Raw genomic sequence first — 144,179 nt, 5'->3', positions numbered from 1 at the left:
ATCAATCTAACTAGGGATGACTAAATCTCCACTGAAATCTCCAAAACGTTCTTTTTTAAAATTAAGCCCCTTACATTCATTGAGATAAAACTGTGTTTATCGCCACATTATTAATTAACATTGTGCTTTTTGCCTTCTTGTCTTTTTTTAAATCAACGGCAAAAGTCATAGAAAACTCCCGCATGCTTTTGCAATCTAAAAGAGAGAAATTATGTGAAACAGAATAAAGTATAAAACATGCCGCTGGGTCATGAACTTCATTATACGAAGAAGAAAAAAAAGAACCCCAGCAACAGACAGTTGCCATAGAAACACTCAAGCATCGAATGCTTGTTTACAAGAGACATCTCTCTATTGTTTCTTAAATCCCTTCCTAAGGATGGCAAATCAAAAAGCAATTGAGCATCAAAAAGGAAGAACAGAGATGTTTGAATAGGAAGTTGAACTCAGTACTTCAAAGGTTAAAGGTTTCTAATAATATTGATCCACCCTGTGGGTTTCTTTTTTATCTCTGTTTAGGTTAAATCCCTGCTGTATCAAATTCATACTTAATTTTCACACTGGCAAAAATTAAGACAAGAAGTAAGGCACCAAAAAAAAAACCTGCCCTGTGTAACAACAAACCTCATTAGTTATTACAGCCGAGGTGAAAACATGCAAGTAGTTGAGCTGCATGTTTGATTTCTGTTTAAAATTCCATAAACAGGTTATTTCTTTATGCTATGTCCTATTTTGTCAGTTGAACAAGACACTGAATACAGGAATTCAAGAGTATCACTACAAAACATAAGGATGGTTTATTCCCAATCCATGAAGACAGTCCTTTGTCAAAACGAATACTGAGTTACAAGGAGCATATCATCCTTGCTGGTAGCATGAATTTGTTTACCAGACTTCTAATTCCTTGGTAAACATAATGGAGATTCTTCTTAATTAATGGCAGACTTCTTGGGGGCGGGGATATGTAAAACGATATGTTTTCCCCATCTGGCTGATTGGCATTTTCAGCAATGAAAGCTCCACCATAGCTGCACAGACTACAGTGCTCAGCAGTAATGCAACTGTGTTCTTTCTGGTCTCCACATTTATAAATAGCCACTGATGCGGATGGCAGAGACACTTAACACAATCTGCTCTCCACTCTACATGTCATGTTTGTGGCATGATTGTACCATTCGTAGAAAACTATAAAAATCCATTCAAAATAAAAATTTGATAGAGAAGGAACATGCTGTGCATGCTTCAATAGAGCAAGAAAGATACCTCATATTTTACTTCCTTTGTTGCAGCAGATTTTATTACTTGGTAAAGATTCCTTTTTCCTTAAGGATTTTTTCCAAGATTCACTTACGTTGATCTTGTCATTACATCCAGTCTCAAAATAGTCATAAAATTTGCCTTTACATTCAAGAGCATGGGTGCCTCTTAGAGGTTCACAGTTTAGGGCGATGCTCTCTCTCTCAGGTTCATTACCTCCTTTCTCGTCATTAAATTTTGCCTTTTCCTGATTACTGTGAGACCTGCCATTAGTGATGAATATTTCATTAGCAGGTATCTGGTCATCACTTCTGTAAGAAGGTGCACTGCCAACTTCATAATCCACCTGCTGGGAACAGCTTGGCAAAGAAATGGGAGGGGAGGAGGAGGAGGAGGAGGAGGAGGAGGAAGAAGAAGAAGAGGAGGAATTACTTTCTGGACTAGCATTAACAGAGTAGGGTAGATTTAAGTAGTGACCACCACATTCTTGATAGAAGCAGCACATGTGGAGCTTCTCATACTCTTCCTTTGCCATCCGAAGACGTTTTCTGTATGGACAGTCCTGAGGCACAAACCACTCTTGTGGGGAGGTGCCACTGAAGGAGCAGGTGGAGAAGCACCAGTTGTTCTGCATGATGATCTCTCCGTGGATTCTCTTCATGAGATTGTTGATGAGGACGGATCTCCTCAGGTAGACTTCAGGATCATCAATGAATTTCAGCTTTTCCAAAGACATGTAAAGAATATGAGCCCGCTCCTCAAACACGGAGATTGTCTGCAAATGCAAAAAACACAAGATATAGAACTGAAGGCAACCACTTTTGTTCCAAACAAGGAGAAAGGAAATGAAGCAAACTATTCCCTTTGTGTCACTACTTTTCTGTTCTGAGGCATCTAAAGCTGGCTTTTTTTTTTCATTTTGCACATCCATATAGCTGGGGACCTGCTTTTTCTTGGCTACAGCATTCCCCTGTGTTTAGGGGGCAAGCAGCTGAGTTTAGGAGGTAAGTAGCTGAGCATTACACCACAGAGGCAATTGCAGGGCATAAATCCAAGGCAGGAGAGTGAAATCCAGATGCACACATCTGGCTCTTTAATTACATTTGGGATTAGAACATAAAGTTGTTGTGCAGTTTTGCTCCAGTGATGGCTTTTGTTGCAAATGGACCCAACTTCATCATCCCCTCTGGGGCTTCTACAAAGCTCTGAAGCCAAGCAAGGGTCCTTCCTGAAGCACCAAGGTTTGCAAGAGGCAGCCAGCAGCTGTCACCTCACACAGCAAATGTTGGAGCATTTCATCTGCTGCCAGTGGAAGAGGCCCTCCAGCAAGGAGGTCTCCATTTGCCAGGCTCTTACACTGCTCTTGTGCACAGAAGTGCATACAGGGAGGGAGGCAGGGAGAAACCCATCTCAAAGCATCCCAGCATCTGGAGAGCAGCTGTTGGCCTGTGTACTACGCCCTGTGCTCTACAGGACCGGTGGGAATGCAGATAGGCAGGGATAAGGTCAGGAAACGAAGAGAGGATAGGGATTTGCAAAAATCCTGGCTCTACGCCCACAGATTTGTTCTCCCTTCCATGGTCCTTCCAGGACTCCCTTTTTCAGCACTGGCAGCATGAGCAGGTTACTGCCCCTGGGAGGCCCCGGATTCTGCACTGTAATCACTACCCTGGGAATCAAAATAAGAGAGGGGGCAATGCATGCTACTACTGTAAGCACTATTAACTAATTTTCATTTTTAGTAAGAATTTCGTTTGCGTAGGAGGAGAGCAGCACAGCACAAAGAGAGACTGCTCTAAATCCCCCCATCTGTGGCTTGATCATTCTTCCCTTTCCCACATGGTTACAGCATTTTTGCAGAGTGGAAGTCGTAGCTATGAGGACTGAAAGAGCTTAAAGCACAGCTGCTTTTCACATCCATTCAGCTCTCCTCAGCCCTCTAGCTCTTTCCACAGCCTGGTCATGTCTGTGAAGCTTAGAAGCAGCACAGTGCCTCATAAAAACAAAAAATTGGCCATAATTTCATATGAGTTCACAGCTGAAGCTCTTTGTTAGAGAGAGTAATTTTCTATAATAAATGACTCATTTTAAATTATATTAAGCCTATAGGTTCATTTGCGTCCTTTGTACCTGCTGCAGCAACAGTCAGTGAAGCCATAAAAGCCTGGAGCAAACCAGTAAGCCTTGAACTGGGATTCTCCCAGGGATATGTACTGGAAGGACACCAGTAGGAACAAGTTGGCAAAGGCTTTCTTCTACATGTTTTCCAGCAGCCCTCTGGAGAGAGGCTCCAGGCCCTACCATCATACCCTCTATGGGACAAGTAATCTCAGAACATAACTCTTTACTGGTGGCAGAGGTATAAACATGGAAGAAATTCAAGGAAACCTGGTGGGCATCGTCCCTCTGCCAGAGCTCAGTGCTGCAAAGTAGAAAACATATTTGGGCTCAACGTAAGAAATTGGTGACCCTGAGTTTCTGACATGTTACACCTCTGCAAACAACTGCACAAAACAGTGGTTGGGTCTAGCTTACCAGTGCCTCTACAACTGCTTTTTATGGCTGTTAGAAAAGACTAAATAACTATTCTTTCTCCCCCTCTTTGTAAGGAAATTAATCACTGATACAAAAATCCAACAACCTTGTAAAGAAAAAAACAAAAAACAAAAAACAAAAAACAAAAAAAAAAAAACAAAAAAAACCCAAAAAACCAAAAAAAAAAACCAAAAAAAACCCTGGCTGAAAATTGGGAGAGGGATGTGACACGTGTGAGACACTCACTAATCAGAGCACATTTTTCAATACCCTTGGTGCTGTTTATTCACTGCTCTGGCAGCAGACTGCACATCTTCTGAAATTAACAGTGGGACAACTTTTCACCTTCCTGGTCCAGGTACTTATTTCCAGACAACTCTATTTGTAATTGAAAATTCCTTCAGCTACTCTGAGGTCCTTGGGAACTAAGCTCGGCATTAATACTTGCTTTTTCTCCACAGAAATCCCTCCCCCACTGCCAAGAGAATATGGGTAGCACTGGATCTCCATGGGCCAGGTAGGATTCAACAAGGTAAGGATGGTGTCTCAAGGCATGAGCTAGCCTTGTGCATGTCACCCCAGGCATTCAGTTCCATACAGAACTGAGCCCTTAATGAAGAGAAATATAAAATCTCCCCAAAAAAAGTCAGATTTCAATTTATGTATTCACTGGCCTGGGAAACGTTTGCTCTAATCTCTCCCCTGACAACCTGCATTAAAAAAAAAAATATTCTTTCATTTACTAATCTGTTCTTTGGGAGTTATTAGCTTTTTAATAAACATGATTAAATACTGAAGGAACTTGTATTCGCTTTCCAAGTCATTCTGGCTTTTCAGAGGATCTGTAACCAATGCGGGCTACATGGAACCTCTTACTATTTTCCCCCAGTAAAAAAGTTTTATATGAGTGGGAAGTCTTTTACTTATGTTCTTCCTTTCTGTTGTTCAAATGCTGTTATGGAGCTGTTTCTGTAAGCATGACATGAACTAGCTAAGAACAAAATAATCTGAAAAAAATAAGTTATTCTCAGCATTTCCATTTGCAGTTGTTATAAACACAGAAACGCCTTTGCTTCTTTTGCAATTGATGACAATACAACAATACATGTGAAGAAGTGACAACTGTTTGTTTCTCAGCAAACAGCTGGATCATTTTCCTAATTTCAGCAGAGTATTTCAGCCTTCTGGAAATGGGTCAATCGAGTGTTACTAAGCATCTGAAACTGAGAGTAAAAATAATGACTATTAGAAAACATACTTTATGTGTACAGCTGCTGAGCGGTGGATGAAAATCCTCTTCTTCCACATATTTCCTTTTAAAGTATGTGATCTTGGATGTTGTTACAGGATTTGAAATTCCCCTGTAATGTGATCCTGTGGGTAATAAATCAGATATGACAAATGACATGCGGTTTGCCGGAGGTTCTCCAAACAAAATACTTTTCATTTCCCTTCGCGCTACAGGAGAACGCCGCCGCCGCATATTTTCGCATCTATTCGCGGCGATCAGAAATAAGCCCTCTCCTGAGTAGCGCACGCCCCGGGGGCCGGTGTGAGCGGCGGCGCGGGGAGCCGGGGCGGCCGCAGGGCGCTCGGCTGCCGGACAACTTTGCCCCTCCGCCGCTCCGCTGCCGCCGAGCGCCCGCCGGGCCCCGCGCACCTGCGGCCCCGCTCGCCCGCGGGAGACCCCCGCCCTCCGCCCGCCTCGCTCCGCGGACAGCCCCCGGTCCCCCCGCGGCGGAGCGGAGCGGTGCGGTGCCTACCTGCGGCGGGGGGCCCGGGGGCCGGCGGGGTTGGGGCCGGGGCCGGGGCCGGCGGGGCGGCGGGGCCGGGGCGGCCGCAGCAGGGCGGCTCCCAGAGGGCGCGGTAGGCGGCGAGGTCGGCGGCTCCCTCGGCGGCGATGGGGCGGCCCAGCCGCTGCATGGGCAGCACCAGGGTCATCGCGGGCGCCGGCACCTGGAAGCGAAGCAGCGCGGTGAGCGCCCGCCGCCCTCACCTGCCCCCCGCCCCGCTGCGTTCCGCCCCCCGCGGCCCCCCGCAGCCAGACCTCTGCGCACACGTATATTAAAAACATACGCATATCGCTCTCACACAGACGCACGTTTGGGGTTTTCCTCCCCCTTCTTACGGCAGGAGAAGGAGCGGAGCCCTCTCCCACAAAGGGCGCGGGGTCCCCGGCACCGGGAGTTGGTGTCCGCTCCCCCCAGGCCGCCCCCGGCCCCGCTCCCGCTCCCCCCGCCGCCCCTTCCCGGCCCCGGCGGCGCTCACACACCGGCACGGATCCGCTCACTGGCTTCCCATTTCCTCCCGGCGGCGGTGGCACGGCGCGCTCGGCACCGGCGGGGTGCGAGTCTGCCTGTCTGGGTGCGTGTGTCTGCCGTGCGTGTGTGCGTGTGTGTGAGAGAGAGAGCGCGCCCAGCAGTCCGGGATCGCGTTCCTTTCTTCTTTCTTCCCTCCCCAACGACACAGACAGCGGAGACTTAGGTAGTTGTTTCCACTAGCCCCGATCGGACTGAACTGGATCTGCCTCCAGTCAAAACACTGCGAGACTAAGACAGAAAATTGGCTCCGGTTTCACGCCGTGAGTTGCGGTCCCACCGGAGCCAAGCACAACATCGGCGGAGCGGGCGGAATATTAAGCAGGAGCGGGGACTCCGGGGCCAGCGCCGGGCTGCGAGCTGCCTCCTGCCGCGCCAGCGGGCGGGAGGGGAGGGGAGCAGGGGGGGAAGGCGGCAAACTTTCTGCGAGGGGCGAGGGATGAGTTCATAGTCACCTACTTCTTGGCAGAGGAGCGCGGAACAATGCGCCCAGACACGGCCCGGCCCCTCCCTCTCCTTCCTCCTCCTCTCTCTAAGAAAGCGGGATGTAGTTTCCCCTCGGCGCAGCCCTCCCGGAGGAAGACGACGGCCCGAGCAGGCGGCGGGAAGGAGGGGCTGCAGGTGGGCAGGTGGAATTTCAGCAATTGTTTGTGTTAGCAGCTGAGCGCTCTCGAACAAGAGGAAAAAATAAACCGCAGCAGAAGAGGGAGGAAAAATAAATCGTTCACATCTGCCAGTTGTTTTCTTAAATCCTAGCACAAGGCTGCTACTTTATTAAGAAACGGCTTGTGTGCGTGGGTCTGCTTTGCCTCTTCACCGGGGCAAAACCAGGAGCTGAAGGCACAGGCAGCTGAGGTCCCCAAGCAGTTTGCCTCAGTAAAGGCCACCAGCCTCACTGCAGTCAGACTGACAGGTGCCCAAACCCCTTCCTCAGAGCTAATTTACTGCTAATGCACTGCATATAGCCCTCGGTCATTTTTCTTGCCATTTTGCTTTTCTTGGACCAAGAAACAGCACAGGGAATAACAAACCGCTGGACTGGCCCATTGAAAGTTATCTGTGACATGCACAATATATATTATTTATTCCCCACACCTTTTCTTACCAGCTGAGTACCAACACATGGAAGGAGTGGTCAAAACAAGTGAGTCATTCTGCTGATCTAACAGCAGGGCCAAGAAGTGACCCAGGAACCAGCTAAAAAGTCATATATTTTGCGTCTGAAAAGATTACACCATTATTAGAAAGCAGCAATGGACTCTTCTCATTAATCCAGATGGAGGAATCATTCACAGGGGCACATCAATCTTCTCACACTGGCAAGATGTCAACACTCAGTGTTTGTCCTGAGAGAATAAAGGTTGGAGGAAACTCACTACTGCTTCTGGAAGTCAGGATTCCTTTGCTCATAATGAATTCAGCATCTCTTTGTGAATTTATTTTTTTTTAATGAGAATCGGAGATTTCAAGTCTGCATCTTTTTTTTACCATATTTCATCACAAATAGGTCTTTCTAAGCTCAAGCAGAAACATGCAGGAAGGAAGGAAGGAAGTGCTGGGATGCCTTCTGCACAGTGCTGCTAATTTATCTTGAAAAACTGAGTTCTCTGGACAGCCACGAAAGTAAATGAACCACTTCTGCTATTTACAACATGCAAAATTAATAGAGGCAGGCCAGTTCACTTCCATAAACAGCTACTGTCCGTGCACATTCTCCATGTTTCCAAACTGCATAAAAACAAGGTGTAAATAATATAGCTTCCCTGGGAGAAAAAAACCCCAATCACCAGAAAACCAAAGCCCCAAAACAAACAAAGCTTGTAGGTCTCAGCATGTGTTACAAAGAAATAGAGGTGGCTCTCAGCTAGAAAGTAAGTCCTATTTTGTGGCAGAGGAATTGCTTCAGCATACAGAAGCTGAGAACTGGGCTTTTAAAAGGGCTGGTGACTCTGGGCGTGCTATTTGTTCCCCTTGGATGTTCAGCAGCACTGATTTCCAGCTGCTGCAAATGAGTGGGAAGAGAGCTGCAAGCACCCAGCACATGGGAAATGTCGGCCCCCTTGAAGGTAGAGTTGGACACAGCAGAACTGTAAACCAGTGTTTACTGAGGAAGTGCTACTGGACCCGGCACCACAAACAGGACATCTGGCACTGCTCCTGAAGAGACAGCCTACTGGTTTTTCCCCATTAAGGGTGGCAAAATCCATTCCTGAGTATCTTGCCAGAAGTCACGCAGCAAATCAGTGTCAGCGCCAGAAATAGAACCAGATCTCATCGTCCTCCAGCCGTAAGCCCAACCCATTATATTACATTATCTTATGCAATGGAGGGATTTCATCCAAAATCCCGTTGGTTTCAATGAGACTTTGCAGAACAGCACACACATTGTTACATTTCCATTAGCGCCTCTGGAAATAAAGGATGAAAGATGTACATTTGAGCATACAATGCATTTACTATACAAAATTACAGCAAAAGGTTGACACTTAGGGCTGGATTCAATTTTGAAAAATCCATTTGGGAGCCTTGTGTGGGCTTCAGTGGCATGGAAGCCAGGCACAGTTTTTTATTGAACCCAGCCCTCCATCCTTAGGCTACCACAATTTTTCCATTTTGTCAGCCAAATGCATTCAGTGTGAGGACACCCCGAGGCATCTACAGCAGCCTGAAGGTTAAAATGTCAAACTTTTTCTGTGTTCAGTTTCACACAGTAAGACTACTATACATTGCCACGATACTCCATTTGCTGGGGTTTTCACTCCCTATTCCTCCAGAGCCATTATGATGTTAATGAGAGAACTGTAATGATGCCATTCACATTACAAAAAGCCTGATGCGATGTCAGAGAAAGGGGGCTTTTTATACAGTTCCAGAATGCCTCTAAAAAGCCAAACTTAAATATAAAATGTCCGTGACTATAAAGCTGCAAGTCTCACTGAGACCAATAAAAACAAGGGAATAGACTTAAGATGGCTATCTCTTGTTTAGCCCTGGGTTTGTACCCAAGTACTGCGGCAGGTTGAGTCTTTATCACAGTGCAGAGGGTTTCCATTGTATAACAACATGGCTTGAGGAAAGAATAGCATTTCTTAGCTGTGCTATACCATTGTTAACATCTGGATTGCAGTGCTTAGAAAACAAAATTGCCATCGTTTTGGTAGCTGTTACCTTTCTGGCGTTTCAGAAAATTTACAATGCAGAAGCAATGAGGAATCCCACTGCACACAGGCTGTGCAGACCCACTGTCTAAGGAAGCAATTACAGCTGGCGAGAGGAAAGGGTAAGGCACAAACACATACCCAGACTGATGTACCTCCCTTCAAAAAAAGCTACCCAACTGTGTCACCTGTAAACTAGTCCAGGCTAACCTCATGGCAAACTGTCTGCTCTTTATGGTTGATGCAAGAAAGTTCGGTGTCACCAGCTTAACTGAGGGAGGCAGGGCATCCTGTGGATGGCCAAGAGCAGTCATGGAAAAGGGCATAAAGGCTCCCCTGGGAGCAGCAGATAAAGGCATGAGGACACCAGCATCACTGGCAAAGAGAGCAGAGCTATGCTGTAGAGACAATAGTGGAGTGATGACAGCTATGGCAGAACTGTGACAACCTCACATGGGAAAACAAAAGACTAAATGGAAGCAAATAAGGAGGAGAGGCAGGAGGTGGCTTGGCTCTGACCACAGCAGCAGACAGGGAAGAGGATGTTGGGAGCTTGTGTTTAAATAGATCAAACTGGGTGATATGTCACAAGCTCAAGGAGGAGGAAGTTACCAACAAAGATGGGAGATAACGAGGGCCTTGACTAAAATGTTTATTGTTTGGATAGATATGTATAGAGCTGTAGTAATTCTGTGAATGAAGCATGTTATGAATGGAAATGCAGGGGACACCTAATCACAGCACACTGGGGCAGCGCAGTCACAGGAAATGAAAGCAAAGGATCAAAGACAATCCCTGCACTCAGGGCTTTGGAGGCAAGCTGAGCAGCAAGGCTGCAAGAAGTGGAAAAACCTCTAACATTGGCCATGATGGATTTAAATTGAAAACTGGACTTCCAAGAGGCAGCCCATGGTTGGGAGCAGACAGGGAGACTTCTTTCTCTTATTGGTATAAGATAGCTGAGGAGAGCTGCCTCATGCCAATGCAGAGCTGTCCCTGGTCTGTGGTGAGGGAGAGTCATCAAGCCAGATCATGAGAGGGGCAGCAGAGGGAAGAGGGGAATGAGGACATGAGGACATTGAGGAATGAGTGAGATGGTCTGGGCCCGAGGCAATGAGGACTTTCTGTTTCTACAGCTGCACCTCTACCAGAAATGTCTATAACACCATCTAAGAGAAGCAGGATCCAAGGGCGAAATGAAAGGGTTAAGGCTGGCTGAAATAACTAGACTGGTAGAACAACAGATCTGTGTGCCAACAGGGTCAATTCAGCTTTTCATCCTTCAGAAGTATAGATAAACTATAGACCTGCCAAGTCTAGTGTTTTTCTCTGTATTTCTTGGCCCTGACTTCAGGGAATTTCAAGGAATACACTGGGTTTTTTTCTGCTGCTTTCTCTTTTTTTTCCCCCCTCCTCTTCTTTTTCTAGAGCTGGACTTACTGTTTGGTGGAAAAGGAATTCACTTTTTATTATTGATTAATTTTAACTGATTTCAGTGTCAAGATACAGCCCTTTCATAGAAGTTTTCCAAAGGTGTATTCCCTTCTACCCTAATTTAGATCATACAGCTTCAGATGCTTAAGGGTCTCTTTCTGCAGACAGCACTCAAAGCAAGTATTTCTCCAATTTTTCTAATTCCTACATGCTAATTTTTTCTTTACATGCTTTTTAGTTGAATTGTTCCCAGAAAGACTTTATGGAGTTGCTCTGGACCAGAATGCCAGAGTCCCTTGGGTTTCAGTGAAAAGAAGAAAAAAAAATATATAAAAAAATTTAAAAAATGTAAAGGAAAATGTCCTTTTGGATTCTTAACATTTGTACTTTCTTCTGCTTTTGGTTTCTATGAGGCAGAACAAGAGAAAGTTTCTGTTCTGACAGAAAAGATGTTTCCTCTCTTATTTCTTTGTAGATATATGTCACCTATCAGAACTCTTGGTAGCCAATGTACAACGAACTCTTAAATGCTGGTTCTAACAGTTAAAGTTTTCCCCAGAATTGAATCATGAAAATGCAAGCAAAATTGTAATTTATTTTGCCACAGGGCTCTGGCAGATATGAGAAAAGGTGCCATCACATTCAGTGCAGCCATCTCCCTAAGGCTGCTTTGCCTGCCTGGTCTGGGAGAACAATAAAGCCCCATGGTATTTATTTCAGCAAGCATAAATACTTTTTCCAGTGTTCTTAGCCAATATGTCTCATGTGCTCTCCGCCTCCACCCCGCTGGTGGCTGCGTGGCCTTGCTCGACATAAAAAAACTCTGTCCGGGATCCACTTAGCACAGCGGGGCTTTAGTGTTCGAAACGCTTCGGTATCCTGAGGGCAAAAGGTGCTCTTCTTGCGGCAAGCTGAAACCCACAGCATCTCTGATTAGTTAACCTTTGTGAGGGGTTTTAACCCTGAATAGGTGCTCCCAGTACGATTAGTGGGACTGAAGTCGGAGAGAAAAAGGAGTCCCGGTAGTCGGGCGGGGCTGAGAAAAAGCAAAGCCCTGCTGTTACATGAGGAGACTTCCCAAATCACCAGGCAGTTCTCATCACTTGCTCTGGAACAGAGGTACCAATTAAAAGCACTTCCCCACTTAACTTTCACTCCGGTGCACAGCACATACATGTCACTGGCACCGTAAATGAGACGGTTTATGGAGTTAATTATATTGCATTCTTCACTTGTTGTCTGCCGAAGAGAGTAAACAAAACAAACACAAAAGTGTTTTGGAACAAAGAGCGAGTTGTCTCCCACTTTGCTCTGTGCTACTTTCCACGAAGAATGAGAGCTATTGTTATTCTTTTACAAGTTTCCTTCTAAGGGAAATAAACACCAAAGGTAGGATTCCAAGGAAATGACTCACAAATATTGGCAACAGGCTCTGAAAATTGGATCCAGTCTTCGCAAAAGCCTTTAGCAGAATACTAAACCCTCTTATTGCAAAATAAACTTTTCCCAGATGAGCTCCACATCAGCTCTGCGAGTGTGTGAGTGTGTGTGTGTGAGTGTGTGTGTTAGCACTCGGAGGCAGGAACAGAACCCATTTCTCACGTCTCCCCTTTTTCCCTCTGGGGCACCGCTGCTGATGCCATTTTTAGCTGGAAGCTGGAAATCTTTAATAACCGACTGAGTCATCCTCGGGAGAGGGCGGGGAAGGGATGTGCCTCACCTTGCCGAGCTGCAGGCTGCCCGCCAGCCGTCCCCACCCAGAGACCCCCGGCAGAGAGGGCCGGGCAGACGATCTCCTACAAGCCGATCTACAAGAACTGGCAGGAACATTTACCCTACAGCTGTGAAAATGAAGGGCAGAGCAGAGAAGGGATTTTTTTTATTTTTTTCCCGGTCCCCTGACATTGAATCGAATTCAGCAGGGCAAGATCAGCCTCTGATAATTTGTTTTCAGTCACTGAGTTAGCCTTTCAGATGCGCAGAAGGTAACCATGCACCGTGACTCATATTTTATTTCTTAATCAGGAATCCCAGGAACCAGCAATGCAGACACTGAAAAATCAGACAGCTGAGCAAAATCAGTGCGGCAGGATTACCATCTGCAAACAGAACAATCTACTTTGCATATTTATTTCTCAGCTGTTTAAAATTTTGAATCATAAATGCATATTCTGTATCACTTGTAATGCATACAGTCTAAATCGCTCACGCTCGCTCATGTTGGTTTGGGGGATTTGTTTGTTTGTTTTGTTTTTGACGATTTAAATCTGGTTAGACAAGAGCAACAGAAATTGCAAACCTTACACAGAATTCCTTTGTTGCTTGGTTCTACTTAGACAAGCCCATTAAATGAAAGAAGCTGGTCCCCTCATTCATTTCCTTTGCAAATTCCTATTTAACCACTCCAAATCGAGATGAAACAAACTGTGATGCTGGTCCAGAGTCAGATTTTTTTTCTTTTTTTTTTTTTTGTTCTTTTTCAGAAAGTCCCTTTACAGCTTGCCTGAAAGCAACTGGCAGCCAAGTACCTACTTAAGACTCTAAAGGTTGCATTAGTGGAAGTTTTGCGTCTGGTTCAAGGCATTGCCAGGTAGTTTCTAAAGCCTGTAATTCACTAAGTGTCCAACAGAAACAGCTTCCAACAGGACCTCTAAGTAAGGAACGATGTTTATGTAGACTGTCTGAGACATTTGAATTGTGCTGAACTCCAGCCATCGCTCAGCCAGTTATAACCAGCTGTCAGGGCTGGGAAGGAAACCAGGATAAACCACTGTGGTGTTGCCTTCCCGAATCTGCTGTCAGGGTGGCACAGCAGGCTGGGAGGTAGGAGCTGCTCGGACCCCACCTCACTGCAGTGTTAGTGGGTGAATTTTAATATTCATCATTGCCAGGCTGCTCATTTTAGTGACAGAAAGGAGAGATCAGCTGGGAAGTGGCGGCTGCTGCAGGGAAGGCAACGCAGAGGGATAAAGCCAAGCACATGACAGAAAACATTTAGAGATCCACAAGTCAAAAATCACTGTAATCACTTTGGCTACCCCCCTTTCTCAGCCTTTTGTTGTGCTCAGCTTTTTCCACTTTCTGGAATCCTCCTGAAGAAGCCAGAGCAGCCACAGCCACAAAAGGCCGGCCAGGATCCAATCCTGCTCGGGCAGCACTGCTTCTACCACTCTGTGCTCTGCTTTTCTCTGGACAAAGAAAAATAGATCATCTGCCCAGGTTGAGGCATCTGCAGGGAGCACCCTCCAGGAATGACTCTCACATGTTTTGTAAAGATTAGGCACAATAAGTTTAGTTACAGGATAAAAATCTCGTGGCTACAGCAGTGTGGCTGCTGTGAGGAGCTGGAAAGGAGAGAGAATAGAGGGAGCCCACCTTGCTATGGGACACGGGGGGTGATTTAAAAGCATATTTTAAAATGTTTTCATGCCATAGTAAATACTTGCAATGCCCGTAAAACACCTTAGAGAAAGAGAATTGTCTAAGTAATGAAAATATTATAAAATTATGATACCAGTGCTGTTGAGTATGAATTTTTTATTCACAATGTAGCTCATGAGGCAAGCAGGCAGCACACATGACCTGTAATCAGCAGGAGATGCTTTTGGCAGGGATGGATTAGTCATTCATCCCTGTGTTCCAGTGACATCTCCTCAGAGAAGGGTTTTCTGGGGTAGCCTCACAAGCTACAGTGCTAAGAGAACATATAAAATTTTGATGCAAAACTTCATATTTGACTGAAATTTTTTTATTTAGAATTTCAGCATTCGGGTCAATTCTTACTTACATGACTTTGCCTATTCATTTCTCAGTCTCCTTGCCACTGTCCCTTTGTTCAGACTTCAACTTTTATGACCTATAAGATCAAGCAAAAAAGGATTAATTTAATCAAAATATAACACTTTTTTTAATGTTTCAATTTACACTACAGACCCAAAAATACTAAGATTTTTTTTAAAAATCAAGCATTTTAAATTCAGTTTTGATTTTAAGTCCAATCGATTGATTTAATTGCTAAGGGAAAAGTAATCTCTAAATATTTATATCATATGAAATAATTATGCAGCCACTGTCCTTGGACGGATAATATTCTGCTAAGATCTGCATTCAATTATTTAGCTGGTGCTACAGAAAGTGATTATTCCTTTTACTTGAGCAGTAGCTTAAAAAAGCTTGAAGTTGTTCTGAGAATTAATTTTCAATTAGAGAACTGTTTTGAAGCATGTGTCCTCATGGAGGCTGGGAATCGTAACTCTCTGCTCCACACCAGTGGCTCTTCCTACAGCACCCGCAGTTGGTTTTTGTTAACACTTCATTTTTTAGGAGTACTTTTACTGCCATGAGCAGGGTCTGTTTATAAGGACAGTGCAGTCCAATGTGGATGACGCTCCCAGGGACCAGGAAGGACCAGGTGTCCTGGCAGAGTCTCCAGTGCAGGCTCTGGACAGGAAGTGCAGATCCAGGTGTGTGTGGAGAAGGGGAGCACATGGGTGTACTCCAGCTGGAGGAACCCAGCTCTCCACAGGACAGTCTCCTTGCTCTACACGGGTGAAAGGGTTGCAGGAAACCAAGTGCTGGGTCCTGAACTGATGATGGGAATTGACTTTGCTCTGTCCCAGACCCGGGTAGTCTCCAATGTCCAGAAAGGAAGACACTGTTATGTGTGGGCGGAACAGCATTTTCAGAGCAGGATCTGGTGCGATGGCAATTACCCAAAGCTGTTCCTGCTTGCCTGCTCCAAAACCTCCTCACAGCTCCTGCACAGCTGTGTCAACCCTCTTGTTTATCCACATGGTGTGTCCTGGACTATATCTAAGCTCCAGGGACTGGGAGAGGCCTAAGCTAAATCTTGTGAAGTTTTCTCACTATGAGTAATGGCTAGGGACAGGCAATTGCTTTTGGTTTAAACAAACCTGTGCAGCAATACTCATGGTTTCAATGAAATGCATTACTCCCCCAATTTAACAAAAAAAAAAAAAAAAAAAAAAAAAAAGAAGATATGGAGAAGTAGTTGTTATTCCTTTATATTTTCAAGGTTTGTACAGTATATTGATACTCACTCCAGTGTCCATATCCACATTCACCTACATCTGCAGCAGCAACAGCAAAGACACTGTATATCCAGTCCTTCTCAAACATGCAGTCTGGAGCAGAACAGTGACTCTTTTTTTTTACTAAAAGGAGAGAGATTTTTAACTTCAATATAAGTTCATCCATCAAACCACCATGAAAAACTGAATAATGATCAGCTTCAGTTCAGTTATTCAGTTGAATCATTTTTGTCATTACAATGAAATTGCAGTATGAACTCTAAAATAAAATTTAGATCTCATGTTAAATCTCTCAAGTATTTTTTGGCTCCAGCTTAGATGCTCTCCATGATAATGAATCAAAGATTGATTTCCTTCCCATGTCTACTTCTTCTTGACACATTCCTGCTCACCATCTCTCTCAGTTACACATGCTCTCTGCTTTTCACAAAAGGAGGAAAATTGCTTCCTCTCTCTGCTTCCAAGGGCCAGGCAGTGCCAGCCCAGCTCCCATTGAGCAGTTCCTCAAGCTCACCTCGCTCCATGAATAGTTTCACTGAGCACAGTGGGACCGCTCAGCCCGAATAAAGCTGGCACAACCTGGCCTCCAGAAGAAAGATCCAATCAGTCCAAAGACAAAAACAAGCTTGCAGCAATGGTGCAGGGCACAGCTCCGAGAGGCACCAACTTAGGGACAGCCAGAAGAATGTGCCAAGTTTCTGTTACATCCCGGGAGAAGTTTGCACAAGGTTACCAGAGGATTACGCAAAACTGCAAAGGAGATTCTCCAGCAATTCTCTGCTCAGGTAACTTATTATTATGAGCCTGGGAAATACATGCTAGTTGTCTTTAATAGGAATGCATTGCAACCTCTGAAGGATTTATCATCTTAAAAGAGAAATCCCAACAGCTAAAAATATGGATGCTGAGAAATGTACCATTCAATTACAAAGCAAATTATATGGGTCTCCTGTGTGTGGTTCTGCTCTCACTAAGCATCAGCAGCTTCCTACTACTTTACAGCCATGAGAGTAATTCCTTTACTTAGAGAAGCACACAGTAAATCAGAAATAAAAGGTCCTCAAGAAAAATATCTCAACAGCAATTCCAGATCTGAGGGGCATAAAAGGAGTTAAAAGCCAGCAGAGCATAGCCAACAGTTGAGAAATAAGTCAGTAGAAGTTATTCTGGGAGCCAGTGGGTCACAGTAAGTTAAACTGTGTACTATGTTGGTTTTATGAAATTCTTCCAAAAGCAAAATTATTCCAAGAGAGAAGGATAAATATCCTGGAATAATCCAAACCAAAAATAAAATATAAAAGGAAGAATAGTATTTCATTGGATTCCAATTCCATGTCATCTTGAAGGAATTAACCGCTTGCCCAGGTTTTGCTGTCTATTTGTTTTGAAGGACTAAGACTGGAGAGGAAAGCATTAGGGCAATTCAGGGAATCTCAGTCAGGGCACTAAAACTGAGTTATTTACTTAGTTTTCATACTGTGTATGTTTTTAAATAAAGTTGATTTTACCTTCCAAAATCTAATCCCAGTAATACAGAACAGAGAGTGTGTTTCAAACTGTGCTTGTACAAAGGAAGTACTCTCTTTAATAGAAGCCCAAAGTTAAATATATAAATTTTAGTGCAGATTTTGGAATTGAGGTTCACTCTCAGGCCCACTATACTCTGAGCAGGGCACTGGTTGGCCTAAGTATGATTCATCCAGTACCACCTGAGCCATTACACACACAGAGGTGTAAATATTAGAGCTTGGAATAATTCCAGAGTTCCTGGAGATACTTGATACGTCAGGTCCTTCTCTGTCAGTGCGCTGGGAACTACACACCCACTATGAGCTTTAAATGAAAAGTAAGTGCATACTTAAAGAAGGCACAAATAAACCATTATCTCCATTAGTTTGGCAAGAATTTAGCTTTAACAGGTAGCATTACAAGATCACTGCTGCTCTGGGGGGCTGTCTTGATGCAACACAGCATAATGCATCTGACACTTCAAGTCCCACATTGAAAAATTTAATCACCCATATAAAGTTTGACTCACATATTTTTTAATCTCTGAAATAAATACCTTCATAAGCCTTTTAAAGATTGTTGCTTTTAAAAGGACTTCTCTGATTCAGCTGATAAAGTATCCCACACTAAATGTGGCTTAAGATAGCAAAATGCAACCCCTCTGAGCACACAGTAACTTATATTTGGGCTTCAGCTGGCTGAGACAATTCTTTTCATCCAGAGACCTTCAAAAGCAAACAATTCTAGTATCTATAAGGCATTAATTTTTCCTCATGTTTAGGCTGCCAAGGACTATTCCTGTCATGACCCTTTTTCCAATCATTAGCTATACTTAGAAATAAATATGTGTAAGAAATCCACAAGAACTTATGGATATGGGTATACCTATCTATAGAAAACAGCAAGTCTGGAGACCTTCTTCTTGTCCAGTCTAACTGAAGGGCTTAATAAATTTGTTTGAAATTATTCTGCAAACCAGCAGATTTTTTGAGACCAAAAAACAGGGAAGAAATTCCCAACTTGGTTGAATCTAATGTGAGTCAATTCATGTTAGTTAAGGATTTCTTTACTTCCTTAGTGGTTCTTTCCCAGTACTGATGTGAGGGTTATTACTAAAATACATGGGCCAGCTACTCCTCCTACAGGTCACCACACTGAGATCTTCATTGGTAAGAAAATTGTTCTGGTGTTTCTTAAGATGGCAAATTTTTTTTCAATGTCCCAGCCTGATTACAGGCACCAATTTTTATTTTTTTTTTCTGCAGGCAAATCAGCATTTTCTGCTGCCCCTTGCAGAAGAGAAGGAACCATGATCTCAATTGTTTTTATTCATTAAAGATCCTCTTACACATTTCCTAACAGTAGGTTCTTTAACCCCAAGGCTTTGGCCAAATTCCAACTCAATTACTGTCTACCTGAAAATTCTCCCATTAAATTAGGATTGATGGATTTGTCTCCTCCCTTAAACTGGTGAGCAGCTGTGGCTTGAACTGCAAAGAGCTTTCTAGGCTTCATCTTCAAGCTGTCTGATTTCAGGGTTAGGTTAGGAACATCAATACACTCATCTGACCCAGGATTATATACCAAAATTAGTACTTGTTAATACTTGTTCAAAACAACATTATTAATTGATTAATGTGAAAAGCACAACTCCACACTGTATTGAGAAAACACACCAGAAAAGATCATGTGCAATAAACTTGCTGAGAAGCCCACTGGCAAAAGGAGCTAGTGGATACACGTGAAGGCTGAAGATCTGACTGCAGACCACCATGACGTGTTAACATTGTTTCAGATCCACCCCTGGCTTAAAAAGCAACATTCCCAATTTTGGTACAAGGCAGAAATGTTTGTCATCCAGTGGTTACATGGACTATAAATTCATTTAATCACTATGTTCTTTGGAGGCAGCATTTCCCGGGGATGCCTAATTTGGTTTGTCCAGAGTGACAATGAACAGTTAAAGTGCATTCTGTATTTCAGGCTCTTGATGTAGTCGATCTTATGCCATGTGTCTGCCTACTGAGAAAGCTTTCAGTGAAATACTCTGCATAATTAGAGAGGGTGGGATATGCACTCAGATAACAATTCCTTGAAATATTTCTGGCAATGAAAGATTTGCCAAAGGGTGGATCACCCCATTCCATGGAAAAGCCAAGAAAGACGCAGAGCAGCAGGCCTGTGAGATGTGCAGTGGTTTGGGTACTAGCATCCTTGGATCTTTACAGGTTGTTTGGAAACACCTGCTTCTGATTTACCCTCAGTAACTGCTCTGAGCTTCCTAGTGGTGCTGATGCTCCCACATGGTCACACACAATCACCCTTCCTCCCAAAAGGCTCCCTGGGGTCCAAGCACCAGCAGCAGCAATCCTTCTACTGCTCTTGTGTCAGAAGGCAAGGGCAACCTATGACCTTGAAGGGGGTCCTGCTGTGGGACAATTATTCTGGGGTTGGAAGATGAGGAAAAAAAAGAGGGAACATTGTTGGAGGTTTAGGAAAACCCCCAAAATAACATAAACTATATTAAAAGGACAGAATTTTAAAATATGATATTGCTATAAATTTTCTAATTTCTTTTTTTAAAGGATGTATTATTATACTAGAAACAAGTAGCTATTTCTGTCCCATCAAAATGACCCTCTGGTGTTCCAAAAGTATCTAGATCCGTTTCTGCCTGCACCTATGGATTTAACTTTCAACAACTTTTACAAGATTTTTTTTAAAAATAAGATGAGAAGTGTTTAGTTATATTCCAACAGGCAACAGTCATCAGTGTGAAATGCCTCCATGCTCAGAACAGCTTCCTCAGGTAATGATTTTCGTGTTGCATTTAGCTGAGATAAGCACAGATTGCCAGGGAAGGACAGCTAAACTCCAGCTGTGCACGTCCACCCCCCTCCCTGCACTGGCACTCATTTAGGCTCCAATTCAGTCACACTGGGGCACTGATCTCACTGAAAACTAAAAAAGTCTTTTTAGGTTTTATCCTGATCCTTCAGTGACTCTTGCTGATAGTAAGTGTAACTGGAAGACTGCAGAACTAAGGTATTCAGCAAACATATTTGGGATGTTTAAGCATAAGCAGAAAAGCATTCTTCATTCTATTATGCCATAGGCTGCAATTTCTGTATAGTGATGCTTTACAAAGTATTTCATACTATCTTTCAAAAATGTGCATTGGTTTCACTGATTAATTTAATAGTATGACAGGTCATTTACTGCCTGAATATATCAATGACGTGGAAGAAAACAGGAATTTGAGCAATGAGAATAAGAATGGCAGTGCTGTGGGTGACAGCACTTTGTATTTGCTGGCAAGCCCCATGTGAAGAAGTTCAGTTAAAAACCCAGATGAGGAGACACAGAACGACTCCATCAGAAATGTCTGCTTGGCTGCACGGTGACAGATGGTGAAGGCTGAATGGTTAATGTCATTTCTCAGCCTACTGGCCTGGCTTGTGCTCCCAAGTGTTTTATACGGTCTCAGGAAACTGCAGCAAGCATGTGTGATGATTTGCCACTGAGCCTTACTAAGATCTAGCTACATATTCATGACCTTTAGCCTAGCTGACTGATTTGGAGCTTTATCAAACAGCTGATTATGTGGCATTGCCTTTTTCCTGCCTTTTTTTTTTTTTTTTTTAATATAAATATGAATGAATTCTGCATTCTGTATCTCCCTGATTTCTGAAGAATGCCAGACATTTTCTGGTGAAGGCATTAATTAGCAAAGGCTTGTGACTGACGTTTTAGTCAATTGGTACTTTAGGTCTCTGCAGATGAAAATGCTGTGGTGTCATGGGAAATGTGTACTTGAGACTAAGAGCAAATGGAGTACAACTCTGGTCTCCTTTGGCATGTTTAAGCCTGTTCCTTTTCTGAACTGTTGAACCACTGCAACAAGAATTGATATCATAGGATATAACTTTAGATTTGATTCCTATTATCTTTTATACCCATATTCATTACATTTGTAAAGCTCAGATGGCCTGGTATTCTGAATTTCTGTTTGCAGTTAACATTTAATTGCAAACAGTGGGCCACAGTGATTGGACTCTCTTCATCACAGCTCTTGAAACCAGGACTTTCTCAGATGGGAATGGAAGAAGTTTTCTTACTTCACGCTAGCAAAATTAAAAGCAGAACATAATTTTTGCATAATGCAATGAAATAATATGAAAGACTATGAGGGGAAATTTTATTCTGCCTCTAAAATATACATATTAGTTCAACATGATCTTACACAATTTGACAAGAGGATTTTCATTATTAATAAGATGAAATGTAAGGCTTCTAATTAAGTGGAAAACAAACCAGTGTAAACTACACCCAGAACACACAAACCTATTAGGTTTTAAATTTAATAATAAATCATTTATCTAAAGCCCGGCTGATTTGTTGCATGATGTTACTTGATAAGGGTTTATTTCATTTTTGCAATTTTTCTTCCTTCTATTCTTAGTATTCTTATGCCAAAACAACAGTAAGTTTGGGGTTTGAATCCCTGTGCTGAAATGCAGCTATTCAATATGATTATCAGGTGACAAACAAGAGTCTCATTCATTTGGTAGGGCTAATTCAAAAGTAAAATGAAATGTCTAATAGGAATAGAGCATTAAATTAGAACTGCACTGTTGGACTGTAAAAACAAAAAATACTAGAGAAAAAAAATTACAAATTTCATCCAGAAAAATGGTAAATAGCCCTTGCCCTCGGGAACCTTCAGAACCAAGTAAGCAGTGACTTCCAAATGATTTTAAATACTATCTAATGTGGAATTTGCCACATGAAGACAATTACTCAGAGAAAACCTTTGAAAGTTAAAGTAGTATCTGCCTAAATGTGACGTAACTTGGCTCTACCTGTCTGAAGCAATTACTGTTTCATAACAAACTAATTACCAGCTTTGAGCATTATACATAATTCTGCTCAGTTACTTGTATGAAACATAGGTGACTGCAAGGTACCACACATGCAGCTGAAGCTGTGTAGTAACTCTTTTTTCTGTGATCTTTGAGTAGAAAATAGCTGTTCATAATTGGTGACCAACAGTCAACAGATTCTATTTCACTTATTCTGCCACGTTTTCATAGCTCCACAAATCCTCATTTTAAAGTGAACATTTTTCCTATTATCACCTGTTAATAGATCTTATATAATCTAGGGAAAGACACTCGTGGCTTCTGTTTTTTCTGACAGACAAGGATACCAAAGGATCTTGTGACATATTCTAGAGAATATGGTCACAAGTGCTCTGTTCAAAGTTTCTCAAGCACCAAATATGTAACCATCTGTATATGGAATGCTATGTTATTTTTAGCTGTACAGCCTTTGGAAAATACTAGCCTTAACAGCAGCAACTACCGTTTTGTCTTATTTGCAGGAGTTCTAGGATTTGCACAGATGGTGATGGTCCAGAGAGTCAGGATCATCCAGTAAAAGTCACTGGGCTATGCTTCTTTCATCTGCAGAAATGGGAAGAAACAATAGAAGCTTTTTATACTAAGTGTTCCCACATTTAGGTTAGGAAAAAATACTTTAATTGTTCTAACAATTCTTTTTCATGCATGCTACTAGGTATTAAAACACACATATATTCCAACATCTCCTAAAGCTGAGCTGCCATGAAAGCCCAGAAAGCTTTTTTTTCTAATAGGTATGACAAAAACCATCAGAGGATAGTACAGAAGATCTAAGTTGGGTCACAGTAAAGTTATCATTGTTACTTATGGCAAGTGTTCTTTCATGTTTAAATCAAACCTCATTTCATCCTACTTATTCTTCAGAAAGCAGAAGTTAAGTATGTTAGACGAGACCTTTTCTGAGAAATGCATGTGGGACAAAGAAGCAAAGAACCACAGATGACCCCAGAAGGAAACTGTATAAAATCAAACAGAATGATCACCTGAGTGTGTCTTTATTTGCCAGTATACACATCATATTTGTTAGAACATTGTCACACTGGTTAATTTAAAGTTCTCTAAGCAGAAGGTTCATGACATCAACAGAGACCCTGGGGAACAGAAAGGGAATCGGGGAAACTTAGGAAATTTGTAAACAGAGCCAAAATGCATGTAAGGGCTAGGATTACCTTGCCAAAATTAATTTATTTTTTTTCTTTAATGCAGACAGCAGTTCCAGTGGTTGACCAAGCGTTGCTATCTTCTGAACAACGAAGTCTGGTTTTGTTTACAAGGTAATGAAATCCAAAGGAAAGTGATAACAACAGGTTTAAAAGTGATTTTTCCTGTTTTTTTTCCAAATAGTTTCCAGCAATTAAATTTACATGCAAAAAGCTGATTTCACATACAGAAAATACTGTGAAATATCCAAAGTCCTCAAACTGACAAAAATACATTTCACAGAGATAGAGTAAACAAAATACAAATCCACAGCTGCAAAGTTTCAGATATGCAAAATGACTATTTTAATGTTGTAACAGATCCAAGGTTTGAAAATATGTTTCAATCAAACCAACATGGGATTGAAGTTACCTGTGCTGTACAGGTAAATATAACTAAAACCAGCTGGTGGCATTCTGGCTCTCCCCAGAATAGGGATGGGATGTGTATGCTGAAAGTCCAGGGGTTTTTTTACAGAAAGAGAACTGACAACATTAAACTGATCTTGCACACTGGAAACCCTCAAGATTAATATACAGTAGCACAAAAATGATAAAAGTAGTTTTTTGCTAGGTAATAGGAAAGAAAACAAAACAAGTATCTGACAACACACAACTGGAGATACTGTAGATACAATGTGACACTTAATTATAACTCCCTCTGGGGATTCAGAATCTGACACACCATGTGCAGATCTGCACATTCATCGCCAGAGCTCCTGCTTTCACCTGATGTGGACTGAAATGCCATGAAACGTATGTCTTCATCTGGATTATAATGACAGTTTCAAACAAAGTTCTCAGGCTCTAATAAGCTGCATAAGCAGCTGCAAACAGTCATTTGCTCTAATTATGTTTCTGTCAAAATGAAAAAAAAAAAAAGGAAATTTTTTTTAGGAGAATTTTAATTAGTGCTTATTCAATTTAAAACATGAACAAAAAAGAAAAGCAGCTCAAGGAATACTGAAAATCTGTGTGAATTCAGTCACAGGTATTAGTTAAGGGCATCAAGGTTCTGTACAGAAATGAAAGTATAAAAACAAAAACAAATTCAAGAAAGGAAATGAGCACAGATACTTCACCTCTAAAACATTTAGCAAAAATGCCTTTTTTTTTTTTAGTGCATATAATTAGGAGCATGGTTGATAACACAACTGCAATGTACTAATTTTCTACAATCTTTTACTGATATATAAAAATAATTCTATGACTTCTGAGACAAACAGGACTTGCAAATATAACCTATTCCCGTTAAAACTGTGCTTGGTGTCTTAGAGGTTTAAGGCTATACATGCATTGAAATTTAAGGAATTTCAGGTTGAAACAGTAGTTGAAAACTGTGTTATATTACAGAAGTTGTACAATGAAGGGACACTGGTAGGAAACGTACATATGATGCAGCATCAGTCTGTTCCTGTGATACCAGCATACACCATATAATTATTGTACAACATCAGGACTTCAGACACAGGAAAGCCAAATCTGTTCTCAAAGTAGCACACTTCAGATATAGGTATAACATGGTAAACCAAGCTAATCCAACAGCACTTACTGACTGATATTTTTGTTTGTGATAGGATTTTGATTAAAATGCACCAAGAAACACAACCCAAACACTTCACTACTGATACAACAATGCACATCCAGTCAGAAAAGAGGTATTTGGAATTCTCAGCTGGGAGTTACATTTACAGAAGCCTATTTTATATTTGTTAACAGAGATCCATCATATCATTTTTGTCTTTAAGTAATTGCAAGTCCAAACATTTTTTGTTCAAATAATTAGAAACAGGCTTGGTTCTTTGGTTAACACCATGTGACTCACATCAGACAAGGAATCAATTAAGAATAAACAGCCATATGAGGAAGTTTTTTGGATGGGGGGTGGGGTGGGGGTGAGGAAGGTAAGGGGGAAAACTTCAAATTCAAAGAAATGCATTGTGTTAAACTGAACTGCCCTTTGAAACCTCCCGGACTAGGAATAATCAGTTTAAGACATCTCTTCGGTTGCAGTGACATTGTTTACACATCATAACTTCAGTTTCTCTACATATTAAGTTTTATACAAAAGAAGGAAGGCACCGAGTGCTTCGGTGACATACAGGCAGTATAAAAGTATGCAAGAAAATGCTACATACTGTATATTTCATATCTTTTAGAAATGTGGTGAATGTGTGCTATCTCTATGCAATATAATTCTTCACAAATCCAACTCCTTATATCCCAATGAAAAAATGAATTAAAATGTGTAACATTTTAATAATCTTGCTGGTAACAGCACAATTCAGTATTTGTATTCACTAAGATCAGTTATTAGCTTATAGTCACCAGAAAAACAAGTTCTAAATCACTGAAGATCAAGGGAACTATAATCTAAAACTATACTTTGGGACAGAGCCAGCAGCCTTTACTCATGACAGATGTCCCACTAAGAATGGAGAGGAGGCTCAGTTTTACCACTGTTATTCATGTTAATAGTGCCTTTCTCTGAGACATCCCCAAGAATAGATGGAAGTGTTTACAGGGAAAGGTTCTACACAGCATGAAAGACATCTGGTTAAACCAGGACCTAAGTAAAAGGCAGAAGGTTCAGGCCCTTAGTCATTATATTAGCACTTTTGATTGCGTTAACAGTGATATAGCTTGCTCATAGAGCATTTAATTTTACATTGTTAAATCATCTTATATAAAAATAGGTAAGAAAGCTCTGTAAGAAAGTATATATACTATATAAGGAGAAATCTCTCCTTAAAAAAAGCAAATAAAGGGAAAAATTGAATAAAAGGTTTCACTAATTACACTTTGTCATGAAAATCACATTAAAAACATTTATCGTAAACGAAACAGTACTGAGCACTAATGAACCTTGTGGTTTACTGGAAAGGACAGCAAACTAGCTGTATAGTAAAAAAAGATCATTGCTCTATCTCCTTTTTTATAAATATTCCCTACTACATTCAACTGCTTAGAAATTTTCTTTAAATGTCATAATAAGCCATTTGCAAAACTGACAATCAAAACTGGTTCAACGCCCTGCTCCTTGCTTGTACTGTGGCCTAGAGATTACATCTCAAAGCTATGATAATGCTTCTAGTTAATTCTGCAAATTCATTCAAATTCACGCTCTGGAAATGAAGCAAAAGTTAAAAAGCAATCCACTTTAGACCCTCAGCATGCAGTCAGTGTCCACGGGGTTTGCAAAACACAGGAAAAAAAAATCATACTGATACAATGGGCAAGACTCTTGTCCTCAGATACAAGAGAGAAACGGATGACATTAATTAGATCCCTGAATGTCCATGAGGTATTCCTTCAGTGGTATGGTATTACTGCTTCTGCTCTCCTGAGTAGGGCCTTTATGCCAGCTCAACCAGTAGATGCTTCCAAGGAAATACTTCTTCTTGCTATAAGACAGCTTTGCCTTTTCTCTGGGCAGAGCCATCTCCTGATCTTCATTCCTACAGGAGCAGTACCACCCACTTTCCTGACTCCTGGCACATTCCTCTGCATAAGGACCATGTTTCTACATCGATCCAGCATAAACCTGAACAGCAAAACCTGATCCAGCATGTACCAGGCCCATCCGTTGCTTCAGTCACGCCACGTAAGAACTAAGCTCACCAGCACTAATAATTGTGCCATATTCAGGTAGACATAATATAAGCAGATAAGGGTGCATAAGATTTCTGCATAGTCTGCAGAAAGGAAGAAACCCTGCTTGAATTTAAGGAGGGGCAGTGATAAGTTCTTAAGGCTAAACTAATCCATGCCACTGTAGGCCAGTTGGCACTTGCCCTACTCACCCAAGGCAAATAAAAAACCATTTACCCTCTGTAAAATACCCTGGTTTAGAAGCCACACAATGTCCACAGAGACCAGCACTGCTCTGAATGTATGAACTTCACAACTCACATGTCACAGTCTGTCTGAGCAGGGCCCTCCGAGGGCCACAAGGTCCCAAGAGAGGAATATGAGTCACTGTTGCTGCTACTGTAAGAAGCCATCTCTTATTTTAATGCTCTTGCTCTCAGATAACATCTCTTCAATAGGTGTTGGTGATTCACTGACAAGGAAATGCTCCTGTGATTTTTCCCTCTAGAACTAACATCAGAACAAAGTAGTCTGAAGTCCAGCTGTGATGTACTACAAAATCTAGCAGTTGAGTTAGAGACCAAAAAACCAGAACGTTCTTGATGGCTCCTTCTAACAATAAACATTGCTGCATGTTCCAGTTAAAATGGTCAAGATGTTTAGGGACTGCTTTAACATTTTTAATAATAAGTTTTAAAAATATTTCAAAAGCTGAGGAAAAGGAGAAACAATAAAAAGAGATAATGATTAAATAATGAATTTGTGACAGTATCTGGATGTTTGGTTTTTTGCCTCCATTCATAATTGAAATAATATTTTACTGTTTTGCAGGTGCCAGGCTGTACCACCCCTCTAACCTACCAATACCATTGCTCTTCACACCTTCAGGGTGAGATCTGCTCTCCTCTTGACACCTGTGGGCTCCTCTCACTAACATGAATAGCAGGCAGGCATGCACATCAGTGGGAAAACTATAAGGATGTTTAACTGTTATTGAGAATTCAGTTTCAGAAGGAAGTCAGTCTGCCTTACAAACAAGTGACAAGTCAGGATTTTAAAGACTGCTATAAACAGGACAGCTTTTTTCCCTCCAGAAAAGTGTCATAAGTAGAGGACTCAATACAAATCTGAGTTCAATTGAAAGGGCATTCTGTTGTTAGTTTCAGGCTGGAACAGCTCAGGCCAAAAGGCCTCCCCTCAAACCTCATTCCCTGATCTTACCCCAGACTTTTTATTAGAACTGGGATGTGTAAGAGTGATCTGTACTCAATTCCTACATGAAAATGTTTCCCTCAAAGAAGTTTTCTTCTGGTTTGCTGTATTAGAACTGATGGTTTGCATTTCAGACATCTTTGGGAGTTGGAGAGGTCACAGAGATTTTGCACCAGTACCTTAAGGTACAGAGTGTCCCAGACCTCTAAGGTGCAGTGACTGCCAAAGGCAGCTTTTCAGGGCCATGGGGAGTTTGCAGGAGTGAGACAATGGGGGAAAAAAGACAATAAACCAAGAACACCAACACAGATTTTAAACAACAAAAGAATTGCTCCAAAAGTGAAAATGGGAAGGTACTGATGCTGACACTGCATCTGCCATCAAATGCCCTTGCAAAAATTTACAGGTAAAAATATTTCCTACAGTAAATACCACAAAATCTTGTTTTCAGCTCAAGTATTTTCTAAATTGATAACAATATTTAGCTCCCACAAGAGCACATATGTTCATTCCAAGGGCTCCCAAAATTTCCAAATCTAATTATCAAGGAGTTTAGTGGACTTTCATTTCATTTAGAAACTCTGTCATATTTGTCCCATAGGAGAACTTACACACTGCCTTGCTTCTGCCTTTGCAGTCAGACCTCCCAGTGTAGCTACAACACGGTAGTCTCACATCCCGAGCATGAGGCAGCAGCACCGGGACCAAGCTTTGCATCTTTCCAGTGCTCCCCTCATTCCCTGTGGCCCCTGGCTGAATGGGAGCAGCAGGATGGCTCTGCTGCCTTCCTGCCTCCACGAATGTGGGAGACAGCGATGTCCTGCAGGCGCTGTACAACCTCTCCTCCTTCGGTGCAGTGATTTCATGCTTGGCTGTCCTGCCCTTCACAACCTTGCCCTGAACAGAAAGGAACTGGCCAGCTTTTTCACATTTATAATACTTTAGGATGACCTATTAGAAATGTTCTAAGCACTAAATCAAACAGATCATATACAGAAAGGATGCAATACTTCCAAGAATAGAATCTGTAGGAACATCACTGTTCTACAATTATTTAAGGCTACACTGACAGGAAACAGATTCATTTCAAGATCTGCAATTTCTACATGGTTTGCTGGCACACAGAAAAGTAATTAATTTGATACATTTTTTCAAGTACTTACTGTACTTTTGAACAAAGGCAAACAACAAAAAGCTATGAAAAAACACAGCCAACTCTGGGGAAAACACAAGTGCCTCTAATTTGTTACTGATACTTTGTTCTTCACAATTCTGTTCTGTGCTTAAGACCTAACTGAATGCACAAAACCACACTGTGTATGCAAGCCCTTAGGTAGGGTTTAAAAAACCCACAATAGCTGAAGGCAGATTTCAAATACAAAAGTGTAGGTTTGCATAAGCAATGAAAAACAAAATTACAAACAAATCAAATAATAAGAATAGGTTCTAGGAAGAAAAAAACAACATGACAGCTATTGGTACTCACAAATTAACTCACAAAAATCCCAAGGTGAATCCAATTATTGGTGTGACTGGTTTTGCATGGCAAATCTATATTCTATTGCGTCAAAATTAAACATTCATTTCCATTCTTCATACATTCAGTTCCTAGCCTTTGTACAGTATAAATACAAATAAATCAACCCTTCTTCTGCACAGTAGCACGGACTGGTCCTGGATACTTTAGGAAAAGTCTTAGAGAGAGATTCCTCTTCCCAAATGAGCCCAACACAGAGTACCATTCATCTTTGTTGTGTCTAAATTAAGATTTCAGTGCCATAGAAATCTAAATGCTGAAATGCAAAGCTGAAGCAGTGCAACCTACAAACAGAAACCCAAATCATGACACAGTTTAGTTTGGTTCTGTAAGAGGTTATTTGCTGCACCTTCCAAACTGACTTCTTCATTTGTTCAGTGATGATGTTAAGTATATTCTCCACTGGAATTACCTGACCCAGTTCTTGCTGTTCAATATTGTACATTATTTTAAATAGCAAAACATGTACAAAGAGACAACCATCAAAAGACAATTTTCAGTTTTAGGAAAGAGCATCTAAATATCCACAAACAGATTAGATAAAACCACTTCCACACCCAATGAAAAACTGCTTTACAACAGCTTCAAAGTCATTGCTTCTATTATAGGGAAAGCTGAAAAGATTGTGAGAATCTGAGCATTTCCCTTATGCATATAAAATTTATGCTGATTTTGTATTAAATTCTACACTCAACATTACATTTCTCAAACTGGACTAACAAAAACGACTGAGACAACCTGCATTGTATTACTGTGATGAAGACCATTCCTGTTTGAAGAAAGTTTTTGCATTATTTGTATTTAGTAAATAAAGTTTTTGTAAATAAAGCAGCAGCACAATATCAGGAGGAAAAAAACAAACCAGAGGCCTGTAATAATGTTTAAATCTTTAAATCAACAAAAACTGAAAGCATAGCTCTGCAAATAAGTCCCTCAAAATACACCAAATAAACCAAGACATGGAATTATAAATTCCTTTAAAAAGGACTTAATGAAATTGTTAAATAGTGTAAGAATTTAAGTACCATGTGAAATATCTTTATTACAGCATATGCACCATCACTAGTCTCACTGTACTTGACTGTCTGTATACCCCAAAACCAGAATTGTTCAAAGGTTTTATAAAGGAATTCAAGAGGAACACATCTGTCCCAATGAGAACACTTCAGACTAACACAAATGGTCTGAACAAAATCCAACACTTTACTCTTCTACCCACCAAGTGCTACAACAGTTAGTGAGGTCTCATATTAGGAAGACATCACCACCATTTATAAGAAAAAAGAAATTGCTTGCTTTCTTTACAACAACAATTAAAAATAAAGCTTGTAATTACAGGCAAAAAATGAATATTAGAATTGGGAAGCTTTTTAAAAATATGTTTACTCAGTAATGCACAATTTCAGTAATATGAATTAGATTCAGCAGTAATTAAATTAGTGTGAGTCCAGCTAAAGGCTTTAGGACAAATAGGAATCTCAGAAGCACTGATATTTCCCCAATTTTGGTGGATACCATGAGTGTTTATCTGGTGATACTGCAGCTTCTCCACTGCATCATTAGAAAGCTGTGTTTCCCAACCTGAACATAAGCAAAGCAGACTTCTATTTTGTGTGTGAACATTCATTCAATTGCTGGCAAATCACTAGAAAAATAACTTACTGATGTGCTCTTCTTCAAGAAGAAAGGTAGAAACTCCTTGTCCACTCTCTACTTCCAACAAATAGCATATGGTAATTCCTAAAACAGCTCACAAAAGACCTGAATGGATACCTGTTTCAAGCAAAGCCATAGTGTTTTGCATTCATTCAGAGTGCAAAACTGCTGCCACTTCCTTCACAGTCTTTCAAACTAATTTCCCACTGCTAACATTTTAAAGAAACCTGTATCAATTTGCTTAATGAAAATATATTTTAGTAAAGTCGTGCTCTATGAGCTTCCTACATTGGAATACATGAATACAGGAAGTGCTTTCAACAGAAAGTTACACAGTTTTACAGTACAACCTGTCTAAGTAGTTTTGGAAGGGACCAAACTAATGATCTGGTCTCTTTGGATTAGGCAGAAGTACAGGCAAGAGGGAAAAACCCAATTTTTGCCTTATATAGAGCTCGTTCCTGTCACAGATTGAAGAAACATTAGTTTGATGTCAAAGTTCACCTGATGCCCAAATGCTAGTATTTTTCAAACCAACTACATATCAAAAAATGAAAACTTACTTTACTAAGCTCCCAGAAAGAAACTCAGTGCAAAACAACAGTATATTTCTATTTGCTATATTATTAAGTGTTCTTTCACCAGTGGTTTTTCTTTTTTTTGCTTTTGTTTTACAGACCATTAACTTTCTCAAAGTGCAATCTATTGACCTTTAATCTGAATGCAGGCAGGTCAGAAGCTACAGTACTAAAGCAATACAAAAGGTACACAAGGAGGAGCTTACATCAAATTGGAGAACCTCACACAAAATGTTTCTGAATTGAAAACCACAAAACAAACCCAAACAAACACAGCATCAGGTGGACAGGGAAGGGACCGCTATCCTATCTGTGTAGAGCAAGGCTTCACTGACACCAAGGAAGTTCATGAATTGGTGAATTGAAGATTCTATATTAAATCCCACCATTTTGCAGGTTGTTCATCCTTTATGATGGAATGTTGACCGCAGTTTCCATTTTTTACTCTCACAACAAATCTGCTGATTGCGACCGGGGCTGATCATCTTCCCGGGAGAACAAATTCCCTCAGAACCACAGCTGCACTTTCTACCATCCATTACGATTCCAGTAAAGTATGCCATCTACAGACTTGCTGTCCTTTAGATTCCTTCATTTCAGTCCAGTGATTGAGTTCGTCTTCTCCTGAGCTGTTGAGACCTAAGGAAATCCAGCCTATCATCTCTTTCCGCTTCATGCTGCGTTTATTATACACGGACAGTATGAGTGTCACGTCCGAGAGCTGGAACAGGGCCACCTGGAAAACGAAGGTTTCCTTGTACACGGGGTTCGGCTGCCCTCGGCGGATTGAAGTTTTGCATTTGGACATCTCCTGCCCCATCGAGTTCAGCAGTGTTAACTTAACATATGTATCTACAAAAGAAGTCACATTGTGGAATGTCAGATATCTTGGAAAGAAAGATTTGGAGAATGAGGTATTTACAAAGAACAAGGATATGGTGTGTACCAGGACAGCCGAATACAGCTTAGCTTAGACACATGGAGAGATGACAAGTAAACAAAATATTACAAACACACTAACAAAGTAACTAGCTCCAGTACTATGTACATGGGTTAAGTTAAGGGGGTATACCTCATAATCCTCTTCCCATTGACCCCCTTGCTTAGCCTAAAAAAACTTAAATTGCATTAACACTTAGCAAGCTCCAACTAGCCACAACACTGTAAAGCATACCACCGAAATTTCAAAGAATATGGATAAATGAAGTGGAATAAAGGCAATTAATGATGAGGGGGAAAAAAATTATGTCAATATGCAGCGATGATATCAAAACAGCCAGGATAAAATGCTTAAGAATAATCTCTGCATGGATGTGGTTCTCATTTTGGGCTTTTCAGTTTTCTTTATTTTGAAAACCAAAACGTAGCAAAGTGCATTCAAGATGGCAGTTTACACAATACCAAAAACCCTATTATTTCCTAGATTCATGAAGGAATACATTTACTGCATGTTTAAAGAAAAGCAAATTTTTTGCATAATTCAAGATGATTGTTCAAGAAGTAGCTTGTATGGTGCTTTTAAGCATACACTTAAGAAACTGATGCAAGTAATGTAGTTAGCACACATTACACGCTAGCATTTGGGTATAAACCCTTAATTTTAAATGTCTATTTTCATTGGACCAAAAGCGCTAAACCATGCTCCTACAGAGGGATGAAGATTTCATGAAGTTAACTAATTATAGGAAGTATAAAATAGTATAAAACAATCTCATATTCAATTTTTAGTCCTGTCTTTTCATGTGAATGGATAATATCAATTAAAGGTTGGCGCTTATGTTAAAAAAACCACATTGAGTATTTCACTTTGCAGGTACACTGAAATCCCAACATCCATAATCAGAGATAAATGCAACTTTTGCATTAAAAAGTGCCACAAAAAATAAACATATACTTTTATAAACTGGTATGGTAGGCAGCCATATGTGGATATTTTACTGCTGGCAGGTTTCTTTTGCATGAAAAAGACAACATTCAATTAGTTTCTACAGGAACTCACCTCGGATTATATAAACCTGTCCACCTATCAAGTGTTTTAGACAACAGAACAGTCCATCTGACAACAGGGGGTGGAAAGCAGTAAAAGAAATAATGACCAGATGTCAATAGTTGGGTGAGAGAGGATCAAAGGTTAAAGTTTAAGAGGAAATACTATTCACTGGAGTGGAAGAACATGAAACCTTTAGCAGCACAGATCAGAAAAAGGACTGAACACAAGGATTGTTAGGTAGAATTGAATGAAATGAAAATTTCGTGCAGTTTTTGTGTAATCTTCAACAAAAATTACATTGCTTACATAATGGGTTATTTTAGAACTAATAGTCATTGGGTTCTAAGTCACACTTACCATAGCAAGAATCATGCAAATGATTAAGTTATAGCAGATTTGGTAAAAACCACTATATCCTTATAAAACTTTATGCTTTTTCATGCAAACTCCAGCATATTTAGAAAAACTGCACAGTAAAGTAATTAAACTTCATTTATTAAAAGCAATAAAATGAAAAATCATTGAACTGAAGACCAAGCTGGTTTTGCCCTTAGCTTTTCTAGTTATTGATATTTGATTGTAATACTTCAGTTTTTGAGTAGTGATGAACTTGGGCACAAGAATGACTCTGATGTAATCTCTAAAAAGAGCTGAGGGATGCTTATATGTGAATTCAGCAATGGGTCTCTATTTAGGATGTAAAGATTTTGCTTATTAAAATCCACATATTTATGGATTTAATGTATGTGTGCATGCATACTCACACATGCATTTAATATGCAAAAGCTCATACCCTGTTTCAACTAAACTTTAAGAAAAACTGAGAAGCATTTTTTCTCAGACAAAATATTAACTGTCACACAGAGAAACAAAGAAGACACATCTACTGTTACTGTCTCTTTGCCTGTATTCAACTGCTAAATGAGTTACTATGCAAGATATAAATATGCAGCAGAGGAGCATGTACTAGCAAGTAGAAATTAATATTTACAAAAATTCATAAGTTCACAAGCCCTAGACTACAGAAATGTGGGGTACAGTAATTGCTTCCATTTCTATCACAGTTCCTCAATACATGAATGCAAACTGAATTGTACACTTCTCAGGATTTTGGACCACTGATAGTCCAAACAAGAAATGTGATCAGGACATTTCTTCTTCATCATCATCATCATCATCATCATCATCATCCCTTCAGGCCTTAGTTTTCATTTTGTGGAAATGATGGCACAGATTGAGGCTGGCAGATGTCCACCATGCATTCAACAGGGAGTTAGTAAATGGCAGTGGCATGGACCTGGGTCCAGGAGTTTAAAAGGTGCCACCACTGCTTGGGGGAGGGGAGAGGGATGGCACAATATAGCCCAAAGGGGAAATCTGGATTCCACAATATTCTATGCATGGTTTTACCAGACCCAGAAGGTTCATAATTTCCAGCTTTCTAGAAACAACAGAACTCTGAAGCCACATTTGCCTAAACAGAACCGGACTATTGTTATTACGAATATCAAATCTTTCCCCTATCCTTCAGAGTGACAAAAGGTAGCATGGAAGCTCTTCCCTCTAAAAAGGTTAGACAGAACATGGTTTTACAGGGCTATGTATCATGTTCTCTGCTCCTTTCTTGCAATCTGAAACAGATTTTTGACCCCAGTGACACTCACAACTGTTAGCTACACTGCATGGGCCCACTGAGCACATTTTGGGAATTAACATTCTAGGGAATTAACATCTTTGTTTTCAAAACAAGTACTGAACCCCTCCTAACTTTCATATTCTAAATATTAAATAAAAGCTGGCCATCTCTGAGATTCCAGAAAGATAAGCATCTGGTTTTGCTTTAAGGGAACATGTGGTCTAATCTCTCCCTTTCATTTCTTCCCACATGCCAATGTCCTTGGACCTCTTTGGCTTTTCCCATCTCTTTCTATACTTTGTCTCCAAAAAGGGGACTCTGGGGCAGCTACCCAATTATATAAAAGTATTAGAGATTCATCCATCACCTTTTTTCTCTGGCCAGATTAACAAAGTCTGGCTCCCTCAGTGTGAAAAGTATAGAGAAAGCAAAGCAGAGTAAGGTGAGCCAATTACGATTACAATAAACATGGGTCAAGAAAATGAGAAAGAGGAGAGAGCATCAGTATCAAGTCTGGCTTACTTCCTAAACCCTGAAGACAAAGTGAGATGTGCAAACCACTTACAAAATGTAGGCAGCCTAATATATAATCCAGTAGCAGTGCCACATGAATCTGGGGCTTAAAAAACAGAAAGAGTAGCTAAAACCTGAGCCTCAAGACAAAATCAAAAGGAACAGGTAGGTATTTCTAATTAACACTTATGTGAATCAGACACACCATCTTAAAAAACAATAAAAAATATCTTTTTAAGAAGTTTGTTACTGAACTTTCTCAAGCTATGTCAAAGAGCTAGAGACAGTAGTAACATTCTCTCCCTGTGACATTCCATCTGGCTCCACTTAAGAAGTATATAAAGTTCACAGATATTTCAGGCATGTATTTTTGAACAAATGCTTGAAGACACAATTCAAGTCCTTTCTGATGGTGAACATTCCTCCTGTACAGTAAATATGCCAAAGGTCTCAAGTGCTTGCTCCTTGTCTTTACTGACATTCCCAAATTACATATATTACCACATATATACAGGCACATAAGCAATTAAAGACTGCAGTATCAACCCCTCTAGGAACAGCAATAACTGTTCAGAATGTTTATATTAATATTAACTGGCATGTACTTTCTCTTTAAACACTGACTTTTTTATTCTTGGCCTGTGATGTGAGGCATTAGTAATTTAGCAATTAATCATTATGATAAAGGTAATTTATTAGTCAGTCATCATGAAAAATTAAAATAGTCTTGTCAACTTACAATTAATATTTTGAATTTTAGATTTTTGCTATTTCCCAACTGACTAGAAATATAAAACATGAAACAGATTAGTTGATGATTGCTCTATTTCATTTTGATTGGGTAAGACTAAGTGATAGGATTGAAGTCTTTGCTACCAAGAGCCCCACCAGTACAGAAGCATTAGGATGAAAAAAGATTTTCACTCACTGGGTGGTCTGTTCGCTGCCAAGTTTTTGAAGTGGCTGCCTTTTATCACTTCTGCTGATAATCTTCCAGTTGTAGCATTATAAAGGAGGCCAATGAGGATTTCTGGAGCTGAGCCATGTACCAGAGACTGACAAGAGGAGGTACTTTCACTGCAGGACACTTCTGACATGCTCAACTGAGAGTCACAACCCTATAAAACAGATAAAAAAGTTCTGTGTGTCTTATGGATCAATGTAACTGGGGAGTCAATTTTTAGAATAATGCATAGGAAATTCTGAAAGCAACTTAGTGTCAATAACAAGTTCCATTCAATCACTCAATAAGAAATGTACATTCTTAATATATACTTAATTTGAAAATGTTAGAGGTAACAATGAAGTGGTCTGAAATGAAAACAATTCTTAGGTTCTTCCACTGCTTTGTGATTAAGGAGAAATAACAGCAAAAGATGAAAAGCAGCCTTTATGGTCCCTATTTATTTCAATTTCTATGGCAAGACCTGTAACATAATTTGTCAGCATCCTGGAAAATGTTAAACCTTGGATCATTTTCTTTCCAAAAATTTGAAAATATCAGCAGAACTTTGAAGATAATAAAATGCAGAAAATTCTTATTCATTCTTTGTAAAGGTTATTCTCTAGCCTGAGAATTTATGAGTAGCAACAGAACACATGCAATTAGAAAAATGCACTCTGTCTAGTATAAATTAGCTTACAAGGAATTTAACTGATCCAGGGATACAGAACTGCAATAGTCCCTTTGTCTTGGGTGGGAAAGGACGCAATGCTTTAATTTCCACCCTAAAAGCTTCCAAAAAATTTAGATCTTTCATGCATTCTCACTACATCACATCTTTAATGGGAGTTTCTAATACTAATTTTTATCACTTTAACTCCCCATTATTTGCCTTAAAAAAGGGAAAAAATATACTTTCTTTATGCTGCTATGCTAATCACGCCATGGTTGTTCCTATTTTCATTTGCACTGGCACATAAGAGTGGTACCACAGAAAACAAAAAACTGGATGGCAAGTAGCCAATGGAATGGCAATGTACTTGGTAGCTGAGGAGAGACTTTTGAATTATCAGCACATCCCTTTATGATTCTCTCAGAAAAAATGTAAATTGGGTCCACAGATTTCTCAAATATGGCTTGACTCATTTGGGAACCTGGCATCACTCTTTCAAGGAGTCATGATGATATTGTGAAGCTGATTCTTCCAGATTCTAAATGTCTCTATCATTTCCAGCAACAGCTGACATGGGCATAAGATCAGACCTAAAACCTAAATAGCACAAATCCTCATCAAGATAAATGTTAACCTTATAAGCAAGTAACTTCAGCTGACATATAAAGCCCACATGCATTATAGAGTCTCAAATTACAGAAGATATGATACCTACAGTAATACCCCTCTTATTAACATTTTAGTTCTTTTCAACAGAACATTTCCCAAAAGTCTAGCAGAAATTTCAAGTAGCAATCCAGTTAGTCATTAATAAACATTCATTGTTGTTAGCAAATGTATTCTTAATATTGAAGAAGGACCTCAACAAATTTCTCTGACTTCCCACTCCCAAGCTGCAAATTCAGAATTTCAAATCTTCAGTTACTTCTCCAAAAGCTCTTTATTCAATGCCAAGAATAAATTTCAAACTGCTTGCAAATTGTTAATTGCTGAAAATTAATTACAAGTATACATTCATTCTCTGATTCTTGTCATTCATAGAACAGGAAACTTTTGATTCCTAACTTAAACAGAAGGAACAAAATGGAAAGTTTAAAAGAAAGATGACTTGATTCAGCAGTCACAGTATATACTGCACACTTGAAAGACTCAGACTGTCACAACTGAAGCTATTACTTAAGCTTTCTGGTCTTTATAAACTGTAACGCATTATCCCCATGGTTCTTATTCACCTTATTATTTCCTTGAGCCAGGAATTTTAGCACAGTCCACCTGATACTGTTCAAAGCTTAGGTCTCAAATTTGATTTGAGATCATGATGCAAGCTCACTAAATAAATAAATAAATAAATAAATACATACATAAATACATAAATGCATAAATACATAAATAAATTATTAAATAAATAAATAAATAAAAATAAAGTAACACAAAGCAGGCAGCTGAGTAACATTGTCCCCAGCTCCTCAAAGGTGACATGCTGAGAGAAGGTGATGATGGTAGCTTTTCCTAATTGGGATTTATTTGTACAGTTTACTGATGTCCCAGAAGGGACTTAGAAACCAGTTTATGACAGAGTCAAACTCACTACAGTGGGAATCAGAGTAAGGTTTAGCCTGTTAGAAATAGTGAATAGTAAATGAGTGACTATCAAGTGTAAATGACTCCTGAAGTACCCAGAAAGAGAAGATAAGTAGTTTCTGTGTGGTATAATAGAGAAGGATAAAAACAACCAAAAAATTCAATGCGTGGTTCTATAAAATTACATAAGCATGGGCTAGAAATACTATTCCTTTACAGCAGAATCCCGAGTGGATAGGAGAAGGACAAGACTGCCTTTCTCAAGGCCAGGCAAAAGGATCTCACCAGCTGAATAGTGTGTTGAGAAGACCAAGATGATGCTTCAAAACCCTAAATGGATGTAAATGCAACTAAATGACTGTATCTTAGAAGTGTTGTACAGAAAGAACTGGTAGCTGTAAGCTAGATGAAAAATCTGGAAAGTGCATCTAACTTAAATATTCTGCTATAATATTTTCTAAACCAAAATATTTTTGCAGGTTTGAGAAAAATGAATGTTGTTCAATCCTTATTTTATAATAAACTTATGGATCTCCTTCCTAAAAAACTGTGGGGACATAGACAAAATATTAAAATAAAGCAATCAAATTCACTGAAGGAAAAAATCTAAATAGTGCTTTGTTTTTTTCACTCCAAAAGAACTTCAATTCATTTGTTTCATGTTGACCCAAATGGATTAAAAAAATACTCTGCTTTTTAGTTATGAACTGGAAAATCCTAATACAAAAGAAAGTAAAATGCTAAGACAGAAAATGAAGCAGATTAGAAGACAGAATGACATTACTGGGTAAAAAAAGATTAAACAACATAAACCAAAGTATGCTTTCTGTGGCTATAACAAAGGAGAAGACAGAGGATTTAGGGAAGAGTATGTAAAAGTCCTGAGAAAAAGGGGAGAGCAAGGCTGCATTTTGTCAGTTTTCTTTTAAAAGAAAACAAAAAATTTTATGAGGAAGAAACCAGAATCAGGGATCGTAAGAGACAGCTGAGATCAGCTGGGCTCAACAACTAAAGAAAGACTTTCCATTGCAGGGCAAAGTTAAAAGCAGAGATACTGAGTATTATTAGATGTCATCTCAAAAGTCTCTTTTCCAGCACAGAGTTTATTTTTCACATTTTGGAAACCCATTCATTGTTTTAAGGAAAATATTTCATGATAACAACATCTGTGTGTAAGAACCTGATTTTGTGCTAAGTCATATGATGCACTAGAACTGGAAATAACAGCTTTATTAAAGTTTCTGTTTAGAGGGTTTTTTTCTGGTTACACAAGTCAGAATTCTAGAAGAGCACTAACAAACTCATCAAGAAAAGAGCCAGACAAGAAGTTATGCTTTTACCTGCTCAAAATATAACCTTCAAAACCAAGTGCTAAATCATAAAATATTAACACTGAAATTGCCCATTGGTACAAAATGAATACAGATGGAGCTCCAGTGACATTACGGTGCAACCAGATGCTTTTCATATCCATGCAGGTCTGCATTCAATCTGTCTGTAAAACTATCTGTAGCCTACTTTGATACTGTTGCTTCCCTGTGGGAAACTTAAGATTCAGACCAAAAATTACTATTTGTTTGAAATAATGTCTGTGTAAGTTTATTTTCATAACCCTTCCCTCTCATCCTCTATAAACACTGTGTGTAATATAAGGCTCCCTAAGAGCAAAGGCTTTTCAAGGTCAGTGAAGCAACAGAAGAGCCTAGTGAGAACACAAAACCTTGCATGTGGATTTTTTAGATGAACTGTCAAAGTGCTGCTGATCTGCTCACATTGCAAGAGACTGTCCATTAAGGTTGTCTCCAGGATATTAATACTTAATCCTGAACCCTTTTTGTCAATTTAGCCATAAATACATTATTAACAATAAGCACAGCAAAAAATATGGTGAAGTCTATTCCAAATATTTGGTTCATATATCTGTCTTATTGCAGTAAATAAAAAATGTTCAGCTTTTGTATTTTGTCTAACACAAAGCTGTGTGCAAAGGACCTAGACTTTTCTCATATTCACCACAGGATAGTACCTTGTAATAAAGATAGTCTGATTTTATTTGATCAACACCTACAAGAATTGCTGCTTTCCACTGGATTGTAAAAGTAGTATGTGTCATATTCTACACAAACTTAATTACTAATTCTCCTAACTATTGTCCTTGATGACTTCTTTGCATATATTATCTGGGGAAGAGACATTACTTCTTAATAAACATATAATAAAAACATTCCCATTAAGCAGGCTTTGTATTTCATATGTTCCCATTATACACAAGACGGCAACAAAAAAAACACTCTTTTCCCCCCCCCATACCAATGGACATGAACACATAGGATGCATGAGGTCAGACTTCAGCCCCTCAGAACCATTTTCAATAGTGTTTTTCTCTCCCCTCTTACAACCCAGAGGATCATCTATTTGCATCCATGGTAATATATGTAAAATGTATTTATTTGTCTTCCCCACAATTCCATGGAAACACAGTATTTGTTACTTACATATTCATCTCCTACTGTTATTTTTCTATATCCTGAAGTTCTGCTTATAAATTTTGCTCTTAAGCCAACTGGAGTTAATGACAGGGAATAATGTGGCCATGCTCTGAAGGCAGTAAAATGTTCATTTTCCTCAATGCACAGGTTAAAATCACGTCTCTGTAGGCTTTCGAAACAAGAGCATCTGATTCTTATGGCTTTTCAAAATATACACAGAAAAGATGAAACCTTGCTGACAATCCTTCAGCAACAAAAATCTGATTCACAGCATGTTACTTGTCAAAATGTCTCTCTCCAATTTTAAATGTTAATGTTATACCACTAATCTCTTAAAGAACTTTTTTGCACATTACTTCTTCTACTTCTAGATCAATACAGCTGAGAGGTTTGAGAAGGAAATGTGAATCCTAGCAGGCAAAGGAGGGCCCTCAAACCAGGTCTCCAACAGTTTTTAGATGGAAGCATTCAATCACCACCCCAGGGTTGAACCCTGAAGCTCTTGTTCCCTTCTGAGCTTGCTGAGGTGAGTAGAGCACCCAAGCCCCACATGGGCTCCAGACCAGCTCTCAAGAGGAGAAAACCAAACCTAGGAGCTCCACATCCTTTATTAGTGGCTTCAGCACCAGATACTTTATAAAAACATGTTTCAAAGCTAAAATGCTGTTGAAAAAATTATCATTCCTGGGAAAGAGAACTTAAACCATCTGAAAAACTCAGCCCTGAAAACGGAAGGGTGTAAAATAATTAGGAATGTCAAAGTTTAAAGCCAGCTGTCCTGTACTGTAAAATTAGGAGAACACATAGTTATCAGTATTTTGCTTTAAATTTATAACCTGAACTTACAAACATTGAAACATATAGTTTTAAGCATCTCACAAAGATTTAAGTTTAGGAAAGTATCATTATCTATGACAGGTAATTATTTGGGTTTTTTTTGCTTAATAGCTTCCTTGAAGCATGTTCCAATTAAGTATAAAGTGCATTTTTATTCATGTACTTAACACTTTACAGCATTACTAAGTCAACTTAAATCACAAACATGAAGCTAAATAGTCTAATAATCCTTCCATTATGCAACTTGATCTTAGGGGAAAAAAAACATTTATTTTGGGTAAAATGGCATGCTTTAAATATTACAAGGACTTCCTAGTCAAAAATTCCAATTTTAGCAAATAAATCCACTCAACATCAATGACATTCACATCAAATATTATTTTGGTTATTAAATACTATTAATATAGTTGAAAATCAGATTATCTGAAATGATAATATTCCCATTTCTCATCAGAAGCTATTTTTTACTCTCAAGAGACAAAAACTTCTGGGTGCAGAATTCTAAAAAATACATTATTTTCACATAGATGGAACACTGAAAAATTGAGATGAAATTAAAATTCTTTAATTTACTAGATTGAAAGGATTAAAACCTTAAAAATTCAATACACAGCTTTAATTTACCACAGACACTACAACAAACTTCCTAAGATACATTATGATAATACACAGATTTTCATTTCAAAATAATTTAAAATCATTAATTTTTAAAAATTAAAAACTTTGTGGGATTTCTAATAAGAATACTGTATTGATAAAGAAAGGCTTGGTTTCAAATTTAAGATATTATAATCTAGTACTAATATTAAAATAAGAAAATAAAATTTACATTTTCTTAACAATGGCAAATCAACATTCAACTTTTCTGAAAGATTTTTAACAAGTTCATAGAGAGATTTCTGTGTTGTTTTTCCTGTTTCATGAGAATTTGCTATTAGTACTTTGTGCCTAAAATTTTTTTTAATAATCAGCTCTGCAGAACAAAACATTAATTTTCTACTGAAAGGGGAACATTTGAAGTTTTCTGTAACTTTTTTTAGTCTGTATTGAAATTACAGCCTTGGCAGATGACAAAAGGTCACCTGGTTATTCCACATACATAAGGGGCTTGAAATTTGCAGAGCAAACCCAAGCAGCAGTTGGAGGAGGCAATTGGAAATGAACCTACAATGGAATTTACAGCATTTGCAAAAGTACTGTTTTTACACTGCAGAAGTCTAGCAGCTTTTTATACAGCCATGAGGTAGGGGAGGAAAAGAGGCAAGAGGCCTTTTATTATCGAATTCTGTTTTCTGTGATAAGACAGGTACATAAAGAAACACTCAAGCACTAAAAGCTGTTAGGTATTTGTGTTAGCAATTTAGGTAAGAACATCTGACACAAAACGCAGACATTTTACCTGCATTCCTGATGAAGCTAGGCTAACAGCTCCCACCCAGATCCACTCACACTTCCCCCTCTCTTTACTTCCTGTCAAATATGTAAGAACATGGAGATGTTACTGTGGGACAGCTTCCAAGAATACACACTTCTTTAAATGACAATGCTCTGTCCAGCTGGATTGAGTCTGTGCTCATTGGGGAGATCAATGGCAATAATTTCATTTTTCTCTTGATTACACCCTTTCAGTCTGGGAAAAGAGAACGATTCAGCAATCAAACAGTAAGCACAATTTATGAGTAGTCAATCTATGGATTAGTATTTGCATAAACATACATGCAATTATTTTTCACAATGAACAAACCCATATCATTAACTGTACATTTACAATGTATTTGTCAGGTAAACTCTTTGTGATTAGCAATTGCTAGTGGTGCCCTTGTGATTTGCTCAGGTCACATTTAATCTCATGATCAGAGGACCACCAGGTGTTTCCAGTCAGAAGGGATCTGCTTCAGTTCTTAGAGCTATCCTACACACAAAAAAGAAAGGGAAAAGATAAACTGGATTCTCCTGGGGCCAGCTGACAGCTGATTAAACCCAACAGAAAGACAGGAGCTGTGAAAGATTCAGCTCAAGGTCAAATGATATAAAGGGCAAACCTGACAAGAGGCTGACACACTACGACTTAAAAGACCCCTTGCTAAAGGCACCCTATGAACAGAAATGCTTATCTGATACCAAATACAGGCTGCTTGAATATACAAAAGAAGTGATTACCTGAAGATCCTCAAGTCTGAAATGAAGAATGCTAATGAAGAAGATTTATGTTATACTGCAAAGCCCACCAGAGTAATACGAACAATCATCCAGTAAATAAATCAAAAACTAATTCAAAAGTTCCACAACCACATTCGTTATGAATTTGCAGACTAGGTGACTTCATCTATTTGTGCAAAATCTCTGATTAGGACTTCCCTCAACAGAGATAAATCAAAGGAAAATGGTGCACATGCTTTTGCTGAAGGGTGCTCAAACCTGCAAAGAGAACTAATTCTGTGTTTTGACCTTTCCTAGTTTTCTTGAAAGACAGTAACAAATGTGAGCAGGTATTTGTGAGTACATATATATACAAACAAGAAGAGTCAAAATTATAAGAAAATAAAATATTTGGGAAATTCAGCATCTTTAAGGGAACCAGAAATTTCACTTGGATTGAGACGTTAAAGAATGTACCTCCACTGAAAGAGTTGCTTGAGGAAGGTTTAAGCAGCAGCTCATAGTCTTCAAAAGTGGAAATTTCATACGAGGGACAACCTTGATAATCTTAACTTTTAACTTCTAAAAGGCACTTCTGGCAAATTTACAGTATGATTATTTTCCTTACTGCTCTTAGAAGTCACAGTCCAGGTTGGGAGACCATGCTTTTACTACATAGAATGATAGAATCTCACAGTTACCACACTTTTTTAGCTTTATGTATTGAAAAGGTTTCTCTATTTTATCTTTTTAAAAATTATCAAAACGAGTTATCATTATCAAATATGTTTGCCACTGATGGACTGGCTTTTCAAACTAAGAGGATTGCTCAAGAAGATTATTTTGAGTTAATGTTAATGTGAGAACAGTCATTCACAGCCTGTCATTTGACTGGAGGCACTTTAGAGACTGAAAAGAATCATCATACACTCAAAACAGTAATACCATGTCTGAAACATAGCTTCCATTATTTGCAAATATTAAAGATTGTAGGGACCAAGTTGAGTAAGTAACTTTGAAGCAACTCATTAATTGAAGGCAAAGCATATCGGTTTTTAAATTGTTATTTTACTCTGTGTGACTAAGTCATGATTTTGACCACTAGATGAAATTCTTCACATTGCTGACTTCAAAAAACTTTCTCGTATCCTATATTCAGGGTTATGGTAATAGATCTGGCTAGCCATGTAGGAACTTGCTTCCCATCTGTGTATCGGAAAGGGAGTTGAAAATAATTTTTTTTTACTCCCAGCAACAATACTGAGAAGAAATGGCTGCTGCTTGCTGACACTGCCATGAAATGTTACATGAGTAGCCAAACACAAGGAGAATGCTTGGTTTTCCAAGTACTGTCAAGTTCTCTTGCAGCCTCACTAACATTATCACCATCTTCCAATCACCTAATAACTTTCTTCAAACAAATGGGCAGGAGTCATCTTTCTTATTGTATCAAAGGATCAATGCTGATTTTCTGTGCATTATTACCATTAACTCAGATAAATTGTGTAAGTTATTCCTGAGATAAAATGTGTTCAGGGTTTAAACGTAATTGTTCCTTACTTTTATGGACATAACTTATACAAGCCAACCAAGAGTATTTGTATATCATCACACAGGAAGTCTTCATTTAGGTAGTATTACAGGGAAAATACTAAGAACAAAATATTTTGTCTTTTTGTTTCTTCCCTAGACAAGTCTTAGTCATTTTTCTTATTATCAGCTTAAAGTATCATACTGGTATTTAATAAAGCTCTGATTACACATACGAATTTTAGTATTCAGCCTTCCAGAAACAATCCTGGATAGATCATGCCATAAGAACACAGTAGTAAAGTCACTAGTAGTAACTCCTCTACTTCGTTTGCACAAAACCTGACAGCATGACTCTATAATGGACAAGAATTCCCAAAAAAGAAATGCCATTATTGTAGCCTATATTCCTGCAATGTTTATGAGCTGATAAACGTTACAAGGAATACTGAAGACACACCACACATAAAGGGCAACATGAAATAAAGGCCTTAAGCACAGTTCATGAATCACTCCATGCTAAATGATTAACCATTGTCCTCATAGTGGAGAGTGCATGCGTGTGTGTACAAGAGTGAGCATCTTTATACAAAGCATGCATAAATGCCTTCACTCAAACAAACTAATTAAAATAATTATCCAGACACTTTGGATCTTTATAGTAAAGATGTACAAAATAATAATTTAAACACCTATGAGTCCCTATACCATTGGTTCTTTGTTATGGGGATCACACTGGGAGTTCAAGATGTTAGAAATGGAGAATACTACAGAAAGTAAGCAAAATAAAATGAATTCTTCCCAGTAAACACCTTGTAATTTGATGATATATAATGAGTAATTACTAGATTTGCTTAGAAGCAAGAGGTGTGTTTAGGTCACCCAAACAGTACTTCCCAAATCAATCATAAAAACCATGATTGATTGTTGTTATTCTACACCAAAAAGCAACCTATAGGATGCTGAAAGGGATTACGCACATTTCTTTGATCTTTCCAAACAGATTTCACTCAATAAACTGCTTATGTGTTTTTATAATCACATCATACTAGGCGCTGTTTTTCACTGTCAGGAAAATTTCTCTGGGTGAGAACGAAGAGTAACTAAAAACAGGTCCACAGGGATTTCCTAAAGAGGAATAAACAGCTTTTCCAAACTCCAAAATGGGTGAAGAAAAATTTGTCTTCCACTGTACTAAAGGGAAAATTTCTCTTAAAGCATCAACAAATACCTACACAAGCTATACTCTGACAAAATCACAATGTACACCCCTTCTATTAAACATGTGATGCAATGGACAATTTCTATTAAATCTGAAAGGGACACAGTCTCAGATAACAGTGACAACTGCATTCTGCCCAACTCATATTGGTTTCACTGCTTCCTCCTCATTCAAACACACACTGAACTTGGGAGAAAACGTGTGATAAATAAGGGGGCTGAGGAGGAATCCCTGTTACGTGGGAGAACTGCAGCAACACAGGGCTGTTAAAGACTAATGGCAACAGGACTGAGGATAAGAGCTGCTAATGTAAGACATTATACACAACGTGGGAAGGAGAGAAACGGGGTGAAATCTTGGGTGAAAATTATATTTTGTGAATATATTTGTAAATTTGAAGCCACATGTAGCTTTGAAACCTACTTAAGGATCATACTAGTATCATGTCCTCACCACGACATGCACTTGTTCACATTTTAACAATAACCAGACTTGCAGGCCCCGCTCACATCAACATGTCACTATGTTTGAAAGGCACTGAGCTTCCTGATCTACCTTTAGCCAGATTCCCTTGTGTATAGCTTTAAGGTAGAACTGAAAAAATACTGAACTTCACAGGATACAAACTTTTCTTATACAATCAGAATGCAAATGATTAGCTAATAAAATACATTCATATAATATCAGGCACAGACAGAAGGAAATAAAATACATTTCTGCAGAAGAGATTAGCATAGATATTTCAATGGATTAGGAAGTTTCACTGACAGAAGGTATATTTAATATATAAAATCCATATAATGAGAAGCAGTTGAAAAAATAGGACAACTGTCATGTGTCCAAGAAATATCTTCATAAAAAAGCTGTCACATATAAACACTTCTCAGCAACAAAACCCTCTGCAACTGAACAAGGCAAATTTAATTCTGAATGTACAACATGCCTCATCATGGATCTTAGAATTACTAATATCCTTGAGCAACTGGATATCTCCAAATTCAAACAGCACTTACATTTTTCTTTTAAATAACTCCTGCCTGACATTTATGATTAGTTGTACATAAAGACTGTTGGTTTATTGTAGCAAAAGGACAGTTAAAAAGGAATACAATAAATTTGTATAAATATACCCAGAGGCAAACACCTGAGAAGGGTAGGAACTAATTAAGCTCAAGGCCAATGCTGGCAGAAGAACAAATAGTAATAACTTGGCCATGAAGAAATTCAGGTTGCAAACAAAACAACCTGATATTTTCAGATGAAAATTCACAGTTTTGTGATCAAGATGACCTGGCTGTTCTCAATAACAAGGGCTTGAGCTCAAGAGCTCAAGAATGCCCCTCACTTCCAGTCATACATCCTAAAAATACAATTCATTTTAACACTCTTGCAAAACAAATAGATGCTAAATCCTGTACTAAATCAGCCCACTGAAAAAATATTTTATTTGCTATAATGGTAAGATAAAGATACCTATAAACTCAGAAGTGAATGAATTCCCAGAGGTTTAAAAACTGATTTGCATATTTCCAGAAGACCGTGGATCCTATTCAAGCAATCATGACTCTGAAGGATCCTTTCTAGCAACAGGTAGAGCTACTTAAATTCTGTTACAACAACAAACTCTGGAAGATCCCTTCACTTTCTACCAATATTTCTTATTCTTGTTCCAACGCTCAAAAACTGAGAAGCAAAAAATGCTGACAACACCATGCCTTACCATAACAGAAAATAAGGAGCAGCCTTATCATCTTTCAGGCCACATGGAACTTGTTTTTATTCTGCCTCTCACAAAACCTCATTAAAATAATACTGAAGAATAGCCAGTTCACATATGGGATACACCAATCAATCACAAACCTGGCCCATTCACGGCCCTCTTTCATCGACTTCAGTAAATTTTATTCACAAACCTATTGAAAACACACAAATTAAACAAGTACCTTTAGAATATTCAATGTTTTGTGTCATGGGGTGCTTTTTTCCCAAACTGCGAAACTAGCAAACTTTTCACTAAGGAATTTTGCTCTAGAGAGGCGAACTATCTCATCCTTAGATCAGAACGATTAGTGGTTCTTAAGGAACCAGGAGAAATCTGTTCTATTGTCAGTTGATTCTCTACCAGATCCATGATTTAATCTCAGCTTTTACTAATAAATATATATTTAGTCATTAAATACAACAGCTTTTTGAGTCTTTGGCAAGACTCATGTTCACCAGAAATGCCATTTTGATTGATCCAAACCTTGTTTTCAAAATGCAGAACAAATTAATTGCTTTTCACCTATTTTTTTACATAAAAAATATTTTCCTTTCTTTCCCTTCTCTCCCTCTTTTTCTTTTATTAATTGTTTAAAAAAAGCAAACCCACAAAATACATACAATGACCAAATATGGATGCCCTTGATAATCATCATTTTTTTCCCCCAAAATGTACCAGCAATATAGCACACATGCAACATTTAAGCAAGGAACACTCAAGCACTCCAGTATAGGATGCCCAGACCACAATATGACAAACATTCTCTTTCTGGATAAAAGCATACTTAAATTCTTACAAAAACAAAAAAGCTGATTATCACTGCCAGTTTAGCGATCTTCTGTGTTTATTGATAATTATACCTATGTTTATCCTTAATTACTGTTGCTTTGCTTTATTAGAAATATTACTTGGGGGACAAATAATTATGTTCATCACATAAGTAGTTGTTTTTTCAGAAAAAAACCTTTTCCATTTCAGCCGCTTTTCACTTCAGACTGAACCAGAAATCAATTATTTCCAGGGTACTAATGTGAAGTTATTAAAAATGGCTTTATTCTCTCAAAATTCCTCTTTCCTATCTTTCTTTCTTTCTTTCAAGGAAAATACCTATTTGCAACAAGACTTAATTGCAACAGATGGAGAACATTTGCTAGTATAGCTTCTTCTTTCTTCCACTCTGGCGTGTTTTTCTTTTTAAATTGAAGTGCTGCAGGTGGTAAAGATAATACTATTACACACATATACATATACATATCTATATGCATGGATACATGCATTCACCACTATATCCCTATTTATGGACTGGAAATTTTGAAGTAATTTAAAGGAAAAATATGAACAGCTTTTTCAGGTGCAAAGTGAATGTATTTACAGAAGCTATAAGGACATTTTCATTGTGCTACTGCAGTGAAATGACTGTTCAAAAAACTCAGTGGATGTGATGACTCTATAAATATACACATTATTCTTATTCAGAATTCAGGACACTGTATCTCACTGCATTCTTATTCTGCCTCATTTAATACTCACAGGCAGACTGTAAGAAGGTTCCAGTATCACTGGCACTGACATCTTCCCTTGAAGATTCAATTTTGTCAAGTAAAAAATCTTTTCTCCCACAATCCTCTCTTTTTTCATGCGCCGTACGCTGTAGAGTCGAAAGCGAACTGCATAATTCCCAATCATCTCAGACTCAACGTGATTAAATTTGAATGTCTCTGTGAAGACAGGGCACGGTCCCCGCTGGATGCTGGTTTTTGCTCTCTGCTTCTTTATAGGGAGAAGAACTAGGTGTACTTGCCACGAGCTTCCACCTGTCCTGCTGTATGTTGGAATGTCTGTGACAGCTGTCACTGTCACCAAAAGCTTCTGTTCCTGTGAGTCATAGTCAAAAGTCACATCTAGTGTGCCATATTTAGCTACTGGCTCAGGATCAAAAGGTTTAGGAAGCTGTGAAGATGATCCTCGAGCTGACATATCCTGAAGAAGAAGAGAAAAAAAGCCAATTATTTATTTATTTATTGTATTCTATTATTAAATCTAGAATGGAAATATATGGTTTACTCTAGATAATATGAAGGCACTATGATCTTTTTGTTCATTTCATAAACAAGATTATTAAGCACTGAAAGCCCAAGGAGATGGCTGACTGGCAGTCAAGATGAAATCAAAAATTTACCTGGCCAATGCCACCAAAAACCAGGAGCCAATCAGTATGAACTCAGACTGAATTAAGCTGTAATGATCTTTTCTTCTGTGCCCCACATGTTAAAAAGTATATACATTTGTTACAAGATGAAAATCACCTTATTTCACATATTTCGTATACATATTTTAAAGTTCACCTATTACATTGCTGAAGAGACAGATAATGATTGAGAGCACAGTGAGATGCCAGCAAAGAATAAAGGAATTACAAACCTACTTGCACACACAGCTCCAGTCTCTTGCAGTCCACAAGAGTTATATGAATATGCTAAAAATTATCCTAGAAACATAGAATCACAGAAGATTTTGGGTTGGAAGGGACCTTAAGGATCTTTTAGTTCCAACCCCTCTGCTATGGCCAAGGATGTCACTATTGTGGCTCTATTCATGAAATTTTACTGGAACTGTAGAAGTTTTGAACTCATCTTCTGAACTCTCTGTAAACTACATCAGTCCTAAAATCTTATTTTAAACTTAAAATTCAGATGGTTTATTGTCACATCAAATTTTGAGTAAAATGCTGGTCCCTTATAAAGCTACAACAGTGAGTTTAATAGGGATACTGAAACAGAAAATATTTACAAGTACAGGTCAACCTACTGCTCATACAATAGATTATTCCAAGTATTCAGAACAAAGGTATTTCAAGTGTGTCTTCATATTATCAAAGATAAGCTTGTTCACATGAACAAATAGATGTCAAAACAAAGCCTTCTGGGCTAAGAAATGTTCTTATTTTAACCTGGCTGCCACATAGTTGTGGGAATGCATTCCTCTAAAGGCTTCAATCCTGAAGCTTTGTGTGGCTATAAAAAAAGTTGCAGCATTCTCAGTTCTTACTGAATATGCTTACATTAATGACTGGAGTGACACAAAATGGGAAGGCCTTGCATCTGGGTCTCCCAGACCTTGCAGCAACACCCCAGGTACGCAACATCAGCTTACCAACAGGGCTACTTAGACAGAAACACCAGGACTGAGCTCTAACATGCACTTCAAAACTTCCAGTAGCAACAAAAGATAAATTTGTACCAAAAGAGCTTCTTCTGCACATGGCATCACTAATTAGACTTACCCATAGATGTCAGTGCAGTAACTGGTTGTTAAAGGCATTTCAATGAAATATGTGTCAGAAAAGATGATTTCTTCACAGAAAAAGATACATATATATCATTATAATTTATAGCAGAAAAATAGGAACATTAAGTGGCCCAAATCACTATACCACATCAACAACTGGAAAAAAAACAACTTTGGAATTTTTCCCCCACCCCATAAAACTTGTTTTACATTACAGGGTGTTCAGTATGAAAAAGCATGAACAAAACTTTATTTGGGTTGTCTGAAAAATCATGTGGAAGAATTTTGACTACAGTCCTTACAGTGGGATGAAATTTTCTGACTGGTTTAAAATGGTTTAAAAAATAGTTCACTCTTACTGGGAGCTGGTTTGAAAGCTAAGGTGCCATAAAGATAACTACAGCAATATGAAATTCATTTGTCATATTTTCTGACAAACTCTTTTTTTTTAATGAAATGAGCTGCAGTATTAGTGCCCATACAACAGTGCATTGATCTTTAGGTTAAAAAAGTGCTTCACCACACTCAACTATTTTAATTTACCTCTGGACTAAGAACTGCTGTGCTATCACTCGGAACATCCTCTTCGTATCCTTTGTTATGAAAGCTTTCTATTTCGTGCCCCGTGCTTCCCTCACTAGGGCACTTATATGAACATCTCGGGCTGTTGCTACACTGGGAATATTCACATTTGCTGTCTCCGACTTCGGAAGGCGTACAGGAAAGATGAGGAGAACCACTGTCATCCTGGTACGGAGGTGGCTGCAGTTCATCCAGTGGAGGTGTTCTTCTCATCCTCTGAATGCAGTTTGCTGAGAATAAGTGAAAACGCTTTACTTACTTTCTGATTATTCACAGTTCAAACAGTTCTGTGGAAAATGTGAATCTAAATGCCTGGACAGAGAATTTAAAAATATATGTATGTCCTTTTTTTTTAACTTTACATTTCATATCAGATGAAAAATACTACTGAAAAAAAAAAATTGTTAAAAACGGAAATGAGTGATCTCTCAAATGAAAGAAATTTAGATAAAAGCAAAGTTTTGAGTGTACAGTCAGAATGGATTGTGCAAACCACATGTAAATAAATATAGCACAGATATGACATGACAAAAATTCTACACTTGAATTTCAGGGATGCTTACCTTGCAAAAACCTTTGGATATCTTAAGTCAGATTCTGTGCAGATGTAATGTAGGCCAATTATGGAAACAAAATGCACTCCCTAAAGCCATGATATCAGGCTGATTACCTCCCATGCAGTTGCCCACCAGGGAGATACTAAATTAAACTCTGAAGACAAGTAAGGTACTAATAAAGGTAACTTTTCACACAAGTGAACTCTGCTCACCAGAATTTAAAAAGTGAAGCAGTGTCTCAGATTCTTTATTACTTATTAAGAACAGCTAAAGGGTACATATCCAGTGTCTGGAAGTTACACACTATCTCTAGTCACTAAAGACAGAGGAAAAAGGATCATGAGCATCTTGTGCTTGGGATAAATACTTGATGCTGACCATCCTTGCTTTTCACACTAGATAGATAGATAGATAGATAGATAGATAGATAGATAGATAGATAGATAGATAGATAGATAGATAGATAGATAGATTAGATAGATAGATAGATAGATAGATAGATAGATAGATAGATAGACAGACAGACAGACAGATAGATAGATAGATAGATAGATAGATAGATAGATAGATAGATAGATAGATAGATAGATAGAAAGAAAGAAATGTGGTTACACATCTCCTCAGAAATTAAACCTGATGCATGGCTACAGACACAGAAAGTTAATTCAAAATAAATTACATTTCAATTTTTTATCTCATATTTTACTATCCAGCATTACAGAGTTGAATAGAATTGGGAAAAGACAGAAAAGTGTGCAGTAGCTGAAATGAAAGGAATATCAAGGACAGGTAAGAAACTGCCTCATAATTCGTTTACATTTTCTGTAGAGGTTTTAATGAAGATTTCAATGCCCCTGACATCAATAATTACCTAATACATAAGAATTTCAAAGCAAAAATGTTTTCTAGTGTCAGACATACCATTTCACTCACAGAAAAACCTACCAAACAAGCAAGGTAAAGAAAGTACTAACTGGGGAATGCAGGGCTCTTCTCTATTTCAACAGCTCCTAAAAGAACCATGGCAAACAAGTAATGAAAACACTCCTACAAGATGAAACCACTATCAAGAACCCTCACATCTCTGATAAACCCATCAGAGCCAGCCTGCCATTCAGAGTGATTCCAAAATATTGTTTCAGTGCTCCTGCAAAAGGTCTTCTGCTGTTAGTGAGCCAGTGCTACTAACGCTTGAAAATCCAGTCCCACAGGGCTGGAAAACAAAACAGACAGCAGGGAATCATATACTTGAAATGTAGACATCTGTCTTGTAGATAAATATTAAACCTTATCTATGAATATTGGACAGCTTGTACCCATGAAACTAGATAAATATGATTTTAGAATCTAAACTGATATTTTAATAATAATAAAATAATAATATGTATCATTTGATTCTCTATACCATGAAAACTGAACTTCCTTGTCATAATCTATATAATTAAATATTCTAGAAAATTCAGAAAAACAGCATTTCTGCTCATTGTTGCCAAAAGGCAACAAATAGCATTGAATGAGACAGCAACCACCTGGCAGCCCCGAGTTTCTTTTTGTTCACTTGCCACCAAGTCTGCTAAGAATTTTTAATGCCCAGCTTTTCCATAGTTTAATGAAATGAAAACATGTCCAGTTAACTATCAACACCATTATTGTCTTACATGAGTAAATAAATGACTGTGTGACTCACTTTTTTCACTTTGATGAACTACATTATATGTCCCTACGGGAAAACTGTACAGGCTGTGTGACAGAGAAGCTGCTTTTAATGTAGGCATGGAAGAAGTGAAGAAAAAAATCTTATTAAACAGCTATGATTCAAAAATCTCAGGAAAAGCTAAAGCACTGGGGCAGGTTTCAACTATATATTTTTCAAATTGCAGTTTAACAAACTGAAATAGCACACAAATTCTTAAAACTAATATCTGGGATTAAAAATCTCGGGATACCTCTGTCTAGAGAGGTATAAACTGGTTTTGAACAACAGTTTTCTCTACATAAAAAGATATCTAAGTTTTCATATTAATTCTCAAGGTGAAAATGTCTCATTTTAATTTTCTGCTCCCCACAGTAAATGATGCAATATTTTTTTTATACGGTTATTTGAAAACTATGAAGATTTGAATTCCATTGAGACATTCTAATGACTGATGATATCAAAGCCAAATGATATCACAGACAGTAGTGAATACAGCAATACTAAATATCTGATCCTGGGTATTTTCCTTAAAAATTACTCAGAAGTAGCAAATAACTTGGACAATCTAACAAAATTTTGCATATGTATCAAAGTTTAAAATACAAAACCACTGCTAGTGCTTGCTGGCTTATCACTAATTGTATTAGAGAAAAACATCTGGAGCTGAAAGGCAAGATGATCTGCAGTGTGTGCATATTTACACATGAAACCCCTGTGTGTTACATACCTTGTACCCTTTATTTAAGATGAAAACTTCAGACACAGTTATGTATACTTCTGTACTGTGACAAAGCCAAAGAATACATCCCAAAGATCACTAAACATGGCTAATAACATCTGCGAAGGAGTTATAAGCAAATGGTTACACTGAAAATAAAAAATTAATTATTGCATTGCTTCTATGCAAGATTCAAATCACATAGAAAATACCTTTTGTAAATTCATTTGAAAATTAAATTAATCATATTAAATGACCACATCACCTTGGACTAGATAGACAGGGTAAAAAGCCAATATATGTCCCAAAAGTGGAAGTAAGATACAATCATGGAGAAATCAAATCAGGTTTAGTCTGAGGTTCCTACCAGCCAGAAAATGGCATAACAGAGAAAAGAGAAATATAAAGACCTCACATTCATTTCTCCACCCAAAGTATGTGAAAATACTTGGCATTCTCATGATATGAGTGAAACCAAATTTGTTTAGTAATGAGTATTTGGTAAATTCTAAATTGAGAATACAGTGTATGGGTGTCAATAGGAATATTTGAATAAATGCTTTTTAAATGGGTAACAACTTTAATAAAAGTTTTCATCCTCCCTTAGTCATCTGGGAAAACAATGGTGATAGTAAGGACCTTGCTTAACAGCTGAAAAAACCAGAACCATAAATGAGATACCTGACAAACCTGAGCAGATTAGCATTTTGCTGGTACACTCAGAAATTACAGCATGTAAACTGTCATTAGCACATTTAAGTCAGAAGTAAATAAATATCTTCCTTTTAGTACTGTTTGTTCAACAGTGAAGGTTCATCTGTTTTCATAAGCCCCTGTAGGACAGATTGCAAGTCAAAGGGGGATGATACATACCCTGCCATCAGCCTCAAGAGATTCGCAAGTTAAATCTGACACAGTAACCTAGGCCAAACTGAGCATTCCTGGAACATACAATTGATAACTATGAGAAAATCCAGAAATGTTTCAGTCATTTTGCTGGGGGGAATCAAAGTTTAAAGACGCATAAGAAATGCTTTAAGTTTTCAGTTACTACTTCAAATTGCTCCTTCCAGTGTTGCTCATTTCTCCTCTCTGTTTGGTCTCTCATGGACCATGCTAGGCTGCACATTTCACCATGCAGCTGGTGATGTCCCATGTTTACAGCATTTAGATTTTCCTATCGTAATTATTTTTCCCAGAGCAGCAGCTGCTTTCCGCACAGCAGCAGCACCAACCCAACCTCCCTTAGACCGTATTTCCTGAGTAATTCCAAGAACACCCATCTCTTAACATGGGAAAAGAAACTACCCTTGTGCCTTTAATTCCCCTGTCTCATAAGCCATCATTAACTACACTTTTGCAGTTTTGGGTTTCTCATGTACAGTAGTACTTCTTTAAAAATTCACACTGCTGTGGGAGGCACCAGTACCACAACACCCCTATTGGAATCTGACTTCCAGTTTCTTTAAAATAAATAAATACTTCATAAATCAATAATTTTTGCAAGTCATATTTTGTAATTGTCAGAATATCTTCATACTCAAATGGTACCTTTCTCTAATATATCTCTGCTCACACTCTGCTATATAATTTCTTATTTTTTAATCAAACATAAATTTCAAGTTTTCAAGCCTTCAAGGAGTTCTATGTAAATGTTAAGACAATTTAAATAAAACATAAAATGAAATACATGTTTAAAAATTAAAGAAACCTTTCTTATTCTGAATGATTTAATACCCTTAGAGATTTCTGATAGGCAGCACAGACAGTCCAAATGGAATTTTCATGTTTGAACTTTTCTACCATCCAAAAATATTATGTTGACTGAATTACCCCACATTACAGGGAGTATAAAATATAAACATTAAATATTGAATGAAACCTCAGGCCTCTCCTTCCTTTAAAATTAAAAGCTTACACGCATTTTTGTGAGGACAAAACCCAAATTATTTCACAGAAAAAAAAATTATCTTGGCATAATTCTATTTCTTTTCCAAAAGAATTATGGCATGAGTCATGCTTAATGAAAAAAGGGGAATATGGAAGTGGTATGGGGTCACTATGGACCTCCAAAAAAATTTTTCCTTTTGCATTTGCTTTCTTCTTGCATTTGCCACATGTTAGACTTCTATTTACAGCTGAACTATCTTCTACATTAGGCAATTCACCGTAAACAAGAAAAAGTATCATATCTGTTTGACTGGGGTTTTTTTTTCCCAGTAATAGATAACTGTGTTTCCTAATATTTAGAAAATTCTACACACTATTAGCTTAATCCCAGACCTATGGAAATCAAAGCAGCATTGCTATCATTTACACCTGATGTTATGTGATGCTTTTAGCACTGCTTTTTCCTCACTCTCTCAAGCTAATGCTACTGATCATTCAGGTAACAAAAAGGTTCTCTTTAGCTTTTTAAATGAAAGCAATTTAAAATGATATAATTATCTTTATGTCCAGTCCTTAAAACTTTAATTTTCTTCCACAGCAGAGGTCTAAGACCAACTGAAATCGCTGAAACACACATAGCATTTTTTTTTACTGTGTCTGTTTACATCTTGAGCCTGTAGAACTACAGCTCAGTTTTGTTTCCCTAAAAAAGAAATTTGCTCTCTGTACTTACTAGAGCACTTCTTATTTGTAAGAATTTATTGTCTGTTTTACAGAGCAATACAAAAGCCCAGCACTAATGAAAAAAAAACTCTTTCCAAAATTAGTCCCATTTATAACATTTTAACTACAAATACATTATTAAAAGCATTATGGTGAACCAGCTGTCAAAGACATTCTTTTGTTTCCTTCCCAAATATTTTGGTCGTCTTTCAATGAAAATTACACATTACCATCTATTGAATTAATTTGTTTTCAATTTAAGTATCATTCTCTGGTTCCTTATACAGCATTGATATTAATTGCAATAGGAAGGAGTTCTGCTACCTGGTTCTGTATTTCTACTTTTCAGTTGTCCAGAATATATCTAAATAATGCTTAAATCTAATGGTTCAATATTTCTAATCTTTTATTGATATGAATATCTATATATCAAGCTCCAGATCACTTTTTTTTTTATTTTTAAAAGCTCTAGTTTTCTGAGACCCTATCTAGCTGTAAAGCTTTTTGAAAGCTGTGACCTTTGAGAAGCGAAATAGCGTGCTTTCCCTTTGGTAATTATATTTCCTTAGGTAAAGCATATGTACTAAGTATGCCCATTCAGGTAGAAAAATGTATTTTCTGTTCCATTTAGATGCTGGTTACACTTTCACTTTTTTTATAAGCAGCCAACTTTCCTTTACACTACTTTTCAGATTGCTGTGTTGGCTAACTTAAAAAATGAACAAGAATTCCTATGCACCTTGCTCACTGTTTGTTTTTTCCAAGTTATCAAAATTGTTAGAAAAAATCACTTTCAAAAAGGTAGTAAGTTGAATGAATTCATATAATCTTCCTTTTATTTACCCTTCCCTCTTTTAAAATATGCTAGAAGTCCTGCTTGCTGAGGGTGATTGACAACCAGCTTTGAAATCTTAGGAGTATCTTGGTGACAAGGAAATGCCTGTTATCATCTCTGCAAAAATTCTCCCAAATTCAGCTCTTTCACCAGCATTTATGAATGCTTAAGGAAAATTCCGAGCTTAGCACCTAAAAGCTGTTAAACTAAAGCATCACAGGCCCCTGAGAACCCCAATTTCTCAACAGTGTGTGCACGGCAGCATCTCTGTCAAACCTCTAAACAGCAGCAGCAGGATGTGGGCTCAGGAAATATTTTCCTGTCATTGCTATACTTCTTTTGAGTACAGTTATCACCTTAAATTAAAGCTCAAATTCCAGTCCAGTTTAATCCTACTGCAGCTGTGGTATTAAGCACAGGAGTTGAGCAGCAATGAAGAGCTGAAAAGGTGAAAAAGATCCCAGAGAGGTCTAAAATCAATTCTCAGTGAAGTATTGTAACACACAGCTAATATTCCTGTAATGTTCCTGTTTTCACTCTGTTCAGTCTCAAATGAGGAAACAAAGCATGATTAGAAAGCAAGATTAATATGTTGTGCAGATGATTTTCTTGAGAGTTTTAATGTTTTTGCAGCTCATTTCAGGCACATTTGGTTTTTTATTTTACAAAAATTAAAAATACCTAGTTTTCTAAGAGATACAAAACCCCCCTTTCAAGATCTTAATTCATTTACTGATATAAACACGATCCATCCAGCAGTATATACAATACTTACAATACTTAACTATCAGAATTCCATCATTCTTTTTACCACACTTTTATTTTAAGTAAAACAAAACTACTCTATTATTGAGAACTCCTTCTGCAACTTAAAATGCAGTAACTTAATGGTTTCTTAAAAATACCTTTACTCTGGTAGCTGCATTTTGTAATTTAAAAAAATATAAAAAATAAAAAAAAGGGTATTTTTAAATAAAATCTAAAGTTTTCCATTTATAACTTAACAGGTGAAAATAAACCATAAAAGATACTTTTCATCAAGAATTGTTTATAGAACAGAAACACAAAGCTCAATTCCTTTGCCTCATTTTCACAGCAATTTTGACTGCAAAGGATGCTCTGTTGGAGTGAGTCACTAACAAAGCAGCACTATAAGGGTTATGAATGAACCATTTCAGTAGGGCATGAGTTAAATTTTCTGCCCCTCTACTTCAGTTAGCTATATGATCACAATTTGGCTATCTCAAAGCTGTTAATATAGATATAAGTGAAATATATATTAGGGTGGATAACAGTAGCATTATAATAGTAGAAGTTAACATGTTTGGTATTTTGCAGATGGAGATCTGAAGTGCAGGGTGAAAACGAGATGAGGATTGCTGTGAATCTAGCTCAGAAGTGCTCCTCATCACAGAAAGCTTTCAGAGAACTGTGGAACAGAAAAACAGAAACCAAGTATTTTACAACTAGTACTCCAGCCATTTCTTCTCTTGATTTTTGATAGTTTGGTTTTGTTTGTTTGTTTTTAAATTTTTATTTATTTATATTTCAGGCTTTTAAATTATTATTAATCTAAAATTCACTTGAAATGAATACCATCACCAACATGAAAAACTCACATAAATACAACACCATCAACATGAAAAACTCCCATAAAATACCCCCACAGAATTTTCCAATATCATCAGCTTTGCAGTGGAAGAGAAGGAACAGAAATAAAAAATAAATCATGCAGGTGGAAAAAAAAAGTGCACAGAATAAGGGGGGAAAAATGCAAAAGGAGAAAGTAGTGCCGTGATTCAGAAAAAAAAAAAAAGTGTTTTTTTGTCAAATGAACAAAGAAAACAAATAAAAGGAGAGAAGTTTAGTAGATCTGTATGGAAAATGAGAGAAAGCCCAAAGAGAGAGATAAAGAAAAAACAAGATGCAAGCAAGAATGAAAAATTACAAACAGGTAAAATAAAGCAAAAATGACAGAGGAAGAAAGGTGGAGGGATGGGAAAATAAAACAACATATGACACGCAAAAAAGTAGTTCAGTTCTGAGAAAAAAGCAATGTCAATAGAGCAAAGAGATAAAAGAGAAATCAGTGATGTTTGATGGGTGGGAATATCCATATTTGGAGGTGAAAATCTGCACAATCTAGAGAACACAGCTAGCTACATTCCAGGAGAGGCAAGACACTTTCCACAATAAGCTTTTTGCATTTATATTTCAGATTTATTGTTATTTTTCCTTTAAGTGGAAAGACAGTTGTAATTATTTATTCAGATCCTACAGTTCCAAGGGACCTTGGTTTCTCTGGTCTATTCAGGCACTTTCTTTCCTTCTCTCCTTGACACAATGGCTCAGTGACTTGCTGTAGTAAAATGGACTGTCTTCTCTGCAGTATATTAAATTAGTTCTGGAAAAAGTATTCTGGAAAATTCTGATTTTTTTTTTTCTTTGTTTTGAGACAGCTCTCATAACTTTACCAAATAAAAAGCAGCTAGAACCCAGGAAAAAAAATCTACTACGATCTCAGTTTGCAGGAGCACCTAACAGGTCAACAATAGAAGAAAATTCTCTATGTCTAGGGTCAAGAAATCCTCTAAAACCTTTTAGCTATTAGTATCTGCAGAAAGTAAGCTTATGAGTGGTTCTGGTATCATTTACAGAGCCAACTCTCCAGAAAAAGAAAGGCAAAATAGACACTGTGAAATCACAGGAAATGGATATGCTTTGAAACGAAGGTATCTTTCCTTCACACAGCCAGTAAGAGGGCTAAGAAAAGGCACAGATTAGGCACTAGGGAGCATGTCAGTATGTTCTGCTCACTCCAGCAAGGCCTCAAACAAGTTTCTCCATGCATAAAGAAACACAATTGCTCAAAACTAAATTTCTTGCACTTCTTTGAGGTGCTTCTGAGACCTCCCACTGTCACAGATGAGCTGCTTTACTAGGCTTACATATAATGTGTGATGTAGGTGTTGCTATGTTTCCATAGTTGTCATACAATTCACAAAATAGATAATTTTCTGCATTTTGACAAGACTAAATGAATACGAGTCTGGCTGGTAAAGATATTATCATTCAGTCACAGCACCAGCTGTAAGAGCTGAACAAGAGCTTATGAGGATGAGAAAACAGTGGCCAAGCTGCATAAGGGCTCCTAAGACCTAGAGCATGATGTTTCAGCCCACAGCAAACAGCAGGAGAGGAACTGCTCTTTCATGTCATCCACCCAAACAAACAACAGCACTAAATAGTCGAGGATTCTCAACACATGGAACTTCTCAAAACTCTATCTGGAAAATTGTATTGTCATAGACTTATATTCACCATACCATGAGTTACAATTATATACCATGAGTTACAATTATATACCATGAGTATATAATAATACACAATAATAAACCTACTAGCCATTGGCACAGAAAGAAGAAAATATATTTATCCATCATTTTTTTTTCTCATAGACCTTTCTTATACTAGAAAAAATTTATAGACCTAATTTGAAATTAGTTTGATGCAGCTTGCTGAATAAGAGACTTAAAGGTGGTGCACAGCAGTTAATTAGTAATCAAAGTCTGACAGCTACAGCTGCAAAATGTTTGTATGATAATTTCAAAATTGAAAATTACTTATTTCACTCTACATGAAATTAGTGTACGCTCATTAGAAAGTCAGTGATTACCCTGAAAAGTACTACAGGAACATTTCGGTAGCTGTGCTACAGCAGCAGAAAGTATACAACACATGTCTCCGGGCCAATTATCATCACACCCTTCCTCATAATTTGGTGTCAGTGAAGTTTTTAGACCTTAGCCTTACAGTTGAAAACATTCAGCAAAATGATGTTTAACATGGTTCACAATCAGAACGTTGCTGTATCCTGCACTAAATACATATAACTTACAAGCGTAGCACTTCCATTGTTAGAAACAAACAGACAAATAAAACCACCAATCAGCCAAAAAAAAACCCCACAAAAAAAACCCCAAAACCCACCACTAGCAACACTAAAAAACAACCCCAAACCCCAAGGAAACAAATAATACAAGGAGCAAAAGAGATCCAGAATACCTTGCTAGCTGGTGGCATTCTACTGCAGTATTACTGAAAATTTTATTTCAACAAAATAAAAACATCGAGACATATACTTTCAGGTTAAAAGCATCCTAAAAATAGTTTATACAGACATATATGTAAACACACATATATACACACACACATGCCCCCATGGCCACATACCAGTAACAGGAACTATTTAAGGAACTATTATAAAATATTAAATATAATGAAGATTACAAAGTAATGTGCATTACATAATGCTGATGTTAGACAGCAAATATTGACCTTTAAAATTTAACAAGAGAAAAGAGCCTTAATTTGCTTGTTATTCAAACTTTAACAATAAGTATGATAGCTTAAATAGCAAAAAGAAAAAAAAAAAACAAACCACAACCCCACAGCATTTGCCATCACTTGCATTAACATTTTGACCAGTCAACAATTCAGCAGTGATGAAATGTGCAGTTTGATTCAAAGTAAGACAAGGCTATTTAAATAACTCAAAATAAGAAATGGTTATTGAAACATTAGAATTTTGATAAGCGATCACAGCTGCACTAGAATTAGTTTCTATAGCAACAGAGGAAATAATGTGGAGAATTGCACTGCAATACAAGATGGATTCCTTACAAACACTGGCATTCAAATAGAAAACTTCAGAATTATTCACTGTATTAAAATATTTTGATTAAAATGGTTATTCAAATATCTTATATCTTGTACTTCATATATTGCACTATTTTTGTTCTCTGGTATTCAATTCTAGTCCATCCATTGAAGTTTTCACATTTTCCCCCATTGCTTACCTTTCTATTTTTAAATTAAAGTGACTTATTCTGAAAAATACTGGATCTTTAACATCAAATTAATCTTCGTTTTCAACAATTTGTTTGTTATTCCTACATAGAAGCACAGATTACATTTAGTTTTCCAGCAGTGCCCTTGTGAGACAGGAGAGAATGCTCTTTGCACATACCATTCATAAGAAGATGCATCACAGCCATGAGAATTAACATCACTATGGAACTTCAGAAACTTACAGTCATAAGAGACTTGCAGGAGCTTTTATCAGCGTGCGCTCTCATGTCCTAAGCATGATTAAGAAACCATTGCAAACCTATTAGTATTCATGGTCTGAATACCCATAAGATGGTAAGATAAAGCCTTTCATCTGAGCACATCTTTTAGACTTCAAGTGTTGCTCATTTCAAACAACAAGAATTATTGTTTCATTGCATCATCCCGGATTCCAGCTATTTTTGGCAACTAATTAAAAGCATATGCCTGAACCTTTTATGTATTTTGCCCTTATAATGAGACCTATTACTCTGGCTTATTCCATCCTTTTGAGTTCCAAAGTATCTTTTGAGTTACCATGGATACAAGTGATATGCTTTCTCCCACAACTGCTTTGTGTGCCTTATCGAACACCAGAAAACTGGCACAGTAGGAATCTAAGCCATCTATACAGGATGAATATCCAACCCCTTCAAGTGTTTGTATTCCTCTTCTCCCCCACCAAAAAACAAATTTAAGTATGCTATATACTACCATTTGTAATGAAATAAACAGGCAGGTTCCTTTCTGTCTGAAATCTAGGACTTTTGCTCAAGGAAAACAAAAGGGGAAAAAAGGTACAGACATAAATTAATTTAATCTGACCAACACTGAAACAGTGTTGAAATGGAAACGGGAGTACACCATCATTCTGAGTTTGCTGCTTAATTTCAGTTGACAGAGTTTAAGTGTTTCTACATCAATATATCCACAAAAGATGCAAAACACAGCAAATCTCAATGAGTATTTCTGAAAGGAGTTGCAGAAATATTGCATGCAACTCTGAGATTATACATAAACTAGAGTAAATAGAACTCCCCTGAACTCCCTCTTTTTACCAATTTCTTATGGACATTTTCAAATGCAGATTGCTTTCCAACAAGCTGGGAATAATTTGTACTTATTCAGTGTAGAAGAGGGCAGTTAAACAGATTTTTCCCATTATGCTTTTTGTATTCTGACCTCTTCTTAAAAACAAAAGACTCTCACTGAGACAGCAAAATTTACACAGCATTCAAAAACCAAGTGCTGATAGCATAATCTGAATTTATGTGAAAAGTAAAGGGGAATAACCAGAAGAGGAAAAAAACTATTGTAATATAAATTTTATAGAGACTCAGAACTGTCTCCCAACTTTCAATGCATTCAATCATTGGAAAGACATCAGCTGCATAAATGAGTGTCATGATGGCAACTAAGAACGACTGTGAAGATTGAGTAGACAAATGCCACTCTTGCCTCTTTTCCTCAGTTATCTAAACTTCTCTAAGTATTACAACAAAACACTCAATAAAAAACATACTTGGCTTCTTCACATCCACAACCCTCCTCAAACCTGCTTTAAAATACATTGAATTTGAAGTATAATATCTGAGCCAGAGACACTGATGCATAAACCCCAGACTCTTACCCTTGCTTGTATTACGAAATAACTGTATCATTCTGCAAGTTTTCCACAAGTTTTCCACAAAGTTCTTTACTTTATGAAGAAATATTAAATATTTTCTTTTTTCTAACAGTGTCAATGTAGGCTAGACTTATATTTACCTGGATTTCTTTTAACCTTTAAATTTAACTTCTAACTGTCTCAAACTTCCTTTTGGGGACAAAAAAATCCACTTTGAACTTTCAATGAGAATTAAATCTCACTTCTTTTTTTGTCCCCTGAAAATTTCTTTTAAAAGTAACTGAAAGCTAGAGAACAAGGAAAAGGGATTCAAAATTGACTGCTACATGGTGGCATTTATGCTAAGTCATCTGTGCTAACAAAATATTACAGTTCTGCAGTTTTATGTCAGAACCACTTACCAAAAAAAAGAGCATCTGGAGCAGTGGAGATATTTACAGAATGGCTCAGTACTCAGGCCATTACATTCACTTTTACACATGCTATTATTTCTCCTCCATATAATATTCTCCTGGGTTATCTTCACTGGGCACAAAAACACACAAGAGATTCCCTCAGTCTTCTCTGAGAAGAGTTAAAGTGCAAAGTAGTCTTTTTTAAAGAAATAACTGGCATTGTTACCATCCCTCTAAAGTTCTTCCTTTTCAAAATATTGAAGTTCTCTGGAAATTGCCACTGCAGTTCCCTAGACTTCTGTGGCCAACAGATTGCCTTTAACACTTATGACAACTACTGTTACTATTTCAAAAGATTTTCTTCTTCTAAAGTGCCTTCTCTTAACAGGAAAGAAATGGCGCCAGGACAAGCAGATGATTGAGAGCAGTGCTTCTTATTGCCAGTGAAAGGAATTTTGCTCTGAAAACAGTCAAGATAACAGCTGTGATCAAATAGCAGGATGATGAGTTTCTCTGAAGGAGAGCATTAGATTCCCATCTCTTAACAGATTAACTATTCGTCACTTAAGAGGGAAAATGACCATCAACACAAAGCACCTTTTCAAATTTTACCAGTACTACCCAAGAATTATCTGCTGGCCAAATTTTTGTGTGGATATACAATTCATGGTCCAAGAGTTGAAAGGAAAAGAAAAAAATGTATCAGAGCAGTATAATCAACTTCATCATAAAGAACAACTTTTAATCATACATATACTTACAAATTTTCATAGGATTATTGCTATATTGAGATGTAAGTAAATGAAAATTGTAAAATCCAAGGAAAAGACATCATTATTCTCTCTCATTTTTATAATCTAAAAATAGTTCCATTCTAGCATTATGTATAGCATTTAACAAAGCCAGATACAAAGGATTCCAACCAAAATAGTTTTGAGAAGGAGGGTAAGAATTAATGCCAAATTAGACTAGTATTCTGGTTTGTATCCATCAGATGTTGGAAATAAGTGCAATATTATTTTTTCGATTTTCATTTAACTTATCAAATTGCACAAATGCTACAGATGCAACAGAAACACTTGGAAATATACTAAATCTTTATAAAATGTAACATAGATGACATTGTACTTTTCACTCCAGAGTAGTGGGGGGTGTTTTTATTAAAATTCACAGGATCTTGGGCAAAATTCTAAAAATGTACTATTTTTAAATCTTACTAAGCACAGTGCTGAAGATTTAAAAACAAAGTTTCAGAAGTTATTATTTCTACTACCAAACTACTGACAGAGCTAAACACAGGGATAACCAAACAACTGATCAGATATAACCATGAACAGAAAGCCACAGAAAGTTTGAGCAAAATCAAATACCATTACAAATCATATCCTCTTTGAAGATATGAAGAAACTAGACTGATCCTAGAGTAAATCTTGACCAATTTAAAACAGAACAGATACAACCCCTCTTTTTTTGCCAAAAGCCACAGAGTTGGTCCTGGCCTTTTGGTTGTGAGTGTCTTTTCTGGTACAGATGTCAATGCTTTGCAGCAGCCAACAGCAATCGTGTCACCTGTTCAAATCACACACATCAGCTGTATTTTTTCAGGCTGAGCAGTTTCAAAGGAAAGAAATTCACACCTGAAGTCAGCCTCTTGAAGACATGCACCTTTTGTAGTTTCATTCTCCAAGATTTGGATTTTTCAGATACACATGCTCTTATCAGCTCTATTTTTAACCTGCCGCTCATATAGGATACTTAAAATTCTGAACATGTTTACATTATCCATCCAGCAGGCTAATGGAACTGCATACCAGACAGTCATGCATAATTCAAATCAATATCCTCAGGCTTGCAACTCTTAAGTCAAAGCTGTCTTTAAATAAGCTGGGTGTGACTTTAACATGAATAAAATGTATCTAATTTTTAACCTTTATGTGACAAATTGATATATTTGCAAAGGCATGTAATAAAACTCCTTTAAAAATTAAAACAATTAGGAAATCATAATAATTGAAACTCTTTTACAAAATACTTTTAAGGACAAAATTTAGAATGGTTCAACAAGACTGAAACCAAAGGTCAAAATGGAGAGCTGGGTTATTAGTAGTTTTTTTCAAGCAAATTGTACAGATATATACACAAAAACACATGCTGCTGAACTACTAAGTGGTGAGAAGGTGAATGCAGCAAGATTTCCTATTTACAAATTTAAAGATCAAGCTTTAATTGAATTTGGCATAGGTGACCACACAGATAATCTCACACCCAGTTAAGCATATCTGCTAGCTTCTCTCAAAGGATCAGAATCAGAATTTCCCTGATAAAATAATTTTCCCTTTAAGTTTTCCTATGTGCTTTCATGAGACCATGATTCTTTCACAGCAGATAATCTTCAGCTGAAGCTGAAAGCTGAAACCAAAAGGACCTGAAGCGTGGCAATAACATTAGCAAAGTATGTATTTCCAACTTGTAAATACTGTGGAGGAAAGCTAATTGCAAAAAACCAACCCCCACCCCCAAAAAAACCAAAACCAAAACCTCACCCAAAACTAAAAGGACACAAACCAAAACAATTACTTCAAGTTGTATAACATAGGACGCTTACCCCTTTCCCAAAGGAAAATATTCCAATAATTCCTAAAATTTAGGATAACTTTATAAGACAAAAGTGTTCCAAACAGCAAATAAGAACTCATTTTGCAAGAAAACAAATTACATATCTTTGCCTCCACAGAAGCTACAGACACAATTTTATATTGTTTACTTGGATACAATATAGTCTCCAATAATATACGCAAAGTAGTTATGAAAATAATTATCCTAACAATAAAATACATGTTTATCAGATTAAAATGGTAACATTGTTCAACTTGTGTAACAATAAAATATTCATTAAACCATTCCAAGATAGTTATAGTATGTCTATGAAACTGATACATATGCATAAGGAAAATAATCTACATTAGGTAACAAAACAGAAAAAGAGTTCAGCTACAAAAAAACTATAATGTTCTTCTTTTACCAAAGAGAAAGTTAAAATGTAATGTGCTCAGAATCTAAACAAACAGTCCTAATGGTAACCTGTCCTCAACCTACAGGGAAAAGGCACAACTGGGAGGCAAACTAGTTTCAGACTAGTTAAAAATCCTTTGGTTTTAACCTTTAAAGGTAAGAAAAATGCTCCATTTATCCACAGGTGCTACAGAGGAAGAACTGGTAAGCCATTCTTTTGTCATATTCTTATGTAAAGTTCAAGATCAGGTAGGATGGGGCCTTGGGCAACATGATCTAGTGGGTAGAATCCCTGCCCATGGCAGGGGTTTGGAACTCGATGATCTTTAAGGTCCCTTCCAACCCAAAACATTCTATTATTCCATTCTGTGAAAGCTATTCTAGTTTTTAGTTCTCACATTTACCTAAACTGCTCCATTGTGCTAATCAAGGAGCATGATTATTCTCAGGAGGTAAGTAGAGTACTGGGTAAAATTCCTTTTTCCAGTGTACCTAATAATGTCTACACAGATTTCCAGTCTACTGTTCAAACTTGTTTCTTAATCACTCCTCCAATGACAGAGCCATGAACCCTCAGAATCAGCAAAAGCACTTGGTTCATCAAGGAAATTATCTTTACTGCTGATATAGTATGATCTCTTGTGTTTATATCACAAAACAGTTCTACATTTTATAAGTGTAGAGCAGCTACTGTAAATACTATTTCAGTCACTATTTGAGTCTGTGAACTTTTCCAAGTCAATGATCTTCTCATAAATTCCAGATTCAAATAAATAAGAGAACCATTAAAAGAGTAAGTTTACAATAAAAATGGAAACTTTCCTGTTATCATTAATGTATGATTTACATCACTTCAGAGATATCACATTGCTAAGGGTGACATTCTTCAAAGCCTTCACATCAATGCAAAGAGTATTTCTTCAAAGGCTTCAAAATGCTGGCAGGAGGAACCTAATTTGAGAGATTGCTTTGCTCAATTGTGCGCATCATGAAAAAAGCTCCTTCCCATTGGAAGACAGTTTTTACTCCTCTTCGGAGTTGGTCTAGCTGGAAAAGGAATTTTTCTGTGGAAAATCTTGTCATCATCCCTAACTCTGAATTTTGTTACTAGGTTTCTTCTCTCAGCAGTAGATGACACGCATACTTAAACAGCATCTTTTTTTCCCCAGCATCTCTGCTGCCCATCACAGTGTAAACCCATGATTTCAGAATTACTCAGATTTATTCTATCAAGGACTTCCATGTGCTTCCTTTGGTTGAAAAGACTGTGCACAACTTTGACACCATCTATCTGGCTTTTAAACTCACAAGTCCTCAAAGTAAAGTCACTCTCTTTCAAACTGTGTTTCAACTCAGACATGGATCTCCTTTGCATTTAAATCCCCTGTTTGTCTTGCCTCCTCCATAACATTACTCAGGAAAATTTCATGAGTAATACTGAATTGCACATGTACTTTCTACCCCCATCTGTGAATTCAGTCTATTCCAGGACTCAAGAATTTGTAAATATTATGCATGTCTGCTATTCATACATGTAATGAAGCTAACCTCAATATGATCATAGCCCAATTACTTACAAGAAAAGTTTCTTTCTATCAGCAACTTCTCACAAGACAAGGGGTTATACATTATTGGGAAGAAAAAAATACATGAATTCTGTAAAACTGAAAAGACAGAGCAAGAGTTAATCTTTAAATCACCTTAGTCTCTGCAACGCTCAGTTGAGTATATTTCGTGGAAACATGCATCGTAATTTCAAGCACTTAAGAGAACTGTCTTCCACTATTGCAGAAGAACAATAGAGGTCTGTCATAATGCACTAGGAAGCTACTTTGGAACTCAAAAAAATCCCACTAAAACCCAAGCAAAACCTGACTAAAGAAAAACCACAAGAAAACCCAAACCCACTTAGCATCACAGATGCTAAGTAGAAAGCATTGCAAATCAGGTTAATTCTAGACACTATTCTGCAGGTCCTTGAATTTAAAAAGTATATTTTTTACAAAACTATCCTTAAATACTCCCTTGATATAGCAATGGATTCAACAGCCACACTCCCCAGAAGCTTCAAAATCACAAGATATTGCCATTCTCCAATTTTTAAGGGCTTGAAGCCAATGAAGACTCATTTCAATTAATCAGAGGAGGCAGACACACGTGTGTCAGGAATCAGAATTTTGTATCATTAGTATTGCATCACTGCACTCTCCTGTACTACAGGAAGATTTTTAATTACTCCTAAAATAAAAAATGTCAAGGGTAGATGCCCACATAATAGAAAAACAAGAATAAGGAAGCTGGACCAATTAAAGAAATACTGTAACTAAAAAATCCCACAAAATCTCCAAAAAGTACATCAATAACATCAATTGATAGTACACAACTATTATCAGATAAGATACATAAGTATGTATATCTGGAGTATTCCCATCTGCAACATGACTCAGCCTTCAAAATACACTTTGAAGCATTTAGAAATACTGTTCTGAAGGAGTCTTAAGACTTGTCTTAAATCTTTTCATTAAAGACCCTTTCAAAGTACCTTGAATGCACTATTTGAAGCACTAAGCCTTTCCAAAGTTGCTGGACAAAAAGAGTATTTACTTCCAATAGGTGTTATACCAGAGAAATCTCACAGGTAATCTGATAAAGACATATCAGGAAAAAAAGTGGTGGCCACCTTCTTCCTAAATATTCTTTTCATTGAACGTATTTATCTCTTTACGGCCCATTAGAGGATAAGAGAAATAACTATTTATAATTGAGTATTCAACTGAGCTTTCAGTTGTCTAGTGTGAAAACCAGTACACAGTTCTTTTCCATGTCAGACATCTTTTTTTACCTGTAATTCTTAGTATCTGAAATTACAAAGAGACCAATTTTGAGAGAACTTTGTGGCCTTATTTTGCTGAACACAATACAGCCATACAGAGGCCCTGACTCTGTAATTTCAAAACAGTAAGTTTTCACTCATACTTAGTTTGAAAACAGATCCACTTACATGCAAGAAATAATGATAGAAACTAAACTACAAAACATATGGTTATGGAATTCACTGAGTGATCCATTGCTCCCCTCTCAGCCTGTCCAAAGGCTTTCACCTCAGCTTGGTCTGAAGAAGCAGGATCCTGCTTCACAGAATGTATTTACTAATGAAAACTCACCAGGTTGCTTAAACAGACTGGGGAGATTCACCTCTATACCAGTTCTGAGATGCTTGTGAAAGAGCTTTTAGTGTTTACATTGGAAAGATACTGAGAGGAAATCTCTATATATATTTTAAGTAATTCAGTGAGGAGACTTTTCCTGAGACATGAAAACTAACAAGAGAGAAAGAAAAGGCAAAAAGCTGCATGAAGAATTAGATCCAAGAGATTCCAGAAGAACAGTCGCCTTCACGTGCAAAGATTGACACTGAGGAACAAGGCAAACATATGTCCACAGACACATCAACATAAAGTGCCGAAAGCCTAGAGAAGAATAGAAGGGGAGAAGATAAACTACAAAAATAACCATATTCTACCTTCACAATATGGAAAAGATGGATAAAATCCAGTAGCATATGCCTGCTAGAGCAGCAGATTCTCATTTAAGAGAACTTATGTTTTCTCGCTGCAGTCTTTTAGTGCTTCCATATGTTTCAAAAAAACCTTGTGAAATGTAAGGCACTTGGGCCAATCTCAGAAATAACATGTCTTCAGCCAGAGGGCTTTACCAATTGAGAAGTTAGAAAAAGATTTTAAAACGGGCTGGAGATGGAACCTGTGGTTGTACTGAACTGGTAAACTATAGCTAAATAAAGTACATCTAAGTATGCTAAATAAGCAAGAGAGCTTACTCCTTTTTTCTTCATGATGTGACTTATTTTGCCTCAAAATGGGATCAATTCTCCTTGCTTGCTCTTAATCAGGAATTTTGCACAGCTGTTAAAGAAGTAATGCTTTAAGCATATCATAAATTAACCATGAAAAAACCTTACTCATCTCAGGAGATTCAGAGAATCTTGATTTCGGAACCAAAGAACCATCTATAGTTTTTGACATCTGCCTGCAAAACTGCAATTTTAATATATTTATCCTAACATTTCTAAGCTTAAAAACTTCAATTTTTAGGAATTTAGGGGACTGTTTCCCTAGAGAAAATACATTGCCTATGAAGCTGATGGAGATACTAAAAACACAACAGCTTGTCAGTATAATGCTTGACTTTTCAAAGTTGAGGAAGCAGCCACTACTGGAGACAAAGAAGCCAATTCAATATAATACTGTACGGCTTTTTGAAATTCAGGTTATTAAGGCATGGTCCATTTAAGATCCCAGTATAGATGCTAAAAAATATTTCTATTATGAAATACAAAGACTGCCAATTTTAATTTTAATGCCAATTTTGAATATAAAATTTTTACACTTCCTTATTTAGATCCCTATTTCAATTCATAACTCTTTGTTAGCAAAAGTATCTTATGGCACTGTTTTTACTTGTTTTTTCTTCCCCCCTTATTTTTTATCCTTTATTTTCTGAAATAAATGTATAATATTACAGCCTATATTAATCCCCTCTTCCAAAGTGCTACAAATAGTTGGAGCATATAAAGACAATACTATATATTCAAGACTTAAATGGTAGAAAATAATATAAGAAATAGGATACATATTATAAAAACCTAAAAGGAAGTTTTGTCAGAAAAACAGGAAAAAGAAGTCACTTCAGCAAGTATTCATACTTTACTGGATAATATGAGAAAGTACAAAAATAATATTATTGGCTAAAGTAAGATTTGAAATTTCAAGCTGACTCTGGGACTCTGGACCTGAGCACAGAGACTGAGCCACACATCCTGTCGTTACACAGGTTTCTCTTTTCTTAGATTAAAAACTTTCAGTCTTTTGTGCAAGAGTTGAAAATTTCAGGTATAAACCTCTGTACCATTTTCCTTTTAATGGTGACCCTTGTCATCAACTTGATTTGCTACTGAATTAGGTTTTCCTTTAATACGCTGGAATTAAGCCTCTCCATGAAGATTTCATTGCAAAAGTTTTATATTTACAATGGCTTACAATCTGTATAAATACTTGCATCCAAGCACAGTTATAATATTTTTTTTTTCATTTTGTGTATCTATATGTAAAACATGTAAAAATCTAAATGCATCAAATGTGCAATACAAACATATAAAGTAGGTCAGACACTGGCCATAAGCAGGTATTTGTGAATGAAAATTTAAAACCCTGAATTGCACAAAATTACCAAAAGTGCTACTAGAACATTCCATCATGAAAATACACCAACAAAGCCTGCAGAGCATATAGCTTTCCTCATTTCAGTGTTAAAAACATCACACAAAATACCATGTGAGTTCTATACAAATATGCTGAAAAGAAAGATTAATATGGCCATCTAGAGGAGAAAAGAATGCTATGAAAACATACAACACAATTTTTCAGGCTTCAGAATATGATGCTTTTAGAGACATGCAGCCAGAAAATGGATGTAATAAACTAATTACGGAACTGATAAAAAGTGAACCTTAAAATAATATGTTCAAACATCTTGATGGTCTGAATGATGCAAACATATTAGTATTATACACATTTTTTAGCAAGGCAAGCAAAACATACAGGGTGTATTAATAAAGACAAGATAATATTTTTGTCTCTTTGTTAAATTTTGTGTATGCAGATTTAAGTACACACACATCTAAACCAGTGATTTTAAAAAGACAGAAGTTCAGAGTAAACAGTTTTCAGTAAAATTGTTTATTGACTCCTTTGAAAACACACAGGTCACTATTGCAAAATAGATCATGTGAGAGAGATTGGCTGCTGAAGAGAAAATTCAGCAGAGAAATACAAAATTTTCTGAAAATTAAATATGATTTTCATTACTTCTACTCTATCTTTGATGGAATTCATAGAGTCAAGGAATCATGGAATGGTTTGTGTTGGAAGGGGCCTTACAGGCTACCACATTGCAACCTCTCTTCCCTAGATAGGGACACCTTCCACTATACCAGGTTGCTAAGAAATCCATCCAACACGGCCTTGAACACTGCTAGAGATTCGGCATCCACAGCTTCTCTGGGCAATCTGTTCCAGTGCCTTGCTTCCCTCACAGAAAAGCATTTTTTTTCCTAATATCTAACCTAAACCTACCATGTATCAGTAGATCTTCTAGACCTCCTTAAAACTACTCCCCCTTGTCCTTATTCTTAATGATCAGGGGTTGCTTTACTGGCAACAAGCAGGAGGAAAACAGTGGTGAGATAAGAATTAATTCTGTCCTCTCATCACTTCTACCAAGTGTTATATGCTAAACATATGGACTGATCAGTGCCTTATAATGGAAGCACAGCCAAAATGTTGAAGACTCAGAAGTAGAAATGATAAAGTACATATGAGAAAACAGAAGCACACAAAGTCAAATGCACTTACAACTTTTCCCAAAGTACATAGGAACACACTGCTTGTTCCACAGAGGAGTCAAGAAATGGTTCTATCATCTGTCTGTACATTTTTTTATAAAAATAATTCAATACCCAAAAAAGCCAAGTATTTGACAAAAAAAATTAGCATTCATATGGCATCAAGTCTTCTATAGATTTTTTCACAAGTTTAAGGAACAGTAAAGCTTTGCATTTTTAAAAATCACATGGAAACATCTGGAATGCTGATGCTTCTCCCTTGGAATCAGAGATTTTTAATGTCATCTGTTAAGTCAACTGCTTCTCTGAAAACATATGAACAGCTTGGTAGTAATAATCTCTCCTTTAATTCTGATTGCAGGCCTTCTTCATGAGGTTTTTCACCTCTTTTCATCAAAGTTCTACATTGGGCAGCTTTCCCTTTGTAATGATCATCACATAAGGCATACACTGTCTCTCTATTCTAAAACATTTTTATCATTGTGCAAAGACTCTTTGAAGTAATTTAGGAAGAACATAAAAGGTATTAACACTAATTATTCCAGTATGCCACCTTCAGGTCACTGAGAAGTGAAAGATGTTAGGTTGTTAATCTGCTACCATGTCCAAAACTCTTTTTCAATAGTATTGAACAAAATTTTGTTGAGATTAATGAATTAATAAAACAAGACAAAATCCTCACTCTAATTTGCAAGCATTTTGCCAAACATACGGTGTAGAATGATTGCAGGCTGTCAAAAAAATAACACTTTTTATTCTCCATTCCTTGTAAAATGTGGGAAGAGAATGCTCTCATAAGCAGCAGCAAAAACAAAATACTGACATTATTAAAGTTTTTGTGCAAGTATGTGGTTAAAAAAATTAAGTTTTTAAGTCAGAGTGTTTTGATAGCTTTTGTTTTAGAAGTTCTTTTGCTTCCAAACCCTGAATATTCTTTCATTACAATAAATTTTAAAATGGTGCTTATATCCAGCCTGCTTCCAGAATGGAGAGAGCATTGAAAAGGAATAGCACCTGGTGACTGATTTAGCAACAGAAGAATAACAAAAAATGAGGTGGGGGTATGAACTGTAACCTTCCAGATACAATATTTGATAGAATATACAATATTTGATAGAATATACAATATTTGATAGAAGATACAATACTTGCCAAAAAGGTTCTTTTGTCATAGATTGCAACCCTGATACAGATTTCCAGACTGGAAACTATCGCTCCTCATTAACTATAAACTCTGATGAGTTAAAAGGATGATAAGGAGCACAATCATAAAAATTTTTTAAAAAATTGGGTACTGACTAGCACAATGATTTTGAAGCTTAACTCCTATAGGGCCAAAGTAAAAAGTGCAGATGAACTCAGGATTTTTCACTGAGAAGGTGAATGAGATTGGATAAAAAAATCTGAGCAATTACAAAATAAAAAGAGGAATGTCATATAGCTATGGCTGTTTCAACAACTAGCCTTAGTAATCTGCAGAGAGAGAAATATCTTATTCTAGATATCTGAAAGGAGTCTTCCTGTGTACTTTTTGTATAAATCATATCTGTTATTATTTGCTACTAAATTTTCCATCTGTTAATATACATCATCATTCTTTCCCAACAGTGACAGAAGCCATAAAAAAACCTGAGTATCTTATCTTTCATATTCCCCCCACCAACACTGTTGAGAGATCTCAACCAAACATACTTTTACTATCCCTATTTCTTCTCCATCAGAGTGTTCAAGGATCAGTTTTTACCATCTGACCTCACCTCTGCATCTCCTTCACTATTTCCTGGAACTCAGACTACCTGCCTTCCTACAGTTTAACAGCAAAGGAAGCAAATTAATTTTCTGATGATCAAAAGAGAATCCTTTTACTCTACAATTTACTTGAACTATGGCTTTCATGTACTTCAAGCCTTAGCTCGGAATCATGAATGACCATGTACGAATTTCAAATTTCAAAAGCAAACAAATTATTATATCATTTAATTATATCAAATTGTAGAAACTGCAAATTCTTTCAAGCCCTTCTGGACTGTATAGAACATTTAATGTGAAATATCTTTTAATTACATGTACCCACTTTTTATTAGAAAACATCAAACACTAAAAACTTTTGCATTTTAGCATACTAAAGGAAGACCAAAATTGCCTGACTACAATACAGCACCTGTATCAGAATCTGACTTTTACCTAACTCCCAGAAAAGTTAACTTATCCTGCTTAAAACAATTCTCACACACCTATTTTCAAATACAAAATGCATATTGACAAAATATTGACAGCAGATTCCTCAGCCTCTACATCAAGCTGTCATCCCAACTTAAAATCAATTAAAATTATATAGCATGTAAGAAAACATCTATGTTTAAATCCAACTTTTAGCACCATGGAAAAATACATTAATCAAATCTTTGCAGTAATTTCTTTCTATCATTTCATGAAAAGAAAAGATACAGAACATTCCAGCAATGCACACTACAATGACCATATACACTGAAGCAAATAACCAATTCCATTTACTTTGCTGTTAGAACAGCTTATCAGTACAGGAATAATATGTCTTCTTTGTATTTATAATACCACAAATTCAACAAGAGCTGCCATGTTTCCTTCCTACATCAAAACAGCTTAAATTGCCCCAAAAATGAAATGGATAATGATAAAATTAAATGAAACTTAATGTAACAAAATACTGTATCATTTTTAGTATTTCTGGAAGAATGTATACAAGTGTGTGCTTTTTTTTTTTTTGAGCATGCACTAATATAAGAGGTGTCTGGATATTTCTTGCAGACATTGACTATTTGCTAGCCAAGCTGCTCTCATCTAGGATTTACTTATCCAGAACATAGTTCTGAAATTTGGAATAAAAGGAAGGCTTTTAAATCACTCTTACCTTCTTCTATTGAGGCTTCACTACTGTATCCATCATATTCTGCAGACAGGGGACTATATTTTTGTCTGGTTTCCCATATATAGTTTTTTTGCTGTCTGCCATCCACCACTGGCAGCCTGGAACTCTGGGTTCTAGACAAGGCCTCATGATATTTACCCAGTGCTTCATCTTCACTCTCAGATGATGAACCATGCTGGTCTTTACTCATATAAGAATTGTCTGTTTGAATAAAATAAAGCAAATCGACTACAGCTCAAAATAGAATACAAGAAAATAACCATAAGAGGTTATCATTGAAGATACTTAAGCCATTTCAATTAAAATTTCTGCAATATTTAAAAAATATCTTGTTGTAATTACAAGCATTGTGATCTTGTAGCTGCTGAGAGCTGTTCTCATTTTCTAGAAGACCTGAAAGATTATTTAACCCCAAAAAACCATACTAACACTTATTCAACAGAACACAGATCAATCCATGTAAGGCGGCACACAGACATTCTTGAAACCCTTCATTAAGTAGGAACATGCTTAAAATAATTTATGTAAAGTAAATCCAACACTGCTGCAATATTACATTTGGACACCTAACATATCAAACAAGCAGCTCCTGATTCTACGTTCCCAGCTGATTTTTGCTCTGAGTATGTAGCATAGAAATGAAACTGATTTACAAAAAGAAGCCTACAACAAAATCATCTTTAGGATAGTTATGCCAGTAGTGCTTAAACTCACAATAACAAATGGGAAAATGCTAGTGAAAGATGTTTGCATGCACAGTTTTATTTAACTTACAATAAATAGCTCCTTGTTCAATAACTGAAATTAATGCTGATTTTTACTGCAGACATCTGGACATCTGGCAACAGCAAAAATTACATAGGGAAAAAATCTATCCCGTCAATTCTTTTATAGCAGTTATGTAGTGCCCACTCCTGTGGCCAACGTTTTCCAACTACATCTCAAGCACGACTTCCTCCCACAAATCAAAGATTAGCTGTATTTTTATTTCAGTAAAGGGAAAACTTCCTCCTCCCTTTTTCCAAAGTACAAACAGATTCTGCCCAAATTTAACATGCCTTGCAGAAGTACTGTAGATCTCAGACTCTAATAGGCGTTAAGAGTTCATGTAAACTCGGAAGTCAGCATTACCTCTGCTCTGAGACCAAACCTATGGTATATGATTTGCCAGTGCATTTCCATTACCAGCAGAGCTCTGAGATGCCCATAATGCTGTTTCTCAGCTCTCAAATCTGACAGAACGTTGTCTTAACTTGCTATCCAGCCATGCTCAACTGCTTCTCCCCTCCCTGCTTTTATGCCCTCAGCTCCAGATTGGCATTTCTACTCCCATTAATGTCTCTCTTCATGCCCAATCAGTCTCACTTCTTTGGCTGGATATTCCTGCTAAAAGAGAGATCAACTTATTCAAAATTCATCCAATTAAAATTAAATTAACTCAATGTATGCCAGCCATCTAGTCCTCTTTTACAGTCAAGTGTTTGCCTCTCAGAGTACGAAGAGGTCCATCCTTCCTACTTTTAAGAATCGCTTCCAGTAGAGGTCTTTTTCTCCCTGGTACTCATAAAGAAAAACCTCTGCTGCAAGTTTAGGTAATAAATCTTTTGGAAAGTTACATTTATACAAGTAGAGTCCTATACCAAGTTCCTGCCTCCCAGCCCCACACTCTCCAAGTTCTTGTTCCAACCACCCCCTTTTGGTTTCTTATGGTGATTTCCTCTTTTTTTTTTTGGCTATTCAAGCCCAAATTATCTTGACTTGAACCTAACCAACTACTCATGTAACCTTGGCTTTTCACCTTTAGTCTCTCCACCTTCATATGAAGTTATCAGTTCTGTCCATAGCTATCACCCTTCCTAGTTCAAATCCCAATCTACCATGTGCATCGGGTCCTGTTTGGTCAGGAAGTTTCTGTTCTCACATAGAATACGTTTATTCTCGATTCTTCTGTTCAAACTCCCAGTGTCCATCAGTAACCTTAAGTATCAAAGGCAGGGTAAGACCTGCTCTGCTCTTCAATCCCTACAATGAAGCATATGAGTGCAAATGGGATGGTCAGTGAATTTAACAAGCAAAGTACAAGAAGTGTTTACCATGTCTTTTCAGAAAGAAAACTTTCCAAAAATGTACAACTTTGTCAAACCTAGGTGTTTTTCATAGAAGAACATGGCATCTCTGACATGGGAGAAGCACTCTCCCACATTTCAAGCACATATTCCAATACACAAAGGTGCCACAGCATCTTTGTAAAGATGAAATATATATTTTATTTTTTTTTGTACATTACCCAGCATGCTTTTCCCATAACCTATTTTTGGAAACAGTTAAATATTTTAAACTATAACTTAGGGAAAAAAACAAACAATAGGATCTCAGACTTAGAAAGAATGCCTAATTTCCTCACAATTCTTTCAAATTTGGCACACAATTTAGGAGACTCATAATAAGGTCCTGAAATGGAAATTTGTCAGAAAACCTTAACTGGATGGGGGCTACAGCTCTACATACAATGTGTAGATCAACTTAATTTACCATTTATAGGAAAAACAGTGCCTTGAATGACTTCTAAGGAGCAACTAGATCTTTCAACTCTGGACTATAAATTCAAGGCTAGTAGATATGGTTCTTCCTGTTTATGGATGGCTATAAAGCAAGTTCCATTTCAGTGATCATTTACTGAAAATATCGTACCAAGCAGGATATATTCTGGCTAACACATTCACTGCAAGAGGTTGCCCATAGAAAGGAAACTCCTTTGCTGTAACAGAGAGTAAAATTTTCTATCTCATACAGCCCTCCTGGGGTTGAAACCTGCCACACTGAAACTTCTACAGATTTCCACAACTGTAATTAAAGATGAGCATACCAGGCCTAAAATACAGTGCCAGACATCAGTATTAGGTGCATCCATTAATATTACAAGAAATGTATTCACAAATATGAAATCAGGTTCATTAATTAATCAGCCTGCATAAAGAATAGAGTAGTAAATGGGAGCAACATGTTTGAAAGAAGAGTTGAAAGTTGTCTCTAATAATACGCTGATTTTTGTAAGCATACAGAAGTTCTCAGTGATAGCAGTTTAGTTTTTTTCTCCAGTTCCTATCCTAAAAGAATGAGAATGTACACCATTATTATAAGTCATGAAGCAAGACCTCTTCAGAGGACATAAAAACCTCCAAGTTTAAACATAAGCTATCCATGCAATTTTTATTTTTTTTTTTTTTTAATTACAAAGCAGATTGATTTCAGATTCTTGGGAAAAGATATCTTCCTGTACATATCTTCCTACATACCTGTACAATCTTCCTGTACATTTGGAAAAAAAAAAAAAAAAATCTCAGAGTTTTATGCCTTTGCTTGCCACTTCTCATTTGATTTTTATACCTTATTTGGAAACTTGCCTAAGAGAATTTATGTTCTTAGCAAAAACTTTCCTTTATTTGGCTGACACAGGTCATGAGCAATTATTAACCTATTGAAAGCTATTAACCTGCTTATTATGGGACCTAAATGCCATTTTTGAGAGAATATACCTTACAAATATATTATTATGTAAAGAAATAGGTAAGATCATAGTTTATCATACAAACATGGAAAACACTCCTAATTCAAACTAAAAAAAAACCAAACAAACAAAACCAAACCAAAACTCAACAAAGTAGGTAACTGAAATTTTCAGATAAGGAAAACACACAAGTGAAGAAAAAAAAATGGGTTTCTATTAGGAAATCATTCATTTCTGTACAGAATCAGCACCTCTGGAAAAGCATGTGTTGCTTTCTAAAAATTTACTATGCAGCCTAAAGTATATAAAATTGCAAGGTTTTACTTCTTACTTACAAACTGTTATTGCAATTCCCTTATCAGACTAAGATTGGATGTTGAAGACAGCACACAAAGTATCCATAACAACAACACACAGGTTTTCTTTTAAGACTACAACTTTAAGACAAGCCTCATTCACTTCTTTCTGTACTTAAAATGCACTTAATTGCCATTTCTTATTGAGTTTCTCATTTCTTATTGTGTTTTAAAATCATCTTACGAATCCCAGAAATATTCTGAAGATCTACTGTAATGTAAATGCAAAAGAAGTTATTCCTTTTATCATCCTAGCACATTTAATGCAATGCTTTTAATAAGCAAAAAAAATTAAAAAAGAAACTTTTTAAAAAGAAGCAAAATAAAAATCACTTTCACAGATCAAGTATTAATTTCCAGAATTAATTAATTCATAGCTTTCAGCAGAAACCACACAAGGCAGAGAAGGCAAGAAACTGTATAGAGAAAGAGTAAAGTTAGAACATAGAAAAGGCATTTATTAATCAGTTCCTTTAAATAATACTTTGGAAAGTAATTAACTTCCAAGAAATATCAACATAATTAGAAAATGAAGCACTGAAACAAACCTACTTTCACTCATAGGAAACACTATTATTAAATGTGTAAATTAGGTGAAAAAAGTAGGAAATATGGTAAGTTTCAGGAAAGGCTGAAGAACGCAGTTTGCTGACAGACTCCTCACCTTTTCCTCCTGTCTTCTTGTTACATAGCTCTCTTTCTAATTTCTTTGAGTTTTTCCTTTTACCCTCATTCACAGTTGTAGTTGACACATTGCCTTCATCCTTTGAGATGGGTTTTCTTTTTCTGTCAAAGAAGGCTTCAGATTTATTTTCTTTGACTTCATTAAGGCAAACGGGACGGTCATTGTGCATCTTCTTCAAGCTTGAGTCTGATAATTTCTCCTTCTGTACTTCAACAAGTTTTGTTTCTATATCTTGGGGAACACTCATACTGGACACTTTATCAGAATCTTTAAAATCAACTCCAGGTATCTGTGGTTTGATTTTTTTATGCTCATGATTCTTGGAATTTTCTGATACTGCATATAGACAATTATCTTGCTCCTCAATAGATTGCTCCATTGTAAGTTTTTTACTTTTCAGGTTGCTATCCTTCAAGAACTTCTCATTTACAAAACACTCATTTCCCCCTACTACTTCCCTTTTAAAAGGTCCTCCTACAGTCTTCAAATCCTGAGCTACTTCTGCATCACTGACAGGATTATTATCATCTGTGCCTCTTAACTGGCACTGGTTTTTGTTCAAGACATGGTCAGATACTCCAACTTGACTTGTACCTTTTTTTACAAAATCTAACGAATTAAAGTTATGACTCTCTTTATGTTCAGCAGCATCTCTCTTCATCTTCATATTAATTTCCTGAGAATGAGTGAATGATGGTGTGTGTTCCTCTCTGACTTCCACAGGTTTATCACTCTGCATTTTGGAGCTCTCATCTTCAGCCCGCAGGCCATTGATCATGCTCGTTACTTGCTCTGTCACTGAGTCAGCCACAGAGTAGCCAACCTCACCGACAACACTGGCCAGGTCATCCACAGCACTGCTGAGCGTGTCCACCAGGGAAGACACAGAGGGAAGGCTCAGATTTTGGTGAAGGTTTCTAAAGAACGCCATTTGTCCAGCCTATTCAGCAACAGCTCTTAATACTGAGAGGTCCTCTGTTTCACAAACTGATCGTCTCTGTTTCTCCAGCTTCAATTTCAGAGCTATTTGCCTTTGCTACCTCAAAAATCAATACATTTACCAGGGGAAGTTGCAGCTTTTCTCTTTCCATTCAATAATCATTGAAAATAATAAGAAAACAGCTAAATAAATATCTTGAAATGAAGCCACAATCAACCAGCAAAACCATAGTCTTTCATCAACTGCAGCATCAACTAGCCATAATAAAATTAATTATTTTCAAAAACAAGACAACTGTGTGAGGTGGATTTTTTTTTTATTCTAACCTGTGAAGAAGAAGTTGTGAGACATTTAATTTTTTATCAATGTCACACTAAAACAAGCTTTTAACATAACACAACACATCGTGGAGACTGCATCACCCCAATGTATTTGTTGTCTTCTACATAAGGTAAGATATTTTGGAATATCAAGACTTGTTTTGTAGCAAAAAAGAAAGTTAATATGACAGACAATTTCTGAGGAGAATTTTTTTTTTGCTTCCTGGAAAATTGAAAATAAAAATCTAGCTCCATAGAGAGACAGAGGGGAAGAAGGCCTCTTCGATTTCACATTCTGTTCTCTGGTGCCTGACTCCTTCTCTCAAGTCAGCTAACGAAGCCTGTTCACAATTGTTTCACAATACAAAAGTAGAAACAGGTTGTTTTAACAAACCAAAATATCTTTTTCAAGGTCTAATTTCTTTCATGATCCTTAAAGACCTTGTTGTATTAAAACATATTCAATAATGTGTTAGTCAGATATAAGATATCACTAAAATTATTATTTAAAATTATTTTCCAAGGGAATAAAATAATTCAAAAAATATGGTGAAGGATTTGGCTGAGTGAAAATCCAATAATCCTATTCACAAATTTATCTGAAAAGATTTAATTGTACAAAATTATGGAATGTTAAAAGAAGTTCAAGAGTATTCTCAGAGTGCAAGAGAAGTAACTCCCCATAAGTAAATGCAAACTCTTTGGTTATATAGCTACTGAATTTCTGTGGCTTATGGATACAAAAGATTACTCCTTTCAAGTACTGCAGCCACAGGAAAAGTCAGCATCGTTGTGTTGCTACATCCTTGCAAAAATTTGTATTCTTATAATTAAGTCTAGTACACTATTATGTCAGATACTTACAAAGTTTATCTTGTGAATTCTTTCTTGTAGTGTATCCTGAATCGAGATCTGGGAAACCACTAACATTTTCAATACACATCTTCTTATTAATATATAGGAAAAGTAGCAACATGAGAATAATGAACACCCCGACTGCAGACAGGAATCCAATTGCTTCAGGAGATACTAAAAGAAACAGAAAGAAAAATACATTTAAAAACATTGAAAAAGTTTGCAAAGTTGTAATATTATCAGAATTGATCGTTAATAAATACCTTGAAAGATGCAAATATATATGTCAGTTATAATTAAAACCCCACAATTTATATCTGAGTTAATGTTTAATCATCTTTTCAAGAACAGAAAAACAACTGGTCCTAATCTGAGAGGGACTGACACTGCGAGCAAGAGGTTCTGGTGGAGGATGGGACAGTCTCTGCAGAGGAACAGGGAGATTATCTGAAGTTGCCAAAATCAATGATTTCTGACGGAACACCTGAGAGACAGCACTGGAAAGGAGCTTAGAGTGCCCCATCTTCTGGAGGTTTGGCTACCTCTGCTCAGGCCCAGCTCTGAAGCAGTGCTGCCAAGGAGGGACCGAGCCCTTGCCCTGTCCACCTTGCTATGTTCAGCACCTGGCTCCTGTTCCCTCAGGAACCAGCTGGCGCACCTGCTCCCTGGTAAGCAGGATACTTAACGAGCAAAAAACAGAATGAGAAAAACCATGTACATTCACTTGCATATGAACCAAGAAAGAGCTAATGGAGATAAAGCAAAAAACCAAAACCAGGTTTGAGGGAATAAAAAGGCTAAAGTAGGCTGACATGTCTTAGAAAGTAAGAGTATGTAAAATACAGAATATGTAATTGCTATTAAGCAGATAACCGAAAGGCAGTGTTGGGGATCAGTGTCGGCAGGTGTAGAATCTTTGAAGTCCCTCAGCACCTAACATCAATTATACTATTTAAGACTAAGATTATCAAGGAGCAGGTTTTAGAAATATGAAATCTGCAAATGGATGTGGCAAATTAAAGCAAAGGGGAAAGAGTATTTAAAGGGCAGCTTGCTTATTGGAAAGGAGAGTGGGCAGCGAAAGGGATATAAAAGAGCAGCAAAAACAAAAGTCTGAAAATGTGAGAAAGAAGTAACAACTTATAAAGGCAGTTCAAGACCAAGAGAGGGCACATCTTCTGAAAGGAGTGCAGATGCCCACAGGCTATAATGAAGATGAGCTGCTTCATTAATAAAGGCTGCCAGGATGTCAGAGGGAAGGCCCTCAGGAAACCCAGTGGACTCTACACAAAGAGAGTTTTTTGTACCCAAAACACTTGAAGTGAGAAGTTAAAATGGTGACAGGATTGCAAATTTATTATGAAGTAGGGTGGCAGGTTAAAGTGAAGGGTTACAAAACTGCAAGCCAAATAATGTTTTGGTGCAAGTTATAGGCAAAAATGTGATAGAACTCAATAACTACATGCAATTAACTACTGTAGAGCATTACAGAACTGTGATTCCTAGTGATATGTAACATTAATTAACTGTTAACTGGTTTATTAGTAGTTTAATGATAATTAAAAAACATTATAGGTTCAGTTATGTCACAAACCTGCATTCTAAACAGGAAGAGTAACACCTAAGAGTGGATTTTGTGACTACAACACACAGACAACACATCTTTCAGAGCTGAACACAACTGCATTAATCTGGATGAAAGCTGGGATTTCACATACCCCTTTTCTTCCTCCTGCAACTCCTGCAAGACTCTACACTCAACTCCATAAATCCTGTTCTTGAGGGTTGATTTTTTTTTCTATTTAATAGAGATTTATGAAGCTTTATCAAATTTACAAATTCTGTTTGCCAAGATCTTGGCACTTCACTTTAGGACTGTAATGCTGCATGGCATCTTTCACTATTTAAAAAGGAGTGGGATTAAAGAAAAGTTGGCATCAGACTCAGTGTTCTCAGAGATGCAATACAAAAGGACAAGACACAAGAGTCCGAAATAACTACAAGAAAAGTTCCAATTGGAGATGAGGCGAAAATGATGATGAGGCGGGAAAAGTCCAGAATGAGGGGAGTTTATCACTGGAACAGATTGCCTAGATCAGTTATAGAATCCAACTTCAATGTTATCCCTGCTTTGAGCAGGGGACTGAACTGCAAATTACTTTCCCGGGAGCCTTCCAAATGAAATCATTCTGATTCGACACATGCCCTTTGTAAATCTGGGCTCATACATCTATGTAAAAGTACTGAGAAATACATTCAGTTCCACAACCCTCTCAGTTCATTTTGCAGGATGACAGGGAACATTTGTGCCTGTGGTGCTGTTCTTAAATTATTATACAGGTGTCTTTAAAATCTGACAAAGAAAAAAAGATCCAAAGAAATGCGCCTTCCACCACGAAAAACAAATTGAATTTGCACTCCTGTTTTGAGCTAGACATCCAGACGTATCTAAAACTGGCAATTATTTTTGCTTCACTTCTTACTTCTGACCAGAAGAGATCATATAACATTTTACCTAAACCACCCCTGAAAATTTTCCCATGAAAAGAAACTTGCCAACAACTTCAAATGAGACATCCTGCTGCATCAAGAGGGTTAATAAGGTGAGAAAAGTGGATTTCTATTCTGGAACAAAGAGGAAAGGCAGTTAATTTTTTAAAAAATTAATATTTTAATTATTGTGAACTTTGGCATGTGTCAGGCATTCATTTCTTGTTTTTCAGGTGTCTGTTTACCACACACAAGAATACTCTGAGATTTGACAAAAGCCTCAGTTCATATATATTAATTCAAAGCTAAACAGATGAAATCTCCCAAAGTTCTGCTGGCAGTGGGCATGCTTCCACCTCTTTCAAGACTGTATTATGGATAACTGAGAATATCCGAGGTTATTGGAACAATACCCAGTTTTATCTAAATTATTGATCCTGACCCAAATGAGACTAGAGACTGGGCCCAGAACAGAAACTATTAATTTTCAATAACTTCCAGCCATAGCCCCTATCAAACACAGAGGCAGTGGCAGAAAAGGCAGCAAGAGGGAACTGTGATTCATCAGAGCACAGGGACCAGCAGAAAGAGCAGCAGGAGGTGGCACAGGTTAATAATGTTCAGGGAGGAAATCAGTGCGAGATATGAAGAAGATGTGACACCAATTTGGGGTACACGGAACAAGTCAGAAAGCAATGAGAAGGCAAAAAAGAAGACAGATCAGAAGGCATATAAAGATAATGGGACCTGTGAATGAACTATGAGAATGATTGCTTCCTTATTGGAGCAGGCTGTCCTAAGCAACTTTGCCTGAATTCAGTGTCCACACTGCTTTGAGGAGGAGGTTTAACTAAATTCCAATCATGGAATGATTCTCAAAAAAGGGCAGTGACAGTCTCCTTTTAATAGGATATAGTAAATGTACATCTTCAGGGAAAAACACTCTCACATATGTCATATTTGATCTTTTAAACCTGTAGATTTAAATTGCAATTTTTTAAATTTTTACTTATGTTTCTATTGTTCGGCAATCAAACTGCTCTGATCCATCAAAATATGTCCTTAGGAAGTTGACCACAACCTAAAAGGAACTGAAAGCTGAGTACTTTGGGTTTTTTTCCCCAGCACTTTCTGGGTACTAAGTAGTTAAAAAAGGCACAGTCTGAAAGCCTTATAGTTCTCTATGGAAACACAGTATCCGATGACATTTTTCTGGAGTGAAAAAAGAAACATTGGCTAATACCTTACAAAAAGAATGAAAATTACGCTACAGCAAAACTAATTAATTATTTATGTAATTCAGTGTGAACACAGGACTTGAAAATTATATTTCTGTATCCATTTGCACTCATGTAAAGAGTCTTAGAATACTTGTTCACAGATTAGGTAAATTATGAAGCTGAAATCCTGTAAAGTATTACCATTATGAAACCAAGGGAAAAAAATGTACTTCCATTTTCTACATTAAATGTGTACAGATTCCCATCTATGAATACAGGTTTTATACATCACATTAATCTTTCAGTTAGTTTCTCACAACTTAAGTGTCAAGCAGGTATACTTCATAGACAGAAAAAAAATTTAAACGTTGTTTTTTGCATAAAAAAGACATCTATGCCGCATTCACCACCAGAATTATTTTGATTCAAAACATATTATAATAAATTCTGAGTTGTCGGGGAATTAATTGTACCATGAAAAGCGTTTAAAAAATGCTCAGAGGTTCCCAGCAGTTTCTTCTACTATCAGACACCAGTAGAAAACCAGTATTTTCTCAAAGTCATACTTCAAATTCAAAGTTCCTATTTGTATAAACTTCATAATTATTTTCAGTTCTTGAGAAAAACAACAATGAAATTCTGTATTTATGTTTGAAATTCATTATAATATAAGACAGTTTTAGAAATACTGAAATAACAAACATCTTTCTACAAAGTTACCAAGACTAATTGAATTGCTGGCTATGGAAGTGGCATAGAAAGTCACAGTCATTACAGAAGTATCACCTTAAGATCACTTTAATTCCATTTTGTTGTTATCATCACTAGAATCAGAAGTATTAGAACACAGAAACTTACCATCTCTTCATCTTAAATATCAAATTAGCACCTCTTTCTCAAATAATAACTTCCTATGACAAGGTTATAATTTTTCATTTCCAAAAGCTGTTTCAAACTCTTCAGAAAATAATGACATGTTCAAACATATGCCACCAAAACAATAAAAATCCTCAGATATTTTAAAAAGATGAAACATTTTTAATATGAAATTTAAAAGCATTTGATATTTTAGTATGTAACCAGCCCCAAACTTTATATAATAACCAATAAATTATTTTTGGAGCTTTCACACTCTACATCATACCACTCATGTAGCTAGCAATGTACAAAGCCACACAGTTCTCTCTGATGTTTCAATTATTCATTTACAAATGCAATATTATCTCTTCTGTACACAAATTAAATAACTAGGGGGTATGATATGAAAAATGCCAATTATCTTCAGGATCCTAGCACAAAAAAAACATTTGAAATGTAGTATGTAAGCTTGTTTTTATTTATAACTTGGGTTTTTGGGGTTTTTTTACAACTTGACCTTTAGATACCTTAAAGATACTTTAGCCCTTTAAGTTCTTTTAAATGTACAGGACTGATGTTTTGTATTTAGTCCTGAAGAAGAATGATTTACTGTTACTCATTTTTACACCATTACATCTTGACACTCCATGAAAATAATCTGTACTGTCCAGCTCAAAACATTTTCATCCAAATGCCATTCACTGCTGCTTGTCACTTCTTTCCAATTTTGCCACTTGCAAAAGAAATTAACATACTTTTAGAAAGCTGAGCAGGTTACTGAACAAAACAACAAGATTTGTGCCTTGATTGTCTTTTCTCCATGCTTGAATTATTTATCTCCAAACAGGATATATTTATTTTTCACAGACAACACATGTCATAACAGAAAAAACCAAATAAATCCCTCTACACCTGCTGCTCCCAAGTGAAGTACTTTGGTCTGATTACTCAACAGGAGTAGGGACTGTACTTTCATTTGCGTCAATTTACACATAAATTATTTTTGCTAATTACATAGGATTGTCTCCTCTTTAAAAGTAAGTAACTGAACTTGAAGGCTACCTAAGATTTCATGCTCTTTTTAAACAGCTTTTCTTAGACAAAAGAAACTCAATACACAATGTTTCACAGCAATTTGTGAATTTGTACATAATTAGTGTCTTTAGTGTTTACTGGAGTAGTTGAAGAAGGAACAAGTGAATAGAACCTTTTTTACCTAAACAAACTGCTACACACCTACAGAGGGTAATAGTTTATCCACTGTTGCTTTAGAATTCTGACTTAAAACATTAAATGATTGACTGACTACCTGCACTCTTTCACAAACATGAACTATATATGGCAGAATCACTATTAGAGTGTTGCAGTCAGCAACCTCAGGATCTCGTCCAGGGAAGCAGCAGGATTCTGGGGACCAGCATGGAGCACCAACGAGACTGGCCTTTGTTCATGAAACCATTTATTCAGCATGGGAACAAACTCAGATCCAGAACAGAGCCCCGAACAGAGGCAGAGCAGGGGTTTTTGAGGGACAGAACTCCCGAGGGTCTCCACCCTTGAGGGTGGAGTTCAGGGTCAGGGACCAGTAGAAACACAGCAAGGGAGAAACCCCTCAGGGACTCAAACCCAATCAGAGCACCTGGGCCACCCTTCACAGGGGGTTTGGGGTGGGACAGTATAACTCTTTGTCTCCCCTGAGGCATGTTCCCACATTAGAGTGCTTTCCCATATAAAAAAAAAAAAGCAACTACACCACAAATATTGACTAGCTGATGTTGCTGCTAAAAATCAGTGATAGACAATGAACTCTAAACATTTTCTTGAACATGTCAAGAGAGAAAATTCCAAATATATATGCTATGATTCCTGTTTTATTCTTTCTTCTATCTCCCATATAATACACTGGACTACATAATTCCCTTCAAAAATTTACCTATTTCTTCTATGTTTTGCCAAAACAAACATCAGGAAGTCTTTTAGCTCAACTTAAAACACACAATTACATCTCATAGATTAACCCTTTTAATTTTTTAGCTACACTTAGGTAACATTAAAACTGAAGCTTTTCTGTACAAAGACGCTGCCCCCTCCAATTCAAATTTGCATTTTGCCTTTCCTTATGCAGCACACTTACCTTGGCCCACTACTGATGGCTACATCTCTCAGCATACGATGCTAAATACATTTTATTCTGCCAGTCTTATGATGTTCCTTCCTCTGGGTTTGTTGTTCCTGCATCTTGCACTTTGCTATACAGCAGGCTTACACACTCTCCAGTACAAATTACAAGCCCCGACAACATGAGCTACCTGTACTTCAGCACTTTAAGTATCGGCATCCAGGATACAACCCTGAGCAATGGCAATTCCAAATGAGCATGAAATTGAAATAACAACTCAATTTCAATGCAAAATTGAAAAGAGTGCTGCATTTCTTATTTAAGAAAATTATAAACAATTTTAGCAACATGAACCTCTCAGAAGTTTTTTAAGATTCAGAATGAAACAAGGATCAAAATGGTTCTATTTGGAATAACAGTGCCCTTTAAATAGACCTGAGGAACACACAAAGCTTACATTCATCTAAAGTTATACATGATGCCACTTTTGGGTTAATTCTAAATAAAATAATAAAAAAGGTCATATTAAGCAAAAAATAAGTGTGTTTCTCTTTATTCTGTTTATTCAGTTTGCTGAATAATGTGTTTCTTTACAGGAAAAGAAACATGATACACTACTGGAATTAGAGTATCATGAAAGTTACACTGGCCTAACTCCATTGTCACTCCTATTCCAGTGGAAATTTATCAGAAATAATAACAATTTTTTTAACATTCAGTTTATGTAACTTCATCCTGGCTGAGGGTTATTATGCACTGCTACAGAGACAAAGCAGAACTTCTTTTTCCCTTTGTTTCCTTAATATCTAATTACAAGAACTAATAAGAAAAATACATTTTAACATCTAGATTCCAGGAATTCTCACACACAGGAAGAAATTCTAGAATGTATTTTCATTAACAAATACAGCTTATTTGACTTTATTATGATCAATTAAATTACTTGACTAAATAATTACATCAAATAGAGTTCATTTACTTCATAAAATACGACTCTAGAGTCGCAAAATATCCTGAGATGGAAGGGACCCACAAGGATCAAAGTCCAGTTCTCAGCCCCGCACAGCACCATCCCAAATAAGTGCATTGTCCATGTGCTCCTTGAGCTCTGTCAGGCTGGTGCTGTGACCACTGCTCTGGGGAGCCTGTGCCAGTGTCCAGACACCCTCTGGGTGAAGAACCTTTTCTTGATATCCAACCAAAACCTCTCCTGACACAGCTTCAGGTCATTCCCTTGGGTCCTGTCCCTGGACACCACAGGGAAGAGATCAGTGCCTGCCCCTGCTCTTCCCCTCACAAAGAAGCTGTAGACTGCAATGATCTCCCCTCGGTCTCCTGCAGGTTGAACAGACCAAGTGACCTCAGCTACTTCTAACTCACAGTTTAGGATAAAACCAGCCTGGTTCACTACAATAACTAGTCGCATCCATAAGTGCACAAAAATACTTGTAGCAGCTCTAGTACTGCCTCTACAGATTGTCTTTTCTAGGATTCTTTTCCCTTTCTTTTAAAACACCATGCTGAAACTTTTGCTGATAAATTTAATTACAGGAAAAAGAGGACCCTTGGCTCCAAAATGCCACTGATCTAAGAAAGAATTTACGAATAAGTGAAACCATACTCTGAGATGGAGATTTAAACTTTTGACAGAAATCTCTTAATTCCTAAACCCGTATGTGCTGAAAAAGTTGTCATCTTGCCATCCCTGCTGATTTACCAGTCCTTCAATGCCTTTTCTCTCTTACATGGAATTAATCTCTGACTAAATAATATCTCACAACAGAAATCTCTGAAAAGAAACAGTGAAGGAAGTATCACATTTGCCACTTGGAACAGACACTGATCATGGAATCATCTTGATTACCTTCAAATCCCAGTAATCTGCTGGAATTACACAGCATATTACATGACTATTATCCACTCAGTGGGTAAGAGAACAGCAGTGATTATAATTTTTTTAATGGTATTCTCAAATAATCCTTCCAAAGCAAAAGTATTAAAGACCCACAGGGGTGTAGAGACTCGGAGTTTTAAAGTTCATACCCATCACAAAGTAGCTCTCCACTACGGGAAATGAAAAATAATCTATGTAATAAAAGTATTTTAAAACCTCATTTTTCTCTATCAGACACTAAAATTAACAAAGCGTGAGACAATCCGTATAATCCAACAGTAATTAACAAGGATACACAGCAAAGTACTGCATGGTAAAAATGATTATATGAACATGAGAACCTGAGTGAAGAAATGCCAGGGTTCAGATATAATAAAGCTTTTATACACAAACATTGCTACGGAAGAAAAGATAGTGCCATAGCTGGAATTAAGTGACCCCAGTAGCTGCTGCTTTCCAGAGGACTCCAAACACAGGAGAACACACAGAAATAATATTCTGCTTCCTGTATGGGCATCAGTAAGCTCAAAGAAACGTATTTACTTAGTATTGAATTTTTTCTAATCCAAAACATGTACTTACTGATTATTTTTCCAACAGAGTGCAAATTCAAAACATATATTCTGGTGGTGTTAACATTATTACTTTTTTTTTAACATGTAGCAATATGTCTAAATAACTCCCAAGTCTATGAAGATTAGTATTCTTGGGATAAAAATTTTTTTCAAGCCTTATAAAAAAGTATTAATTACTATTGTCTTCATATATTATAAAAGTAGCTTTAATCATTTATACTTTCTAAATGAAGAACTTTTATTCCTCTTTGTAAAAACAGAAAGTGAACTTTACTTTGTACTGTCCAAATTGAACCTCTAAATGAAGAATCATGTATTTACATTTTACATTAATGTCAGGTTATCTAATCTAAAGAAATTTGCTACCATCTGCGGCATCACCCTTCTCTTGATGAAGAACAAGTAGTTCTACCAACCTGATGACAGCAGGAAGAAAGGGGAAAATTATTTTATTTCTTTTTCAGAGGCAGTTACTTAGTGTAGACTATCACAAATAGTGTAAGATAACTTGAGTATCAGATGCAGTTGACTTCCAACATAATAATGTTTCTACTTTAAAATTAAACTAATGAATAAATGTTACTTTTTTCCATTTGGATTAAATGCAGTTGGCGGCTTAATATTCAGACATATACAAATGGATAAAGACAGTTGACCAGAACATTAAAGAGTAATAGTTCTACTTAAAACATACTTCTGACAAAGCAAAAATTCACACCTTCTTATCTTTTCAAAATTATGATTACAAGTGACATTTTTCATTGTCAGACGAAGACGTTGTCTTTTTTCAACTTCTCTTTTGCATATTAAAGAGAGCACTTCTGTTCCATTCTTAGTCACAAAGTCAGTTTGCTGAATAATTTCCTTTGTTTGCAAGAGTGCCACAACAATAGAAAAGAAAGAACATCTTGCAAAAGCAAAAAAGAGCTTAAAAATAATTTTAAACCTCTGTGCAACTCAGCCCTTGCCTGGATACTAAATCTACATTTCCATTAATTAAATACAAAACACACTGCTGAGTTAGAAGTATCACTTTGCACTATTTCAAAAGTAAACAAGTGAAAAATGTTGGGTGAAAGAAACCTGAAAATAATATGGCCATCTTCTTTAATGTCGCTTCCATGTCACACAGTGAATACATAGCATAATATACTAAAGAGGAGTTTCTTCAGTTATAGCTCAATATTGTAAACACTGAGCACAAATCTGTCTTGTTTGTACAAAGAGAACCTGAAACAGCCTTAATTAAAATATTACTAAATCTTACAACAGCTAATTCCAAGTTAGACTTGTAGCTGCACTATACAGCTAAAAAAGATATATTTTTCTCAAATCTAATCTCAAATTCCCTGAATTCTTTTATGTCCATAGCAAAGGAACACAAATATCCTGACTCTCTGAAAAACAGCTGGATACTAGGAAGATAACCAGCAAAAAGACAAACTGTTAACTGAGTAGTTTCAGAGAAACTCTGTCACCTTCTGCTATCAAAAACTAAGCAGGACTCTTCTTTTCACAGCCAAGTCTTCAATTTGTATTGTCAGACACTGAATAAATATGCGAACACAGACTTGCTTTAAATAATAGAAGTAAACAAGATGTTAATTTATAATAAAAGCAAGAATCTATTTTTCCTTGTTTTCTAATTTTCAGATTTAACGATGTGTAAATATAAAAGCGCAAAAATACTTCAACTACTTATGTTAAACATAGGAGACATATATTTCATTGATTCCCTAATAGCTGATCATACATCTTTAAAGTTCTTTTTACAAGCTGGGAAGTGACTTGTTCAGAATTTTGTAGCTATTAGATGTTACATAACAGCCACAAAATACTCCCATTTTCATGACACACACTCCCTATATTTATGCATTTAGAGAAAGCCTCTTTAAAAATACATAAGAATTAGTTTTTAAGGCTTTCCAGAAAAGCCTATTAGTCTCCATACTCCTGATCATCTCTTTGCAGATTCTTCTCAAAAATGTATGAATCTGCTAAAAGGAAACCAAGTAACAAAACCCTATAAAAGTCCTGCAATCCTTCTTGCACAGCCTAGAGGGGGACCCACCACAATCTCTCCTGGGCAGCTACAAAACTGTAACATCATTAATGTGACACAGGAGGAGGCCTGTGCCAGACAATTGCTACATCTTTAGGTAGCAAATCTGAGTCCTGTACGGACACCACATTGGGATCATATTTACACTAGAACTGAAAAAATCTCAGATATTCAATGATCATTATAACTGGTACTTGCAAACCTTTGAGTCTATCATTTTAACTAATCTGAGAAATACAAAACCTAAAAAACAGGCAAAGTGAGGTTTCAAGTTATTTTCATTTTTACAGCTGAATAATCTTAGAGCAGACATTTCCTTTTTAAGGCTTAGGTTTTGCTTTTAAAGCTATGCCTTCAACTACAACTAAGAAGTCTTCATTATGTTATTTGAGCTAAATGGTGTAGTCACATGTAGCTTTGCAGACCTTTCTGGTTCCCTTTCCATATTTCATCATCTGATACTCCAAGGTTCCTATTTTTCTACCAAAAATGAAAGGGCAGGCAAGAAAAAGACAATTTAGGAATGTGTTACTTTGCTGACTAGAAAGCAAAATTAACCACCAGCAGCAGGTATTCTTCAAGTCATATAATCCCCATATAAATTGTAATTACATTCCATCACTTGAAACCGGAAAGTTTTACCATGCATTATTCATAGAAGACACATGCTTGCTTGCATGCTTACTTTTCCCTTTTCCCTATTCAGTGCAGGAAAAATAAGATGGAACATCACTGTTTATCTTATTAGCTGCCTCTCAACAGCCATGTACTTGGAAGAACTGTAAGAAAGACGGACAGACAAACAAAGCACAAGTGTACACTGGAAAAATTCCAGTTACTTAATGCAGGCTATTTACTACTGTTTCTTTCAGAAGTTCTATAGGGGCATTCCAACTCCAGTCACAGGACAGTCACAGTTAGCCACCATCCCCTGGCAGAAAGCATGAGAGGCTTTCAGGCAAATAGCAAATGGAGAATCATTTTGTCAAACACCACCAGCTCTCAAAGCCTCGGACAGGATTCAATGAAAATAAGGGAGTGGGTTAATGCCAGGAGTGCTGGAATGTACTCTCCTGGTGCCACAGTCATACAGACACCAGAGAAAAAGGAGAAGGGCACACTGCAACCTTACCCAGCACCAGAGAAGACTGCAGAGAATTACCCATGTGTCAATGTGAACACTTAATCTGTCCATTAAGCTTCTACTGCGAGCTCACAGACGAAAAAACAGCTTGGCTTTCAGGGCACATCCAAGAGATGGGAAACTCCATCCTGTATAAGCTTGACATGAGCACTCAGTAACATTAAGGACAAAGCTGGAAGGTCTGATTTGACCAGCTCGAGACTGCTGGCAGCCAGGAATTCTCAGCTTGGAAATGCCTTCCTATTCTGAGGATGTCAGTAGAGATCTTGAGTCTGCACTCTCATCCTGGCAAGCAAGCAGAGCTGGACAACTGGCAAATAAAGTAATCTTTAGGAGCCTGGCCTTGGTCAGACAATAAAAGCATCTTGAATGTGCATCAGAAGATGTAAAGTCTTAGATAAAGTAACCAAAACTCCAGGTGACTGGAAGATTTGCAGTACAATGACAAGCACCTTCTGCTTTAAAGGTACACATTGAGTAGGGAGTGAAGACAGACAAGAATGCACCAAATCCATGCACCACAAGGAGAAATTTGTCAGTAACACAGGGACACACAAGGTTAGAATATACATGGAAAATCATGAACTAAAAAGGAACCCAACATAATGCAAGTATAAATGGCACTAAGAGGATATTTCTCCTTTAATCACACTTACCCCTAGGCTAATTTATAATCACCAGTGCTAAAACAAGTCCCATGCTATTGTTATTTAATTTATTGTACCAATGTCTAACAGAGCTTAGAATTGCTCAAATATAACACAGAATCTTGAAAAAAAACAACACATCTTTTCAACTTAACTTCCCAGCAATTAACATTAAAACTGTACAGCACTGTTTCTGAGAATGCAGAAAATTTTTTTTTTCTTAAAATCAGTGCAGCATCCTAAAATAAATAAGGATTAGCAAGATTAACAGGTCTGGAAAGTTTATCAGAAGGCTTTCTGAGATTCCAGTGAGTTTCAGAATTCAGAAAGATAAACAGAATTATTACAGAAGAAATACAGAGCACTGTGTGTACCAACTTATCAATCAATGGAAAAACAGAGACAGCAATAAAAGAAAAAATTCACCTCCCCTCCAAAATGAGAAGGAATTAAAAAAAGTAAGATCTAAATGATTCACAGGTTAGGAAAGTGTAGAAATGTTCTTAATTACATTACTGTAACACATACACACTCAAAAATTCTTTCAACAGATATTTGGAAAAGATGATTTGTAACCATAAAGCTATTTTCACCTTAACTGGTAGACTTCATTCTGAGGTTAGGTACTGTTAAATAAATATTTCAATAAATCCCAACAATTTTTCCAAAATGTCTCAGTGAATGCAATGGAAATTAAGAGGACAAGCAAAATTTCTTCCCACAGAGTATGATGTGATTTGACAATACTATTGAGCCAGTCTAACCCTAAGTTGTTGTCAAAAGAGTCTCGCAGCTTTACTTCTCTCCCACCACATTTTCTTACTCCTTCCTTTTGAAAGCACTGAGACTCTTCTGACCTAACAGAGACTCAATTCAAGGAACTAATCCTTGAAGAAACATTTGTTTTTGTTTTTGTTTAGCTTTCAGATGAGAAGACAAAAATCCAACAGCAATGCTGCAGGAAGGAGCACAGGGCTGCCAAAAGGGACAGAAAACAGAACTGTATCTAGCCTTTCCAGCAGCTGAGCTGTTCTGTCGAGCTCCAAGTTCAGTCACTGTAGCTCAGCTTTAAGGTTTAACAGCCCTCCCTGGAGCACAGCTCTGCTCTGTGCTCTGTCAGTTGCTGGTCTCACTATTGTTGCAGCTGTTTTCCAAGAAGTTTGAGTCATTAGGATCTCACCTGAAATCAGAGGCAGAGATTGCCAGTTCATCATTCTCACAACTTTCTATTACTACTAAAATTCGTATCATCCTGCAAATATCTGGATAAAGCAGATATCAAAGTTTTCATGGTTACCCATCAGAGCTAAACGACAGGTTACAAATTCCATGCAACTTGGTGAATTTTGGAGGAGCACATTTTTTCCTCTCGTGAAAAATCAGATTTTATTTTATAATTTCACTATTTTTTCCTGTTGGTACTGTCAGCATCAAAAGATCCTGCAACACAAAGATGCAACACTTAGATCCACAAAAAGTCAGACCATAACACTGGGCAGCAGATTTCTCACCAGGAATATTCACAAGCTAAGGTGTTCACTTTCACAAGTCATTGCTTACCTTTTCTAATGCAGATAAGTTCGTGTACACCACAAGTTCGTTCTCCACCTGTGTGGAAATACACCATTAGAAAACAGTAACAAATAAAACGTATTTCATTTCTTAATAGGCTTACAAACAGTGAAAAAGAAAGTTTCAAAACTCTGTCAATTAATAAAAACGCAGAAGATTGATTTAACAAATTTTCAAATTATACATTAAATCCTTTGGAGAAAACAAATATACTTTTGGCTTAATATTGATAATGGTGGTATGGTTTGAAGAGCTTTACAGTGTATTTACACAGATAAAATTAGGAAAGCAAGCAACTTCAACTGAACCCACACTAATGTTTCCCATGTATAAACATAATTTCCTGTTTGCATAAAGGACCCTATAGAATATTTAGATATATTTTAAATTTAAAAAACAGCTGTATAGAACTTGAGATATTTATCTGAGAATAATAAAATTGTTGCTAGAAATACTATGTTTTCTTTACATTTTAATAAAAACCATTTTAATTGGAATTACAGCTCATAAACAAAACACCCAACACATAATATCTAAACTAAAAATATTTTGGAGTGATATGCTCCATGATCAAACCTTGAAATTCCAAACTACATCAAGCTATGGCTTCTCTTAAGTACACCCTAACCCAGCCAGCCTTTTTCCAATGACAACAAAAGAGTGCATGGATATGAATACAGAACTGAGGGGAGATGCCTGGGTTTTCATACCAAGTTCTCTGCAATCTCATGAAAATACAAAACAGAGTTCCAAAACCTCACAAAACACCTACTTCATGTGCATTAATCACTCCTTGACTCCAGACACTTCAAAAAATGCACTAAAACAAGCTTCGGGTAACAAAATTCTCCCCATCTCAAAGATATGGAAACACATTATATAGCACTTATTGCTGTCCTGCATTCCAAAATAAAATAATTATGACATTACAATACAGTATGTAATGATATCAACCAATATTTCAATGTCTTGATTGGTAACACCAGCAGATGATATTGTAAAGGTTTAAGAAGATACACATATTTCTACTTAAATTTATACTTTAAAGAGGTAACTGTAGGAAATCCATATATTGGAGTGGGAAAGAATTAAAGGGATTAAATAAATGGAATAAAACATAACTCTTCTAAAATAAAATTAAATGTCTGTAAAAGTAAAAAAAAAAAAAACCAATTCATTTTGTGTTAGCATACTCAGAAATACGAAATACAAGCTTCAAATATACTTTTGAATGGGAAATCAAGTATCAGTGAGGCTGAGAATCCCAGAAGTTTCATAGAGTCATCACCCTTATAAAAGCCAGTTGTGATAGCTATATAATTCCCTCTTTTCAGTGCATTCTAGAAACTGAGCAACATAATTTTTATTCAGAAAGGATTTTGGAAGGAAAACATAAGAAAAACTAAATTAAAAATATAATCCGCTTTTATAATAACAAGGCATTAGAGAACAAACAAACAAAACCTAAAACCAGACAGAGGGAGAAGATTACAATCTTCTTTAAAGTTATTGCAATCATCTTCAGGGTACAAAAGATAAACCAGAAGAGTGACTGAAAGTCTTCTCCCTAGTATTTTTCCTGTGTTAGTTTTAAATTCAGCAGTGAAGACAAAAAAAAAAAAAAAAAAAAAACCAACAAAAAAAAAAACAGCAAAAAATTAAAGGATTTTTCATTACACAGATGCCAGACAGTTAAAAATAAATATTCACCTAGAACTAAGGGAAGAAAGCAGCAACAGATTTTAATTATATTGACTGTTCTTAGTGAAATCAACCAGTTTCAAATCGTATCACAAAATACCTGATTACTAGATCTAGATTTGGATTCTGCATCCTTACCTATTGTTCTATAAGGCAAGAGGTCTTCACTCAAACATTTAACTTCTAATATAAGATGGCATTCCACCAAATAAAGCCTTTACATTAATCAACATGTTACTTTTTACTGACTACACGGCTACAAAATAAATTTATACCATTTAATAGGCATAGAGTTAGGATTTTATTCCTTTTCATTTTCCTAGAAAATGACAGAATGTTATTTCTTTTTTTAATAGGTGATTCATTTATTACTTTTTTTTTTCAAACTGCTCTTGGATGGAAATCAAATGTTAAATAAAAAAAAAAAAATGAAGTGATATAAAAGTTAAAGAAAGTATAATTTATATTTTAAATTAACCAATGTATTAAAGATGTGAAATTTTATCCTCAATTGACCTGCACAGATTCTTCTTTTCCCCTGTGGTCCTCAAAACGGTGGATATACTACATTATTCACACCTTGCTTTTGTTCATGGATTAACAAATAAACCCAAGTTTTTCGATCTTTACAGCTCCCAAGAATTCTCTCAGCTTTTAATAAACTAGTTACTGAAAGAAACCAAACTGAAAATATGGAAACATTTTGCATAACAGGAAGAGGCCAACCATTAATTTAGCATTTCAGTCTGAAAATAGTGGGTTTGTGTCAGTTAGCCCACAGATCCCAAAGGTTCAGTGGCATGACACACTTAAATTTTATTATTTAAATACTATTTTTAGGTAATTTATGATAGTATAGTATTAGTTCACCATAATGTTATGGGTAATTAAAATTTAAGTTTGATTTAGACACAAATTATTATTAGTTCCATTCCATCTTGACTATGAACGTGATCTCCTATTTAAGATTTTAAGGTTTTATGTGAGTTTCAAGGTTTTAAGTGAGCTTGCATATTTTAAGATTTGAGTGAGACTGCATTATAAAACTACATAATACTCTGTCCAAAATGTAATCTGAGAACAGAAACAAAACCACTTGGGTACACAGAGCTTTTCATAATGTCAGACAATGGAAGTAAAATGAAAAATAATGAAAGATCAAATAATTTTAGAACTGCTCATTCAACAAAACATTTTAATTTTCTTGAGCAAGAAGAACCACCTAGTGGTTCTAAGAATCTAAATCATTCAAACATTGAACACAAAAAGAATGACCAGATGTTTTCCAGAGGCAGCTGAAACACCTGATGAAGTTTAACTTTCTCCATTTAAGACTAAGGTTTTGTATACCAAGTCTCTATTTGCCAAGATGACTATGGCAGCAACAAGATTACAAGATGTACATCGAACAAGATGAATACTGAATTTTGTATTAACTGAAAATTTTATGTCTTTCTAAAGTAGTACAACTCAAACTTCAAAGTTCTACTATGTTTGGAGTTTAGCTGGAACTTCACCACTAGATGCTGATAATAATTAAGGAAATTTAGCACAGGCATTACCATTGAGTGATTTAGGTTGGGAATGAATGACATCTGGTGTTCTCAGACTTCAGAGTAGGACCAGGACCAGCGTTACAGAAAGTTCCTCTGAGCCTCAACCAACCATGTTCTGAAATGACTCCCATTCCATGATCTCTCCAGACACCAGTGGTTCTCAGGGGGAAGTTGTCACTCCCATCACTGCGAGCACTTCCCCCTTACAGTCAGCCAGGACTCCCCTTGGTGCAACTCACCCACTGCCCCACATGCTTTCACTGGACAGCTTAAAAACCCATCTCCATCTCTCAGACCCCCTTGCACAATCAAAGGCTGTAAGGGTGCCTGTCAGATTCCCCCAGACTACACAAATGTATTTCCTAGGCCTCTCCTCATGTGCCAGGTACTCTAAATTCCCTCCCAGCTTAGTGGCACTCTGCTGAGGTCTCTCTCTAGTTTGTCAGCCTCTCATGCTGGATTAACACAGCTGGATACAGGCCACAGACACGTGGCTGGTCCATGTTCAGCTTGCTGTTTGCCAGGATCCTCAGGGTCTTTTGTTCAGAGGTGCTCCCAGCCAGCCTGCCTGCAGCTGGAAGTGCAGGGCTTGGACCTCACCTGTTCTTGTGGAAGTTTCTGAGGATCCTTCAGCCCACCCTGAGCTTGCTGAGCACTTGCCAGGTAGCAGCTCTGCCCTCCAGCTTATTAACTACTACTTTCCTGGCATATCCATAAACTCAGCCAGGGTACATTCCATCCCACCAACAGTGCACATTCCCAGTTCCAGCATCAAAATTGTGATGTGACTTAGGCTGCCGCGTATAAAATTCATTATTCTTCACTTCAGCAAAATACCCATGTTCATAGCTGCAGCAGAACATTACACTGTATCACAAAAGCCTTCTTTCAGCAGGTGTAATTTTTCAAATGCTCTTTTTACATGATAAATTACTTTCCTGCTGAGAATTGTTTTTTAATTAGCATTTTCATAAGTTTGGATCACATTCAAAAAACGTTTACTTAACATTTTATTCAACATTCAACATTTATTCAACAATAGACAACTATTTTTTCCCTCGGCAAACCCACGACATTCCAGCACAGAACGACACACTGAGCAGTTTGAGTAGCAGGAAGAGGGTGCTACAGTGCAGAAACATAAAACAGGATACAAGTGATAAAGCCTAACACAGTGTTAATGTTACCATGTCTAAGCATGTGGAAACACTAATGCTTCTGCTAGGAATGCAAGAGACCCAGGAAAATTTTTATAATCTTTTATAATATTTTATAATCTTTTATAAGAGTTTCATATAACATGCTACAAATTAATTTAAAAAACATGTTTAAAATTTATTGTTATGAATTTGTTTTAAAAAATTATAATGAAAGACTTCTGGGTTCTATATAGCAACAAATCTACTTGAAAAACTGCCTCACAACATGAACTGAACTTAAGGAAGAATCTGGGCTTGGATGAACGGACAGCCAGCTGTAATGGAAAATAAACAAAGCTGAAGACTTTTACACAACAGCAACCCCACAGCTGCCATCAGTGCTTTTCCTGAAAAGGTTACATACAATCATTAGCCCATCTTCATTCATGGTGTAAAATCACCTCTGTATTCCTTTAGCATCCTTTTTCACAAGTTTAGTCTACAAATAATACTGCATACATAAAAATTGAAATGTTTAAAATTGAATGCTGAGAACTAGTCAAAAAGCAAACAATAATTTATTAGGAAAGAGACAGCAAGGGGAAAAAAAAAAAAGCTATTTTATGTACTTGTTTATATGTTTACAGCTTTTACATTTTGTGCAGTTTTGGTCTCCTCTTGGTCCCACAACCTCAAAGGATAAAATAGAACCACAGAAGATGCAGAGAAAGACCAAAAAATAGGTCAATAAAAATGGCCAAAACATAAATGGTTTCCATATGAGGAGTGACTTAATAGACTAAGACTCTTGGACATGAAAAAAACTCCACAACAGATGGTGGACATAAACAGGTGAATATAGAACAATTATTCACTGTCTAACCCACTAATAAGAGAAATAACTATCTGACTAAATTAGCAGCAGACATTTTCAAGACCAGAAGAGTAAAAGTCAGAAACTATGTTTCAATTTCATTATACAAACTCCTACTGTAAAGACTGTCTTCTTTGCTTGCATTTAAAAAGATCCCTATCTAGTAATTTCTTAGCCTAAGGATAGGTCATTTACCTGTCCTAAGAATATTTTGGGTTTTGTTATCCAGCTATAAAAGTAATGACAAACATCAAAACGTTTTTTAAGATTTTTTTCCCATGGGAAATGAAAAATGGAAATATAATTTTTAATTATATTTGTAATCAACAGAACCAATGACACTGATCAACGGATTAGCAATAAGTAAGAATTGATCAAGAACAGTATAGCCATTTCTGTTTCTCAAACAAATTTTGTATCCAATCCTACCCACACTGAAATAAATGGAAGCATCTATATGTACTGAAAGTAGCTATAAAGAGAAGGGTTTGCTAAGCTAAGTCCTAAAGTAGGGAGGTTATTTGGGACCTTTTCCCCTTCTCATATAAATAGTATTATCTTTGCTTCCTTTCTATACAGAATGACCCCAAACTTTTCTTTTTCTACTCTTCTGACAACTGAAACATAATTAGCACTAACAAAAATATTAGTAAGTTCTTCGTCACCTTGCTCTCAGTCAAGTACTGCTTCAGACAAGTCTTACTGGTACAACAAATGAAGAAATACAGTAAATATAACTAGCAATAAAAACATCCAGTATGAATGATTCAAATCTGACCTAAAACTTATAATTTTTTTTACTAAAAATAAAAAGAAAACCAGAAAACAACTTCACTGAAAATGACAAAAAAGATTAAACATACATTGCCAAGCAATGTACAGTGCTATCAAATGTTCAGGAAGTAAAGAAGAAGATGCCAACAACAAAAGCTGACAACAAAGAAAAGGATGAAAAATTAGCATGACTTTTAGCAAATTCCTACAGTGTTTAATTAACACCACTAATCACTACTCTAGAGTAAAGTTTCACAAGAGAAAGTATACTGAGAAACTTTTCTTTTAAAATGACTCTATGACCTACGGAGAAAAATATACTCATAGAAACACTTTCAAGTATTTCAGATAATGCAGTAAGTTTGTGATACAAAGGAAAATTACTATGAAGAATTTGTATTGCAAAAGATTCCACTTGGTAGGAAAACTGCTTATTTTAGCCTACAGAACAAAAGTACCTGTAAGATGTGTCAGTCATACTGAATTTACCCCTTTTCACATCAAAGATTATTCTCCTCTGCAGAATGGGACCTATTAGTTCACAAACTCAACACTCATTTGCTGTCTTAGAATTAACTTGCAAAGTCCTCCCGAAATTTCCCCTTCTTATTCTACAAACAGATTTACACAGAAGTCAGGAAACATCTCCCATCTCCAAGAGTGAAACACACAAAAATTATGAGGTTCAGTGATTAACTGCTGATTTGAAATCACCTTTTACATGCAACATGGACCCTTGGCCTTATGCAGTTCAAACCCTGATAAAATTCAGGAAAAGGTTTGAGAGTATCAGCTCCGAATCTCTTGCATCATTCACTACAAAAGCTGGGAGAGATATAACTGAATTAGGCTGAAGAGAAAATAAGACCTAATGGTTGAAACAGTTGAAAGTTCTCTGGAAAACAGCAAACCTCTTTCCTTTCTAAGAGGTTCTCTGTATTTGGATGGCAACATAGGCAAATATTTTTAATCAGGTAGTAACTGCATGTTTACTTTCCTGCATGTCCATCCTGACAGCCAAGAATTCCAATTTGTAGAAGTGCTAGGCATTAAAAATTAAGAGAATTCAATAAAAAATTCACTCTGAACACATCAGCTGTTCTTATATTAAGTATGATAGCTTCATCTCAGCCCACGGGGAACTTGTCAAAAAGAAGTCTGTAAAACATTAGAGATTAGGTGGGTTTTTTTAAAAAAAGGTTGCCCCCTTTGTTATCTAAATGATAAGAGACCTACCAGCTTTCTTTAATAATGAAGACCATCATTTCAGCAATGATGGTGGAAGATAATCAAACCAGGAAACTGGTGATTTTGCCTAGGTTTCACTGTCATCAGCAAATAATGCAGGAAATCATCCTTACAATGACAATACCAGGCCATACTCACTGAATAGTTTCCACCACAGACACTGAATAAGCACAAGACAGCATTAAACCTATTCTGTGTGGCTGATCCAATATGATACCTTGACATGTGATCCACCACACAGTTGACAAATGTGTTTAAAAGTGGGTCTAAGTATAAAATATATCTTCTTATATTTAGGCTTCATTAAATACTGATGATGCTGCTCAACCCCTGTCCTGGCCACACCAACTTGGATTCAGAAGCACTATTGTCATTTCAGCTCAGCACAAACTTGAGGATCTCCATGTCACCTTACACCCTTCTAGTGCACCCTGCAGTGACACCTGCATAGCCCAGGTAACTGGGAAGTCAAGATAAAACTGTTCCCCAGGCCAGATTCAACCTACAAGCTACACATGATACTCCTACTTAAGCTCTGTAAGCAGCTCATTGCTCTGTTGTTTCCTTTTCTAGATTCTGGAAATTTGCAACTAGGCATAGTTTTCATGTGACCTATATGAAGCAGAGTTCTAAATACTCTCTCTTTTTGTATCCATAAACAAAAAAGTAGGTTCATTCTGTAATTTTTGTCATTGTGTTGTATTTCACTGCTGATTTTTATGAAACATTAAATTAGGTTCTTAAAACTTTCTGACAATTTTGTCTTAAATTAGCCAGAGAATTTGTAAACAATACAAGCATGAAGCAGGAAGTGAGCTGTTTAATTATATAACCCTCATTTCCTTGGGAAACAAACACAAGCCCCACAAAACACAAGGACACCTCATCAGCTAATGAACCCCTGCACAGCACACACAGGTGCAACTGCCTGCTCCAAACCAAGCAGCTGGAAGATGGGGAAAAAGTAGGAGACAATCTTCTCAGAAACCTCAGAGAGATTCAGGACACTTCACAGACACTCAGGAATAAAATGATCAAAAAGTTATGTACTTGGTAAAGACCTTGACCTCTACATCGGGAAGGAGAAGTGTTAAACTGGTAAGAGCACAGGGGGAAAATAGGGGAAGTTCATTAGTCTCATTATTCTATCAATAACTTATTAGATGACAACACCAAGACCACACCGTAATTCTTTCTCCTCTATTTCTCTCAGATTCCTTTTACAGCTTATTACTCTCTTTAATAGTACTTCTCATTTCTTAGCACTAAACACTTCACAATAGAAACCATATGAAAAAGTTTACAATCAAAAATATTTAGCTCAGTCTGAGATGGTTCATCTCCAGATATATTCCCCTCCTTGAGAAATATTAACTTGTATAGCCTGCACTAGATCAAAGCATGTTCAAGTGCGGCCCAAAACTCTTTTAAAAGTAGATTCCTGAGGATATCCAAGACACACAATTCTGCCTTAGCTTATAAAACATTCCACCTGTGACCTCTAACATTTCCTTGCCCCTTCATGCAATGCGATGTGGTTTCCATTGCTGGCTCCTCACCCAGACCTCAATTTTACAGACTTCTCTTAAGGCAGGCAGCAAAGCTTTACTATTGCTCAAAAGAGGAGAAGCAGCATAGAGCAGTCAAGTTAATGCTGCCATGAGGAACATTACCAAAGCAGTGCTGAAGGATTCTCAGAAGTAACTCCTCAACTTCCTTCCCCACTCCCAGTGAACGGCAGTTCAAGACCCCAGGCTTGGGCAGCAGTAGATGGGAAAATTTTAATCTCAGACTTTCCATCAGTCTGGTGTTACTACTGCTTTCAGTTTGGCCTTTCTACCATATTTAACAGCTCCCAGTTCTGATACTCTCCATATTAATCCTGCCCTATGAAAAAGTGGACATATTAAGCAATAAATAACTGCATCATAAAACAGAGCTCCTAGTAAAAATTGTAATTTGGAAGATAACTATACGGAAAATAAGAACTGCAAATACAGTTCTTTAAACTCATTTGTGCCAGATTTTTCCAACAGACTGGCTCTTTTTTGTTTCCTCGCAAATCTGAGATTGCCTGACCTATGCAAAATCTAACTGGATGTCTTTATAAAGACATACAAATGGAACATGTTTTAACATGACATGAACTTTCTAAAGGAAAAGACATAATGGTGCCTGCAATCGCTAGATTAGGTCTTTGAACTTGGTCATATGAAGAATACTTGTGTTTTATTATGTCTGTCACTTGGCGTAATAAAGCACTGACAATGATCAAAAGGGTCACTGGCCATGGCCAGTGGCAGCCTGGTCCTCTGTAACACTTCACACAAAATGCCTCACTTTTACAAAAACTTTGAGGTTTAGTGTTAGAACCACTGGAAACTGGTATTCTGAAAAAGTGACACTGGAAATGGTACTTAAAAAGATTCCTAAGAACCGGCAAAAGCAGCTAAGAAATTCTATATTAATTTGAGCTCTCTTAATTTTGTGCACTCTTCACATCTGTGTCCTGCTTTCAAGGATTTTTGAACTATTCTATATTTACTCTTCAAAGAGAAGTTTTCAATCTTTCTTATTTTCTCTGCTGCCTCTACCACAAAAAAAAAAAAAAATAAATAAAATAAAATTAAATGTGGCTAAATGCAGTGTCCCCTAAAACTGGGCACAGTATTTCCTCTGTTTACTTAAATACATTTAAAAAAATTATTTTGACAGTTTAGACTAGAAATTCCATTGTTTGATCCTGCCTTCAAGAGCTTCGAGCTTCAGGCGCTAATATTCAACCCAATCAAACTCATATTTTTAAACACTGCTGGCCAGAACACAGCACTGCTAAAAAGTACAGTCAAGGCAAGGTACTGTTGCACAAACAGGAGGGAGAGATCATCAAGGTAAGGAATAAAAATCATAACATGTACCAACAACTCTACAGCAATCAGCCAGTCAGTTGAAAACAATGAGGAGGAGGCATGCCTGCTACAGGCTACAGCAGAAAAATGCATTGTATTTGCTGTCTTCAGGAAGAGACCTAATCAAAACCTAGCACACCCCTTTCATGACTGGATTGTGTTTTAATCCCACCTCACATTTAAATGTAAACTGTGCACCCAATTTTCTCAAGAGCTAAAGTCCCATTTTGGATATTTTAAATAAGCATCTACAAGACAGTTGAGCTATTTCTGAAGTCTGGCCATAAGAAGTGTTGCATTCTTTTCAAAGGCTAGATCGCTTCATTCATCCATGACTATTTGCTTTAACTTTAAAGAAATAATACCCTCAATCCTCTGAAAATATTACACATGAATTTCACATATTGTGAATATTTTCAGATCTAACAGATCCTCACAGATTTCTGGGATAATGCTGCCTAAAATGAAAACAGAGACAGATTTTGAAGGATAATTTTTTTTTCCGAGCTCAAGTTATGTAAAATGTCCAGACCAAGCAGAATTTTTTTGCTATCTTCTTGATAATATTAAGAGGACTTTTCAGCAGAAAAGAACCCAGCCAACACAAAGCTGGCCAGCTCAGACTCCTGGTGTGCACAGCTTCCAAGACAGGGTGAACATGCAGCTTTGCTTGATCAGTGCAACTTCTCCTTACAGAGGCCTGAGTTACTAATCCAGGGAAGCTGACAGCAGAGAAGCATCCCACATGCGAAACAAACCAGAACAGTTTCCCCCATATATACACTGTATTCCTAATTCCTTTAAGTTATAACAGATGCTTTCAGAAAGAAACCCCTCGGCTGAGAAAGCTGTATGGCTTAGGTCCTTGTCTGAGTAGAAATAAAGTTCGGTTTGTTTGGGGTTTTTTTCTTAAAGGATTTTTAACGAGGTGTAAAATTACTCTGAGAGTCGAGAGGAGAGGTTTCAAAGCAAAGCTCAGAAGCCCTGCCTTTGAAGATGAGCATCTCCAAACAAACCCAACAAGTGTCTAGTACATCTCGCTCCTTTGTTGTTGTTGTTGTTTCTAAGTGATGACTAGAAAGATCTGCGGACAGCAGCTCCTGTGCAGCCTGTTAGCGCCCAGCAACCGGCGGAGAGCAGGGAGCATCCCTCGCCTGAGGACTCAGTTTTCAGAGACTCCGGGGCCAGGAGAGTGACAACGAGTTTTAGAGCAGTTGGCAAAGTCCCTGCGGGGAGGGTGGACAGGGCTGCGCGCCTCCGGCACCGACCTTCCCGGCCCGGGTGCGGGGGGCCCCGGCGGTCCCGGGACCCGGCGGCGGGCAGGGGAGGCAGAGCCCAGCCCGGGGGGCTGCGCCGCCCGCCCCCGCCACCCCGCCGGAGCAAGGGCGGCTCACGGCACGGGGGGATGGATGGCTCCGTCCTCCTCCGGTCCCCTCCGCGACGCCCACGGGCGCACGCCCGGCATCCCCGGGGCAGGCGGCGGCGGAGGAGGAGGAGGAGGAGAAGGAAGGATGCCGGCCACCGTGCCAGGGATTTATCTACTCCGCCCGGCTCCTGGGCACGGAGACGGGAGGAGGGTGCACCACACTCACCTCTCCCCCATCATCAAAGAGCCCTTGACCCGTAGCCCCCGCAGCCGGGCCGAGGGGGACGAGGAACAGAGGAGGCGCCCCCCCGCCGCCCTCCTCGGCTGAGGTCCCGCTCGGCTTCGGTGCGCCCCCACCTCCCGCCGCGGTGGGAGCCCTCCCTCCCCCCGGAGCCGCCCCTCTCCCCAGGCCCGGGGGAGGAGAGGGAGAGGAGGGGGCTGGGGGAGGGGAGCGGTTCGGGGCGAGAGAGAGGAGCCCGTTATTGGCCTACTTACCATCAATCGCCATGATCCCCGGCGGGGTGGGCCGTACCAAGCGGAGGGAGCGCACGCAGGAGAGGCGCTGCCGGGCGCCGCGGCTGCCAGGCGGGAGCGGCGGGAGGGGCGGGGCGGGAGGTGAGCGGGGCGGGGCCGGCGCGCGTCACTCCCCCCGCCGCCGCCCGGGCCCGCCCGCCGCCGCCAGCCCTCAGCCCTCACGGCCCCGGGGGGCCGAGGCTGCCCGTCAGGGAAGCTCCTGCGCTTTCCATGGTGCTGTTGCCTGGGTTTCCTTCCCAAAGCGAGGGGCTAAAATAGAGCCCAAAGCTCTGAGGGCGCTAAGTGTCAGCAAAGCCGTGCTTCACAGAATCACAGAACACCCTGAGTTGGAAGCGACCCAAGAAGATCATCGAGTCCAAGTCCTGGCTCTGCACAAGGCACAGCAAGAGTCACACCACGTCCCTGAGAGCATTGTCCAAAAGCTTTCTGAGTTCTGCCAGGCTTGGTGCTGGGACCCTGGGGAGCCTCACCCAGTGTCCAGCCATCCTCTGGGTGAAGAACCTTTTCCTGATATCCAACCTAAACCTCTCCTGACACAACTACAGGCCATTCCCTTGGGTCCTGTCCCTGGGCACCACAGGGAAGAGATCAGTGCCTGCCCCTGCTCTTCCTCTCAGGAAGAAGTTGTAACTGCAATGATCTCCCCTCAGTTTCCTGCAGGCTGAACAGACCGAGTGACCTCAAACACTCACAGGTTGTGATAAAACCAACTTGATTCATTATATTGACCAATCACATCCATAACTGCACAAAACTGCTCATGGCAGCACTAGTACTGCCTCTACTGATTGTCTTTTCCAGGATTCTTTTCCATTTCTTTTAAAATACCAGGCTGAAACTGTCTTTTGGAGGTAAATTTAAAGGGAGTGGGTTCTCCCCCTCTATTCCACTCTCATGAGAACATACGTAAAATACCACATTCAGCTCTGAGGCCTGTGGACCTGTTGGAGCAGGTCAAGAGGTGTTACAACCTCTGTTGCTACTCCTTCCTCTGTCCCACCTTCCACAGGTTCTTCCTCTCCCTTCTGTGCCTTTTCCTCAGCTTTCTTGCACTTGTACCAGGCCTCTCTTTCCCTGGAGTTCTGTAGTTGTTGTCCCAGCCAGGACATCCTTCTTCTACACTCTCTTCCTTGCCTCCCAGAAGTGACAAAAGGATCATCACAGTGAGAAAAGAGGACAGGGTTTTGCAAGGCCTTGCAGCATTTACTGCAAGGATCCAGAAGGACATCTGAGGCAAACCATGCATGGCTGCTGCAACTAAGAGAGAAAACAGTCAAGCAGATAGCTTGCACTATGAATTTTATATTGTAATATTTTACAGGATGTAGGATGTACATGAAATTCTGTTACTGTGACAGAAAGACCTGGTAAAATTTGGAGCTATAACAAAACCCATTACTACATGCAAACATGTTTTTCATACATGGGTAGACTGGCCAAACAGGAAAATTTTCACAAGATGATAAGGAGGAATACCTTTTGTACCTTTTGTATCATCTTTCTGCCAAATGTTTAGTCACCATTCAAATCCTGGAAGCATTAATTCCCCTTCAGCTTCACAGCCTTCACAAATCTTTTGTCATATAGAAAAATCAATGTGTTTTCTCAAATTTGTTCTTCACCTCAGGGAAAAAAAAAAAATAAATTAAAAATGAAGCATTTAAAAGCACAGTCAGCCAGAGCAAAATGGCTGTCTTGAAAAACACAAGTCCCAAATGACAGACATATGTCCAGACCAGAACCAACTATAAGAAAGATCTTCAAAGAGAAAATGTCAGCAGAGCTTAATGGCAAATACATTTCTCTGTACCAGCACTGACATTTACCTCAAATACCCTGATGATTTGCTGTTCTTCCTCTTCCTTCCATGCCTTTTCCTCAGCTCTCCTGCTCCTAGACAGTGTTCCAACCCTGAAGTTTTCCATACATTTTGTGTTGATAGCCATCTTTCTGATGATATTGCTGTATTGAGTACAGGGATGAAGATTCCTGTGGGATCAGGTACATAGATAGAGTTATTATTCTTCTTTGCTCTGTTTTTTATTTCTCCCCCTGCTTTTGGCAGCATCCCCAGTATGAAGGAACTACCAGTCAGATGTCATCAGATCTTTCCAGGGCACAGACATCCACCCATACAGAATCCAGCATATAGTTTTTGAGATGTTTAAAAAGTTATCCAAAATTTTTGGAGAGCCTCACATGTCATCATGATTCCATGATTCATGTATGCAATTACCATAATGGGATGCAGAAGTTCATGTCATTGGACAAACTCTTTTTGAGGGTGAGAAATGGACCTATGTTCTGAATTACTGACACTAATAACCCTTGGTCCAGGGGTTTCGTTTTCAAAACATAAAAGAAACACAATTTTCCCACAAAAATAATGAAAGCTCAGTTGGAAAAACAGTTTTGGGACCAACATAATTCCACATCAACAAAGACATGGTGTGAAATATATGTGTAAGGAACCAAAACACGACTTTTCTGAGCTATGCTGAATCAAGTCTGTTCTATTTGTGCTTAAGTTTCACAAGTACATGTTTAAAATTTCTAAGCTTTATTCAAACAGCAGATACTCCTGCCCACTACCATAACAGTCTCTTTTTTTTCAATGTTACCAGGAGGTACAAATCTTGAACAAACTTCCAAAATTCAACTATTTTAGTTTTGTTCCTATGGTGTAATTGAGACTGTGTAAACCATAGCTTCATCTGTTCCCTGCAGAAAAGGAGTACAACTGGTAAGTTTGGATGTGTCAGAAGTTTTTTACTGAATCTGGTGGGCAATTCATTCTGCTAGAATCATTTACCTGTGATCCCACAAGTATGCCCTTTGCAGACAACTCCAGATGTTAAGTAAAGGTGATAAATCCTTAATGTACAAACAATTTACAGGTTATCAAGAGTTCCCTGTCAAAGGAACCTATTTTGACAACAGATTTGATGATAGCAATGCAACTATCTGACAGATATAGGATAAATTTAATCCCATAAACCCTAAACTTTTCAACAAACTACCTACACTGGAGAAACTTCTTTCACTGCACTGATGTGAAGGTATTTTGGCAATTAAAACCAAAATCTGATGGAAACTTTGGCATGAGTGTTCTAGGAGGAGAAATACATTAAAGATCCATTTAAGGCCTGATCCTTGCCAGACCTTTTTGGATTTTCTCTTCTGTTTTAGCCATAATCTTACTATTAAACCAGATATATCATTTAAGATTCTATGCTTCATGACAACTTAGAATATATGTAAACCATGGCATGTGTGAATGAGAAGACTAACTGAAATGTTAGAGAACATAGACTTATCAGTAACCAGAAAGGTCAAAGCCCTAGATTAGTAATCTGCTAATTAAGATGCCAGACAGATAAGGTATTTATAATTGTCATGATGCAAATGAAGTGAGTTCACAATTAAGCAAACAGTGGCAGAAAGTTTCCAAGAGCTGTATGTAAATTTACCAGTGGAATGTTGCCATTTCACTCAGCTGTGGGTACTCTGCAGAAGCACAGTGATTTCACTGAAATGCCACTCCAGAAGGGGGTGAAATATCCAAAATCTTGCTTTTCAGACAAAAGCTTTTAATCTCAAGACTTTTTCCTTCATATTACATTTTAACAGAATTATGACATTAAAATGAAGTATCTGGATCTTTATATAGATAAGATCTTTCAGTTAGAAAACTCAGTCTTCTGTTGAAATTTCACTTAATGGGGTGTTCCAAAACTGTGTGCATGCAGCCACACCTCCCTGTGTATTTCTCTGGTTGTATATCAGTCTGGAAAGAAAACAGATTTTTAAAGAATGGATCAAAACTCCCACAAAACTGAAATTCTAGGTTTTTGACCAGGAGCCTTTAAAAAGTGCCAGCAAGAAGCACAATGATATGCTGCTTCAGGGTGTTCTTTCCTTGCAGATTATTTATAGGAATGCAAAAAAACCTGGTGCAGCAATGCTGAAGTGAAGTGACAAATAGACAAAATCTCTAACCCATAATGTTGAAGTTAAAACACAACCTCCAAAATATTTTCAAGAAAGATCTCCAAAGATATTATTACTCCAGAAGATGAAAAGATGGCTAAGAATTACAATACACTGCTGTGTCCTAATTTATTTGGGATATCAGTTTACAACTTCCCGTAAGGATTTTTGGCAGCAATTTTGTGAACACTGCCAATCAGATTTGCAATCAGATTAGTTTTGCATGCACAGTGTTCTTTATTAGGACATTAAACACCTGACCTTTCAATATTAAGGTTTGCATTATCAAGTTTTTTGGCACTAAGTAAATAACCTGTGACTCTTACTTAGCTTCTCATAGCTTTTGAAAGCTAGAAAAGACAACCTGAGACCTCTGGAATTGCAGAGCTACATGTGGTAAGAGCGATACACCAGATACACTCAAGTCTTCACTTCTTGGAAAAGAAACATAAGCCTGACTCTTGAAGCAAATTATTTGGCCATATAATACTCAATTTGTAACTTCATATTCAAGAATAAACTATTGAGAAACTGGAAAATAGCATTTCCAGCAGCACCTTCCATCTGCCAAATCTGGGACTCTGCAAGGTTGGATTTCCAACTGGGATACAGTTGGAAAAGGTCCTATGAGCTAAATCAAAATGGAAAGATTTTTGTTCAGATTCACATTGTTAATCCATGGGTAATGCATCTGCTCCAGAAATAAAAATTGAAAACATAAACAAAAATGTGATTTTTAATGCCTCTTCATTCTAGTGGACCTTCAGTGAGCCATAAGTCACACGCAAACTTCAGAGTTGGATTAATAACATAATGACTCTTACTGGTGCACTTGTAAAAATCTTAACTGGCTCAAAAACCAAAGCTAATATTATTCCTCTGTGTTGCCTTGCACTGCTCAAAAAAACCCGAAAAAATATCATGAAGATACACATAGGACTATTCAATGCAATTCCGAAGAAATGTGTCAATCATTGAGCACATGTGCTCACACAAACTACAGAAATGGTGAGCCAAAAGTGTGCAAAAAAAGTCATATGCCAAATTCATGCACAATCCAATTAGATGTGCCAGCTTTTCCATGAGAAGCTGAACTAAAGAAGTGGGTGCCCTGCAAATGTAGTTCTGTACCACTTATCTCCATCCCTCCCCAGTGGGACATCTCTAGGTTAACCTCATGTTATCCTCTGCTGCATTCTCAGTGTTAACAGGATACGTTGCAATTATTCCAGAGCTTTGCATAGGCTGTTTGAATGGTTGAAAAGCTGTCAAATGAAAAGTAGTAATGATGATTTGTTGTAATTACTCGATTCTCCTGACCTTTTCTTCAATGAGGGTACTAGTTTCATTCTCTTTCCTCTACGCAGAAGTTAGTTTCCCTGAAACTGGAAGGAACCTAAATATTTCTGGGATCTTGATGAACTTGACCCACTGTTCCTAAACTGAGGCTTCCTTCAGCTTTCCCAGGAAGAAGCATTTGACAAAGAGAACATGTTCACATAAATCTAATCTGCTCAGGAATTAGAAATCTCATAGCCCAGCAAATGGCCTTCACAACTCCAACAAAATATGAAAAATGAACCATTCAGCTACACTTAAAAAACCAAGCATACATTTTAATGCAAATTTCCAGCAAAAAGCCTCTCTGTTCTTGCAAAGACAGGTATCATATACAAACATCCCAAAACACAAATACTTTCTTACGGAAGAGCTATGTGAACATCCAATTAGAGAAGCCATAGTATAAAACAGTGATATGAAAACAGGTAAATACACAGTATGAACAGCCAGCCATTCAGAAAGCCACACACAATTTTTTGATGGAAAAAAATCTTCTTCATCAAAAAGCCATCAAAGGAAATACCGTGGAACAAAATCAAATTCCATCTCCGTTACTCATACTTAAAATATTAAAAGGGGATTGAAAGATATGATCCAGTTCTCCTGAAGGGCTATTTTTAGAAAGAACAAGGTCCTGGATGCTAACAGCCTATTGGGCTGGTTCATGCCAGCATAAAATGAATGACCTTGCTGTCACAACCTCATCTGATAGAGAGGAGAAGCTGCAAATGGTGTGAACAGAGACTGAGCTGCAACAAGCAGTAAAACCTTAGCATATATAGAGGCAGAGTTAAAGCTGTCACAGTGTTGGTTATTAAAACATTTCATTCTTAAACTGCTTGAACAGTACAGAAGTTTTCCTGTCAGGGCGTTCTTAAAGCTGGTTGCTCACCAACTGGCACTGCGAATCCAAGAGTGGGAGAGATTCTCTTCCCTGTGGCCCAGGCAGCTTGGAAAAGTGGTGCATGCATAGGTGGTGGTGTCAGCACAGGGAGTTAATCACACTCCCAAGGAAGGGGAAGTGATAAGAGATTCATAAGGTGGTTTACAGCATTAGTTACCCACAGCATGTATGCTAGTACTGGTTTATTGACTAGCCCTGGCCAAACCTACCCACAGTTGCTGTTCTTTGCTAACCTTGGCAAAGTCACTCCTGTTGCCATGAAACAGCTTCCTTCACTCTCACTCTTCATCTCCCCCTAACTGCTTTTAGTACATTCCCTGCTTCCGTGCTTTGCTTCTCTGCCCTCCCACCTGTAACCTGGTTTGCTCAAGCCACCACTCCTGGATTGCACTGAGTACTTTTGTGTAACTGCTCTGCATGAAAAGGAGGCAAAGATGATCTCTGCAGAGGAGGGCGACAGTGTCTAGCAACAAAAGAAAGTGCTTGACAAACACTGTCCCCTTAGCAACCATAAGACTGTAGCTGCAGCCAGACCTCTTAGGGTCTCTCTGGAACGAAATAGTGTCCTTAGCCATTCCTGCTGGGAGGCTTGTGCTAAGTATATAATCTGCATTTCATTTCTCTCTAATTGCAGCAACTTGTTTTGTGTATGTTCCTGCACAGCTGAGAGCTCAAGCCTCTGGAGTACTTGTTACTTCCTTTCCCACTGAACTTAGTCCCCAGGAGCAGTATTGTATAAAAAAAATATTTTTTAAAAAATAAGGGTTCAAAAGGCTGCATCCATCTAATTGCATGTTTCATTTTACTGATAAAAGCTTTAGACTGCCTTTTAATAATTTAAACTATTTCAAAGTCATACAGCAACATATGATCTACTCTGATTTTTGGAACAGCAGAGCTGTTCTTAATGCTGTTTCTGAACATACGTTCTGTTCTTACGTTTAAAATAACTACCAGAATATGTCATTCATTCTGATAGCACCACAAATATTCTATTGATGCATTAATGACATTTCTGAAACTAAAGAAAAATTTTTACTAAAAATGTATGAGACCTGCAGAATTGTTAAAGTCACTGTTAAATGCAGGAACTTATTTAAATGCATTTTTTGATTAACATTTCTATTGCCTTATTAAAAGGCTTCCTTCCATGAAAAAAATCAAATTATACATAATCTGGTAGTGCTGATTTTTTTAAAAGTTGCTCTTTTATACAACTACATCAAGATTAAGAATTCTGCAGAAGAGCTGTAGAATCACAAAGTATTACGTATGTGAAGTACTCAGGCTTAATCTACATTTTGAAGGTAATTAATAAAAAGCTACTGAATTAGTTCATTAAAACCATTTTATATTTGCTAGCTTAAGCATGTGCTTTCAAAAATTGCCCAACTTCCATTCTGGAATTTAGCAGAAACTTTCACAAAGATTTCTGAAATACAAATACTTACAAATGGGGAACTTCACAGAGGCAGAATTTATTTTTTTTAAAAAAACAACCTAGTAACAAACTAAACTGAAGTTAGTTTGCCACTCAAACAACTCTCCTTCTCTAAGACCCAGCTTCTGATGAAGGAAGAAATAAAGTGATATATATTCCAGTCTGACTTCCTTAATTCCCTTAATTATCCTACTGATACCCCGTAGTAAAAAAGGATTTGAATACTGAAAACTTACATTTAAATGAGGAAGTTGTCCATGGAGAAATATCCTCTATCCTAGAAGAGCAGATAAGTGAACATGATTCCTTCAGGGCATGATGGCACTAGAGCAGGATTGGTTTGGTAGGGGAAGGATGAGTTGTGTTTGCAGAGTGGAGAACCATATGAAGGGGCAGTAAGGTATTAGTCATATGGCTTTAAAACCTCTATTTCTGTTTGGTGTGAGTTTGACTTAGTCATAAACTTACTTCAGCTATCTAAATGTTTTTCCCAAAAAGATGTATCTTAACTTCTCTGCTTTTCAAAAAGCTTGATGCAGACATATAAAAATGAAACTGTTTTATTTCAGATGTGTTAAATGACCATCTAGTAGTCATGTCTTTTCTAAGAGAGGTAGATACACAAGTACCTCTGGAAAAAAATGTAATGGAAAATTCAAAGGATATGTAAAAAATATTCATAAACCGGCCATGAAACTTCAAATATATTTATCCCAAATCCCAAGTTACTGAGCTGAGCTTATCGTTATAATATTGTTAAAACTGTGAAGCAACAGCTGTCTAGAATGGTACTTTCTAACTTTCTGCCTTCTTTGTCCCTTTCTAATATTAAACTTATTTTTCATTCTTTCCAGCTACATACTACCTGCGTCTGGAGCCCCTCCACTGCTGATCCCAATCTACACAATTACTTTGCTTTGGCAGTTCTTGTTGGCTCCCAGAAATGTTTTTAGTCCAAGTGAAAGCTGTATTCTCTACCACCATTTTCTTTGCCAATTCTCCCAAAGTCATTGGTCCTTGTTGCTGGTTATCATCTGTGTTCTCCTTTCCCTCTCCTCTACTCACATTTTTGCCCTTGGTAGGTCATTCTTTGGCTCTGTGTTTCATTTGAACCTGCTCCCAATATTCTTTCAACTGCAGCCTATGTGACTCTCCAAAAGAGAAAAGTACTCCACTGGAGTTATATCACCATAGTTTAGGACAGGATCTGGCCCTATAAGTTATTTAATGAGATTAATCATTCATTGCATAATAGAATATTTTAGTCAAAGAGAAATCAAGTTCCTTTGGTTATATCTTCATTGTATCAATCCACACAACACTGCTGCAAAGTAAGGAAATGAAGTATCCCTTATTTTAAAGGTAAATAATAGTGATGGAGAGCTGTAATCACACTGCTCAATAAAACAGGACCAGGGACCATCCCATGTCTCTGGGGTCATTTGGCACAGCCTGATGTCTCCATGCTGTGCATGGTCCTGGGTTGGTTTTTTTGTCTCATGAACTGTTTCTGTGGTCCTATGACATCATCACCGTAGACATGATTTTTTTTCCCTACTCAGATGTCTCAAATAATGCAAGAGCTCCATATAGTCCACCAGTGTGCATTCATGGCATTTATTGATACATGGGTAGGTGTTGCATGCCATTGAGCAGGTTATGACACTACAAGAGGTAGTTAAGGGTGACAAGTCTGCTGGGAATGTGTTGGAAAACTATATAGGTTACAGGGACTCAGTACAGGTTTTTTTTTACCACCCAGTGGCAATTTTGGTGTGGTAAATATCTTGCAAGCATTTTATGAGGCTAAGGATCAGTATTCCCTGAAGCAGGGCCCTGTGCTAATTGGGTGGGCTAGCTGTACTATGGTCACTTTGCCCAGCCATGAATATCCAATGGAGTAGATTCTTTATACTAACTAAATGATGTAAAGTTACACAATACAATACACACTATTTCAGGGTATAGATGATACTGATACCAGGGCAATTCAGAACATGGAAGATGACACCATTGTAAAACAATTTACCTTTGTTAATTCTCTCTGTGAAAAAGTTGCATCCATAAGCCATTATAGAAATTATTTTCAAACAGATGTCGTATTCAGCAATGTTTTTCTGATGGCTGAGTTCCCTTGCATTCGTATTTTTTTATGAAAAGTGTACTGGTGTTTCTGTTACATGTCTCTAGCCTGAAGTATGGTTTGAAGCAAGTACTTACTCATTTAGCTGTTAAAGTCGATAAGATTCACAATTCATGAACTGTGAATTAATAAACAAACTGAATTAATGAACTTACGCAAAATCATAGACTTACATTAAATGAAGTACTGTACAGACTGTAAGAAGCAATGGAATATGGGGCCTGACATTGCATGGAAACACTGTGCCACTAAACTCTAACTTAACATTGCTATCAGGCACTTACAAACAGAAATCCAGCACATTTGATCTAGCAGACCAATGTTGTCATTTAATCCATCCAAATGGCTACTCCTACTGAACCTTTTTCCTTGGCACAGAGCACAGTTCTCTTAGGTGAGGCAAACCTGCCCACAGCTAGACAGCCACCATTCATGTGGAAGGTTTTTGCTGCCATGACAGCACAGCCAACAGAGTTTGGAGTTTATGTTCTGTCTTACAATGTGGTGAGCTACAAACCACAAAATATTCTTTGTTGGTGAAAAGAATAGTATGTATCTAGGGTATCTGATGATTATTGAACTATTAAAGCAGTGAGGGATTTTTGTCTTCTCACTCTCCCTCACTTATAAAATATGCCCTTTAAGATTATTTCTTCCCATTGTCACCAGCTTCATAAAATTACCCTGCTTCATTTTGTCAGCATACTAAAACTTCAGCTCACTGTAGGCAATGCTGTTGCACCAAATGAGAATTAGGAAACCAATTGTCTTTTGCAATAGTGACACAATAGAGGACAAATGGCCACAACAAAATCACGACATAACCTCCTGCGACTCATAATTAACTTTTCTTTGGAATGAGAGGAACATGCTGTCCTGTTTCAAAAATAACAGTGTGCTTGGTTGTGAGCCAGAGTCAGTGATAAATACATTTCTGATTACAGTCAGCAACTTAATTTATAAGCATCTGATTAGAAGGAAAAAAAAAGCCACCAAAAAACAACCTTTCAGAAAATATAGTGATATGTACAAGACAACTGTGATCTAGTGCACTGAGCACAAGGTTGGAGTCATAAGACTCCGTGTTCCCACTGCTGCTGTTAATCTGCTGTCTACGAGCAAGATATTGGATATCTCTATCTCAGTTTCTTTGAGCTGGTAATTAGCTATCTGTGGGCACACCTTAGAGATCAAGGCTCCAACTATGATCTATGAATAAAATATCCTGTTCATATAGAAAATGGTTCCAGAATTTTGAGGATAGGTTTCCACTTTCAACAGTTGAAAGTCATTAGCTGCATTATACCTTGTCTGCAGATATTTATACTGGGGAATTTTAGCAGAATTAGATGCCCACATGGTATGATTAAGGCCACAGGAGTAGAGATAATCCAGCTTTATGCAGAATAAGATCCATGCTGTACATGTCCCACTCACAGGCTTTGCCACAAACTATACTGGTCTTCTGAAAGTCTGCATTTGTTCCAAGCCAGCATATTACAGCTGTATCAGACAAACCAGATCAGAAAAATGGATATAATTTATCTTCCAAGTTAATGATCAGACATTCATATTTAAAGATAATATACTGCTCTGTGTCTCAAATGAGCAGCAGTATGTGATTGAACAGAGAGCATGCAATTACGTGCATGCTACGTAACACTGTTCAGTAGGCAGAGAATAGTCCTGAGTGACTCCAGTGATAAATGCCTCATTGTGTTAAAAAATACACTGAGCTGTAACATCAAGGCTAACTGCTAACCCTCTAAAACTTTGTGCTTTTGGAAAGGAAATAAACATTTACCATTGCTGCCTGTGAATGACCATACATCCTTTTTACTAATAACTCTAATGGGATGAGCCTTTCATCATGGCATTATTTCAGTTGCCAAATTTTATCATCTGTTTTTCAATTGACTATACAGCTGTCAAATTTAAAACATTTGTCCAACGCTTTCCATTTTTAGCCTCAGCCTGGAAAGTTTAGACAAAACCTTTGCTTTTTGTGAGAGCATGCTTAGGGTAAGAGATCATTTAAATTAAGTTTACTTGTTAATGCTTACATTTCTGGTGTATATTGGCTGTATTCCTTGAGTCAGTACTGGGATTTATAACAAGTGAAAGTCTAAATCCAACCCACTTTTGCTGTCCCATGGAAGTCACAGCAAAACATGGTTTTTTAGGTGTTTCTTATGCAGCTGATAAAGGAAAATTAAAAATAAAGCTCATGGTTTGTTTTACAATTGTTTGCTGGAACAGTTTTTCATGAGTTATCTTTCCAAATTTTCATGATTCTAAAACAGATTTTTTAAATGTTATTGGAAAATTGTCACACTATTAGGAACAGCGAGAAGCACGACACGACTCTCTTGTGAGTTGAACAGGAGAGCGAGGTTTATTACCCCAGATCTTGTTTTATAGACAGATATGTGAAAGTCCAGAAAAGTAAAACCCTTATTGGTCAGGGAACTAACACATCACTATCATTGGTCAGTGGGGTACACCACTCCTCGACGTTCTCTTGCAAGAAAACAAGAAACCAACACCTTCTATTGCAAGAAAACAACACCTGTAAGGCTGCTTTCTATCTCTGAGGATTGTTTTAATTCCTCCTTATGATTTCCCAGGCCGCTTTCTCAGGCAAGTCTGAGAAAGTTATGCGTCCTGCTTTTCCACAGGCACTGTGCTCCCTGCTTGCTGCTTGCATTTAGCATCCATAGAAAATTTTTTTTAATGTTTGGGTACTAAAGAGACAAGGAGAGAAAGAAAAAAAGCCATGCTTCGCTTTCATATGTGCATAAATTAAGATCATAAAGCAAAAAAATTCAAAGGATCTGACTTTCAAGCTTTCAGATGCATTATCCCATCTGGCTTACATTTTGCCCAGAGAAAGAGATTCTGCACTCTGGGGACAGGGGGAGAACAGCGCTCAGGAAGCATGTTCAGCAGAGTCTAACCAGGCTTTGACCTGTGAAGCTGTGCTTCTACACTGATCCATGGTGACAGTACAAAAGAGTGCGTAGGAAGCAATAGGAGGCGTATGGTTTATGAATCCATGCCAGTGCCATACCACTGGCAAAATCCCCTCCTGGGGAAGGGAAGCTGTTGCAGAAGCTTCTGCATGCTGGAGGCTGCAGCTGTGTACATGGAGTACTTATGCTAATTTTGCCCAACCTGGGAAAAGATTGGGGGTGGCTTCATCACCGGCACAGAATAACTCTGCTGAACACTCTCATTTGTGCTCGGGGCAGTGATCGGAATTAAGCTCTGAGAACTGAATCTATTAATATGAGTGGAGAACTAATCAGTTTCTTTTCTACCACACAATTTGGTGATATCTGAGATTTTCCACTGTGTTTTAAGGTCCTGTTGCCATAGGCATAGAAGTTGTGAACAATGAGTTGCTGCTCAAGGAAGGGACTGAGGAGTTGCAGAACAGCCATTCAAAAAAGGACAAAAGGCAATTACAGAAGCTGCAGGGAAATGAAATAATTTTTCTTTTATCACAATGCTTGCCATTTCTGTTTTGGCACTGGTGTCACAAGAATAAATGCCAAGAAAAGAAATTTAATCTACATTCAAATAAATTATTTTTAAAAAGACAGATCAAACCATATTCTCAATACATCATGACAGTGTTCTCAAAAAAAAGGACTGCTTCATGTAAAAATAGTAATGGATTAGACCTACCTTCCTCCTGAATTTTATCTTAAGATCAATATTCTTTAGAATTACTACAACTTACATCATTTTCATTTAAAAAGGAAAAAATATTCTGTTTTTTATTTACTTGATACTCAGTTCTTTTGGAAGTAAATAATGCGCATAACAGGATAATGCATCTTTAGATACTGCTTTCTTTTTAATCTTCTGTTACATAGTTTTCTAGAGTTAATTTCTGTGCCTGGCAAGCATAAGAGAAATTGCTATTAAGGGACCCTTTTACAGCTTGGGAAGACAAAGTTAACAAACTTATAACTTCCAAGTGCTTACACAGAGAGCCCGTTTGCCAAAGAATTACATAATGCTCCATTTGACTCCGCAGTGGCTCTTAACAACACATATTTTATAGACAGTAGTGCACTTCTAGGGCTCAGGCCAAAAGATCTTGTTCATCCATTGCTCATTAAAATGTTGAATCTTTAACAGAAACAGGATGGGATCATTGCTATAAAACTACATAAAAATGTTCAGAGGTTAGATTCTGGACATATTCCATTTTGCATTACTGAAGGTAAATCTGTTTTGCAAATGCAGGAGGATGAAAATGCCTTTATATTTCTGCCTACACCCACCTCAGCTTACTGCTGCAGATAGAGAGGCTATTGCAAATGCTGAGGTTCGTCATATAGTAACAAAAACCTCCTGGATCTCTGGGGTGGGAACTACAGTAACAATTATCAGCTTCCAATCTGTGTTCTCGTGAATTGATGCGGTGACACATATTTGCATTTGTCTGATAGCAAATGATAGGGCATGCTAATAGCTATTTTAATAGCTTAACAATTATTTAAATTAAGGTTAACCTTATTACATTTCCTATTAAATCCAGGCAGTGATTTCCCCACCTCCAGTGGAAAAAACTACATGGGCTTACAGGAAAAGAAGGGTCTCTCAAGTTTTCTCATGCCAGTTCCTGGTGGGGAAGACCTGGGGAAGGAAGCTCTGGCTCTTGAGTTCTTGCCTATTTCCCTGGAAAGAAAGAAAGCTGAAGAATCAAAAAGCATCAGGATAGGAACTGTCCTGAAGCAACAATATTTAGCTTTGCTGACCCTCTTTGGCCTGAGAACCTGGATGCATCCACCTGACACACCTGATAAAAACAGCCCAGGGGCCAAACTCTGATGTAGAAACTGGATGCAGGCAAGGTTGCAGGAGAGGGCACACTACTATCTTTTTTCTCTGGAAAAAAGCAGAGGGCAACACCACATCCACATGTGCAAAAGACACCTCAAAGAACATTATCTCCTAAATGGTATGAGAAAGCCAACAAGCCCAGAGAATCTCTCTTGCTGAGTGCAGGTCAGGGGGATTTGCTTATTTTTGTTCAGCAAAGAAGAAACAAAAGCATATAAGTAACCCCAAATTCTCCCTTCATCCCCCCCAAGAGATTAAGTGATTCCTTCACATTTTCTGGAATGTCAGGCCTTGTTCTTCTTTACCCTCTAGTTAGTTTATTGCTATTGGATGGAAATGCTATTATATGGAAATACACACATAGTCTATCTCTATTACGTAAATTAATGTTTTATTTCAGAAACCTTGAGACAGTGAAATCAGAAGCACAACCATTGTTCATTCTCACTGATGACTGATTCAATTTAGCTTTAAATGTGTAATTAATTTTACTACTATAGGAAATTAATTATGTTTTTGTTATAATGATAAGTATTAATCTAATTAGTGACCATGAAAATTCACAAGCAAAGCACTTAATTATATTAGAATTAGGAGGGTAAATATTTTCCTAATGGAAAACTTCCAGTAAAACACTAATGTGCTCAAAGGTTACATGCCCAAGAAAGATGAAGCATTTGTAAAATGCCATCCATAATGAGATTCTGATTGCTAACTCTGCTACACAAGGTAATAGCGTTTGTAATATGAGGTTAGAAACATACCCATACATCATGAGTAAGCTATGAAACACTTAAATTGATGCTTTTAAGATTCAGTTCACCAGATAGAGCAGAAATAATTTTCAATAATTTCTTTCTCTAGTTCCAGATGGAAGTGGTGCCCTGTTCCTCTCCCTGTGGCCACTGAAAACTGGTTTTGGGGACAGGAAAAAACATCCTTCACTCTACTTCTTATCCTTCGTGTGCAATCTTTTTTACTGCTTATAATCCCTGGGTATCCACTTCCAGCCCTGCTTCTGCTCATTTCTCTTTTCCACTCTTTCCTGAAACATTTCATTTTCTGAAATATTTTTATGCACAGCATTTTCATAACTCAGAAAGGAGCTCCTGCACCCTGGAAAACACAGGCAAAGATGTAGCTTAGGTGGGAAAGAATGCCACCACCAAATCACAAGGCAACTGTTCTTGCAGTTAGAGGACAATCTCTGAAGAAAAAGCATTATCTTCTGTCTTCAAGGAGATATATGGCCCTCCTAACTTCATCTGAAGCCCCTTGTAAAGGATTTGCATTACAGTGCTCACAGAAAACGTCTGAACTCCATCTTTTTTTAAATTAAAACCAAAGTTATGTCCAGCTATGTTACCCCACACAGTCCTTCTTGTAATTAAGGGACACCAAGTAACCAAAGGAATATTTTCAGTTCCTCTGGTAGAATTTTTCATAAGTCAGTGTGACCCTCCTCTCATTTACTTTGTTACAAAAATCTTTCTTTTACATACATAACTTGTTGCAAGCACTGTCCCAGATTTAAGCCACTTTGTAACACAGTGAACATGTGATGCCCACAGGCCACCTAACATTGCAATTAAAGTATTTATTTAAGATAAAAGCTTTGTATTGAATTAGAAATCGATCTTCCACTTGACCTGATAGTATTGTTTTATGTATTCATGTAGAGGTCTCTTTAGAAACCTCTTCCATTAGTGTGCTGGCCAGAGTGAATGACTGAATCATTCCCATACATGCAGAAATAATACTTTGAAATATAATTCCCAGCTTTTGTGGGTGACTGGGGCAGGCACCAATTCTCTTGCCACCTCCCAGCTCCTGGTTAAACAATTTATCTCATTTACCGACTGTATACAAACAGTGCCAGGAATTTATCAGGTTGGTATTATACCCTATCAATTATGCATTGTTTACAAGCACAATACAGTTCATGAAGTCTAAAACACAAACCAGAAAAATAGACAATGTGTTCCTCCAGAGCTGCATCATACCATTTATGCACAAGAGAAAAGATCTTCAGGTAAGTTCCTGTCTTTCCTTGCAACTTCTTCCCTTTTGATCTTATCCTATATTTTCTATTTCGAATTATGTGCTAAAAACACAAGAATAATTTATCCCCTAAAGAATCAGTGGAGATACTGAGGAGATGCTGGCTCCAGTAAACTGATGGATTGCCCTAAAAAGAATTTCCAAGAGAGATTTTTAGTTTCCTATTTCTTTACATCTACATTATCTGTGTTACAGGTGCACTTGAGCCTGATCTCCCATTGCCTGGGTAGCCAACACAGCTGCTTCTCCCGGTGTTATTGAAGGTATGTACACATATGTAAATATATATGTGTGTGTGTTCATTAATGGATGGCTGCTTTCCAGCACAGGCCACGGGCTCTTTGCTGTTTTGTTCTTTTGCTTTGCTGGCATCAGTACATTGTGACGACATACCACAGATACATTAACGATAGAAATGTCCCAGGCTTACCAGATCTATAGTAAATGTTTTACTATAGAAGAGGAAATAAACAAGTCTTAAAATAATATTCCAATATTGATTTTGGAGGATGTCTTAAAAAATCTGTATTGGTTTCCAATATCCCAATTTTCCCTGCAAAAGATACCTTTTTCTGGAGAGTTGTATTACACTAATCTCTACATGGAGTTTGTTTCAGTAATCTTTAGGTACTAATGGCTGAAATACGTGCTCTGGAAATCCATTCACTCTGACACAGAAAGTCTGCCTTGATTTGTTTCAAACACGCAGAACACAAAAAGCTTCAGGCAATTCATTCATGCAATAAATATGTTTGCTATCCTGGTGGCTTTTTAAAAATCAGCAGGTTAGGTCTTTAATCATTTTTAAAATTGACTATCTTGATGAGAAATACAGCAAAACCAACTTTTTTGATTGATGGAGTTTTATTAATGGAAAGCTTTTATTGTTATATGTTTAATTTTGAAGCTACTGACATGAAATGTTATAAGTACTATGTATGACTGAATTAAAATCTCATTTTAGATAGTGCCAATCCCCAAAACCTCAGCCTGTCTCCTTCAATCACACTCTACACGTTCAACCATCCATTTGGCACCAGCACAGCATTTATATCAAGTCTCATACACAGATCTAAAAAACATCCTCTAAACTCACATAAGAAAATGCTTTTATGTTTGTGGCACAACTTATATAATTGATTGAGACTGCACTGAAGATATTCACAATAAACTCATGATTACACCTTGAAAAAGTAAATATATAATACCAATTTTGGTATTATTTATCATTATAAAACACTTTTCACTTCATTTTTCATAGCCACAAAAAAACCTTAACATCTAGTCTTTAATTATTTTTATTCAATTTTCATGTCCAAAAAGGGATGAACACCACAGGAACAACTAAAGCACAACAGAAAATGGGAGGGCTAAGGGCAGTACTGAGCAAAACAAACACAAAGCACAACTATGATGTGGGACCTGACCTGCCACCTTTCTTCAAACAAATTTTCCACAAGGGAAATGGGGTTAATACAATGAATGTAGTATGGCCTCAAAAGAGTCTATTCTTTTCTGGACATCAGTGTGTCTACTCTGATGTACTAAAATAGACCTCTGCTTGCTATTGAGCACAAGTTGAGCATGAATATGCAAAGGGAGCCTTCTGTTACCCTGCTAGCAGAGAGGGAATGAATGGAGACATGTAAAGGACACGGGCGGGATATTTTTGGGCCCCACCAGATCGCTACTTGCTTTCCTTTTCAAGGCCATTTGTAAAGAGAGTAACTTAGAACATCTCTAAATTATTCAGAGAGACTAGGCCTTCACGCAGCTGACAAACAACCAGGGAGCATTGAGTTTACCTTTGGAGGCTTTCCATAGCTCTCCAGTGGGGTGTCTGGCAGGGTTGGATCCCCAGGACCTGCTTCTCTTCTTGTGCAGTCCATGGGCCAGTTCAGAGAGGAAGCTGAATAGTTCTTCTCTGCATAGAAATAGTTTCAAAATTAGTTTTGTACAGCACAAGCTAAACTACAATAAAGTTTCAGATTTCTAACTGCAAAAAAAGTAGTATTTGCCAATGCCAAAGAAAGGCAACAAGTTGAAGATAGTTTTGAATGTTTTTGTTCTTTCCTCCAGATAGAAAGAGCAGCTTTTAGAATCCATTCCAATGTTATTTGGAACAAATCCAAAGAAATATAATGGTATATATAAATTCACCTTTGAGTCAGCATCTCGTGTTTCAGCACTTCTAGTCACAGCATCTTTCAGAACAGTTCATCATCCATATGTTTCATGCACATCATTTACCTTCTCAGTAAATCAGAAGATGGATGCTAAAATCCACAAAGCAACCTTAAAAATTCCCCTCTTTTTTAGCAGGTTTTATTGATACTGATGGCTGAGCATATTTTGTAATGGCAGATGGCAACTTCTTCCTTATAATCCAGACAAACTGGAAATAAGGAAGAAGTTATCATGCAAGGAACTTTTGCAGCAGTTAAGAGCAAAAATCCAGACTAATGTTGAAAAAATAGATGCACATACAATAAAGGAGAAAAAACTCCTTTTCACTATAATATGTGAGAAGCATGGGAGAAGTATAAAAGCATCACATGGGTCCCAGTCTCACAGGAACCTCAAAATTATGTTGGTTTTTAAGGAAAATGGGTGGGGTTGGGTAGATTTTTTTATTTGGTTGGGGATTTTTGCCACTAAGAAAATAATCTCAGCATCAAGCTTCCAATAAAACAGTTTTAATTACCTAAAGAAAACCAGCCAGGAATCTAAATTATAAATGTTCACAGTAACTGGTGTCTTTGTGAGCTTTTTTATCGACCTCATCCTTTGAACTTTTCTTTGGATAAATTCTTCAGATCAAAGGAGCATAGCAGACACAGTTTGCTAAATGTCATACGGTGCATGATCATGTTTCTTTACTTCTGTACACTCAAATAGCATTTTTTTATGGTTTTTAGGCCTGCTGCTGCCATTTTACCTGTGTGGACTATGATCCATATCATATCACATATCAATAATGTTTAATAACAGTTATTGCTTGTCTTTGGGACCCTCCAAACCAAATGATGACACTCAGTCCCTCACATCCCACTAGTATGACAATTGCTCTCCCTTCTTATAAGAGCATGGTTAATGGAGCAAAATTTAGAGAGGACAGAGATATTTACATCTAGAACATAAGAATGTTTTGCTATGTAATTCTGTCTGCTTGGTTGGGAATTTGTTACAAAATTGAGGCAATCATCACCAGTTAACTTTGAGTGTGTTAATCCTGCTGTCATTCCCTCTGAATTTCAACAGATTTGTATATCCACTGCCTTCTCAGCCCTTCAGAATCACAGTTTTAACACCATAAACATATTTTTCCAAAAGTATTCTTATTCAAAAATCATCTGCTTCATGCTCACAGCCTGTCCTTTTCACTATCTGCATCTAAGCACCCTGGTATAAACCTGACCTATTCATATTTTATGGACAGCAAATTTTCAAACCATCTAGAGGTCAAAAAGGAAAGGGAATTTGCTGTGTTTCTAAATAATCCCTCTGATGACAGTTGTAAATATTAATAACTAGATGAAGAGTTATACCTGTTCTTGTTGAGGGCTCTGAATGTAATTAGATTTCTTCCTTCCATTAGGCTAGGGAGAAAATTAACCCCATAATTCATCTGGGGAATAAGAACTTTAGGAACACTGAGTTTTCTGCTTGTGACTGAGCTAAACAGATGCCAGCTTCAATATGTTTGTTCTTGTCCAGTCCGATCCTCTTTATTTGACTTTGAGCTTCTACATTAAGCAAATATGTTTTTCAAGGTGCATTTTATAAATTAAAAATGTAAATGAATGTGAGGTATGTGATCTAAATCTATTTATCCTGCATCTTGAAATGTAGCTGTGGGTCTCAATACTTGAGTAAGGCAGTGTCTTCATCATATCATTCCTTCAAGTTCCAGCACAAGGAGGGCATAAATTATCAATGATTCCAATCTCCTGGCCTGGCTGTATTACTACTTCAAAAATAACAATAGCAGTAATTACTCAAAGACCCTAAAATTATGCATTTATTAAACTATGTAGTATTTTGTAATATAAACAGGAGTATGCTGGAATAATTTCTCACAGCAGTGGAATTTAATAATTTAGGACAGGAACCAAAGAACGTACTTTCCAAATAAATGTTCACCCAGAAATCTGTGAGGCAGAAGGTGCCTTCAGGAGTAGCACTCAGTCCTTACACCACAGTCCTGAGCAGCAAATGGTTCTACAAACTTTAGGAGGAGGCAAATGAGCCTCAAGCTGAGTTACAGAGTGGAAGGTGCCATCAATCCCTTTGCATTAAGGGCAGCAGTTTCCTCCTTCCCAACATGTATTTGTAAGTACACGATTTCTCTTTTTTAAAATTTTGGTTGACATTCTGCTTCCATGTTATACAAATATTTTGTATTTGGTCATAGAAATAACAGGAGTTAACTGCAGCATTTGTATTAAAATGACTTCCAGAGAACTTAATATAAATATACTGGATTGTTTTACTATCACTTTTGAAGTTTTGTTCTCTAAAGAAGCAAAAGAACATCAAGAAATTTGATTTCCAAGTGTTATCTCTGAAGGGAACTATTGATATTATATAGTTTGGGTTTGCAGCACTTTGACACAGACATATTAAAGTCTTTTCTTCAGATGGAGTGAGAGTGTACATCCTCTCCAGATACTCCAGGAGTACTATTGCTCTTTCTTCACAGTGCCAGCCCATCCAAGCAGAGATTATGGACTGGTCCATTTTACCATGATGATTCTCAAACATGGAATTTTAATCCTTACCTTAAAATTTATTTCATGGCAAAACAAGAAAAGGAGATTTACCAATTTTATGGGATTCTTCCTGGATGTTTTAAGGTACTAGAGCCTGCAGCACTAGGGACATCCAGAAAACTACACACCCTGGCTAGTGGTTACACAGCAGCCAAAGATACTTGCTCTCTTTTTAGTCAGCACTAACATTTTAGAGGACAGTGATTTCTTGTGATTTCTTAGCAGGACAACTTCTTGCATTTTTATTCACAAAAAGTCTCTAAAAACCCAGAATAGATAGCAGGACTTAGAGAGGAGGATGAGTAATTCAGTGGGTTGTGTTTAGTAAGTGAGTAATGATATCCTTGCTTAGAGAAGCATGTTTCCTATGTTTCTTCCTCGTCTGATGGCAAACTGCCTGTAATTATTGTTATTGTACCATTGGAGAGCAGGGGGACAGGAAGCAGTAGAGTTGATAAGATTAACTAATTAGACTTCTAATAGACATGCAAACAAACTCTGAAGGCAAAGAGCTGTTTACGCAGACGTGGTGACTGAAAATCAGACTTCAGCCCTCCCACTAGTCCTGGCCTCCAAGATTACACATGTTGGCCTGAACACTGATCTGTGCCACATATTAACCACGATGATCCTTGACTGGATCCCACACTGGGTATGATACATTGCTGGGCTACTGAAATTCATTTAGAAAAATTTAATTTCCTTTATATTACTTTTACTCTGTAACATACCGGGCTGAGTAACAAATTCAAACACTGTGCTACCAGGAAAAAATTTGATTTCTGTTAAATTTTGCTTTGGAGTAAGCATAAAAACAACCAGAAGAAAGAAAGGAGGGAGGGAGGTGCAGTATAGACCAACATTTTGACCTAGCTTTAAATTACAGTGAAGCAATAGAATGTCACAGTATGCTAATTATTTAATCAACCCACATCTTCTCTGCTGTTCATGTATTATTCTGACTACCAATCGAACACCATCTGCCCTCACAGAAAAATGTTCCTGCAACATAAAGAATATTTAGCTGGCAAGAAACTATCACCATGTTCACACTAGAAAGTCTTGAACCTGAGAAAGCTTGGGGAACTTTGGGTATTGAAAAAATCTCCTGCTCTCTCTTAGATTTCTTCTGGAGAAATGGATGATTTCCATTTGAATTTCAAATAATAAAATAGTTACATTAATGGATAGGAAGCCAAACGTTGGAATCCAGCATTCCTTTTAATGAAAAATTTCTGTCACTTGGAGAAGCGTGGGAAGCAACAGCAAGGAGAGGGAGAGGAAAAGAGAAGGAGGGGAGGTGGCTCCAGCTCCTCTCACCCTCTCTGCTCCAGCAGCATTTCCTTCTGGGATCTCCTGCCTGTTCACCAGTCTGGCCCTGAATGGACCCAGTGCTCTCCTCCCCAGAATCCATCAGGAACGCTTTGGGGACCTGCTTCTTAACTCTGGGAAAAGGACCCTCTCACTTTATTAGTCTTCACTCTTTATCTGGAAAGCAAATCCTATCAGGGTATGCATTCATATCAAGAGGTAATTCCTGTCTCAAACAGGGAAACAATGGCCTTTGTTCATGACAGCCTGGTAAAATACTATAGGCAAAGGATTTCGAAAAGGTTGTTTACTAAGTGTGGATTCTAAGGGAATGTTTACCTTGAACACTGAGATAAAATTAAGTGTGAAACATTGCAAAGCGCATTGCATAACATAAAATCTATGCCAAAGATGGACAGTATTACTTACATTTTAATTTTCAACTACTAAAACAGATACACAGTCGTGACATTTCATCCTAAATTGTTCCAGTGGAAAGTGCAGCACAGTTGGCCTCTTCATTCTTTTCCAATCAAGCTCTGCCAATTAAGGAATCCCAAATAAAAAGGTGTTGTCCAAAGAATCCAGCACCAGCAAGAAAAAAGGAGAAGCAAGTGGCTGTTGCTTCCAAGAGAAGACGCCGCTGAAGAGAGCAAGAAGAAACCTCTCTAGCCTCTGACCTGCATACTTTGGCTGTGAATATGTTTTAAAAAATTTCTGTTCCCTTTTTTCTTTTTGTAGAAATAACCTACCTCTTACTCAAATCCATGTTTTTCATTTTTATATAACAGAAAAGGGTGAGGTGTTGTAGTGCATCTAAAAATCTTAGTACCTCCCAAGAGTAAAACTCACCTCTGGGTTGTGTAATGTTAGTTCCTACCTGAGAACCTTCTTTCCCTTCCCCCTTCCCATTGGCTGTGACCTTCCTGCATCCCCTAATCACCCCTGCCCCCTGGTATAAGAGATAAGACCCTGGGCATTTTTGTCTCTCTCTTGCCCCGGATGGAACACAGATAATAAACCCGGGATTATTCCAGCAAGTTTGAGCCTCCTGTGTCTAGATACTTTGAGTCTGTGTTGTATCCACTCCAGGACCCCCTCCGCTGCCTGTGCCTTGAGACGAGCAGGCTCGCACCACGAGGGGTGGGACAGAGGGGTCCCACCGAGGAGAGGGATAGCGACAAAAAGGTACAAGGATTTCATGTGTTATGACAAATATCAAGCACATAGGCAGCCAAAATGCCTTTGGGCGCTGCTTAGATGCAGTTTTGGAAACAGTCCCACCATTTTTAGTTAATAGAAGACTTAGCAGGCTGATGATGAGTCACTGCCTCACACCTCTCCTGACAGCTCTAGAACAATGTCCCCATAGCAGTGAAAAGCCATCGATAAGGCATGGATGGATCCACCTACCAGGATAAAAAGAATGGGCCCAGACGTCTCTGCTGTCCTTACCCTGAATTCATTGGAGCAGGCCCAAGGACTTCCAGTGGGACTGGAATTTGGCCCAGTGTGCCACACTCCCATAAAACACAACTGTCTATTGGTTAAACAGTGCCAAGCATGTCTCAGCCAGATGCCTGTTTACTGACTACTGAGAGAGAAAAGAAGCTCTCAGATGCTATTGCTTGGCTTTGCAGGATGTAGGACATTAATTATGAACAAATGAAATGATCATAAAACAGAGATGAGCCACATAACTTGGTTTGGCTGCAATTCCTGCTATATGAAAAAAAATGACTGCACAGGACTTGGTGAACATTCAGTCTACATAAAAAAATAAATTATTTTGTTATCTATTTGCTTAAGATAGTTCTTTGCTTTCTTCTGCTATAAGGGATAATGGACCATAAAATTGGTGAAATTACTGTCCATTTAGCACAAATGCTTTCTGCAGTAAAGCAAGAATCCTGGTTCATTTTTCAAAGAAAATACTGTTATGCTAAAAATGTCCTTTCTTTCCTAGAAACAGAGAAGTCCAGCAACATGAGATGGCATCCAAAGGGAAAACAGAGCTGAGCGAATTGTGGCAGGGTTACCTTAAAGCATGGCCTTCCCTGGAACATCCTCCACCTGACTCAATATGAGCCCAAGACTTGCAGGTGCCTTTTAACCATCCACAGAGCAAACTCAGCTCTGCCAGGCTGTGCGGCACCAGCCTGGTGCCACCCTCCTGCCCCATGGGGGAGAGCAGCAGGATGGGGCAGAGGAGGCAGAGCCTGCTGGTGCTCTCAGGGCCCTGACCACACTCCCATTTCAAGACACAAATACCCACCACGCTCTGTGTCCCACTCCCTGGCACTGATGTGCAGTTCTTCTTCCTGCAGCAATGGCAGCAGCACTTTTGCTTCTATTTATGCCAAGAAGACAGGGAGGTCACACAAAAAACACCTTCTTGAGCAATGAGCTCCTATGCCTTCATATCATCCCCATTAAAATGTTTCTCCTAATTTTGAAACCTGGTTTTTACCCTATTTACCATAAAGAGCAGATGTTCCTGCTCTCTGAACAAGCTTTTGTGCTTTTGAGGACCAAACTGTTTCACTTCTCAGTCTCTTCTTTTGTTTTTCAGTCTTCCCTGGACTAATTGGCCCATGCCTGCTCTGAATGCAGTGTCCCAGGTTAGATGGATACTCCAGTACCTGGTGTTTTTGAATAGGTGTTTTTGAATATAGTCCTATAAAGGTAAAGAACTCTAAAAGATTTTTTTTTTTAGTCAGTATCCTTATAGTGCAGACTCCTGTTTAGCATGTGACAATACCCCCTTGTGTTTTTGCAGATCTTTTCGTTAAGCATCATATTTTATTGCCTTGTGTTGTGCATTTTTGTATTCCAGCTCAAGACCATGATCTTGATCTTGTCCTAGTTGAACTTATTTTTTTTCTTTTCTTTCCCAGGCCCTTTTTTCTATTTCTTGAAAACATCTGGCATTCAAACTCTGCCCTTTACAGATCCTGAAGCTTCTTATCATTTGCAGATGTAATAAGCACAGGCCTTTGCCCAGCAGTGGCTATTAAAAAACCCATTAAAAGACCTGCTCCAGAGCAGAGAATGATGGAAAGCTTGTGATGTAATATCTGCTGCCACTGCTGCCTTCCAGAGATGCTTCTCATCCAGCGGGGCATCAGCTCAGACCCATCCCCAGGCCTTTCAGTGTTTTCCTAGCTTTCTTAACCAGAATATTGTACCACACTGCCAGAGCCTTGAAAATCAAGGTAAAGAACATCTATGGCTTTTCTCTGACCACTGTTTTTTAGAACAAAATGAACTTGGTGTGATGTAGCTTCTTTTTTTTTTTTTCCTTTGTTGTTATTTTTAGATCAGTCAGTTCTCTGGTAAGTGCTTTCAGACTGTTTTGGGAATTCATCCTAAAAGTTTTGAGCTGGTGCAAAGACTTTAAATTTTCCTAACTTTGCTCTACTCCCCACAGATGCTATTCTTAAAAACAGGCACTGTCCTTGCTTTTCCCCAGTCTGCTCGTATCTTGCCTGTCCACAACTGTTAAGAGAAATCCTGCATCACATCTCTGTGTATTATTCTGACATGCAGTCCACCAGGCCTACTTAATCTTAAAATATTCTGCTTAAGTCTCTGCTTACACTTTCCCTGCCCTAAGCTCATCTTATCCCTTTGCCACCAGCATTAACTCCATGAGCATCTGTTCCCTGTAGCTCTCTTTCAGTGAGCACAAACACAGAATAAGCATCAAACACCCAGTTCCTGAGGGTCATCTGTACATAGCATTTCTTTTCCGTGAGGAACAGGTCAAATTATTTCTGGTCTTTCTACAACTAATGAAATAATGATTTTTTTTTTTTTTTTTCTTGTATCAGGAAGCCTTTAATAATTTCAAGGGATAAAATATGACCTCCAGAAGACCTTTTGAAAATCTTCATGAGAGCTGGTTTCAAGGGAGGCAGTTTGTAGAATACCTCAGCTCAAGAAAGCAGCACATGGAGATGGACAGAACAAGGGAAGAGCTAAACAATCCTGTAAAACTCAGATGCTGCTGAGAACCTCCCTCTCATCAAATGCATCAGAAGTCAGAAAAGAAGGTGCTTGGTGTAGCCACTCCCCTACTGCCAAGACACAGACCAAAGGACAGAAAAGTCTCTGGGGTATATAGCCTGAGCCACAAGAAAATATGAAAGAAAGAGTTTGTTTTAAAGATAGTAGAAGGGGAAAAAAAAAGTAAACCTACCCCCCCCTCCCCCCCCTTCTTGAACTTTCCTTAGTGACAGCGAGATGTTTTTTTCCCAGCAAAAGCTGACTGCTACTCCTGCCATGACTGATGTCAGCTGGAGGAACAGATGGCTCAATGGTTCATTTTGAATTGTTCATTCAGCCAAACAGCACAAATTGCATTAATTGCCTCACAGTACGAGCAGGGAATGGAGCGCTCCGCATGTCCTCGCTGTGAATGACTGGGACTCTGCATCACCATTCCCATTTGACAGGTCAGCTGGGAACTTACCTGCGTACTGGCAAAGGTGGGAATAGAGGGAGCACAGCACAAGAAAATGCTTGAGTTACTCTGCAGGTAACAGAAGATGCCCAAAGGCTGATACAGCCTTTGACTTGGCTTTGGAATGGGTTCCTCAGCACAGTTCCACTTACTCAGGTGTCATTTCTTAAGGTGAGGCTGGCCCCTGCATCCAAGAACTGAAAAAACACATGTAGCCAGAGAGTTTGAAACAAGTTATCCCAAATGTATCTTTTGCTTGTTTCTATAAGTTGGGAGCCTTGTATCTGTTAAATTTACTCCGACATGTGCACAAGCACATGAAAAGCTCGTACAGAAGGTGAGTACAGGCAAAAAGAACTCCTTTAGGTTCAACTGCTCTAAACCTTGCCAATAAATTATCTATTAGATGCTCTATAACCTGCTGAAAAGTCCTGTCCCCTTACTCATCACTTGCAAGTGAAATGTGTTAGCACTTTGACTGCTGAAGACATTTTTCTTTTTTTTCTTTATTTTTGACCAAGGGAAAAAACCTGAAAAATTGCCACATGAGACCTGAAGTCTATAGGATACAGGTTCACAGAATATGATCACTGATGCTTCCCTGTTGCCCACTGAATAGATTTATTTCCACAACTTTAGTAAAATACAATACCAGGAAAAGACTAACTTTACTCTCCAAGAGACTGTTGAGGTTCCTGCTACAAAACATCCAGGCAAATCCCGCTGTTCTTTCCTTTTCTCTGCTATAGAAGGGCAAAACCGCTGTTGTTTCACCACCACAGGTAAAACATCTGTACCATACCTATGTGCATTGACCCCCTCCTCCAAGAAAAAAAAAATGGAAAGACTAGCAGGAAATTAAAAATAGAAAGCAGCACACGGGCAAACCCAGACCGACAGTGACCTATGGTGGTGTAAGTAACCCTCCCTAAAGTCGCAGCAGATTTGTTTATTGTAAATGGATGACACTTGAAGGGCAACTCTTGCTCCACCTCTCCTTCTTGGTGGAGACACCACACCTTCCTTCACTGTTTGCTCTGTGCTGGCCTCAGACCTCACAGGTTTCCAGGGGAGAGGCTCTCCACTGTTTTTCTCCCTTAAGCAGAAGTCAGCAGAAGGCAAAGGATACATTTGCCTTCTTCTAATTGCATCTGACTGATGGAAAAAAAGAAGTACTTTACACCATTAATTTCCTTTCCTCTTGCAAAGCTTGGGGGGAAAGCCCCCTGGATCTGAGCTTCTTTCACACTCTGTTCTGTACCTCTAAAAGAAGTGCAGCAAAATTCCTGGAGGCCTGCCTTCTCCCAGGAGGAAACTTTGCACTTGCTCTGTACCTTGCTGCTTCAGTCACACTGTCTTTGTGGTACTGACAGCTCCTTGTGCACTGCCAGAAACACCCTGATCCTTGTGCTTGCCCCGGGGTCTCCCCACACTGTGACCCCTCCCAGTAACAGAGACTTGCCCTGCTGTTTTCCTTCCCAAAGTACCTCATGTGGTGCATTTAAGTGCTCAGATTTGGAGCACCATCATTTGGGTCTTCTTTGGAAACAGGACCTTACTGGGATTCTGATTTCTACTTCAAGGCAGGCTTCTTTGCGCCCATGGGCCAATTCCACAAAACATTCCCATGCCTGCAGTTCAGGTGAGCTGTTTCACAAAGCCTGTAAGCACTTCCAGGACCTCCTGCACCTCCATCTCTGAATGATCTTCCCTTCCTTTGGACTCAAGCAAGCAGCTTCTGAAGTTACTGGAGAACTTCCAGCTTGTAGCAAGAATTAATTCAGACACTAATTTATTCCTTTGGGGCTCTTTTCCTGGGTTAGCTGCATTTTACCAGCTTTTAACTGCATTCCACCCAACTCCGCTGACAATACCCACGTGGGAGAAGGGGAGGGAGAAATAAAGCACAAAGCAGCCTGAAGGATCTGGAATGGCAGAAGAGGCAATGCAAATTACCACTGGCTCTTCCCCTGCCCTGGGAGAGGGCAACAGAGCAGAAGCCAAGCTACAGACCTGCAACCTCAAATTTCATTATTTTAGTTAATTTAAACACATCCTTTAATTTACCAGGGAAAGGGTGAGACCATGCTTAGGGGCAGGTAATTTTCGTATTTAAGTCATAGTGCTATGTTCAGTGATGTCTAAGAAACATGAGCTGTCAAAATCCAGCTTATTCTCCAATACCTCAGCACTGGCTGCACCAGAGGAACCCACAAGGCTTCTATTCCCAAAGACACCTCCTGACTGATCATCCATTTCTTGATGCTCCAATGGGCTTTTCTGGACATGTCTTCCTGTTGAGCCCAGCTCCAAACAGCTGCAAGGCCAGGTATGCTCCCCTCCTTTCAGTTTCTTCCCCAGGCTAAAGGAGCATTAATTCTGTGATTAAGCTAGTAAGTGGGGCCAAATGAACACACAGAATAATGTTAGAGAGGGAAATATGATAGCTCATGCTAGAGAGATAGTCATCAGAGAACATGGTATGGAGTAACTTAGAGGTTTTTGTTGCAATGAGCAGCCATGATCCTTCCAGCCTTACCAAAAAATGTAGAAGCCCCCCCCCCTTATCAAGGGACTTATCAAAAACCTTGTAAAAGTACAAATAAATTATATTAATTCATTCCTGTTTATTCATGTAATATCAAGGCTCATGACTTCATACAAAACTGATTCTGTTTTTCCTACTTTGATTTAAAAAATATACATTTTTAAAAACTAAACAGTAATTGTTTACTAACTAATTAAATGGCAGTGAGGGCTTTTGACACGTGACACCCAGGGCAAGTAAATAAAATGAAAATTTCTGCTTCTTTATTATTAATAACAAGGTACTGGTCATGGTCTTTCATTATGGTCCCAGCTACCAAGTTCCCCTTTTGTAAGGGCATAAAGGAGGGGCTAATGAGAAACCTTACAGCACACTGATAAATCTGTTTTAGCAATTCTAGCAACATCTCTTTAGATTTATGCTACAGTCACCAGTAAGGATTTGACCCTGGAAATGTAATGTCATGTACAGCTTGTAGGACATCAGTGTGATTTTCCTTTTTTGTCTGGAAGAACAAGGCCAAATTCCTGTTTATAGTTGTGGCTACATAATTATATTGTCAACTGCTCCATGCTTACAATCCTGATTTTGTCCTACGTATTGTTTTTCTGTACCTTACCTTCATCTCTCAATTTACTGAAATTCCTGCACCTCTCTTACATAATCAAATATTTATTCCTTAAACACCACTCAATGTTATGGCCATTCCCTCCTCTCCATTTCAGGTAACCAATTCCCATTACCAGCTCACACCTGTTAGCTGTTTATCCACCCCAGAGCTGGTGGTCTCAGCCCAACTCCAGTCCACCTGATAAAACAAGCAACCCTCAAGCACCACTGAAGCTAATGGTTAATTAATATACAATCAGCCCTGGGATCTTTAATTACCCTTTACTGTCAAGCTCAGCACAGATGATATTTTAAACCACGGGGACTAAACTAGGTCTTAGATCTAATATGGGCAAAAGTACCCTGTTGGCCAGGAGGAGCTCTGGCTCCAGTAATACACATGTATCTTAAATCCTGTGTGGTGTTTTCCAGTCAGGCTTCTGGCTTTGTGCCTCCCTCCTGGGCTGCAGCCTGGCCCAGCTCAGCCAGCACACCAGCAGCACCTTCACCTTCCCTATGGGATTAAGGGTCACCTGGCATCTGCGGAGGGGAAGATGAAGGCTCATCCCAGCGACCTCCCCAGGGACCTGCTCCCTTCCCAGTGCAGAACTGCGGGAGCTCTCTGACCAGACCCCTGTAGTGAAGGGAGGAGTCCTCTCTGCTGTCTCCAGACAGGACAGCGCTGGGGCAGCCCAGGCAGCTGGGGGAGAGCAGGGCCTGACTGCATCCTGTCCTTGCTCACAGCCCTCTCCCTCTCTGCACAGGCTGCTCGTGCATCCCCCCTGTGATGGTTTCTCCACTGCTCCCTCCACAAACTGTTTCATCCGACACGCGTGGTTACCGAGCTTAAAAAAACCCCAAACCCTGGAGAGTAACTCCTGGGGCTGAGGCCATGGAGCATGACTAATGGAGAGCTGAGAAACCCTGGCAGCCTCTGACAGCACAGCTGTAAAGTAATTGTTAATTCTGCTGTTGTTAACAGAATGCTCCAGTTTCTCTCTCATGTGATTTGTCCCATGTTTCCCAATAACTGCTGCAAAACCAACAACCTGCCTCTTCACAGGAGGCAGCTCTCCAGTGTGGAGACAGACTGTCCCCAAGTCACCTTTCCCTCCCTCCTCCACATTAATACTGGCAGCAGCAGAAGGCTGGCTCTTATCCTGCAAACACATTTTCAGAGGAAAAAAAAAAAAAAGCCTTTTTGTCATCTTTGAAAGGAGCAACAAAATGTAGACCTCTTATGCTGATTAGGTTGTGCTAGTGAAAAAACGATCCATTAGAACATGAACTCATTAGCTGCAAGAACAATTTTCCTACAGAGACAGGTATGTCTTTCTCTTGGTCATCCATTAGTAGATTTCCTTAGAAATTTCCTGAAGCAGGAGATACTAAGGAGAAATTCTTGTTCAACATCTTAACTCCAGTTATTTTTACCCTTGGGTTTGAATTTCCCAAAGCTAGGTGCTAATGCTTTGGCACCACTGCGTGTTAGCAGCCAGGGCCTGGAACAGGCAGTCAGCTCTCACGCTATGGTAAAGCACATTTCCCAATGAATACAGCATTAGCTGTCGGTACTC

At 37.9% G+C, this 144,179-nt stretch overlaps 2 protein-coding genes across 4 annotated transcripts in view; both read right to left on the bottom strand.

The window, feature by feature from the left end:
• The window catches only part of SERTAD4 (SERTA domain containing 4), a 7,576-nt gene extending 914 nt beyond the window's left edge, over positions 1-6,662 (bottom strand). Inside the window, exons 1-4 of the mRNA XM_058836694.1 lie at positions 6,065-6,662; positions 5,556-5,748; positions 5,051-5,166; positions 1-2,032 (exon numbers count right to left, since the gene is read on the bottom strand). The exon at positions 1-2,032 is cut by the window's left edge and continues 914 nt beyond it. Coding sequence (XP_058692677.1) covers positions 1,265-2,032; positions 5,051-5,166; positions 5,556-5,733 — 1,062 coding nt within the window. The 5' untranslated portion in view covers positions 5,734-5,748; positions 6,065-6,662 and the 3' untranslated portion in view covers positions 1-1,264. The remainder of the gene's footprint in view (positions 2,033-5,050; positions 5,167-5,555; positions 5,749-6,064) is intronic.
• A 25,435-nt stretch (positions 6,663-32,097) lies between these two features.
• Positions 32,098-112,202, bottom strand: SYT14 (synaptotagmin 14). Of its 3 annotated transcripts, XM_058835511.1 has the most exons (7): positions 112,122-112,202; positions 100,048-100,095; positions 85,488-85,652; positions 53,104-53,372; positions 50,803-51,252; positions 37,025-37,214; positions 32,098-32,809 (listed from the first exon to the last, which is right to left on the bottom strand). In XM_058835511.1, the coding sequence occupies exons 1-7, from the start codon at positions 112,132-112,134 to the stop codon at positions 32,496-32,498; spliced, it is 1,449 nt and encodes a 482-aa protein (XP_058691494.1). In that variant the 5' UTR covers positions 112,135-112,202; the 3' UTR covers positions 32,098-32,495. The 3 variants fall into 3 exon arrangements, with proteins under 3 accessions (XP_058691494.1, XP_058691491.1, XP_058691492.1); XM_058835508.1 differs by lacking the exons at positions 85,488-85,652; positions 100,048-100,095; positions 112,122-112,202 and adding exons at positions 78,797-79,015; positions 83,343-84,294; XM_058835509.1 differs by lacking the exons at positions 85,488-85,652; positions 100,048-100,095; positions 112,122-112,202 and adding an exon at positions 83,343-84,294.
• Positions 112,203-144,179: the final 31,977 nt, after the last annotated feature.

This window comes from Poecile atricapillus, chromosome 3, assembly GCF_030490865.1.
Source record: "Poecile atricapillus isolate bPoeAtr1 chromosome 3, bPoeAtr1.hap1, whole genome shotgun sequence".
NCBI lineage: Eukaryota > Metazoa > Chordata > Aves > Passeriformes > Paridae > Poecile > Poecile atricapillus.
Note: the sequence above shows the minus strand (reverse complement) of the source record. Positions and strands in the feature narration are given on the sequence as shown.

Bases quoted from the DNA above. Each gene is read 5' to 3' on its own strand.
- SYT14 (XM_058835508.1), bottom strand. From the start codon at position 84,294: ATGGCGTTCTTTAGAAACCTTCACCAAAATCTGAGCCTTCCCTCTGTG. The intron at 53,373-78,796 runs GTAAGAGTGATT...ACTTATTCTCAG, and splicing joins TGAAGCCTCAATAGAAGAAG to CAAACTGCATTCAGAGGATG. The intron at 37,215-50,802 runs GTGAGTATTAAA...TCTGTTTTATAG, and splicing joins AACCTTCTTACAGTCTGCCT to GGTTGTGACTCTCAGTTGAG.